The following is a 141056-nucleotide window of genomic DNA, read 5'->3' on the forward strand; positions in this document are numbered from 1 at the left end:
TTGACGGATTCCGTTTCAATCCGCCACGGTGGCTAATGTTTGTCTATGGATGCGGATTACGCCGCTATGCACTAAGCGGCGGAATCCGCTGACGGATTCCGTCACGTTCTACTGAGCATGCTCAGCATGTCCAGCAGAATGATCTAAATCGTTTAAAATCACTACTGGTCCCTCTCACCCCCCTCTCCCCACCCTCTCTCCCCCTCTCTCCTCCTCTCTCATACTTACCGATTACTGGCGCGGCGCTGCACGGCTGTCACAAAGCTCCGGCGGCTTTTCCTCTTTTAAAAATGCCAGCCGCTCATTATTCCATCTAGTATTCACTGCTTCCCCCGCCCACCAACGCCTATGATTGGTTGCAGTCAGACCCGCCCTCACGCTGAGTGACAGCTGTCTCAGTGCAACCAATCACAGCCGCCGGTGGGCGGGTCTGTATCATGCAGTACAATAAATAAATAATTTAAAAAACGGCGTGCGGTCCCCCCTAATTTTGATACCAGCCAGGGTAAAGCCACACGGCTGAAGGCTGGTATTCTCAGGATGGGGAGCACCACGTTATGGGGAGCCCCTGAGCCTATCAATATCAGCCAGCAGCCGCCAGGAATTGCTGCATCCATTAGATGCAACACTCCCGGGACTCTACCCGGCTCATCCCGAATTGCCCTGGTGCGGTGGCAATCGAGGTAATAAGGAGTTAATGGCAGCAGCCCATAGCTGCCACTAAGTCCTAGGTTAATCATGGCAGGTGTCTATGAGACACCCACAATTATTAACCTGTAAGTGAAAGTTAATAAACACATACACCCGAAAAAATACTTTATTTGGAATAAAGATTACGAGGTCCCGTGACGCATCCAGCTCTGCTACATGAAGCTGACAGGAGCGGCCGTAAAACACCGCCGCTGTCTGTCAACTCCAGGCAGCAACTGAAGTGAGTCGCGCTGTCAGCGTGGACGTCACTGAGGTAATGCCTGTGTGTGTGCGGTGATAGGTGCGAAGGTGCCTGCGTGTGCGGTGATGATGAGTGCAGTAGTGCCGGAGTGTGCGGTGATGATGATGAGTGCAGTAGTGCCGGGGTGTGCGGTGATGATGAGTGCGGTAGTACCGGGGTGTGCGGGGATGATGATGAGTGCGGTAGTGCCGGGGTGTGTGCAGTGGGGGTGATGAGTGCGGTAGTGCCGAGGTGTGTGCGGTGATGATGATTGGTGCGGTAGTGCCGGGGTGTGTGCAGGGATGATGATGAGTGCGGTAGTGTCGGGGTGTGTGCGGGGATGATGATGAGTGCGGTAGTGCCGGGACGTGTGCAGTGATGATGATGAGTGCAGTAATGCCGGGGTGTGTGCAGTGATGATGGGGGCTCTCTCTCTCGGCTTAACGCAACGCGTTATTTCACAGGAATCCATTGCCTTTTTATCACACTATTTACAACGCATCCGTCACATGCGTCACACAACGCATTGTGATGGATGCCGTTCAACGCCAGTGTGAAACCGGCCTAATAGGTCTAATCTGGTTATTTGAGCCTTTTCGTCGCTTTATAGGTCTTGCTGCAATTGTTTTCGTATAATTTCTCATTTCTTTTCTTTCTAATTTTCTCTTTCCTAATTTTTGTTATCTCCAGTCTCTTTTCAGTACATATCTGCTCTTATATATATTGCTTCTTTATATTGTCCCTCTTATTCCTTACTTCAGCTATCTTTATTGTACACATATTGCCCCACTTCCGTCCTGTTGCTCCTCCTTTCTTGGCCGCACTTCCTGTTCTATTCCTTATACGCAGTTCCATGCCCCACTTCCTGCTGCTCCAGCTTTGTCACTTCCAGTTAGCCCCTTTTACACCCCTCGCCTCATGGTGACACACACTGCGGAGCAGCACACACACACTGCCGAGCAGCACACACACTGCCATTCCTCTGAGGTAAGTGCATGATATTTGTGCTATTTGGGACTTGTGTTTTTCCTCCGTATCCGTTACTTATTGCAGTCTTTACGTATTGTTTGTTCTATTTCACATGCTAGATTTTATATATATATATATATATATATATATATATATATATATATATATATATATATATATACATATACAGTTAGGTCCAGAAATATTTGGACAGTGACACAAGTTTTGTTATTTTAGCTGTTTACAAAAACATGTTCAGAAATACAATTATATGGTGGTGGTGTGACAGGAAATGTGAATCATAATCAAAGGTGATACTACCACATGTTACAGCGTTGTTTCTTTGTGTATTATTGCCAATGATACCTGAATTTCTCCTTTTTGTAATGTAACTTCCTACAATAAAAATTGATTGGATTAAAAAAAAAAAAAAGAAATACAATTATATATATAATATGGGCTGAAAGTGCACACTCCCAGCTGCAATATGAGAGTTTTTACATCCAAATCGGAGAAAGGGTTTAGGAATCATAGCTCTGTAATGCATAGCCTCCTCTTTTTCAAGGGACCAAAAGTAATTGGACAAGGGACTCTAAGGGCTGCAATTGACTCTGAAAGCGTCTCCCTCGTTAACCTGTAATCAATGAAGTAGTTAAAAGGTCTGGGGTTGATTACAGGTGTGTGGTTTTGCATTTGGAAGCTGTTGCTGTGACCAGACAACATGCGGTCTAAGGAACTCTCAATTGAGGTGAAGCAGAACATCCTGAGGCTGAAAAAAAAGAAAAAATCCATCAGAGAGATAGCAGACATGCTTGGAGTAGCAAAATCCACAGTCGGGTACATTCTGAGAAAAAAGGAATTGACTGGTGAGCTTGGGAACTCAAAAAGGCCTGGGCGTCCACGGATGACAACAGTGGTGGATGATCGCCGCATACTTTCTTTGGTGAAGAAGAACCCGTTCACAACATCAACTGAAGTCCAGAACACTCTCAGTGAAGTAGGTGTATCTGTCTCTAAGTCAACAGTAAAGAGAAGACTCCATGAAAGTAAATACAAAGGGTTCACATCTAGATGCAAACCATTCATCAATTCCAAAAATAGACAGGCCAGAGTTAAATTTGCTGAAAAACACCTCATGAAGCCAGCTCAGTTCTGGAAAAGTATTCTATGGACAGATGAGACAAAGATCAACCTGTACCAGAATGATGGGAAGAAAAAAGTTTGGAGAAGAAAGGGAACGGCACATGATCCAAGGCACACCACATCCTCTATAAATCATGGTGGAGGCAACGTGATGGCATGGGCATGCATGGCTTTCAATGGCACTGGGTCACTTGTGTTTATTGATGACATAACAGCAGACAAGAGTAGCCGGATGAATTCTGAAGTGTACCGGGATATACTTTCAGCCCAGATTCAGCCAAATGCCGCAAAGTTGATCGGACGGCGCTTCATAGTACAGATGGACAATGACCCCAAGCATACAGCCAAAGCTACCCAGGAGTTCATGAGTGCAAAAAAATGGAACATTCTGCAATGGCCAAGTCAATCACCAGATCTTAACCCAATTGAGCATGCATTTCACTTGCTCAAATCCAGACTTAAGACGGAAAGACCCACAAACAAGCAAGACCTGAAGGCTGCGGCTGTAAAGGCCTGGCAAAGCATTAAGAAGGAGGAAACCCAGCGTTTGGTGATGTCCATGGGTTCCAGACTTAAGGCAGTGATTGCCTCCAAAGGATTCGCAACAAAATATTGAAAATAAAAATATTTTTTTTGGGTTTGATTTATTTGTCCAATTTCTTTTGACCTCCTAAAATGTGGAGTGTTTGTAAAGAAATGTGTACAATTCCTACAATTTCTATCAGATATTTTTGTTCAAACCTTCAAATTAAACGTTACAATCTGCACTTGAATTCTGTTGTAGAGGTTTCATTTCAAATCCAATGTGGTGGCATGCAGAGCCCAACTCGCGAAAATTGTGTCACTGTCCAAATATTTCTGGACCTAACTGTACATATACACACACACACAGTATATAAACCTGCCTGTTGCTATGTGCGGAATCCTGCCTATATTTGTGCATCTGTATATAAGCCAGGATAAACATTGGTGGCTATATAAAGTAGTCTGATATAGGTACCATTGAATTTAATAATACAGCTAACGCATAAAATATATATATATATATACAGTTAGGTCCAGAAATATTTGGACAGTGACACAATTTTCGCGAGTTGGGCTCTGCATGCCACCACATTGGATTTGAAATGAAACCTCTACAACAGAATTCAAGTGCAGATTGTAACATTTAATTTGAAGGTTTGAACAAAAATATCTGATAGAAATTGTAGGAATTGTACACATTTCTTTACAAACACTCCACATTTTAGGAGGTCAAAATTAATTGGACAAATAAACCAAACCCAAACAAAATATTTTTATTTTCAATATTTTGTTGCGAATCCTTTGGAGGCAATCACTGCCTTAAGTCTGGAACCCATGGACATCACCAAACGCTGGGTTTCCTCCTTCTTAATGCTTTGCCAGGCCTTTACAGCCGCAGCCTTCAGGTCTTGCTTGTTTGTGGGTCTTTCCGTCTTAAGTCTGGATTTGAGCAAGTGAAATGCATGCTCAATTGGGTTAAGATCTGGTGATTGACTTGGCCATTGCAGAATGTTCCACTTTTTTGCACTCCTGAACTCCTGGGTAGCTTTGGCTGTATGCTTGGGGTCATTGTCCATCTGTACTATGAAGCGCCATCCGATCAACTTTGCGGCATTTGGCTGAATCTGGGCTGAAAGTATATCCCGGTACACTTCAGAATTCATCCGGCTACTCTTGTCTGCTGTTATGTCATCAATAAACACAAGTGACCCAGTGCCATTGAAAGCCATGCATGCCCATGCCATCACGTTGCCTCCACCATGTTTTACAGAGGATGTGGTGTGCCTTGGATCATGTGCCGTTCCCTTTCTTCTCCAAACGTTTTTCTTCCCATCATTCTGGTACAGGTTGATCTTTGTCTCATCTGTCCATAGAATACTTTTCCAGAACTGAGCTGGCTTCATGAGGTGTTTTTCAGCAAATTTAACTCTGGCCTGTCTATTTTTGGAATTGATGAATGGTTTGCATCTAGATGTGAACCCTTTGTATTTACTTTCATGGAGTCTTCTCTTTACTGTTGACTTAGAGACAGATACACCTACTTCACTGAGAGTGTTCTGGACTTCAGTTGATGTTGTGAACAGGTTCTTCTTCACCAAAGAAAGTATGCGGCGATCATCCACCACTGTTGTCATCCGTGGATGCCCAGGCCTTTTTGAGTTTCCAAGCTCACCAGTCAATTCCTTTTTTCTCAGAATGTACCCGACTGTTGATTTTGCTACTCCAAGCATGTCTGCTATCTCTCTGATGGATTTTTTCTTTTTTTTCAGCCTCAGGATGTTCTGCTTCACCTCAATTGAGAGTTCCTCAGACCGCATGTTGTCTGGTCACAGCAACAGCTTCCAAATGCAAAACCACACACCTGTAATCAACCCCAGACCTTTTAACTACTTCATTGATTACAGGTTAACAAGGGAGACGCCTTCAGAGTTAATTGCAGCCCTTAGAGTCCCTTGTCCAATTACTTTTGGTCCCTTGAAAAAGAGGAGGCTATGCATTACAGAGCTATGATTCCTAAACCCTTTCTCCGATTTGGATGTGAAAACTCTCATATTGCAGCTGGGAGTGTGCACTTTCAGCCCATATTATATTTATAATTGTATTTCTGAACATGTTTTTGTAAACAGCTAAAATAACAAAACTTGTGTCACTGTCCAAATATTTCTGGACCTAACTATATATATATATATATATATATATATATATATATATATATATATATATATATATATATATATATATATATATTGTATTGGCTGTATTATTAATTTCAATAGTACCTATATCAGACTGCCCTATATAGCCACCAATGTTGTAAGGTCCGTGACTATGCCAGGAACCCTGATTTTTCTGGTTGTATTAATCACATGGTGTATCCACCTTATTTGATCAATAAATATATATATTTTTACACCTGCAATCAGGACATCTGGTCGTTTTTTCTTTTTTGCTTACATTTTGCCTCTTTCCCTGTCTGTCTGCCTCTTTCCCTGTCTGTCTGCCTCTTTCCCTGTCTGCCTCTTTCCCTGTCTGTCTGCCTCTTTCCCTGTCTATGTGTCTGTCTCTTTCCCTTTCTGTCTGTCTCCTTGTTTGCTTCTTTCCCTGTCTGATTGCATCTTTCCCTGTCTGCCTCTTTCCCTGTCTGGTTGCATCTTTCCCTGTCTCTCTGCCTCTTTCCCTGTCTGTCTCTCTCCCTCTTTCCCTGTCTGTCTCTCTGCCTCTTTCCCTGTCTGTCTCTCTGCCTCTTTCCCTGTCTCTCTACCTCATTCCCAGTCTGTCTCTCTGCCTCGTTGCCTGTCTGTCTGTCTCTCTGCCTCGTTGCCTGTCTGTCTCTCTGCCTCGTTCTCTGTCTGTCTCTCTGCCTCTTTCCCTGTCTGTCTGCCTCTTTCCTTGTCTGTCTGTCTGCCTCTTTCCCTGTCTGTCTGTCTGCCTCTCTCCCTGTCTGTCTGCCTCTTTCCCTGTCTGTCTGCCTCTTTCAATGTCTGTCTGCTTCATTCCCTGTCTGTCTCTCTGCCTCTTTCCCTGTCTGTCTCTCTGCCTCTTTCCCTGTCTGTCTCTCTGCCTCTTTCCCTGTCTGTCTGTCTCTCTGCCTCTTTCCCTGTCTGTCTCTCTGCCTCTTTCCCTGTTTGCTTCTTTCCCTGTCTGATTGCATCTTTCCCTGTCTGCCTCTTTCCCTGTCTGGTTGCATCTTTCCCTGTCTCTCTCCCTCTTTCCCTGTCTGTCTCTCTCCCTCTTTCCCTGTCTGTCTCTCTGCCTCTTTCCCTGTCTGTCTCTCTGCCTCTTTCCCTGTCTCTCTACCTCATTCCCAGTCTGCCTCGTTCCCTGTCTGTGTGTCTCTCTGCTTCGTTGCCTGTCTGTCTGTCTCTGCCTCGTTGCCTGTCTGTCTGTCTCTCTGCCTCGTTGCCTGTCTGTCTCTCTGCCTCTTTCCCTGTCTGTCTGCCTCTTTCCTTGTCTGTCTGTCTGCCGCTTTCCCTGTCTGTCTGTCTGCCTCTCTCCCTGTCTGTCTGCCTCTTTCCCTGTTTGTCTGCCTCTTTCAATGTCTGTCTGCTTCATTCCTTGTCTGTCTGCCTCTTTTCCTGTCTCTGTCTCTCTGCCTCTTTCCCTGTCTGTCTGTCTGTCTCTCTGCCTCTTTCCCTGTCTGTCTGTCTCTCTGCCTCTTTCCCTGTCTGTCTCTCTGCCTCTTTCCCTGTTTGCTTCTTTCCCTGTCTGATTGCATCTTTCCCTGTCTGCCTCTTTCCCTGTCTGGTTGCATCTTTCCCTGTCTCTCTGCCTCATTTCCTGTCTGTCTGTCTCTCTCTCTGCCTTGTTTCCTGTCTGCCTCGTTCCCTGTGTGCCTCTTTCCCTGTCTGGTTGCATCTTTATCTGTCTCTCTGCCTCTTTCCCTTTCTGTCTGTCTGCCTCGTTCTCTGTCTGTCTCTCTGCCTCTTTCCCTGTCTGTCTGTCTGCCTCTCTCCCTGTCTGTCTGCCTCTTTCCCTGTCTGTCTGCCTCTTTCCCTGTCTGTCTGTCTGCCTCTTTCCTTGTCCGTCTGTCTGTCTGCCTCTTTCCCTGTCTGTCTGTCTGCCTCTTTCCCTGTCTGTCTGCCTCTTTCCCTGTCTGTCTGCCTCTTTCCCTGTCTGTCTGCCTCTTTTCCTGTCTCTGTCTCTCTGCCTCTTTCCCTGTCTGTCTGTCTCTCTGCCTCTTTCCCTGTCTGTCTGTCTCTCTGCCTCTTTCCCTGTCTGTCTGTCTCTCTGCCTCTTTCCCTTTTTGCTTCTTTCCCTGTCTGATTGCATCTTTCCCTGTCTGCATCTTTCCCTGTCTCTGCCTCTTTCCCTGTCTGTCTGTCTGCCTCGTTCCCTGTCTGCCTCTTTCCCTGTCTGTCTCTCTGCCTCTTTCCCTCTCTGTCTGTCTCTCTGCCTTTTTCCCTGTCTGTCTCTCTGCCTCTTTCACTGTCTGTCTCTCTGCCTCTTTCCCTGTCTGTCTGTCTCTCTGCCTCTTTCCCTGTTTGTCTCTCTGCCTCTTTCCCTGTCTGTCTGTCTCTCTGCCTCTTTCCCTGTCTGTCTGTCTCTCTGCCTCTTTCCCTGTCTGTCTGTCTCTCTGCCTCTTTCCCTGTCTGTCTGTCTCTCTGCCTCGTTCCCTGTCTGTCTGTCTCTCTGCCTCGTTCCCTGTCTGTCTCTCTGCCTAGTTCCCTGTCTTTCTGTCTCTCTGCCTCGTTCCCTGTCTTTCTGTCTCTCTGCCTCTTTCCCTGTCTGTCTGGCATAATATATATATATATATTGTATTGACTGTATTATTAATTTCAATGGTACCTATATCAGACTACCCTATATAGCCACCAATGTTGTAAGGTCTGTGACTATGCCAGGAACCCCGGTTTTTCTGGTTGTTTTTAATCACATGGTGTGTCCACCTTATTTGATCAATAAATATATATATATTTTTACACCTGCAATCAGGACATCTGGTCATTTCTTCTTTTTTGCTTTCATTTTGCCTCATTCACTGTCTGTCTGCCTCTTTCCCTGTCTATGTGTCTGCCTCTTTCCCTGTCTGTCTCTTTCCCTTTCTGTCTGCCTCTTTCCTTGTCTGCCTCTTTCCCTGTCTGTCTGCCTCTTTGTCTGTCTGCCTCTTTCCCTGTCTGTCTCTTTGTCTGTCTGCCTCTTTCCTTGTCTGTTTGTCTCTTTGTCTGCCTCTTTCCTTGTCTGTTTGTCTGCCTCTTTGTCTGTCTTCCTCTTTCCCTGTCTGTTTTTCTTCCTCTTTCCCTGTCTGTTTGTCTGCCTCTTTCCCTGTCTGCCTCTTTCCCTGTCTGCCTCGTTCCCTGTCTGTCTCTCTGCCTCTTTCCCTGTCTGTCTCTCTGCCTCTTTCCCTGTCTGTCTCTCTAACTCATTCACAGTCTGTCTCTCTGCCTCTTTCCCTGTCTCTCTACCTCATTCCCAGTCTGTCTCTCTGCCTCGTTCCTTGTCTGTCTGTCTCTCTGCCTCGTTGCCTGTCTGTCTGTCTCTCTGCCTCGTTCCTTGTCTGTCTGTCTCTCTGCTTCGTTTCCTGTCTGTCTGTCTCTCTGCCTCGTTCCCTGTCTGTCTGTCTCTCTGCCTCGTTCCCTGTCTGTCTCTCTGCCTCGTTCCCTGTCTGCCTCGTTCCCTGTGTGCCTCTTTCCCTGTCTGTCTGCCTCTTTCCCTGTCTGTCTGCCTCTTTCCCTGTCTGGTTGCATCTTTCCCTGTCTGTTTGCATCTTACCCTGTCTGTCTACCTCTTTCCCTGTCTGTCTGTCTGCCTCTCTCCCTGTCTGTCTTCCTCTCTCCCTGTCTGTCTGCCTCTCTCCCTGTCTGTCTGCCTCTCTCCCTTTCTGTCTGCCTCTTTCCCTGTCTGTCTGCCTCTTTCCCTGTCTGTCTGTCTGCCTCTTTCCCTGTCTCTGTCTGCCTCTTTTCCTGTCTGTCTGTCTCTCTGCCTCTCTCCCTGTCTGTCTCTCTGCTTTTTCCCTGTCTGTCTGTCTCTCTGCCTTTTTCCCTGTCTGTCTGTCTCTCTGCCTCTTTCCCTGTCTGTCTCTCTGTCTGTCTCTCTGCCTCGTTCCCTGTCTGTCTCTCTGCCTCTTTCCCTGTTTGCCTCTTTCCCTGTCTGATTGCATCTTTCCCTGTCTGCCTCTTTCCCTGTCTGGTTGCATCTTTCCCTGTCTCTCCGCCTCTTTCCCTGTCTGTCTGTCTCTCTGCCTCGTTTCCTGTCTCTCTCTGCCTCTTTCCCTGTCTGCCTCTTTCCCTGTCTGTCTGCCTCTTTCCCTGTCTGTCTGCCTCTTTCCCTGTCTGTCTGCCTCTTTCCCTGTCTGTCTGCCTCTTTCCCTGTCTGTCTGTCTCTCTGCCTCTTTCCCTGTCTGTCTGTCTCTCTGCCTCGTTCCCTGTCTGTCTGTCTCTCTGCCTCGTTCCCTGTCTTTCTGTCTCTCTGCCTCGTTCCCTGTCTTTCTGTCTCTCTGCCTCTTTCCCTGTCTTTCTGTCTCTCTGCCTCTTTCCCTGTCTGTCTGGCATATTATATACAGTGCCTACAAGTAGTATTCAACCCCCTGCAGATTTAGCAGGTTTGATAAGATGCAAATGAGTTAGAGCCTGCAAACTTCAAACAAGAGCAGGATTTATTAATAGATGTATAAATCTTACAAACCAACAAGTTATGTTGCTCAGTTAAATTTTAATATATTTTCAACATAAAAGTGTGGGTCAATTATTATTCAACCCCTAGGTTTAATATTTTGTGGAATAACCCTTGTTTGCAATTACAGCTAATAATCGTCTTTTATAAGACCTGATCAGGCCGGCACAGGTCTCTGGAGTTATCTTGGCCCACTCCTCCATGCAGATCTTCTCCAAGTTATCTAGGTTCTTTGGGTGTCTCATGTGGACTTTAATCTTGAGCTCCTTCCACAAGTTTTCAATTGGGTTAAGGTCAGGAGACTGACTAGGCCACTGCAACACCTTGATTTTTTCCCTCTTGAACCAGGCCTTGGTTTTCTTGGCTGTGTGCTTTGGGTCGTTGTCTTGTTGGAAGATGAAATGACGACCCATCTTAAGATCCTTGATGGAGGAGCAGAGGTTCTTGGGCAAAATCTCCAGGTAGGCTGTGCTATCCATCTTCCCATGGATGCGGACCAGATGGCCAGGCCCCTTGGCTGAGAAACAGCCCCACAGCATGATGCTGCCACCACCATGCTTGACTGTAGGGATGGTATTCTTGGGGTCGTATGCAGTGCCATCCGGTCTCCAAACGCCACGTGTGTGGTTGGCACCAAAGATCTCGATCTTGGTCTCATCAGACCAGAGAACCTTGAACCAGTCTGTCTCAGAGTCCTCCAAGTGATCATGAGCAAACTGTAGACGAGCCTTGACATGACGCTTTGAAAGTAAAGGTACCTTACGGGCTCGTCTGGAACGGAGACCATTGCGGTGGAGTACGTTACTTATGGTATTGACTGAAACCAATGTCCCCACTGCCATGAGATCTTCCCGGAGGTCCTTCCTTGTTGTCCTTGGGTTAGCCTTGACTCTTCGGACAAGCCTTGCCTCGGCACGGGTGGAAACTTTCAAAGGCTGTCCAGGCCGTGGAAGGCTAACAGTAGTTCCATAAGCCTTCCACTTCCGGATGATGCTCCCAACAGTGGAGACAGGTAGGCCCAACTCCTTGGAAAGGGTTTTGTACCCCTTGCCAGCCTTGTGACCCTCCACGATCTTGTCTCTGATGGCCTTGGAATGCTCCTTTGTCTTTCCCATGTTGACCAAGTATGAGTGCTGTTATCAAGTTTGTGGAGGGTCTTAATTAGTCAGAAAAGGCTGGAAAAAGAGATAATTAATCAAAACATGTGAAGCTCATTGTTCTTTGTGCCTGAAATACTTCTTAATACTTTAGGGGAACCAAACAGAATTCTTGTGGTTTGAGGGGTTGAATAATAAATGACCCTCTGAATAAACTTTTCACAATTTAAAAAAAAATAAAAAAAGAAATAACATTCTTTTTTGCTGCAGTGCATTTCACACTTCCAGGCTGATCTACAGTCCAAATGTCACAATGCCAAGTTAATTCCGAATGTGTAAACCTGCTAAATCTGCAGGGGGTTGAATACTACTTGTAGGCACTGTATATATTGTATTGGCTGTATTATTAATTTCAATGGTACCTATATCAGACTACCCTATATAGCCACCAATGTTGTAAGGTCCGTGACTATGCCAGGAACCCCGGTTATTCTGGTTGTTTTTAATCACATGGTGTGTCCACCTTATTTGATCAATAAATATATATATTTTTACACCTGCAATCAGGACATCTGGTTGTTTTTTCTTTTTTGCTTTCATTTTGCCTCTTTCCCTGTCTGTCTGCCTCTTTCCCTGTCTGTCTGCCTCTTTCCCTGTCTATGTGTCTGCCTCTTTCCCTTTCTGTCTCTTTCCCTGTCTGTCTGCCTCTTTCCTTGTCTGCCTCTTTCCCTGTCTGTCTGCCTCTTTCCCTGTCTGTCTCTTTGTCTGTCTGCCTCTTTCCTTGTCTGTTTGTCTGTCGTTTTGTCTGTCTGCCTCTTTCCTTGTCTGTTTGTCTGCCTCTTTGTCTGCCTCTTTCCCTGTCTGTCTGCCTCTTTCCCTGTCTGTCTCTTTGTCTGTCTGCCTCTTTCTTTGTCTGCCTCTTTGTCTGTCTGCCTCTTTCCTTGTCTGTTTGTCTGCCTCTTTGTCTGTCTGCCTCTTTCTCTGTCTGTCTTCCTCTTTGTCTGTCTGTCTCTTTCCTTGTCTGTCTCTTTGTCTGTCTGTCTCTTTCCTTGTCTGTTTGTCTGCCTCTTTGTCTGTCTCCCTATTTCCCTTTCTTTTTGTCTGCCTCTTTGTCTTCCTCTTTCTCTGTCTGTCTGCCTCTGTCTGTCTTCCTCTTTCCCTGTTTGTCTTTCTGCCTCTTTCCCTGTCTGTCTGCCTCTTTTCCTGTCTCTGTTTCTCTGCCTCTTTCCCTGTCTGTCTGTCTCTCTGCCTCTTTCCCTGTCTGTCTGTCTCTCTGCCTCTTTCCCTGTCTGTCTGTCTCTCTGCCTCTTTCCCTGTCTGTCTGTCTCTCTGCCTCTTTCCCTGTCTGTCTGTCTCTCTGCCTCTTTCCCTGTCTGTCTGTCTCTCTGCCTCTTTCCCTGTCTGTCTCTTTGCTTCTTTCCCTGTCTGTCTGTCTCTCTGCCTCTTTCCCTGTCTATCTGTCTCTCTGCCTCGTTCCCTGTCTGTCTGTCTCTCTGCCTCGTTCCCTGTCTGTCTGTCTCTCTGCCTCGTTCCCTGTCTGTCTGTCTCTCTGCCTAGTTCCCTGTCTTTCTGTCTCTCTGCCTCGTTCCCTGTCTTTCTGTCTCTCTACCTCTTTCCCTGTCTGTCTGGCATAATATATATATATATATATATATATATATATATATTGTATTGACTGTATTATTAATTTCAATGGTACCTATATCAGACTACCCTATATAGCCACCAATGTTGTAAGGTCCGTGACTATGCCAGGAACCCCGGTTTTTCTGGTTGTTTTTAATCACATGGTGTGTCCACCTTATTTGATCAATAAATATATATATCTTTACACCTGCAATCAGGACATCTGGTCATTTTTTCTTTTTTGCTTTCATTTTGCCTCTTTCCCTGTCTGTGTCTGCCTCTTTCCCTGTCTGTCTCTTTCCCTTTCTGTCTGCCTCTTTCCTTGTCTGCCTCTTTCCCTGTCTGTCTGCCTCTTTGTCTGTCTGCCTCTTTCCCTGTCTGTCTCTTTGTCTGTCTGCCTCTTTCCTTGTCTGTTTGTCTCTTTGTCTGTCTGCCTCTTTCCTTGTCTGTTTGTCTGCCTCTTTGTCTGTCTCCCTATTTCCCTGTCTGTTTGTCTGCCTCTTTGTCTTCCTCTTTCTCTGTCTGTCTGCCTCTTTGTCTGTCTTCCTCTTTCCCTGTTTGTCTTTCTGCCTCTTTCCCTGTCTGCCTCTTTCCCTGTCTGCCTCTTTCCCTGTCTGTCTGTCTGCTTCTTTCCCTGTATGTCTGTATGTCTGTCTGCCTCTTTCCCTGTCTGTCTGTCTGTCTGCCTCTTTCCCTGTCTGTCTCTCTGCCTCTTTTCCTGTCTGTCTGTCTCTCTGCCTCGTTCTCTGTCTGTCTCTCTGCCTCGTTCTCTGTCTGTCTCTCTGCCTCGTTCTCTGTCTGTCTCTCTGCCTCGTTCCCTGTCTGTCTCTCTGCCTCTTTCCCTGTCTGACTCTTTCCCTGTCTGATTGCATCTTTCCCTGTCTGCCTCTTTCCCTGTCTGGTTGCATCTTTCCCTGTCTGGTTGCATCTTTCCCTGTCTGGTTGCATCTTTCCCTGTCTCTCTGCCGCTTGTCTGTCTGCCTTGTTCCCTGTCTGTCTGTCTGCCTCGTTTCCTGTCTGTCTGTCTCTCTGCCTCTTTCCCTGTCTGCCTCTTTCCCTGTCTGGTTGCATCTTTCCCTGTCTGTCTGCCTCTTTCCTTGTCTATCTGTCTCTCTGCCTCGTTCCCTGTCTGTCTGTCTCTCTCTGCCTCTTTCCCTGTCTGTCTGTCTGTCTCTCTGCCTCGTTCCCTGTCTTTCTGTCTCTCTGCCTTGTTCCCTATCTTTCTGTCTCTCTGCCTCTGTCCCTGTCTGTCTCTCTGCCTCTTTCCCTGTCTGTCTCTCTGCCTCTTTCCCTGTCTGCCTCTCTGCCTCTTTCCCTGTCTGTCTCTCTACCTCATTGCCTGTCTGTCTGTCTCTCTACGTCGTTGCCTGTCTGTCTGTCTCTCTGCCTCGTTCCCTGTCTGTCTCTCTGCCTCATTCCCTGTCTGTCTGTCTCTCTGCCTCTTTCCCTGTCTGGCACCTTTCCCTGTCTGTCTTTCTGTTTGCCACTTTCCCTGTCTGTATGTCTTTCTCTCCACCGATATCATATCACCTTACACATAAGCTTCTTATACTAAGAATGTCCTTTGTTGCCTATAGCAACCAATCACAGCTCCTATTAATGACCTATAGCTCCCAGCTCAATTGACTTTAATGTAAGCAGGTTTTTTTGGTGAATAACTGTAAATCACAGTGTTAAAATTTCTCCTCAAAATATAGTCTGAAATTTCCTGATTCACATGAGGTGTCTGTGTGAGATTTTGTGATTGTAAATGCGACAGTGAGGATTCATTTAGCGGACATACATATATATATATATATATATATATATATATATATATATACATACATACACTCAGCTTTATATGATTATTGTGCCAATACAAGTCTTATGGGTGCATGTGATGCATTGGACTGGTTTTGGATGACATCCCAGAGCAGTGTAGTGTATGCAGAGATGGAGAAGATGGAGAAATTAATCTCTCCATCTTCTCCGCTCCTGTGATTGTCATGGTAGGGAATTTAGGGGAGACCATAAATAGGGTCCCTCATATGGGTTACAGAGACGGAGTTCAAATCGATCTGCGCAGATGTATGTATGAGGAGCAATAACCACACAGAGACGTGTCTCTATTCGGGAGAAGCTCAATGGTCTTCTGATCCGTATATTGTAATACACATATTCAGTTCAACATTGTACCTGATTGGTCAGAGATATCCTGCAATCTTCATATAGTACGTCATCAACCTGTTTCTTGCTTCATAATACCAGCTTAAACCAGCTACTGAAAATACTTCTTTGTTAACACGTTGCTGAGCAAGAACGATGAGGCAACCTCCGACATCTCTCATGGTGAGAACTAACCGATTACAGATTCCCTTCTAAATACCTCTTTGTTTATTCTTCATTCTGGCTTGATTATGTAATTAACACATTCCTGTACGCACATCTTAAGGCCCCGTCACACACAACGAGATCGCTAACGAGACTGCCGAGATCGTTATACAGGTCACTATTGCGACCTGTATCATTACTGCATCGTTGGTAAGGTCTGACTGTTTGACATCTCACCAGCGACCTCCAAGCAACTTACCAGCGATCCTTATCAGGTTGTATCGTTGTCGGGATCGCTGGTAAGTCGTTGTGTGTGACTGGGCCGCTTCTATGCAATTGTTATATAGACACACAGATAATTATGCAATGACATCTATACTTTGATTATTTACACACAGATCATCTTATTACATTTGGACAAACGACCTATAGCCCAGGCTACCCTCACATGATCTGATTCCAGCATGTCAGAGAATCAGATCACAGTGAATGATACTCTGTTCACGCTCGCAGCCGAGGCTGAACCTAGTGTCATTAATATATTGCATCCAATGCTTTCTACTAGTGTGACCCCGATTTTATTCTGTATATACACACCACAGAGTATCACTTCTCCTGTCTTGTATGCTGGGTGTACTCCTCAGTATCTGTATTATTCTGTATATACACTGCACAGTACTACTTCTCCTGTCCTCTATACTGGGTGTGATCGTTAGTATCTGTATTATTATGTATATATACATACTGCACAGTACCACCTCTGTCCTGTGTACTGTGTGCAATTCTCAGTATCTGTATTATTCTGTATATACACTGCACAGTACCACTTCTCCTGTCCTGTATGCTGTGTGCAATTCTCAGTATCTGTATTATTCTGTATATACAGTACAGACCAAAAGTTTGGACACACCTTCTCATCTCTAGAAGAACTGTTAAGAGGAGACTTTGTGCAGCAGGCCTTCATGGTAAAATAGCTGCTAGGAAACCACTGCTAAGGACAGGAAACAAGCAGAAAAGACTTGTTTGGGCTAAAGAACACAAGGAATGGACATTAGACCAGTGAAAATCTGTGCTTTGGTCTGAGGAGTCCAAATTTGAGATCTTTGGATCCAACCACCGTGTCTTTGTAGAAAAGGTGAACGGATGGACTCTACATGGCTAGTTCCCACCATGAAGCATGGAGGAGGAGATGTGATGGTGTGGGGGGGCTTTTCTGCTGACACTGTTGGGGATTTATTCAAAATTGAAGGCATACAGAACCAGGATGGCTACCACAGCATCTTGCAGCGGCGTGCTATTCCATCCGGTTTGTGTTTAGTTGGACCATCATTTATTTTTCAACAGGACAATGACCCCAAACACACCTCCAGGCTGTGTAAGGGCTATTTGACTAAGGCCTGAAACACACATCCGTGAAAAAACATGCACGTGTGTTACGGTCCGTTTTTCGGGTCCGTGTCCCGTTTTTGTGTCCGTTTTTATGGTCCGTGTGGCATCTGTGGGAACTGCATATGCTAGCCGTGTGTGCGTGTGGAATGGCCGTGTCTGCATGTGAAATGTAACTGACGTGTGAGTGTGTTTTCCATGTGAAATGTTCCGTGTTTAATGTAACATGTCGTTGCTACATACCCGCTGACAGCAGAGTCGCGCGCTGAGAATGAACTTGGGTGAACTTCACCCGACTTCATCCTCATCCCGCGGCTCTGTCTGTGTCGCGTACTGATTAGCGGTCACCCGTGAAGGACTCACCGGTGACCGCTAATCCCCTGAGTGACTGAAGTGAGTAGCGCAATTAGCGCTGCCGTCTCTCAGGTTACCCGCGGCTAGCTGGATCCTCCACCCGAGACCGCAACTCACCTGTGACTTCATCGCTGTCACTCGGGCGACTTGCTGTCACAGTTGGAGGAACCAGCGGTGGCCGCGAGTAACCTCAGTGACAGCTCAGCTGATCGCGATACTCACCTCAGTTGGTGTGTGGAGCTTTCAGGAGCGGCGGGGTTCTTCTGCTGCTCCTGTCACCTTCATGTAGCAGAGCTGGAAGCGACGCGGGACCTCCGTGGATTACACCGGACATGGATGGGTATTTGGGGCGTAATAAATTGGTGAACGAGGTTTTTTTTAGTGTTTATTATTTCAAATAAAGGATTTTTTGGATGTGTGTTTATTTACTGTAACTTACAGATTAATCATGGAAGGTATCTCAGGAGACGCCTGCCATGATTAATCTAGGACTTATTGGCAGCTATGTTGTAGAGAAAAAGACCTCGCCTCACCCATGTAGGTGCTCAGGAGAAAAATATATAAGCACATAGAGGGTAACTCCGGCACACTAATCATTTCCAATAGGTATATTGAAGTAAATACACGAAAAAAATAGATTTCAGATCCTTTTGTTTTATTGTGCAAAAATCATGAAAAAGGTGCTGTACAAAGTAATGTCCGCCAGGTGACGATGTTTAGACCTGGGGACCTTCTTCAGGTCGGACAGACTGGATACAAATTTACAAAGTGACAAAACAAGAAACAAAATAAAAGGACATCCATCAATATAGTTGTATATGCATATTTGACATTCGAGTAATATAGTACAACATTGGAATGGAGAAGACGATGGAAAGAAACAAAACAGTAACATCTTCTAGGGTCCATGGTGATACCATGGATATATGAAGCTAGGACCATCATGGAAAAGGGAAATTTGTGCAGGTAAGAAAGTGGTGGTGAGGAATGTTTGGTGTCAGATAGATGCGACACGTTTGGTAAGGGAACTCACCTAGATTCAGTGGATAATATGTGGGATACAGATGTATATGATCAACCTGTTATAGGAGGAGATGATAGATTATAGATTATGTCCTGTCTCAGGTGAGTCAGGAAAGTAAGAATACATAGGGACGTACCATACATACAGTTAGGTCCAGAAATATTTGGACAGTGACACAATTTTGGCGAGTTGGGCTCTGCATGCCACCACATTGGATTTGAAATGAAATCTCTACAACAGAATTCAAGTGCAGATTGTAACGTTTAATTTGAAGGTTTGAACAAAAATATCTGATAGAAATTGTAGAAATTGTACACATTTCTTTACAAACACTCCACATTTTAGGAGGTCAAAAGTAATTGGACAAATAAACCAAACCCAAACAAAATATTTTTATTTTCAATATTTTGTTGCGAATCCTTTGGAGGCAATCACTGCCTTAAGTCTGGAACCCATGGACATCACCAAACGCAGGGTTTCCTCCTTCTTAATGCTTTGCCAGGCCTTTACAGCCGCAGCCTTCAGGTCTTGCTTGTTTGTGGGTCTTTCCGTCTTAAGTCTGGATTTGAGCAAGTGAAATGCATGCTCAATTGGGTTAAGATCTGGTGATTGACTTGGCCATTGCAGAATGTTCCACTTTTTTGCACTCATGAACTCCTGGGTAGCTTTGGCTGTATGCTTGGGGTCATTGGCCATCTGTACTATGAAGCGCCGTCCGATCAACTTTGCGGCATTTGGCTAAATCTGGGCTGAAAGTATATCCTGGTACACTTCAGAATTCATCCGGCTACTCTTGTCTGCTGTTATGTCATCAATAAACACAAGTGACCCAGTGCCATTGAAAGCCATGCATGCCCATGCCATCACGTTGCCTCCACCATGTTTTACAGAGGATGTGGTGTGCCTTGGATCATGTGCCGTTCCCTTTCTTCTCCAAACTTTTTTCTTCCCATCATTCTGGTACAGGTTGATCTTTGTCTCATCTGTCCATAGAATACTTTTCCAGAACTGAGCTGGCTTCATGAGGTGTTTTTCAGCAAATTTAACTCTGGCCTGTCTATTTTTGGAATTGATGAATGGTTTGCATCTAGATGTGAACCCTTTGTATTTACTTTCATGGAGTCTTCTCTTTACTGTTGACTTAGAGACAGATACACCTACATCACTGAGAGTGTTCTGGACTTCAGTTGATGTTGTGAACGGGTTCTTCTTCACCAAAGAAAGTATGCGGCGATCATCCACCACTGTTGTCATCCGTGGACGCCGAGGCCTTTTTGAGTTCCCAAGCTCACCAGTCAATTCCTTTTTTCTCAGAATGTACCCGACTGTTGATTTTGCTACTCCAAGCATGTCTGCTATCTCTCTGATGGATTTTTTCTTTTTCTTTCAGCCTCAGGATGTTCTGCTTCACCTCAATTGAGAGTTCCTTAGACCGCATGTTGTCTGGTCACAGCAACAGCTTCCAAATGCAAAACCACACACCTGTAATCAACCCCAGACCTTTTAACTACTTCATTGATTACAGGTTAACAAGGGAGACGCCTTCAGAGTTAATTGCAGCCCTTAGAGTCCCTTGTCCAATTACTTTTGGTCCCTTGAAAAAGAGGAGGCTATGCATTACAGAGCTATGATTCCTAAACCCTTTCTCCGATTTGGATGTGAAAACTCTCATATTGCAGCTTGGAGTGTGCACTTTCAGCCCATATTATATATATAATTGTGTCGCGGGCGGGGAGGAGGGTGTCAGCACACTACGCTCACCCCCTTCTGCTCGGGTCCGGCGGCCGCTGCTCAGTGGTGGCTCGAGCTGTAGGCCGGATCCCGGGGGTTTCTCGAGCGGCACTCCTCGCCCGTGAGTGAAAGGAAGTTGTTGGGTGTGGGGATGATTATTGTCCGTGACGCCACCCACGGTTGTGGTGATTTCACCACCGCTGCTCTATACGGGGCTCCCGGGGATGGTGATGCGGAGCAGCCAGGTGTTGTGTTGCTCCTCCGTGGGTAGGGGTTGGTGATCCCGGGGCCCGGTGATGGTGAGGGAGGTGCAGGGCCTGGTGGGCGCAGGGACGCGGGGGCAGCGCTGTGCCTTGCGGCACTGTGGTACTCACTCAGCCTGAGACGTTGACACAGTTTTTACGGTAAACCAAACGGCTGGTAAGACGGTCCCACGGACGGCTGCACTTGCTCTCCCGGTAGGTGACGGTGATGTCCCTTTTCTTAGCACCTTGGTGTACTTGTTGGTTGCGATGGGTCCCCACCGGTAACCCGCTCCCCGGCTTCAAGCTGGACCGGGGGAGCTCTACTCTTTGCCCGCAGGCGCTGGCCCTAAGAAACTGGTGCCTTGGCGGTGGCGGTGTCTCTTCTATACTGGCTGGGCTGTTGCCTTCAATCGGGACTTGGTTGTTGGGGGATCTACGTCCCCTTCACTGACGGATTCGGCAAATTTGGCGACTCCTAGCCTTGCCGGGGTCCGAGAGGCCCCTGCCCTGGTGCTGACTGTCCTTCGGAACACTGCTCCAGACCGCCGGGCACACAGCCAACGGGGTTCTTCCAGGAACTTCCAAACGGTCCCCCTCCAGACAGTCACCGCCGTTGCTGACCTTGCTGACCTGGTCCTACACACAGCTGGACCCTTCAGGCTTTTTTTCTTTCCTGTCACCTCACTTGCTTTCCTCCTTTACCACTTTTCTACTTTCACTACTTGTTACTCCTTCACTTAGCTCCTCACTCCTGCTCCTCGCTAGCCCTCAGCTAGACTTCAACTGCCTGGTTTTCCCGCCTCCAGAGCTGTGAACTCCTCGGTGGGCGGAGCCAACCGCCTGGCCCACCCCCTGGTGTGAATCATCAGTCTCTGGAGGAAGGCAACAAGGATTTGTGGTTAGCTTAGGTGTTCCTACCTGGGATGTAGGGTGTGGTGGTGTGTGACCTGTGTCCCCTGGCTTGCCCAGGGCGACACATTCCCCCTTAGCAAAATGCAGACCGTCCGCGGGCTGCCGTCCAACACCGGTTTTATTTTTCTGAAAAGATAACATAAAAATATAACATATTTACATTTTTAATAATAACTCTTCCCAAGACGGGAGGCACATTTTCTTTAACGTTGCAAACGGTTTACGGTTACGGTTTCCGCTCTCTCCCACCCAAGCAACCTGGCCCTGATGCTGCCCCTAAAGCCCAGGCAGCACCCCTTGACCCACAGTCCAGCACACGGTACCCGAGCGGGATCTGTCCTTCCCTCCAGAGGGTGGCCACCGGTTCCTTTGGTGGCTGGGCCCCAGCCTGCTCTGCTCAGGGCCCTCCCTCCAACCTGCCTCTCCGGAGGCGGCACTGCGGAAAACGGTAACGGTAAACAACATATTTACAAGCCACTTAACGTTTGTGGTTGCCCTGCAAGTTCACGGGCTTGTCCATGGATAGTCCTCCATGCATAACCTTTTAAACGGTCCCCTCGGGGACAACGGTGCCGGCTCCAGCCGGTTGCAATCACAAAGCAAATCAGGTTACTTTCACGGTATCATTATTTTCTTATCATCATCAGAACTTTTAACTTTTCAAACTACACAATGGTAAACTCAGACTGATGGTCCCAACGGGGACGGTGCAGCGGGCATCCGCTGTCCTACTCCAGGCCTTCAGGTGCTCCTTCCCAGGGAGGGGGAGCGGCGCTCGCTCGGGCCTCTGGGCTGCCCCTTAACTTAGCGTCCAGCGCGAACCACCCCCGCTCCCCAAAGAACCGGGTGTACTGCACGATATCACCCGGCATCAGATTGCGGCCGGGATGCTCCTCGGGCAGGTGGGCATTCACATCCCGCCGGGCTATAAACACTTCGGCCTCCAGGCCCGGTTCGTAGATAAACCCGTAGCCCCGGCGGACATCAAACCGCCTCACCTGCCCCTCGTACAACGGTCCCCAGGCACGGGAGGTTGCTTGCCGTAGGTGCTCTTTCTCTCGGATCGCTCGGGCCACCAGTTCGGCCTTCTTCCGTTCTCTCTCGGCGATCTCCAGGCCCAGTGGTACCGGCTCCCTATCCCAATACGGTGCTGCCGCCAGCGCCGGCGCACGGGTCGGGCCCCGCGGGACATCCAGGACGTTGCCCACTGTCAGGACTCTGGGCGGCATGTCCCGCGGTGTCTTGGCCTTGGGCGCTGCCTTGCAGCAACAACCCGGCGCTACCTCAGCCGAGGTGTGGGGATGGGCATAGGGGCTTTCCGCTGCTGGGCCTTCGGCTCGGAGCGGGTCATCGGCTCCGGCTCGGGGAACTTCTCAGGGGATGCCTCCGGTTCCACTTTCGGAGTCTTCCACGGTAACACCTCCGGGGTGCCGCGGGCTCCGGCTACAGGTCGGCCCGCTTGGGCGGGGACGCTGGGTACTGCTACCGGTTGCGGTGGTAGCAGGCCTAGTGGCGGGGTCACGGCCTCCGGGACGGGTGGCGAGGGAGGCAACGGGGGGAGAGGGCTTGGACCGGGCCCCACAGCCGCGATGACCGGCCCTTCAAGGGCATCGGGACGTGGGTCACTCACCCTCCCTTTCTCCGCTTCCTCCTCGCGTCTCCGCACGGTGGCTATAACGTCCGCCATGTCGGCCTCCCACTCCTTCATGAGGAGCTGCGTCCTGACCTGCAGCCTTTGGTAGAGCTGTGCGGTTCGGATCTCCACCCACGCCGCGGTTCCAGGCGCGGGGGCTACGGTGTCGCGGGACGGCATCCACATGATGGCTTCTTCTTTTGTTTCCAGGAACGGTATGTTTGCAGAGTCCTGGCGTCCCTGCTTTTATAGCTACAGCTACATGCGTCCAGCCGCCATCGCGTCCCCCTTAGCTCTTTCCGGCCCCTCCTCTCTCGGGGCGGGGTTTTGGCCTTCGCGCCTCTACTGCTCGAGAAGACGCTCGAGCGGGAACTTTTCGCGCCAAAGATGGCGGCTTCGGCAATTTTTCTGCCGGATACCTCCGGCGGTAACAAGGCGCACCTCTACCAGACGGCAGAGCGGTAAGATCCTGTTCGTGACGCCAAGTTGTCGCGGGCGGGGAGGAGGGTGTCAGCACACTACGCTCACCCCCTTCTGCTCGGGTCTGGCGGCCGCTGCTCAGTGGTGGCTCGAGCTGTAGGCCGGATCCCGGGGGTTTCTCGAGCGGCACTCCTCGCCCGTGAGTGAAAGGAAGTTGTTGGGTGTGGGGATGATTATTGTCCGTGACGCCACCCACGGTTGTGGTGATTTCACCACCGCTGCTCTATACGGGGCTCCCGGGGATGGTGATGCGGAGCAGCCAGGTGTTGTGTTGCCCCTCCGTGGGTAGGGGTTGGTGATCCCGGGGCCCGGTGATGGTGAGGGAGGTGCAGGGCCTGGTGGGCGCAGGGACGCGGGGGCAGCGCTGTGCCTTGCGGCACTGTGGTACTCACTCAGCCTGAGACGTTGACACAGTTTTTACGGTAAACCAAACGGCTGGTAAGACGGTCCCACGGACGGCTGCACTTGCTCTCCCGGTAGGTGACGGTGATGTCCCTTTTCCTAGCACCTTGGTGTACTTGTTGGTTGCGATGGGTCCCCACCGGTAACCCGCTCCCCGGCTTCAAGCTGGACCGGGGGAGCTCTACTCTTTGCCCGCAGGCGCTGGCCCTAAGAAACTGGTGCCTTGGCGGTGGCGGTGTCTCTTCTATACTGGCTGGGCTGTTGCCTTCAATCGGGACTTGGTTGTTGGGGGATCTACGTCCCCTTCACTGACGGATTCGGCAAATTTGGCGACTCCTAGCCTTGCCGGGGTCCGAGAGGCCCCTGCCCTGGTGCTGACTGTCCTTCGGAACACTGCTCCAGACCGCCGGGCACACAGCCAACGGGGTCCTTCCAGGAACTTCCAAACGGTCCCCCTCCAGACAGTCACCGCCGTTGCTGACCTTGCTGACCTGGTCCTACACACAGCTAGACCCTTCAGGGTTTCTTTCTTTCCTGTCACCTTACTTGCTTTCCTCCTTTACCACTTTTCTACTTTCACTACTTGTTACTCCTTCACTTAGCTCCTCACTCCTGCTCCTCGCTAGCCCTCAGCTAGACTTCAACTGCCTGGTTTTCCCGCCTCCAGAGCTGTGAACTCCTCGGTGGGCGGAGCCAACCACCTGGCCCACCCCCTGGTGTGAATCATCAGTCTCTGGAGGAAGGCAACAAGGATTTGTGGTTAGCTTAGGTGTTCCTACCTGGGATGTAGGGTGTGGTGGTGTGTGACCTGTGTCCCCTGGCTTGCCCAGGGCGACACAATTGTATTTCTGAACATGTTTTTGTAAACAGCTAAAATATCAAAACTTGTGTCACTGTCCAAATATTTCTGGACCTAACTGTATATAGTCACATAGTCACAGGGGTTGAAGCAGCAACAGTGTACAGGGTTATCCGGTAAGGAATACGTGTTAACAGCAATTTTCTGTGGAAGGAAGAAAGTTGTCAATTGTCAGAGGGCTATGGTAACAAAGGTCATGTGATCTTGTGAGAGTCTACATATGGTAAATACCTGTGTATAACAGGGAAGATGCTTCTTTATTGTGACTGAATGTTGAAGACAAGGGAGTCGATATCCTCAAGTGTTGCTATACCTAGTCCTAGGCGGAGTATGAAGGAGCAAAGAGGAAAAGGTAAGAGGTGGAAAAGGGAAGGAGGAAACAAGGAAAGAGGTAAGACTGATAATAGCAAGTAAAGGGTAGTGGCTAAGATTCATAACAGTGCACCATATAGACATTACCTTAGTTAAAGAGCAGGAAGAGTTTACCACATCAGCAGAGGTATATCATATCAGCAGGGAAATATCCCAGATGACCATATGTGTGCTGGAAGAGGAAGAAGGATGTCAAAGGCTAAAATAGCATAGGTTAAGAGGTCTTGAGAGAGCCTGTATATGGTAAATACCTATATATAGAGAGGACTAATCAATCAGGCAGTCACGTGAATGCTTCTATATAGTGGCTAGAGAATGAGGACAGGAAAATGGATGTCCTCGGGATTGATGAGGATAATCTGTATACGTAATAAGTATGAGCCATTAAGAAAATAAGTATGATATAAATGACATAAATGGTATAGAGTGAGGAAGCAAAGCAAGTACCTCAATTGAAAAGTACAAGTTCAGCAAAGTCAGGTCTAATGTAGGAGATGTGGGTCTCTAATGGTATATTGCTGCACCATATGTTGGGTAAATATGAAAAAGAAAACAAACAGGGTAAGGCTGGTTTCACACTACGTCTTTTTAACATCCGTCCTTAACGTTATTTTAGCGGACAAGCGGATCCAGTGCAAATGCGTTTTCATTTCAATGCATTTGCAATGGACTCGCGTTAACATCCGTTCACCTGCGTTTGCCTGCGTTATAGTGAGGATCCAGTGACTTGCAGTTTTTTAACATGTTTCAAAAACGCTACTTGTAGCGTTTTTGAGCTCCGTCCAAATACTGCAAATTGCTGGATCCTGACTATAACGCACGCAAACGCAGGTGAACGCTGGCGTGCTGATAGACAGGATCCTGCTTTTGTACTGAGCATGCCCAGAAAGTACTGAGCATGCCCAGAACCAGTCTCGCGTGATCTGTCTCTCTCTCCTCCTCCCTCCCTCGCCCTCTCTCTCTCTATCTGTCTTTCCCCCTTCCTCCCTCCCCCTCCCTCTCCCACCTGAGAGCTGCGGACACTCGTAACCAAGGTAAATATCGGGTAACCACTTCTCTTAGTTACCCGATGTTTACGTTGGTTACGTGTGCAGGCAGCCCTGCTCCTAGCAGCTGCAGACACTCGTAACCAAGATAAATATCGGGTATCCAAGGCCGATGTTTACCTTGGTTACCAGCGTCTGCAGCTGTCAGAAGCCTCCTCCCAGTCTAGTTCCCCTCACTCCCGATCACATGACTCCAATGCCCGCCCCTAAACATCCAGTGCAGGATCCTGCAAAATAACATATGCGTTTGCATACGTTATTTGCTGTAAAAGCAGGATCCGTACTTCCGCTAAAAAAACGTTTTCAACGGATGTTAAAAAGACGTAGTGTGAAACTAGCCTTAGAGGTGGGGAAAGGAGGAGAAAAAGGAGGAAAAAAAAGGGAAGAGAAAAAGAAGAGAAAAGGGAGGGGGGGGTGGAAAGGGCAAGTCCCATGGGACCTGACTGTGCTGAACTTGTACTTTTCAATTGAGGTACTTGCTTTGCCACTATATAGAAGCATTCACGTGACTGCCTGATTGATTAGTCCTCTCTATATATAGGTATTTACCATATACAGGCTCTCTCAAGACCTCTTAACCTATACTATTTTAGCCTTTGACATCCTTCTTCCTCTTCCAGCACACATATGGTCATCTGGGATATTTCCCTGCTGATATGATATACCTCTGCTGATGTGGTAAACTCTTCCTGCTCTTTAACTCAGGTAATGTCTATATGTTGCACTGTTATGAATCTTAGCCACTACCCTTTACTTGCCATTATCAGTCTTACCTCTTTCCTTGTTTCCTCCTTCCCTTTTCCACCTCTTACCTTTTCCTCTTTTCTCCTTCATACTCCACCTAGGACTAGGTATAGCAATGTTTCGCCCGGGGACCAGGGGTACTCAGATCCGGGCCACAGAGTCACTTCTGTGGGTATCACGGTGGCGTGACCCGGTCTGTGATCCCAGGCTCCACAGTAAAAGGGGGTTTTGTTAGGGGAGATTGTCCGTGACGCCACCCACGGTTGTGGTGATGGTGGAACACCACCGCTGCTCTGGAAGGGGATCCCGGGAGCGATGACAGGGAGCAGCGTAGTTGTTATGTCCCCTCCGTGGGTAGGGGGGTTGGTTGTCCCGGGGCCCAGTGATGGGGTAAGCAGGGGGCAGGGCGCAGTGCTGCAGTGCGATGCCCGAGGGCACGGGTGTACTCACAAGAAAGTCACACGGAGTCACTGGTGAACTAGAATTGCCGGTGTCCGCAGCCTTTGGTACGGGGTGTTAGTGTCCCACACACGGTGCAGCAGCCCTGGTTGTTCTTTCCCTGCAGCAAGTGTCTTTCTCTCCACTCTCTTCCACTGCTCCTCAGCCGGGAACGGGGAATCCACTCCCCTGTAGTGATCCGGGTACCCAGGCACCGAGGGGCCACCGCCCGGCTCCGGCTACCTCTGGCCCCTTCCTCACTACGGCCTGTCCCGGCCCTCTCAGAGCACACTTCACTCCCAACCGGGAGCTAAACTCCAGACCTCCGTCCTGTCTGCACTCCTCACACTTTCTGCTCCAGCCCCTCCCCTCTCCTCTGCTTTTTCCTTACACTGGGGGCTGTGCTTTGTCATGCTGCACCGTGTGAGATCATATTACCAAGGAGGATTAACTCTTTATGTGACAACCTGGCTGTGCCAGGGCGTCACACACCCCCCTGGTAAAACACGGCCCGTCCTCGGGCCGGCTAGGCACCGACATTTTATTAAACTGGAAAAGAATAAAACATTTTAAACATTTTCAATCTTCCCACAGCGGGATGCACATTGCTTCAACGTTGCAACACAAATAACACTTTTAATAATAACTGTGTAACGGGTCCTTCAGTCACCCACCCAAACAACCTAGCCTTGGTGCTGCCCCTAAAACCCAGGCAGCACCCCTTGACCCCAGTCCAGGAACAGCCCCAAATTGGTCAACGGGACCGGTACTTCGCTGCCGTTGCGGCCGGGCGGACTGCCGAAGCCGTCGTCATCTCCGTCGCGGCCGGGCGGACTGCCGGGGCCGGTGGCAGGGTGGTGACAAAGGTGAGGCCTGGGGACCCCAGGTCTGGGTCCTCCCCAACAGGTGCTGCGGGCTCCGCTACCGGTAACAGGGGTAACGGGTCGGTGCATCGCTGCGGTGGCCTCTCCAGGAACCAAATGCTGGCAGAGTCCTGGCATCCCTGCCTTTACAGTCCTTGTTACATAAGCTGCGGTTCCTTCTTTCTGCTCCCCCCTGGTACTCGGGAGCAGTCCTTCCAGCAGCTTTTAAAGTTTCTCTTTTCGCTTCCGGTCCTCCGGAGCTTCACTCCCGCCCGCGTTCTCAGGGGGCGGAGCCTCTTTTTCGCGCCCACCGCTCGGAGAAGAAGGCGCCAAGTTGTTGTTTTTGGCGCCTAAAATGGCGGCTAAAATGGCGGATTTCAAGATTTTTACAGCGGATCACCGCTGACAGTCCAGAATAAGGCGCACTTCCTCCAGGTAACTGGATGGGTTCGATCCTGTTCGTGACGCCAAATGTTTCGCCCGGGGACCAGGGGTACTCAGATCCGGGCCACAGAGTCACTTCTGTGGGTATCACGGTGGCGTGACCCGGTCTGTGATCCCAGGCTCCACAGTAAAAGGGGGTTTTGTTAGGGGAGATTGTCCGTGACGCCACCCACGGTTGTGGTGATGGTGGAACACCACCGCTGCTCTGGAAGGGGATCCCGGGAGCGATGACAGGGAGCAGCGTAGTTGTTATGTCCCCTCCGTGGGTAGGGGGGTTGGTTGTCCCGGGGCCCAGTGATGGGGTAAGCAGGGGGCAGGGCGCAGTGCTGCAGTGCGATGCCCGAGGGCACGGGTGTACTCACAAGAAAGTCACACGGAGTCACTGGTGAACTAGAATTGCCGGTGTCCGCAGCCTTTGGTACGGGGTGTTAGTGTCCCACACACGGTGCAGCAGCCCTGGTTGTTCTTTCCCTGCAGCAAGTGTCTTTCTCTCCACTCTCTTCCACTGCTCCTCAGCCGGGAACGGGGAATCCACTCCCCTGTAGTGATCCGGGTACCCAGGCACCGAGGGGCCACCGCCCGGCTCCGGCTACCTCTGGCCCCTTCCTCACTACGGCCTGTCCCGGCCCTCTCAGAGCACACTTCACTCCCAACCGGGAGCTAAACTCCAGACCTCCGTCCTGTCTGCACTCCTCACACTTTCTGCTCCAGCCCCTCCCCTCTCCTCTGCTTTTTCCTTACACTGGGGGCTGTGCTTTGTCATGCTGCACCGTGTGAGATCATATTACCAAGGAGGATTAACTCTTTATGTGACAACCTGGCTGTGCCAGGGCGTCACAGCAACACTTGAGGATATCGACTCCTTTATCTTCAACATTCAGTCACAATAAAGAAGCATCTTCCCTGTTATACACAGGTATTTACCATATGTAGACTCTCACAAGATCACATGACCTTTGTTACCATAGCCCTCTGTCAATTGACAACTTTCTTCCTTCCACAGTAAATTGCTGTTAACACGTATTCCTTACCAGATAACCCTGTACACTGTTGCTGCTTCAACCCCTGTGACTATGTGACTATATATATATGTATGGTACGTCCCTATGTATTCTTACTTTCCTGACTCACCTGAGACAGGACATAATCTATAATCTATCATCTCCTCCTATAACAGGTTGATCATATACATTTGTATCCCACATATTATCCACTGAATCTAGGTGAGTTCCCTTACCAAACGTGTCGCATCTATCTGACACCACACATTCCTCACCACCACTTTCTTACCTGCACAAATTTCCCTTTTCCATGATGGTCCTAGCTTCATATATCCATGGTATCACCATGGACCCTAGAAGATGTTACTGTTTTGTTTCTTTCCATCGTCTTCTCCATTCCAATGTTGTACTATATTACTCGAATGTCAAATATGCATATACAACTATATTGATGGATGTCCTTTTATTTTGTTTCTTGTTTTGTCACTTTGTAAATTTGTATCCAGTCTGTCTGACCTGAAGAAGGCCTCCAGGCCGAAACGTCGTCACCTGGCGGACATTACTTTGTACAGCACCTTTTTCACGATTTTTGCACAATAAAACAAAAGGATCTGAAATCTATTTTTTTTGTGTATTTACTTCAATATACCTATTGGAAACGGTTATTGGCAGCTATGGGCTGCCATTAACTCCTTATTACCCTGATTGCCAACACACCAGGGCAATTCGGGAAGAGCCGAGGAGAGTCCTAGAACTGTCGCATCTAATGGATGCGGCATTTCTGGGCGGCTGCTGGCTGATTTTGTTAGGCTGGGGGGCTCCCCATAACGTGGAGCTCCCCATCCTGAGAATACCAGCCTTCAGCCGTTTGACTTTACCCTGGCTGGTATCAAAATGGGGGGGGGACCGCACGTCGTTTTTTTTTTAATTATTTTATTTTATTTTTACTGCACAGTATAGACCCGCCCACCGGCGGCTGTGATTGGTTGCAGTGAGACAGCTGTCACTCAGCGTGGGGGCGTGTCTCACTGCAACCAATCATAGGTGCCGGTGGGCGTGGAAAGCAGGGAATACGAGATTGAATAATGAGCGGCCGGCTTTTTCAAAAGTGGAAAAGCCGCCGGAGTTTAGTGAACAGCCGTGCAGCGCCGCGCTGGTGATCGGGGACCGGTAAGTATGAGAGAGGGGGGAGATTGACCGACAGACAGAGAGAGAGACAGACAAGACAGAGAGAGACCGACGGACTGAGGGAGATTAACCGACATAGACAGAAAAAGAAAGAATGACTGACATCGGTAAAAAAAAAATCACAAAATGTACACGGAGCATACGGAGATGCATCCGTGTCACGTACTTGTGTGCACCAAACCATTGACTTTCATGGTGTCCATGTGTGTATGTTCCGTGCAGGAAACTGACATGCTGCCGTGAAAAACGTAAACAAATACGGATCACGGACATGATGAAAAATGCAAGTTTGACCACAAACATAGATTAACATTGGTGCAGGTTTGTCTGTGTCTCCGGTATATACGGAAACGGACAAAACACGCATGTTTTTAACGGATGTGTGTCGGAGGCTTAAGAAGGAGAGTGATGGGGTGCTACGCCAGATGACCTGGCCTCCACAGTCACCAGACCTGAACCCAATCGAGATGGTTTGGGGTGAGCTGGACCGCAGAGTGAAGGCAGAAGGGCCAACTAGTGCTAAGCATCTCTGGGAACTCCTTAAAGACTGTTGGAAGACCATTTCCGGTGACTACCTCTTGAAGCTCATCAAGAGAATGCCAAGAGTGTGCAAAGCAGTAATCAAAGCAAAAGGTGGCTACTTTGAAGAACCTAGAATATAAGACATATTTTCAGTTGTTTCACACTTTTTTGTTAAGTATTTCATTCCACATGTTTTAATTCATGGTTTTGATGCCTTCAATGTGAATCTACAATTTTTAGAGTCATGAAAATAAAGAAAACTCTTTGAATGAGGAGGTGTGTCCAAACTTTTGGTCTGTACTGTAACTACTAACTTACTAATACTAAGTTAATATTTGGCTGCTCGCTGCTAATTTTGTTAATAGAAGGTAATGTTCTGTGACTTTCTGTTAGCAAACGGGAAAACAAGGGAGAACAGTGAGACTGTAAGCTGCAGCGTTGTGACCTGATGACCCCCCTCCCTGTACAGAGCGGAGACTGACTCATGGAATTGGAATGTCGTGCTGTCATTGTTTAAACAGCATAGTGGTTTTCTATGATATTGGTAAACATTTAGCCGGTATTCAGACACAGTTTGAATTTTTGTTGACCATGCCAATTTTGACGGATGCTGCAGGTTGGGCTTTGTCATATACACATACAGTGGGTAGAAGGTATATTAATATAAGGATTAATTCACATTTCTGTCCCCTGATGAAAGTACGGGATTACCTTTAGGCGGGCTTTGCACACTACGACATCGCAGGTGCGAAAGTGACGCACATCCGGCGTCGCAGTCGATATCGTAGTGTGCAAATCCTTTTTGATACGATTAACGAGCGCAAAAGCGTCGTTATCGTATCATCGGTGTAGGGTCCGACATTTCCATAATGCCGGTGCAGCGACAGGTACGATGTTGTTCCTCGTTCCTGCAGCCGCACACATCCCTGTGTGAGAAGCCGCAGGAGCGAGGAACATCTCCTACCTGCGTCCCGGCTGCAATGCGGAAGGACGAAGGTGGGCGGGATGTTTACATCATGCTCATCTCCGCCCCTCCGCTTCTATTGGCCGCCTGCCGTGTGACGTCGCAGTGACGCCGCACGACCTGCCCCCTTAGGAAGGAGGCGGATCGCCGGCCAGAGCGACGTCGCAGGGCAGGTGAGTGCATGTGAAGCTGGCGTAAAGATAATGTTCGCTACGGCAGCAATCACAAGATATCGCACGTACAACGGGGACGGGGACTATCGCGCTCGATATCGCAGCATCGGCTTGTGATGTCGCAGCGTGCAAAGTACTCCTTAGAGCAATTGGTTGATCAGTTTAGACCAGGAGTCTCAAACTCGCACATAGAAAAAAAAATGATTTGGGGGCCGCATTCTTTGTAGGGCCAAGTGACATTTTTAATCATTCCATGTATTTTCTTCTATACACCTTTTGGATCACTTTTTGTGATGATTTTTTACTTGTTTATTAAAACAAACCTACACTTTTTTGTTATGTTTATATGTAAAAAAAAAATTATAATGGAAAAAAAATAATTAATCTCTTTCTTGTGCGCAGTAGTAATGTACCCATCGTTGTCCCCTATAGTAATGTGCCCATCCTTGTGCCCCATCCCTGTGCCCAGTAGTAATGTACCCATTCCTGTGCCATGTAACAATGTGTTGATCCTTCTCCCCTGTAGTAATGTGCCCATCCTTGTACCCCATCTTTGTGCCTTGTAGTAATCTGCCCATCTTTGTGCCCAGTAGTAATGTGCCCATCCTTGTAGTATTGTACCCATCCTTGTAGTATTGTGGCCATCCCTGCAGCATTGTGGCCATCCCTGTATTATTGTGCCCATCCCTGTAGCATTGTGCCCATCCCTGTAGTAGTGTCTCCAGTTCTCATCCTCGTTCCCTATTATGCCGTTCTTGACATACACACAAAAACAAAAAAAGAGTCTTCTCACCTTTCCTCTGTTCCAACTGTTTTCTCTTAACTGTTTGTTGCGGCTTGCAGACCTGTAGACCCCATGATGATCGCGGCCAGTGCAGGGGGCCGGCACCGGTAGGGCTTTACTACACCTGATTCATTTGAGGCACAGCGCGCACTTAGGTGCTCTCTACCAATCACAGGCAAGCAGGTGACTTCATACAGTGATGTTACCTGCTTGACATTGGTATAGTGCAGAGAACTCCTATACGTGCGCCATGCCGCAAATGAATCAACTGTAGTATAGCCCTGCCGACACCGGCCCACTGCAAAGTACCGCCATCATCACAGGGTCTACGGGCACTTGGGCCGCAACAAGCAGCCTCAGGGGCCGCATGTTTGAGACCTCTGGTTTAGACGGTTCAGGTAACAGGCTAGAGGATATTGCTGATTCAGATTTTAAGTGAATCAGTGGAGGTCTGGCCAGTAGATAGCGGGGAACTGAAGATAGGGGTCGCTACCCCTGACAAATGCTACGGTAACCAGTCTCACCAAACATCTTACTAAATCAGAGCAAAATATGGATCTAAGATTTAAGATGATTGACTTAGTGAGAATGCAAAATGCAGAAAAGGCAGTTAAGAATGCAGCAAAAATATTGAAGAAAGCTGCTATGCCTAGAACAGGGTGTTTGGACCTGCAGAGATGACGGCAATTCAGCCGTGAGAATGATCAATGGATTGAGAAGCACGGATACAACGCTCAGGTGGCAGCGTGGATCCGGACTTCTGAACGCCATCATCCCCTTATAAATGACGATGAGTATAGACGAAAGGGCAGAATGAATAGTGCATTGTATGGGACACCAAGTCAATAGGGTCCTTTATCACCCCTAGACATAGATGTGAGTATAGTACAGGGGATAAAGTCTGGCTCAACCGCTATGAAATAGGTGCTCTGGGTAAATAATAATTTAGAATTACCGTATTTTTCGGACTATAAGACGCACCGGACCATAAGACGCACCCTGGTTTTAGAGGAGGAAAATAAAATTTTAAGCAAAAAATGTGGTCATGACACACTGTTATGGGGCGAGGATCTGCTGCTAACACTGTTATGGGGGTAATGTCCCCAAATTCTCTACTAAGGTACCCCAGCCTGGTAATGATCCTCCTGCCTTGTATATACAGTACTAGCTGTACTACCCGGCTTCGCCCGAGTTGATAACTGCTGTTAACAAAAGAGAATGTATTAACAAAAATGTATTCTGCACACAAAAACCACAAAACAAATAGATATAAATGTAATTATAATGTCTGTCTCCCCCTCTGTATATATCTCTGTCTCTCTCTCTCTTTGTCTGTCTGTCTCTTTCCCTGTCTGTCTCAATCTCTTTCCCTGTCTGTCTCTGACTGTCTCTTTCCCTGTCTGTCTCAATCTCTTTCCCTGTCTGTCTATCTATCTCTGTCACTTTTCCCTGTCTGTCTCTTTCCCTGTCTGTCTCTTTCCCTCTCTTTCCCTGTCTGTCTCTTTCCCTCTCTTTCCCTGTCTGTCTCTTTCCCTCTGTCTCTTTGTCTGTCTCTTTACCTGTCTGTGTCTGTTTCTTAACTTGTCTCTCTCTTTTTTCCTCTCTTTCCCTGTCTGTCTCTTTCCCTGTCAGTCTGTCTCTTTGTCTGTGTCTGTCTCTTTGTGTCTGTCTCTTACCCTGGCTATGTCTGTTTCTTTCCCTGTCTGTGTCTGCCTCTTTCCCTGTCTGTGTCTGTCTCTTTTCCTGGCTGCATTGTGACACGCCAACATTCCATTTAAGGGCGTGGCTGCGCATTCTTCTGAAGTTCTGGCTGCACTGTGGCTCCTAGCTTCATTCGCTTTAATGGAGGCAGGTTTTTTGGGGAATAACTATAAAGCGCGGGGTTAAAATTTTCCCTCAATACATAGCCTATGACGCTCTCGGGGTCCAGAAGTGTGAGTGTGCAAAATTTTGTGGCTGTAGCTGCGACGGTGCAGATGACAATCCCCGACACACACACACACATACATACATACATACATTCAGCTTTATATATTAGATCTGTCCCTGATCCTGGCATATGGCTGCATCCTGCTATATACTGGCATATGGCCGGATCCTGTAATATAACCCATCCTGGCATATGGCCGCATCCTGCTCATATACCCCCATCCTGCTCATAATATACCCCCATCCTGCTCATACACCCCCATCCTGCTATACGGCCCGCATGCTGTGGCACATAAAAAAAAAATAAACGTTCAAACTCACTTACCTCACTCCCTGCAGCATCACTCCTCCTCCCATCTGTGCCAGCGGCAGCGCTGCAGTGTGGAGCTGGCCACGATCCTTGCAGCACCGCCATGTCCTCCTGTCTCTGCCGGCTGTGTGTGGACACGTGCGCATGACAATGACGTCATCACTGTGCGCACCGCTAGTCTCCACACAGCCGCCGCCGGCACAGATAGGAGGACATCGCGGTGCTGCAGGGATCGTGACCGGTGAGTGTACTGATTCACTGCACCCCGCGCTGATGATGATGCGTGGGGGGCAGTGAATACAGCCGCAGATGATCACTCCAGGCTGTAGTTGCCAGGGGTGATCATGCGGGCAGGCTGTTTACTATGCTTACATTCCCCGCCCATCACCCCGCCCACCTGTCAGCGCTGAAACGATGATGGGCAGGATGATGGGCGTGCATATTAAATAAGCGGGTCCACGTGGTCAGGGCAGGCGCTGCTACAGCCTGCTCGTGCCGCTGATTACCCGCTCCACCGCAGCACCCTCATTCCCCGCAGCCCTACATTCAGACTATAAGACGCACACCTCACTTTCCCCCAATATTTGGGGGGAAAAAAGGGCATCTTATAGTCTGAAAAATACGGTATAGCAAAACCCAAGCACTCAATGACAAGGGGAGAGATAATTCATGCAAGTGTTTTTTATTGACAAACTGCAAAAAACATGTGAACCCTAGCAGAAGCAACACCGACGTTTCGGTTGTGACACTTTTATCAAGGTTGTTGCCTGCAAAGGTCAAAAAAGTACAAAGTGAATATATACAAGTGAAAAATATATACACATATATACAATAATATACAAGAAAGAGTAAATCAACACGTACTTAGTGGAAGGATACTATGAAACACGGGTCACCTGGACTACCGTCACTGAAGTTTAGATTGAGAGTATCACATTTTGCAGTAAACTTTGTCTGGTGTATAGCGAATATACATATTAGAAATGCAGGTACCAATAGGCATGAATGTAAAATAGAGTTATCACATCATAAAGCTATCACATCATAAAGATGAATGCAGACTGCCTGTGAGCAATACATGGTGTGGGAGACGCAGTCAGCTTATTCATTAAGCTGAATACCAATTTGGTATAAGATAAAGCATATTGGAAATCATATCACATAACATAGGGTGTTCATATGCTCTCTTTTATGCTCATTTACATGCATATTGGTTATATCCTAACATAGCATCTAATCCCTTTTTTTTCTCTCCTTCTTTTTTAGATACCATAGCACCTCTATCTAATGAATCACTTCTCCCAGCACTCACACCCGCCACACTTTTGTCCTACAACAGGTAATTAGCATAACTAGTATAGCTGGCACGTTCCCAGCACACCCGGGCACGTTTAGCAGTGCTATATTACATATATCCCCCATGCCATCCAGTGCCCTGCGCTGCACTGGCCCTGTAATATTTTCCTGTATCCGGGATCCGTGGTGCTATATCTTATGCCTGTACCATTTTACACGTAGGTCCCCTTTCCCACATGGACAAATGAGGATTGTGAGGATTCCATAATTTTTTTAGAGGGGAAACCCCCCTCCCATACATGATGTCAGCAGAGGTGGGGGCTGCGGGTGGGCCAGAGGTTAATATAAGCCAATGTCTCCTTACTCTCAATGTCAATGCCCAGGGGATATACACTCTGTGTATAGGATTGTCCATTTTCTGGGGTGCCTCTCCCCTATATCTGAGCCATAATCCGTGACCAGGTGTAGTAATCTTTCATTTTTCCTTTTATTTTATGTAACTGTATACTGTATTTGTATTGTTCCCTTTTGTAATATATTGTATATTTTTATAAACACTGTATTTTAGGATTAAATATATAAAATTTAATAGTTTCTTTCCTCATGTTCTATGTATGAATGTAAACCCTTCCGAAGGGCCTTATGCTATCTGTAATGGGTCCCCAGCTACCCCTAAAGTTGGGTGGTGGCAGCATAATTAATCTTGCATAGAATTTTTGGAGTGCTATCATTAAGGGTACCGAGGTATATATACATATTCCATTAGCAGGAATCGGTGATATATACACTACCCTTGCTGTGAGACCTCCAATATTTGGTATCCTTAGCTCAACAGCCTCATTTACTTATTGTCCGGCTGTACCAAAAGTGACCTGACAATAAGGGGGCGCTAGAGAGTAGTCGTGTTCGTGACAAATTAGTGAACAACAGGTGGGATTTTGGTGTGCCCCCCCCCCCCACCCCCGGCTGCTCATGACACGGAGCAAGTGGAATGTGATAAAAAATGGCATTCTACTGGGACCAATATTACTCTATGGGGGGGCTCCCATGAGCGATTGTTTTCTCAGCCCTAATCAGACCGAGAAAACAATTGCAGCATGCTGCGGGTGCAATGCGATCCTGTTTCACTCGCACCCATACAAGTTTATGGGACGAGAGAAACATCGCATTGCACTTGCGCATCAGTCAGCAACAGAGGAGATAGGTAAATAAATCCCTCCCTCTCCTCTGCAGAGCTGGCCCTCCCCTCTGCAGCACTGTCCATCCCCTCTGCAGCTGTGGTCTGATTGCACGATCGGACCACAGTCTCATGACACTCGACTCCCGCTGTGCTGCGAGCGTGAGCCGAGTGTCATGCGAGAACTCGCAGTAATCCCCATGTGGCCTCAGCCTAATAAGAACTAACAGTCTCCGTTTCCTCCACGATCCGGTCCTGACCTGCTCAAGACAGTGGCAAGCAGCGACCTCCTGAGAGGAATGAACAGCACCTCACCTCTCCACACACCCAGCCAGAACCACAACCGTTTTCCTGTGAAGTGGGGTCAGGGCGCCTATCGGAGGGAAGCCCTCGCCCGCAACTACCGCATCCTGGCCCCACTTTACATCATCACTGGAGGGGCTGGGGCACAGACAGCACTGGGAGATCATAGATATCACTAGAGGAGCACACAGCACTGGGGGGAGGCAAGTTCAGGATGGTGGGATGCGCTGGCTGGCACATTTAAGCCTGGGGGGCAATCATAAGGCAGTGGCCCTCAAGTTGTGGCAGCCCACCTTTGGTCTGTTTTATCTCTGACCACTGCATTAAAGCAGCAGTGGTAACAGGCTTTACAAACAACTAGTACATATATATTGGAACAGAACCAAGCTTACTGCTTACATAGATACTGCAACAGAACCAAGATGATACATAGATATGAGAACTGCAAGGAGCTTACTACAGAGATATGAAAACAGAATCGAGCTTACTGCAGAGATAAGGGAGGAGAACCGAGCTTACTACAGAGATAAAGGAGCAGAACACAGATTACTACACAGATATGGGAGCAAAACCGAGATTACTGTAGAGATACGAGAGCAGAACCGAGCTTACTCTTACTACAGAGATATGGGTGCAGAACCAAGCTTACTACAGAGATATGGGTGCAGAACCGAGCTTACTACAGAGATACAGGAGCAGAACCGAACTTACTGCAGAGATACAGGAGCACAACTGAGCTTACTACAGAGATAAGGGAGCAGAACCAAGCTTACTACAGAGATAAGGGAGCAGAACCGAGCTTACTACAGAGATACAGGAGCAGAACCAAATTCACTGCAGAGATACGGGAGCACAACTGAGCTTACTACAGAGATAAGGGAGCAGAACTGAGCTTACTACAGAGATAAGGGAGCACAACTGAGCTTACTACAGAGATAAGGGAGCAGAACTGAACTTAGGCTGCTTTCACACATCCGGCTTGAGCTCTGCGGCTCAATCCGGCTGTGCAAGCTATGCAACGGATGCGGTGAAAACACAGCATCCTTTGCATAAGTTTTTCCCATGCGGCCCATCCGGTTTTTGCCGCTTGCGGCATGCTACTGAGCATGCGCAGTGGCAAAAACCGCATGCGGCGGCCGGATGCGGTTTTTGCCGCATCCGTCCGCCATAGGCATGCATTGAAAAATGCGCCGCATTGGCCGAATGTGGCGCGATGCGGGGTTTTTTGCTGCACGAAAAAACGTGCTAGGCAACGTTCCATCCGGCCGCCGCATCGGCTAAATCTGCCACATGTGGCAAAAACCGGATGGAACGCAAGGCCTTGCGGCACAATGCGGCACTAATTAAAGTCTATGCAGAAAAAACGCAACCGGCAGCAAAAAAAAAACGGTTGCGATTTTCCTGCAAAGTGCCGGAGTGGCATTGCAGAAACCGGAGGTGTGAAAGCAGCCTTACTACAGAGATATAGGAGCAGAACCCAGCTTACCACAGAGATATCGGAACAGAACTGAGCTTACTACAGAGGTATGAGATCAGAACTGATCTTACTACAGAGATATCAGATCAGAACTCTGCTTACCACAGAGATATGAGAGCAGAACCGAGCTTACTATAGTGATACGAGAGCAGAAGCGAGCTTACTACAGCGATACGAGAGCAGAACTGAGCTTACTACAGAGATACAGGAGAAGAACCGAGCTTGCTACATAGCTACGGGTACAGAACTGAGCTTACTGTATCCATACAGGAACAAAATCGTACTTGGTCTACTACATAGAAACAGCAACAGAACCAAGCCTCCTACATAGCTACGGGAACAGAACAAGCTTACTGCATAGACATAGTACCAGAACTAAGCTTACTGCTTAAATATGGTACCATAACTGAGCTTTCTGTATGCATATAGGAGCAAAACCATGCTTACTACATAGATACAGTACTGTAACCCAGCTAACTAAATGTACAATAATTACAAAGCTTCTCCTATATTTTCAATGTTATAAACTTGTACGGAACATGGATGGCACACGGACTATACACTGATGCCATCTGTGTGCTGTACGTGTTTTTCATGGCCCCATACACTTCTATTGGCCCTTGTAATTTGTGCTGCTGAAAAAAAAACATATGTCTCCGTAGGGATTACACACGGTCTGTGTAAACACACGGACATGCAAGCAGCATCATAGGTTATAATGGGTACGTCTGGTAACCGTGGAAAAAAACCGTATACAACACGTACCAGATACAGACACGTGAAAGAGGCCATGAGGTGGTGACATAGCTATGTCACAGTGCAGGGGTTAATTTCACTTTTTTCTTTTCATAAACATGGAAAGACAAATGAATTACCCTAACACATATGTGAATGAGCCCTTAGGGCTGCGTACCCACGATCAGTTTTTGTTTTCACTGAGTCCAAAATGCTGCATTGTACAGTACAGGCACAGTGGATGGATTTATAGAAATCTCCGCCCCCCTGGGCTTCTTTTAGACGCTCCATAAACTGACCTGTGGCGCTGCTTTACTTTTCTCAGCATGTCAATTTATTCTAACAGCGGTGCTAATGCTCTGAGCGGGAGAATACAGTGAATATCCGCTGACAGTCACTCTGATCGTGTACACGGACAGCGCAATCCCCCGCCCAAGAGACTAGCATCTCCACCAGAGAAAGTACGCTGCATCCAGACCATGAGGACGCCTAATGGTGGGCACTTACCCTTATAGATTTAGTGTTGTGCCCTAAAGATACAAATGTTTTACTCATACACCACAATACACTATAAGGCTACGTGCCTGGACGCAGCATGTCCTCTCCTGCGGGGCAGCGAGTGCTCTTCGCAGGGACCACAGCGGCCTGTGCCCACAGTCAGGGGTCGGGCTGCTTTGGTCTCTCTCTTCTGTTCTCTCTGTGGAGACACTTGCAGCTAAACAGCAATAAATTGACATGCCAGGGATTGGGAAGCCGCATCACAGTTCAGTTTTCGCTGTGGGCTGTACACGCACAATGGGCATAGGATTTCTAGAAATCCCATCCACTGTGCTTATACTGTACAATGCAGCGAAAGCACTCTGAATCCAAAACACTGTGAACCCTGATGGTGGGTATGCAGCATTACATACAGGCAACTTACAAACATACACAACCCCAGAGACATGGACATGTAAATATGCAATACAGAGATGTATACACATACAGACATGTACACCAACACGGCATATACGTGCACACACAGCGCACAGCCATATACATATAAATATACACAGACACCTATACACAGCATACATACACGTATACACAGTGTACAGCCATATAAACATATACGTACACACACCATATAGCCATATACACATACACACATCCATATACACGTACACAGCATACAGCCATATACATGTACACACAGCGTACAGCCGTATACACACATGTACACACAGCATACAGCCGTATACACACACATACACACAGCATACAGCCGTATACACATGTACACACAGCGTACAGCCGTATACACAGACTTGTACACACAGCGTACAGCCGTACAGACACGTACACACAGCGTACTGCCGTACAGACACGTACACACAGCGTACAGCCGTACAGACGCGTACACACAGCGTACAGCCGTACAGACACGTACACACAGCGTACAGCCGTATACACACACATGTACAGCCGTATACACACACATGTACACATACACAGATATAGTCACATAGAAGTGTATACATATTTGAAAACATTCACATACAAATAATCATATACATAGACAGACACAATCCTATACACTCAGATACACACACATGCTGGGGGGCTTTTACTTTTGATGATGGGGACACTTCTCTCCTCTTCTTCTCTCCCGTGCGGCCCACAGACTTGTTTGATGGTAAATCCCAGTGGGTGAAAGGACCTGTGCAGACGTCATGCCCATGTGATCAGAAGGGGCGGGGTCTCAGCCAATACAGCTAATACCAGAAACAAACTCCAAATACCAGCAGTATAGAAACAGGTGATGAGAAGCCGTTCCCAAATTACCTCTCAAAATTAAGATAAGTATCAGCAGTGAGAAAGGGAATAATACATAACTTTTATTAGAATTATTAGAAAAATTGCGTAGTGCTGCAATTTATAAATTAATTTTTTGTGCAAAAAAATGAAACAATACTCATGTCCAAGAGGACCAACAAAGATAGCGTTGGAGCCCCCCCGGTGGTGTCCGTCAATGATAGACCATAATCACCAGATGGACATTGAGGGGCTTCGACGCCAAATCAGTGTCCAAGATTCATAGACACTGTGAATTGATGACTACTATGAGCCGGATAAATGGGGCAACAACCTATAATCCTATTAGTCAGGTTAGGGTCATGGGAGGATATATTCCAGTGGGAACCAAGCCCCCCAATAGGACTCACCAATGTAATATACAGTATGGGGTTACTAAATCCCCCAAAAAACAAGCTTTTCATACATGTAAACACCAATTACCAACCATAACCTAACAGAAATCTAACAAAAATCCATCCAAGATCACAGTGGTGTTTCTTGGATTTAATTCAGAGTATAATCACGGCAGTAAACATATAGGTATAATTATTGCCTCTTGCTTATAATGACCGGCTCATTTATACATCATGCAATTATAAATAGAGAAATGGAATGGTCTCACCCAGTTGTAGGTGCAGGTCAGTAGTTAGAAGGGGGTCATCAGGATAGATGAGTCTGACCACTTGTATGTTGGGGTCGCTATACCTGCATCTTGAGCCCTTCACCTACAGTATCTCCCCTGATGAATCCTGGCGGAGGAAACGCGTCGGGAGGTTCCATGGTGATGAATCTTTAGGGCTAATTTAATCAGGGTCAGTTTGGGACGGTCCTTGTAAGGGCTGGAGCTAATGGGGCTTGAGGGTTCAGCTAGTTCCTGCCAGGGAGAGAGCTCCTGCCCGGCCATGGACAGCCACCCGATTCATCTATCCTGATGACCCCCTTCTAACTACTGACCTGCACCTACAACTGGGTGAGACCATTCCATTTCTCTATTTATAATTGCATGATGTATAAATGAGCCGGTCATTATAAGCAAGAGGCAATAATTATACCTATATGTTTACTGCCGTGATTATACTCTGAATTAAATCCAAGAAACACCACTGTGATCTTGGATGGATTTTTGTTAGATTTCTGTTAGGTTATGGTTGGTAATTGGTGTTTACATGTATGAAAAGCTTGTTTTTTGGGGGATTTAGTAACCCCATACTGTATATTACATTGGTGAGTCCTATTGGGGGGCTTGGTTCCCACTGGAATATATCCTCCCATGACCCTAACCTGACTAATAGGATTATAGGTTGTTGCCCCATTTATCCGGCTCATAGTAGTCATCAATTCACAGTGTCTATGAATCTTGGACACTGATTTGGCGTCGAAGCCCCTCAATGTCCATCTGGTGATTATGGTCTATCATTGACGGACACCACCGGGGGGGCTCCAACGCTATCTTTGTTGGTCCTCTTGGACATGAGTATTGTTTCATTTTTTTGCACAAAAAATTAATTTATAAATTGCAGCACTACGCAATTTTTCTAATAATTCTAATAAAAGTTATGTATTATTCCCTTTCTCACTGCTGATACTTATCAGAAACAAACTCCCCGTCCTGGAGTTGATTTATAAGAGAAGACGGGGTCTGAGATAAGACCCCCAAATGGAGTGGTGCGCGCAAGGGGGGAGGGCAAGCCTGCATGATTATAGTGGACGGGAGGAAACATGGCCACGCCCACTAGCCAAGCTGGTCACGCCCACTACCTAGGCAGGTCCTTTTAGCCACTGGAATGGAGCCGCAACCCTTGTCTGATGCCCCTCTTCGGTGGAAGAGGCAGCGTGTGCTGCAGGATACCATTATAACAAATATGGCCGCGCACTGTGAACTGCGCGCAGCCACGTCTCCTGTACTATGTGACCGGCCAGCACTATCTACACCTGTAATGTATCAGTGTACCCGCTGGCCCGGTCACATCACAGTACAAGAGACATGGCCATGTGCAGGTCACTGCGAGACCATGTGTGTGATAATGACATAATTCTGTAGGCGGCCGGTCTTGAACAACAGCTGGGAGAGCAGCACCCCTGTCTCCCGGACCAGCCCGCCCCTAGAGGGACGGGAGCGCATGGCGTGCTAACCCTGCCCACAAAGTAAGTTCTCAGCGTGAGGACCTAATTATTTGCCCACACAGCCTTCATTAATGAACGCTGCACATCCTCGCAGCGCACATGAGGATTTAAAGGGACGGCATCCAGCAAGTTGCGGCTGCCAGCCTGAGCGCTTCGATCCCCGGTAATCTGCCACAGAAAAGGTCCCCACCCCTGGTTTAGACCATACTGAGCTGCATATAAAAATAAAAAAGGAACAGATGATCCGTCTAACATCAGATTAATAGCACGAAAAAATGCTCCGGAAACCATTTTTTTTTTTTTTTTAAATCAGGTTCATTTTTATTTAACATCAAAATTATACAACACATAAAATAATTCCCTCCATAGAAATATCACAGAAAGGGAAAAAACCTTTAGTCAATAAGAAAAACCACACAAATAACATAATAAACAATGCACCCGCAGTCCACGTCTCATTTCAATATGGGTCTCAAAGTGCATATTATTTCCCAATATATTCTCCATAGTATAGCTTACCCAGCATCATTATGACATTATATATATATACACATATACATACACGCACGCACGCACGCACGCACACACATATACATGCACACACATATACATGCACACACATATACATGCACACACCTTCCAGCAGTACGCATATCACCCTATTTGAGGAAATTTGTTAACCGGTCAGAAGGAGAAGGACCTGGTCGCTCGCACTGTCCTGCAGTAACGCCGAGGAGGGAAGGCCTGGGGTATCCAACCATGCCCCCCAGATCTTATAGAACTTTTTCAATGCATTTCTTTTAAGGTATACTCCTCTCTCCAGTCGAAGTATAGCGTTTACTCTTTCCCTAAAATCCCCGATGACCGGAGGCGCTGGGTCCAACCAGTGGTAGGCCAACAGTTTCCTAGCCTGGTACAAGAGACGTGTAATACCGACCATTACCGGCGAACTCAAGTCCACCCCCCCCTCCAGTAGACCCAGGATACATATAATAGGTCTTGGCTGTAGACGGATATTGAAAACTTGTCTAACCAAATCTAGTACTGCCCTCCAGTAATCTTCAATGTTCCCACAGGACCACATCATATGCATCAGATTCGCACCTTCCTGTTCGCACCTAGGACACAGATCATCCATCCTAACTCCCATCTTATGCAATAGACTAGGTGTCCTATATACTCTATGTAACAGGAATAGCTGTGACAGTCGTTGGCCTTCAGATACAGCAAGGCTTGGAGTCTGAGACAGGACCTCACCCCACTGTTCCTCTGTCATAGGGCCTAGGTCCCTCTCCCACTTCTCTCTAGCCTGCAAAGGGAATTTGTCGAGGTGTCTAGATAACATCACTGTATACAACCTAGAAATAATACCATAGGAGCGATCAGATGCCAACAATTCAGTAAGAGTGTGATTCCGCTCTATCCTAATGTCCATACGACGTGTCTGTGTCTCATAGGCATGACGGAGCTGCAGGTATTGGTAAAAGGAACTGTGCGGTATCCCAAACTCAGCTTGAAGCTGGTCAAATCTTTTAAGTATATTATTCTGAAGAATCTGAGACACCTGATGCACCCCCCTGCTCACCCACATTCTCCAACCCGGGAGTCTCTGCAGCTCCGCCAGTCCACGATTATGCCATAAGGGCCAGTACTCAGTCATTCCTGATATTCCCAGCAACTGCTTCCCTCTATCCCACACCTTGTACATCAATGATAATGTTGGATATAATGTTCCTCCTCTGGGTGAGTATCCTGCATCCAAAAAAGCCACTGGGTGTCCCCATTCTGCAAGGCCCCTCACCAATTTGCCCCCAGCGTCATATGCCTCATCCTTTCCCCACCCCCTGAAGTGCTGCATCTGTGCCGCAACATAATAAACCCACGGGTTGGGGACTGCCAGACCCCCATCCTCCTTCCCTCTCTGCAGGGTCTCAAGGCGGATTCTAGCCTGCCGCTTTTGCCACAAGAGTTCCCGAAACAAAGTGTTGATTTTACGGAAAAATTTCCAGTGGATCCATATTGGGGCGTTGTGGAGAAGATACAGAAGTTTGGGCATCAGTACCATTTTTAGTAGATTAGCACGGCCAATAAGGGACAGTGGGAGTCGACACCAGGCATCTATCTTGTTCCTAAACTGAGCCAACACTGGTTCCAGATTTTGAGAGTAGTAATCACGCGGTCGGGCACTAACCACAATCCCCAGGTATTTAAATTTATCCACCGTCGGAATTGGCAGCCCCAGAGTACTAAAATTAGATGGGAGTGGATCTATAGGGAGCAGGGCCGATTTCTTCCAGTTTATTAGGAGTCCCGAGCGCCTACCAAATTCTATAATAATATTTATTGCTGGGCCCACCGATGTCCCCACCTCCCTGAGATACAGCAACAAATCGTCCGCATAGAGGGAAACCTTATGCTCCAGACCGCCTATCTCAAACCCCTTTACGCCAGCGGATGCACGAAGCATAGCCGCCAATGGTTCAATTGCCGCTGCAAATAGTAATGGAGAGAGAGGACAGCCCTGTCTCGTGCCCCTGGCCAAATTAAAAGACGAGGAGGTACAACGATTAACTCGAATCCTGGCCCGCGGAGAGGCATATAACAATTTGACCCAGCCAATAAATCTGGAGCCAAGACCCAATTTCTCCAAAACTACCCATAGGAAATTCCATTCAATACTGTCAAAGGCTTTGGCTGCATCTAATGACAGGACTGCTCTCTCCTTGTTTCTCCCCTCAGAACTTAGCTGTATCCCCAGGAATAAACGTCGCAAATTAATGGAAGTAGATTTATTGGGGATGAATCCAGTCTGATCCTCGTGGATCACTGACGTGATCACCCGGGACAACCTGTTAGCTAGAATTTTAGCGATTAATTTAATATCTAATGTAAGCAGCGAGATTGGGCGATAGGAGTCAGGCGCGGTCGGATCTTTCCCGGGTTTTAAAATCAGAACAATAATAGCCTCCCTCATGGATGCAGGGAGGGATCCCTTCTCCTCAGCATCTCTGAACACATCCAAGAGTCTTGGCAGCAGCAGATGGGTATATAATTTGTAGAATTCACCCGGGAGTCCGTCCGCACCTGGGGCCTTTTCATTTTGGATTTGACCGAGCGCCTCCTCCAGCTCCTCCAGGTCTATATCTCTATTCAGGGATTCTCTCTCGCTATCTGACAGACTGGGGAGAGTGATCTCCTCCACAAAGTCCCGCAGTTCCTCATCCCCATAATGCGATTTAGAGGAGTATAATTGGGTGTAATACTGTTGCATGACCTCCACAATCCTCCCGCTGTCCCTCACCTCCTCTCCAGTGTCAAGTTTCAATTTGGTGATATAGGTCAATCCCTCCTGCGCCCTAGCAATTGTAGCCAAGAGATGTCCCACACTCTCCCCCTCCGTAAAGTACCGCTGCTTAAGGAAAAAGCGTTTGTTAGTGGCCAAGGAAGTCATATGGTCTCTCAGAGCTCTCTGTGCCCTCTCTAAGTCCCGCTTGGCATCATCTGTAGGGTTAGATATAAGAAGTCGTTCTGCATCACCTAAAGTGTCCGTCAGATACTTAGTGCGCTCTCTTGTTTTCGCCTTTCGGGTGCAAATTTCCCTAATATATGTCCCACGAACATACGCCTTCATTGCGTCCCACACTATATGTTTAGATGCCGTACCGTCATTTGTCACAAAATATTCCCGTATAGTGTCAGTCAGAGTGCCCCCTATCAGTTGTATCCAAAAAGGGTTGAGCCGCCAAGGTATCCCCGCCAGCCGGTCCGGGTCCCCAAGCCTTAGACGGACCTGTAGTGGGGAGTGGTCAGACACCCCCCTGGCCAGGTACGTGACTGAAGCTACACAAGGCAGCAGCTGAGCATTTCCAATGGCCAGGTCAATCCGGGACAGTGAATGATGAGAACTAGAATAGCATGAATACTGCCGGACCTGCGGGTTTCTAATACGCCAAATATCTACATATCCCACCTCCTCCATCAGTCTGGCAAGGGATGTAGCTGCCGCCCCCACTGAGATATTCCCTGTATGTAACTTATCCCAATACGGGTGCAAGTAATTATTATAGTCTCCTACTAATAGGGTGGGGACCTCAGGGAGGGAAGCAACAAAATTGAGAATACGTTTCAATGGTTCCCCTGTGTATGGCGGCGGAATATAAATTGCAACTAGAACACAGCGCACATTATGAAGGACACAGTAAAGACATACAAATCTACCCTCCTGATACACAGAAGCTTTAAGACACTCAAACGACACTGTCCTGTGTATCAGGACACTCACCCCCCTGGAATGTGTGGTATATACAGAGTGATACTCATGGGCTATCCATTTTTTGTGGAGCAAGTGGAGCCGCTCCTTCACCAAGTGCGTTTCTGATAAGAATATTATGTCTGGCTTAAGCTGCTGTAGAAACAGAAAAACTGCACATCTTTTAGTGGCTTCACCCAATCCTCGCACATTCCAGGCCACTATATTAACCTCCTTCGCCATAAGGGTGAGTACACATATGTAACAGCAGGGGGCAGCAAGCGGGGACCTCCGGACCCATCTGCAGCAGTTCCCATAGATGAGCATAGACCAAACAGGTGCATAAAACAAAAAGGTCAAACAACATAAAAACATACACAGTAAACCAGGACATTCCTCTCAAACAGAGGGAAGTGGGGCTAAACATAACCCAAAGAGCACATAACGGTTTAAATTCCTGAACAGTCATCAACTGCATAGTAACCTATCTGGGTGGCTCCTGCCAACCGTCCATAAGTGTTCCAGCTGGGAAACATAGCAAGTTCACCCCAGCAAGTCCAACAGCAAGGAATCCGCAATAATCCTCAGCGGTGATTTCTGCGCAGTCCTTTTTCATTGGTATCGAGCCATGCGGCTGCATCCTTTGGAGTGTCAAAAAACTTTGTCCCACCATCCGCCACCACTCGCAGCCTGGTAGGGTATAGCATTGAGTAAGAGATCTGCAGCTGCCTCAGGCGTTTTTTGACATCAATAAATTGCGCTCTCCTCTGCTGGATTTCAGTGGAAAAATCCGGGTACAGTGAGACCTTATGGCCATCAATAGCCAGATCCTTAATCTCCCGGGCTCTGCGGAGCGCAGTGTCCCTGTCCCTGAAGTGCAGTAGCTTGAGGAGGATAGGACGAGGGGGTGCCCCTGGTGGTGGGGGTCTAGTGGGGACCCTATGTGCCCGCTCAATAGTGAAGAAAGGAGAAAACAGATCCATACCCAAAGTCTTGGGGAGCCACATTTCAAAAAAAGCTACTGGATTATTGCCTTCTGCCTTTTCTGGGACCCCGACCAGTCGGAGATTGCTTCTGCGGGATCTGTTTTCTAGATCGTCCACCTTAGCCCTAAGCAATGAGATATTGTGGATTGCTCTGCCAAGGTCCTGAGTCAGAGGGGGAAGCTTATCCTCTGTGGCACTGACCCGGTCTTCCAGGGCCCCCACCCGTACATTGACCCCCTGCAACTCGTGCCTGATAGATGAAATGTCCATTTTAATTCCTCCCATCTGTATGTTCAAAGTGGCTAGCATATTGTTGCAGGTATTTACTGCTGCAAGCACATCACTGAGGGTGGGCTCTGCTCTCCCAGGATCTGTGTTTTCATCTGCAGCTCTAAGGTCCCCCTGCTCCACATTACTGGCAGCAGCCAACATACTCACAGCTCCCTGCTGCTCTTCCTCCTCCATCAGTTCTTGTCCTGGGATCTCCTCCACGCTGAGGGCACACTGCTTAACAGCTCCAGGTATCTCAGGCTGATCTCGTGCAAACTTGCTGAGGCGAGCTATTGCATCAGACGCCCTGCCCCCACCTGAAGCTCCAGCGTCCATGAGTGTGGCCTGTGTCCTGCGCTTCTTATCAAATATTACCAAATATTCCCAATATAAACAGTTATTTATTCAATAAAAAATTCCACACCACAGTGTAAGTAAACAAGTGATCACAAGATCATGTACATATAAAATATATTCCAGATGACAATGAAATATAAACAGGCAGACAAGATTCACAAGAAACTTCGAGCATAGGACTTAACTTAGGCTGAAAAAATGGCAATATTCAACATCCAGACTTTGGAGTCTAACAGTCCATAAGGTCCAGGCACATATATGCTGTTGCTCTTTCAGAAGTCTTTTTAATAGAGGTGAATCGTCCACTTAGGTGTCATATAATTATCCCTTCTTAATTCCTCCGCCTCGACGCGTTTCCCCACACGGATAGTGCGGTTCATCAGGAGGCTATGAGTTTAAATACATTTAATCAGCATCAAAATATCCAAGGATACACAGTTTTAAAAAACATTATCACAGTAGTATCGAACAAATAGAAAGCCAACAATATAGTTAGGTACTTGCCCAAAATGAAGGTTAGGTGTACAGGTCCATGGCACCAGATAGACAGGATCAGCAATGGCACAGACAATGCTGTGTAGATGACCACCACTGTCCAAGTGATCGCCATGGAGCTGTACAACCTATAGGTATATATATACCCCTAACATTATTCAGAACACCTGCGGGCACAACAAGGCGGAAGCTATCGGATGTCCGGTGTACGCCCCCTGCATGACACGTGCTTAATGCACGTGCCATACGGGGGCCAAAGAGGATCAAAAACAATTGCCGTCCAGCGATATTAGGATCCGACCACGCATGCCCAGTATCGCTAGCTCATTGTGCCCGCGTCAGGACGGAGGCCTGCTCGGGTCAAATAGCATGCTATTGACCCGAGCAGGCCTCCGTCCTGACGCGGGCACAATGAGCTAGCGATACTGGGCATGCGTGGTCGGATCCTAATATCGCTGGACGGCAATTGTTTTTGATCCTCTTTGGCCCCCGTATGGCACGTGCATTAAGCACGTGTCATGCAGGGGGCGTACACCGGACATCCGATAGCTTCCGCCTTGTTGTGCCCGCAGGTGTTCTGAATAATGTTAGGGGTATATATATACCTATAGGTTGTACAGCTCCATGGCGATCACTTGGACAGTGGTGGTCATCTACACAGCATTGTCTGTGCCATTGCTGATCCTGTCTATCTGGTGCCATGGACCTGTACACCTAACCTTCATTTTGGGCAAGTACCTAACTATATTGTTGGCTTTCTATTTGTTCGATACTACTGTGATAATGTTTTTTAAAACTGTGTATCCTTGGATATTTTGATGCTGATTAAATGTATTTAAACTCATAGCCTCCTGATGAACCGCACTATCCGTGTGGGGAAACGCGTCGAGGCGGAGGAATTAAGAAGGGATAATTATATGACACCTAAGTGGACGATTCACCTCTATTAAAAAGACTTCTGAAAGAGCAACAGCATATATGTGCCTGGACCTTATGGACTGTTAGACTCCAAAGTCTGGATGTTGAATATTGCCATTTTTTCAGCCTAAGTTAAGTCCTATGCTCGAAGTTTCTTGTGAATCTTGTCTGCCTGTTTATATTTCATTGTCATCTGGAATATATTTTATATGTACATGATCTTGTGATCACTTGTTTACTTACACTGTGGTGTGGAATTTTTTATTGAATAAATAACTGTTTATATTGGGAATATTTGGTAATATTTGTATAACTCTAATATTCCCGGGACGTTTGTTGATCCAAAAACTCTTTTTTGCTGCGCTTCTTATCAGCCCGAGTTCTGGTCATATCACTCAGGTCTTTGAAGCCCCCTCAGTCTAGGAGAGGTCACCACTCCAGGAAAGCAGTAAAACAAACTTTAACCCCAGCTGGACAGGATTATACAGGAGTTTTTTGCAGGAGCTGTCTCTACACAGGTCTTCCTCACATGCTGCTCAGGCCACGCCCCCCAACTCCGGAAACCATTAAACAAGATAATACTATATAGCCAAAAATTACAACATTTCCAAACAAAAAAATTCATATTTGATAAAAAAAAAAAAAATGTTAGGGCATTTAGAAATGTCAAGACAAAATAGTGAAAGAAATCACTTTGTCGTATTGTTGTACACTTACCGCACCCTGCTCCACAGACGCCTGCTTCTACCACTAGGTGCCGCTGTACTGACGCTGAGGGCAGCACTGGTGATATAGGCGGTGGTGATGTTGACATCGATTGGTGGCTCAGTGCCCACATAAGATTCTAGTAAAAGCATCCATCTAAAACATTCCACAAGAGATTTCCTTCTGTCTGTGACTTCTACATTTATTATTTTCACAGTTTTCAAATCCAGGCAAATATCCGAGGAAGATTTATCTTGAAGCCATAATGAAGAAAGGAGAAAGCGATGTGTGGGAAGATAAGCGGTGCAAAGAGGAGGATCCTACAGGTAATCGCCCCGGCGAGGAGTAATGACTAGTGATGGGCGGACCCGCAGATACCCGGAATCGGCAGATGAAACCAGGTCTATAGGGACCTGAATCAGGCGCTTTAAAATGGTGGTAGAAGAGATAGGGGGATTAGAGGAAGCGCACTATACTTACCAGTCTCCCAGATGGCTGTAACGCTACTTCCGGGGCCGCTCATTATCCTTCATACATATGCACTGCTTCCCTCGCCCACCACCAGTCCCGATGTCTGTGATTGGTTACATTCATACTGCGCCCCCCCCCACCCTGTGTGTCTGACTGCTTTCAATCACACACACTGTGTGAGTGTCTAGATTGGTGTAAAAATAAATAAATAAAAAAATTGGCTTAGGGTCCCTCCATATTAGGATACGTATCACAGATAAAGCATACGGCTACAGGCTGCAGCACCCAGCAATGTGCTTATCTTGGCTGTGTAGCAAAATAAGAGGGACCACATGCAGCTTTTTATAAAAATAAATGTTATGATTTATTGAATAAATAATTTTTTAAAAAAGGCATGCGGTCCTCCTGAATTTTGATACCCATCCATGATATAGCCGACAGCTGGGAGGTGGTATTTTCAGGATGGACCCCTAGCCTAAAAATAGCAGCCTGCAGCCATCCAGGATTGTCGCATCCTTTAGAGGCGCAATCCCATCAACTTACCCAGCTCATCCCGATTGCCCTGGTGCGGTGGCAATTGGGGTAATAAGGAGTTAATGACAACTCAGCTGCTGCTAAGTCCTAGAGACATCTGTGTGACTCTCCTCCCCCCATTACTAATGTGTAAGTGAAAAGAAATAAACACAAACACCAAAAAAAATTTATTTGAAATAAAATACAAAAAAACACCCTCTTTCACCAATTTATTAACCCCCAGAACACCAAGTTCTGAAGTAACCCACACAATATCCCACAATGAACATGACCACACACTGTGGGCTTTAGGCAGAGACTGAGCCGCAACGATGAACAGTGACAGCACTCAAGTTATTTGCGGTCACAGCTGGAGGTTCCCACTGTCTTCCACCTATGACCATAGGTAAGCTGGCCTCAGGTGACCTCATTAAAGTCAATGACCTTGCCTCAGGTGATGGTCACTGAGCTCACAGACATGCATATCTTGGCAGAAAATTGCATTGAGTTTTCATAATATGGGGGACCCTACCCCCATTTTTTTAATTTATTTTTACACAAATCTAGACACACATAGCATCTGTGATTGAAAGCAGTAAGATACGCTGTCACACAGGGTGGGGGTGTGGTCTGACTGCAACCAATCAGACGCTGCAACTGCCGGTGAGCAGGGAAAGTGGTGCATATGTATGAAGGCTATTGAGCAGCCCCGGAAGTAGTATGAGCTGCCCCAGAAGCAGTGTTACAGCCGTACATTAGACTGGTCAGTATAAAGCTCCTGCTTTTCCCTTCGTTTTATGTATTTTCCCATTTTTCTTGCCATAAATTCCCTCATTCAGCTAAAATACGGATTATATATGGCTGACAATGTGATAGCGGTATGTGTGATAACCCTGGCTGTGCATCTATAATATGGATTTAAGAATAAACTGAGATGATAGATCATCAATGACACATAGGAAACCTCATTTAGTATTTTTTATGATATCCATCATGGCTCCAGGATTAATATGTAACCTAAGTAGTAGTAGTAATTTGATATACTGAACTGGGCAGAGCTTAAAGAGAACCAACCAGCAGGATTTTGCTATATCAGGTAAAGGCAGTGCCATACAGGCAGTAAAATGCTGAATCCAGGCATACCTGTTATAGAGAGATCCGATGGTTGGTTGATTAAATATCTTTAATCAAAGTTGCAGAAAAGCACTGCACTTTGATTGACGTGTGCAACATGGGCGGGTCTTTGTTGGTCGTCCATGGCGTTAGATTCCTCCTCCGGTATCCTCCTGGCATGCCCCCTTTTCTTTATTTGAATATCGTGCTGCCATTACTGTTGTTGGTGGCGCGTACGCAGTGCCACAGTACTCAGGTCTTCATTAAAATGGCTCCAGAGTCCAAGCATGCACCTACCATGATCTTCGTTGCCACTTTACTGAACACACTGCGGTGAAGACTGAGTAGCAGGGGCGCGTACGCAGATATATAAAAAAAATCTGCATATGCGTCAATGCTTTTCATAGTCTTAATCACAGTGTGTTCAAGAAAATGGTGCCAGAGATCGCGGTACGCGCATGTGCGGGCTCCGGTGCCATTTTAATGAAGACCTGAGTACTGTGGCTCTGCACATGCACCACCAACAACAGCAATGGTGGCGCAGTATTCAAATAAAGAAAAGGAGCCATGCCAGGAGGATCCCGGAGGAGAAATCTAACGCCGAGGACCCGACCCACAAAGACCCACCCATGTTGCACACGTTAATCAAAGTGCAGTGCTTTTCTGCAATTTTGATTAAAGATATTTAATCAACCAACTATCGGATCTTTCTATAACAGTAATGCCTGGATTCAGCATTTTACTGCCTGCATGGCACTGCCTTTACCTGATATAGCAAAATCCTGCTGGTTTATCCACCCTGCACTGTGCTGCAATGCCATTGCTTCCTAATACACAAACATATGGCTCCTCCACTGTGCAACTTGAGGTAGCCACCGAGGCGGTGCAAGGAGCTGTAACAGTCACTGCCCAGAGAGAGACGTCTGGTACAACCCTCTAATGTCCCTGAAGGCTGAAAGAGACCGGCTGCAGGGAGAATATAACTGATGATATAACAAGTTTCTTGAGGCTCATTATCTTCAGTTTGATGTGTATACTGATGGTTTTTCTGTTCTCTTATGCATTTTTATATTGCAGAACATTCTCTATTTACACAAAGGGATACGTTGCCAACTACGATAATTTTTACGTCGATATAAAATATTCGATCAATCACAAATGTTTTATTGTTTGACATGTGATGTTTGCACTGAGCAGTGATAAGTAATCCACATTATTACAATCGATTCCCTAGGCAATCATCACATTTTCTTAATGACACTTTAGGCCCTGTGCGCACTTAACGGATTTTACCGCGGATTTGCTGCATGTTTCGCTGCAGAAAATGTTCATAACATCTCTGCAGTGAATCACCAGCAAAACCTATGGGAAAAAAAATCCTGTGTGCACTAGGCGGATTTTCACAGCTGCATGTTTTGCTGCGGGATTCCCGCAGCAAAAACAATTGCATGTCAATTCTTTTCCGCACATTGCTGCAGGATTTCACTCCATTGACTCCAATGTCATTGTGAAATCCCGCAGGGAATAAGGCAGGCAGCAAATTCTGTGCGGTTCACTGCGTTTTCCTGCGTTATTCCCTGCGGTATTTCGCGGTTTACCTCCGGTAATGTACATCGCTTGCCTGCGGTTTTGCAGGGAAGTGATGTCATTACAGGAAGAGGAAGCGGAGCAGAGAGTAAATACACACAGATCACACACACACAGACATCACAGACATAGAACATAGACACAGACACATAGAACACACATAGAAATCAAACGGAAATATAGAAAACAAAACACGTGGGCTCCGCTGTATATTTACTGTCCAGCCGAGGTAAGCACACAGCAGCGGCCAGGTATTCTCAGGCTGGGGAGGGAGAGGGGCAGGGTTAATGTCCCCCGCCTCACTCCCCCCTCCCGCAGCCGAGAATATCAGCCGCAGCTGCCCCGGGATTGTCGCATGCATTATGCAGCAGTACCGGAATGTCCCCGGCTCTTCCTGCCGCCGTGTAGCAGTGGCAGTCAGGGTAATACAAGGAGTTAATGGTGGTGGATCACCGCCATTAACTCCAGGCTTGATCATGGAAGCGTCTATGTGACAGCTGACATGATCAACCCGTAAGTAAAGTGAAAAAACACACAGAAAAATCCTTTATTTTAAATAAAACACAAACAAGCCTCGTTCACCCTTTTATTAACCCCTCCTGAAACAAAGCTCCGGCGTAATCCACAGGTCCTGCGCTGCTTACATCCAGCCACGACTGACACAGACACTGCTGAATGCAGCCTCGCAGCGAGACAGCAGAGGTAACTCCAGGGCATTTCCCACGGCCAGTAATGTAAACTCACTGCCGACCGTGAGAAATGCAGAGTGTGCTCACAGGGACTTTAGCTATCTATCCCTCTATCTATCCTTCTATCTATCCCTCTGTCTGTCTATCTATTCTTCTATCTATTCTTCTGTCTATTTCTCTATCTCAGAATGAAATTACTTTTTTTTTTTTTCTTTTTTCAATGTGCTTTATTGCATTGAATGCAATAAAGCACATACCACGCGAACAATACCGCGGTAAAACCGCGGCAAACCGCATGCGGTTTTCGTGTGCGGTTTGCCACGGTTTTTTACTGCGGGTGCGGTAATCTTTGAATACCTGCGGAATTTTCTTGAGAAAATTCCATTTTCCAGTGCGCACAGGGCCTTAGACAGTTAATAGAATGTTACATACAATTTCTATGACATTTTTTACATTTACTTAAATTTGTAATTTTCATATTTAGATTACTATAATTTAAGTTTATTTTGTTTAAAAATCAAATCCGTTTTCTTCTTGGCAGATGACTGTACCAGCACCTCCGAAGGACATCTGATACCTTCATATTTTAAAGCAGATGATTGTAGCATCACACAAGAGACATATGAAGAGCATGAAAACACCTCAAATATACTCTCAGCCAATCATAGGAAAGAACTACCATCTGATCCTGTTAAAGAACTATCTCCTAATCCATCAAAAACTGTTAAGCAAAAAAATAGTGTCAGAAGTATGAAAAATCAAAGAGCGCACACAAGGTTTAAGAGAATTTCACGCTCAGAATGTGAGAAATGGTTTGCAGATAAAAACAAATTTGCTAATCATTGGAGAATTCACATAGTAGGGAAGCCATTTTCATGCTCAGAATGTGGGAAATGTTTTAATTTCAAATCTCGTCTTCTTATACATGAGAGAATTCACACTCACACAGGGGAGAAGCCATTTTCATGCTCAGAATGTGGGAAATGTTTTACAGATAAAAAGAAATTTGCTAATCATTGGAGAAGTCACATAGAAGTGAAGCCATTTTCATGCTCACAATGTGGGAAATGTTTTATTAGCAAATCTTATCTTCTTATACATGAGAGAATTCACACAGGGGAGAAGCCATTTTCATGCTCACAATGTGGGAAATGTTTTATTAGCAACTCTGAACTTCTTGCACATAAGAGAATTCACACAGGGGAGAAGCCATTTTCATGCTCAGAATGTGGGAAATGTTTTTTCAAGAAATGTTCTCTTATTACACATGAGAGAATTCACACAGGGCAGAAGCCATTTTCATGTTCAGAATGTGGGAAATGTTATATCAATAAATGTTCTCTTCTTACACATGAGAGAATTCACACAGGGGAGAAGCCATTTTCATGTTCAGAATGTGGGAAATGTTTTTTCAAGAAATGTTCTCTTATTACACATGAGAGAATTCACACAGGGCAGAAGCCATTTTCATGTTCAGAATGTGGGAAATGTTATATCAAGAAATGTTCTCTTCTTACACATGAGAGAATTCACACAGGGGAGAAGCCATTTTCTTGCTCAGAATGTGGGAAATGTTTTACAGTTAAATCTTCTCTTCGTACACATAAGAAGTTTCACACAGGGGAGAAGCCATTTTCTTGCTCAGAATGTGGGAAATGTTTTTATAATAAATCTCATCTTCTCACACATGAGAAAATTCACACAGGGCAGAAGCCATTTTCATGTTCAGAATGTGGGAAATGTTTTATTAGGAAATCTTCTCTTCTTACACATGAGAGAATTCACACAGGGGAGAAGCCATTTTCTTGCTCAGAATGTGGGAAATGTTTTGCAGATAGATCTTCTCTTCTTACACATGAGAAAATTCACACAGGGGAGAAGCCATTTTCGTGTTCAGAATGTGGGAAATGTTTTATTAGGAAATTACAAGTTCTTAGACATCAAAGAACTCACACTGGGAAGAAGCCATTTTAACCCCTTGGTGACAGCCCAATTTTTTGGGTTATCTGACAATGTTTTTTTACCTGCCATGTTGTATTTTATGTTAGTCATACATTTAAGCTGATATGTTTGGCTTTTATGTATAAACGAAAAGATTCCAATATTCAAACTTTATATTTTTATACCAATAAAACAAATGACTATACTGCATAAAAAGAAGTTGATTACGTTACATTAACTTTCTGACTACTATATCAGCCTAAGGGTGCTTTTACACTGAGTTCCTCTCCTCGTTCAATGGTCCTGTCGAGGCCTCTGTCCAAATTCCTCCCTACCCCCAAAAAAACGGGCTTTGGACGTTTGCGTTGATGGGGCCACTGATTATAATGATGCAGATGGAGTCTATTGTGCACCATTTTCGGGGGTATATGCTTACTGGAGGTTGACACCCAGACGCAGTCTACTACAGCTGGGTGTGCACCTCCAATAGGCATATATGCCCGAAAATGGTGCGCAACAGAGCATGCTGGGAATCCGTTGGTGCATACACCAGAATCCTGTTTGGTGGGGGGTTTCAACGGAAGCTGCAATGAACGGAGAGAGGAATGCAGTGTGAAAGCGGCCTTATCCTTCAAATGTCCTTATATTTTGCCAAAAGGGTTAAAAATTTAGCAGCAAGTTCTAGTTTTCATTATTTTAGGGCAATTTACACATCTTATTTTTTAGAACAGAATTCAAGTGCAGATTGTAACGTTTAATTTGAAGGTTTGAACAAAAATATCTGATAGAAATTGTAGGAATTGTACACATTTCTTTACAAACACTCCACATTTTAGGAGGTCAAAAGTAATTGGACAAATAAACCAAACCCAAACAAAATATTTTTATTTTCAATATTTTGTTGCGAATCCTTTGGAGGCAATCACTGCCTTAAGTCTGGAACCCATGGACATCACCAAACGCTGAGTTTCCTCCTTCTTAATGCTTTTCCAGGCCTTTACAGCCGCAGCCTTCAGGTCTTGCTTGTTTGTGGGTCTTTCCGTCTTAAGTCTGGATTTGAGCAAGTGAAATGCATGCTCAATTGGGTTAAGATCTGGTGATTGACTTGGCCATTGCAGAATGTTCCACTTTTTTGCACTCATGAACTCCTGGGTAGCTTTGGCTGTATGCTTGGGGTCATTGTCCATCTGTACTATGAAGCGCCGTCCGATCAACTTTGCGGCATTTGGCTGAATCTGGGCTGAAAGTATATCCCGGTACACTTCAGAATTCATCCGGCTACTCTTGTCTGCTGTTATGTCATCAATAAACACAAGTGACCCAGTGCCATTGAAAGCCATGCATGCCCATGCCATCACGTTGCCTCCACCATGTTTTACAGAGGATGTGGTGTGCCTTGGATCATGTGCCGTTCCCTTTCTTCTCCAAACTTTTTTCTTCCCATCATTCTGGTACAGGTTGATCTTTGTCTCATCTGTCCATAGAATACTTTTCCAGAACTGAGCTGGCTTCATCAGGTGTTTTTCAGCAAATTTAACTCTGGCCTGTCTATTTTTGGAATTGATGAATGGTTTGCATCTAGATGTGAACCCTTTGTATTTACTTTCATGGAGTCTTCTCTTTACTGTTGACTTAGAGACAGATACACCTACTTCACTGAGAGTGTTCTGGACTTCAGTTGATGTTGTGAACGGGTTCTTCTTCACCAAAGAAAGTATGCGGCGATCATCCACCATTGTTGTCATCCGTGGACGCCCAGGCCTTTTTGAGTTCCCAAGCTCACCAGTCAATTCCTTTTTTCTCAGAATGTACCCGACTGTTGATTTTGCTACTCCAAGCATGTCTGCTATCTCTCTGATGGATTTTTTCTTTTTTTTCAGCCTCAGGATGTTCTGCTTCACCTCAATTGAGAGTTCCTTAGACCGCATGTTGTCTGGTCACAGCAACAGCTTCCAAATGCAAAACCACACACCTGTAATCAACCCCAGACCTTTTAACTACTTGATTGATTACAGGTTAACGAGGGAGACGCCTTCAGAGTTAATTGCAGCCCTTAGAGTCCCTTGTCCAATTACTTTTGGTCCCTTGAAAAAGAGGAGGCTATGCATTACAGAGCTATGATTCCTAAACCCTTTCTCCGATTTGGATGTGAAAACTCTCATATTGCAGCTGGGAGTGTGCACTTTCAGCCCATATTATATATATAATTGTATTTCTGAACATGTTTTTGTAAACAGCTAAAATTACAAAACTTGTGTCACTGTCCAAATATTTCTGGCCCTGACTGTATGTATTGGAAATTTTCTTGAAGGGATATCACTGTAAAAAATATACAAAACTGCTTTCAGGAGGTTTAACCTATCAGGTGCTTCATAAGAAACAATGCAAAATGGAATTATTGGAATGAAAAACTGTGGGACTATCATAATGTGTGGGGAGGCTGTGGGTGACCTATAGTGGTGTGGGGGCCATCATATAGTGTGTGGGGGTCTGCAATCACTCTCTATGGGGAGGACTGTGGGGACCACCATCAACAGGGCCACTACATCCTGTGTTAGGGGAATGTGATGGCAGCCATCATACTGTGCATAGGGGGGTGGGGGTGGGGGCTGTGGTGCTTGTCAACATATTCTGCGATTTCTACCAGTTTCATTTTTCAGGTTGTTAGAGCTATGTGGGTGCTTATTTTTTGCGTCCTGAGCTGATGATTTTGTTACCATTTTGGGTAAATAAAATGTTTTCATCGCTTATTATGTTTTCGAAAGTCAAAAAAATCAAAACTGGTATTTAGATTTTTTTTGTTTCATTATGGCACTTACTGATGGAGTTAAGCAATTTAATATTCTGATAGACTAAACTTTTGCGGATTTGGATTTCTTTTCTGTTTTTAATGTGGGAAAAGAGGGGTGATTAAATTATCTATTTTTTATGATTTTAATTTTTTATTTTTATTGTATTTATTTCCCTTAGGGAAATTTACTCGCCATCAGCCGATTGCTTGTACTACAGGATTGCTGTATATAGCACACAGGAGTGCTGTATATAGCAAAAATAGTCATGGTCTCCGATGATCGCTAGGCATGGATTGGCTTTTTTTAGCAGTACAATGTTGACGGTCATGGTGGTCTTCAGCAGACCCCCAGTTGTCATGATAAACGATCGGCGCACCGTGATTGTGTATCGGGTAGGACGATGGCTGGTTAGAACTATGTGCCCCTCGGCCACGCGCTGTACATTCCACTTAGAACAAGGTTAAATGCTACAGGCGGAGCGCCTCTCCACTCGCGGCTGTTAGCGGCATGATGATGGCTTAATAACAAAACCATCATTTGCCAGCAAATACGTGGGCTTAGCTAACTGAGACTGCATCAAAGACAGGGAGCCGGCAAATGTCGTGTCAGTACATCATATATGTTATGTTTCAATCCCTTACCAACATATAAATTCAGCAAACAGTATCACATGTGCTCGGATTAGATACAGTGGTTTAGAAGACGACATCACATGATTGCATTTTATAAAAGCTCAGCGTATGGCATCACACATGCTTACATTAGATACTATTTTAGGATTAGATACAGTATCACATGTAAGATTAGATTCAGCAGTCAAAATCACACTTGAGAGGATTAGATACACAACTCAGCATACAAAATCACTGGTGCTTGCATTATACACAGCGGCTCAGTAGATTGTATCACAGATGTCCTGATTTGATACATTGGCTTAGAAGACAATATTACGCATGCTTAGATACAGTGAATAAGAAGATAGTATCACACATGATAGGATTAGATACACATAGCTCAGCAGATAATGTGGCACAAAACAGGATTAGATACATTGGCTTAGTAGACAGTATCACACATAAGATTAGATACAATAGTTCAGCAGTCAGAATCACACTTGCTACGATTAGATAAAAAGCTCAGCAGTGTTATGATCGGATTAAATACAGTAGGTTAGTAGACCGTATCACACATAATGGGATTAGATATAGTAGGTCTGCAGAATGTATTACATACAATGGGATGAGATATAGTAGGTCAGTAGACTGTATCACACATGATGGGATTAGATACAGTAGGTTAGTAGACCGTTTCGCACATGGGCATTACATACACAATGTGTCCTTGACCTTATACGCATGTGCCAAGGCCGATCTTCAGTTTGGTACCCTTCTTCCTTATACTCACTTCTGTGCATCCAAGTTACCTGGGCACATGATCCCCTGCCAGTAGAGGGCGCCCTCCTCCTCTTGCTTCCAATACATATTTCATTATTGGGTGTGTATGTTGTATAATAATTCATTTTTCCACATATATTTTTACATATATTTACACTCATATTATGATGCATGTATCGAATATTACGTTTCTTCACTAGATATTGTACACATTACACTCCGTGTTAACATAATTATTTTCATATTACATTACACACTGTGAAGATGTAATTTACCCTCTCACTGTATATGCTGTACAGATTCCTATTTCAAGCTGGGTTCATTGTCTTATTTGAACTACTTCTGTGTACATTTCTATTGTTGTAGGTAATCACCCCCTAAAATGCAAGGTTATATCCTCTTGAGGCACTTCCATCCCTGGGAGTAGGGGGAGGTGGGCCTAGAGTCCAACTAGTGTAAACTCTGCTTACCTGGGAGATTCAGGCAGAGTGAGCTGAAACTTGAAGGGAGCAGGAGCTCCAGCCTGTGTGGCTGTGGACACGGACGGAGCTAGGCCTGTGTGGCGGCCCGTGGGATTGTGTGGAACTCTTTGGACTACTGTAAGGACGATTGCTTTGTAATCCGGTCCGAGGATTGTCGGGAAGGGCCCCCGAATCTGTTTTACGTGGACTTATCGTGTGCTGTTCCAGTGTTCTTGTGAATAAACCTGTTGGATCGTTCCTCGGCCTGTTGTCTTTCCTTGCTCTGCTGTACACCCCGTCACACACACATACACATAATATATTATTTTTTTTTCACATATTATATTTTCTTATTTTCACTTATGATAGTTTAATTTCCTTTCTCGCCTTTTCATTGGGGGACACAGACAGTGGGTATTATGATGTCTCCAGGGAGGCGTGACACTAGATTTGCAAAAGTGTTAGCTCCTCCCCCCACAGCATATACCCTAGCTAGGCAGGAAATTAGCTCAGTTTTTTCTAGTGTCAGCAGGGAGGCTGACATGTCTGGACTGAGCCCTACAGGGTGCCTCAGGCCAGCTTATTTTTTATTTTTCATTTTATTTTTTATGTTGTTTATTTTATTTTTGTTTATGGGGCAATACCGGGGTGCCTTGCCACCCTCATTCCCCCCGCGTACGGGCAGAGGGAAACCTGGCGTGCACAAGCAGTTAGTCTTCCCTTGCGCCCAAGTGGTCGGGTCTGTGTACCCCTCCAGGCTCCCTGGAAACACCTCACACCAAGGTAGCTCCAGAGGGCTAAGCAGAGCCGAGGACCTGCTTCAGCCTTGAGCTGAAGATGCGTCCCCGAGATCCCCGCATCACCGGACCGACGCGTCTTCAGTACGGAGCCAGGAGCAGGTAGGGAGACGACGAGTCATCTGTCCCCTGCATCCAAACCGCCGCCTGAAAAGGCGCCGGTGGGGCGATGCAGGCCGTGATCCCGGGGAGCCTCATTAATTTAGCCCCCGGCGTCGGCCTGCATTCCAGCTACGCCCCCTCTCACTGCTCTGGAGGCCGCTCCCTCAGTCGCAGCGGCTCTTCTTCTGATTGTCCGTCACGTTAGTCCCAGCCCTGGGACCAATCAGCCTCCGGGGGCCGTCTCACTCCTCCATGCTGCCAGGAACGCTGGACGCCATTTTCCACGTGGGGAGCAGACACCGTTGAGATCGCCTCCTTGGCTCTGCACTTCTGCAGCACTATATACCGCTCTGCTCAGCGGTATATCGCTGTCTCTCTAGCGGTGTGTGCCTGCTGGCTAGCGGTGTATATCAGCTATTAGCGGTATATATTGGCTCTGCCTGCAGGTATATGCCGGCTGTTTGACAGTATATGCCATTTTGTTACGGTATATACCGGCTGTGCTTAGCAGTCACTTTATAATACTGCTAGTGGCTCCTCACTCATATAACTCTACCCCTATAGGCCTGTAGGACTCTATTGCTGACATGCGTAACCGCAAGGGTGATAAACCTTCCCAGGCGTCCTCTACGGACCTGTACTACACCTGTGGACGCTCGTTTTCTAATGGCCGAAGCTATCCACTATGCCGGGGCTGCGATGCCCCTACTACCGTGTCACAACAGACCCCGTTGCCGGATCAGGATGCCGTGCAGTCTCTGGATTCTGCTCCGGCCACTGGCCAGGCAGCACCCCCGTCTGATGACCTAATGCCTGCATGGGCTCTTCTAATGTCTAAAAGGTTAGATGACCTTGCCACTCAGATATCCCAGCCGTCCTCAGGCTCCCACAGCCTTCTCCCGGCCCAGCTCCCTCAGAGGAGCCCACCTGCTTCGTCTGGTCCCTCTTCCCCAGAATGTAAAAAGGCTGTTTCCAAAAGGCGCCATTGCGACCTCTACGCCTCATCCGACTCGGACGATAGTTCCGAGGTTCCGTGACCTTTAGTAGTCACGATTCTCAAGACTCTGACTCTGATTCAGATGTCCTTTCTGAGTCTAGGCATATAGAAGACACACTAATTTCGGCTGTCAATCACTCTCTGTCGATCTCTGATCAGCCTCCTGACCCGACTTCTCAGTCGGCAATCAAGCGGGCCAAGAAGCCTCCTAAATCCTTCGTTCAGGATCCGGTTTTTCGGCAAATTATATCTAAACGGTGGGATCATTCTGATAGAAGGTTCAATAAAAAACCCTTCTCTTCATTCGCTTATTCCTTTCCCTCTGAAATGGTTAAGCCCTGGTCAGTACCCCCCGTTGTGGATCCGCTAGTATCCAGACTGGCTAAACACACGGTCATGTCTGTTTCAGACAACGCGTCTCTCAAGGACTCGTCCGACCGCGCAGTTGATGCTGCGGTCAAATCTATTTTCCACGCTTCAGGCTCCTCTCTTCGTCCTCTGTTTTCCTTAACATGGGTCGCGAGAGCTATGGGGGTGTGGAGCAAGAACCTACGCAGGATGCTTCGCTCTTGTAATATTCCCCCCGGCGGCTTTTGAGATCCTTGATTTGTTCTCTCTAGCCTCTAATTATTTTCTTCACGGCTCCCTAGATGCAGCTAGTTTGTCAGCCCTATCAGCGGCCAATGCTGTCTTTGCCCGCAGAGTCCTTTGGCTAAAAATATGGAATGCGAACAGTGCCTCCAAGAAATCCCTGTCCACACTCCCCTTCCATGGCCTGCGTCTGTTTGGAGAATCCCTGGACAAACTCATATCTGAGACGACGGGTGGTAAAAGTACCATTCTACCTCAAAAGCGGCCTGTATCCAGGAATTTTAAAAAATCTCCTTGGCGCAGGCAGTCCTTTCGGCCTGCCCCCCAAAAACCATCAGCCCAAGGATCGTCCCAACGCTCAGATCGAGGATCCGGTCCCTCAAGGGGCTCTTCTTGGCGTTCCCACTCCAAGCAACCTAAACTCAAAGGACCTCGCTCTGTACAGGCCCCCTCAGCATGACGTCAGGTATCCCTCAGATCCGACTCCTGTTGGAGGGCGGCTTCTGCTTTTTCGGGATATCTGGCTAGACCACACTCACGATGCTTGAGTTCGAGAAATCGTCACCTCAGGTTACAAGATCGATTTCCATTCCCTGCCAGACAACAGGTTTCTGCGTTCTCGTCTTCCAAAGTCCAAAACGCAAAGCCAGGTTTTATTTCAGGCCATAGCCTCTTTACAGAAAGCAAATGTTATCATTCCAGTACCCCTGGAACAGCGCGGCAAAGGTTTCTATTCAAACCTTTTTGTCGTTCCCAAAAAAGATGGCTCTGTCCGCCCTATCTTGGACCTCAAACGGCTGAACAAATTCGTATGGATTCGATCTTTCCGAATGGAAACATTGAGAGCAGTGCTAGCCGCCATGGAACCTGGAGAATTCCTAGCTTCCATAGATGTTCAAGTTGCTTATTTACACATTCCCATATGTGTCTCTCATCAACGGTTCCTTCGCTTTGCCGTAGGACACCGTCATTTCCAATTCAGGGACCTCCTCTTTGGGCTGGCCACTGCGCCTCGGGTCTTCACAAAGGTCATGGCGGCCGTCATGTCCATTTTACACCCCAGAGGCATCCTGGTCGTTCCCTATTTGGACGACCTTCTTGTCAAAGGGAGCTCTCTAAGTTTGCTCAGAAAGTATGCAGATTTGCCTAGACACGCTGTCAAGGCTAGGGTGGCTTATCAACTTCAACAAGTCATCCCTCATTCCTCATCAGCACATCACCTTTTTAGGTATGCTGATAGACATGGCTCAGGCTAAGTTCACATTTCCGTTGATTTGTATCAGTCACATGCGTCGCTTGACGCATGTGACTGATGCGCTGTTCAACGCTGTACAACGGATGACAAAGAACAGAATTCTTTGTCGGATTCCGTTGTGTGCGGGGGGCGGAGTTCTGGGGCAGAGCGGGGGGCGGGGCCAGGCGCTGAGGATGTCAGTGGAAGTGCTGCGGTCTGCATGGCTGGGGACAGGTGAGTGTATGTGTGAGTGAGTGAGTGTGTGTATGTGCATGTATGTATGTATGTATGTATGTATGTATGTATGTATGTATGTGTGTGCACATGCAAAGTGCGGGAGGGGGCGGAGCCGAGCTGGGGGCGGGGCCAGGCGCTGAGGATGTCAGTAGAAGTGCTGCGGTCTGCATGGCTGGGGACAGGTGAGTGAGTGTGTGTATGTGCATGTATGTATGTATGTGTGTGTGTGTGTGCACATGCAAAGTGCGGGAGGGGGCGGAGCCGAGCAGGGGGCGGGGCCAGACGAGGGTGTCAGTGCTTGTCTGCATGGCTGGGGACAGGTGTGTGTGTGTGTGTGTGTACATACATGTGCGGAGTGCGGGAGGGGGCGGGGCCGAGCGGGGAAGTGTCGGCCTCCCTGCACACGTAACCAGCCTAAATATCGGGTAACAGCAAAGCACCCGATGTTTACCTTGGTTACCCGATATTTACCTTGGTTACGGGCCTACACCGCTTAGCGCTGGCTCCTTGCACCGTAACCAGGGTAAATATCGGGTAACCAACCAAAGCTGGTGACGTGTGCAGGGAGCCAGAGAGCATGCGCAGCGAAATCCGACGGATCTCGCTGCTCAAAAAACGTTACATGCTGCGTTCCTCCCGCCCGGCGGTCAGTCGTTCCACGACTGATCAGTCGGGCGGAGGGTGCAACGCAGCATCATCAGTCACAATCCGCTGCTCATACAAGTCTATGGGAGCAGCGGAATCCGCTAAACGGATTCCGCTGTTTACAAGAGCAGCGGATTGTGACTGATAGATTTTAGCGGAAATGTGAACTTAGCCTAAGTCCTGGGTTTTTCTTCCAGAGGACAAGAGGTCTTCCCTGATCTGGGCCGCCCAATCCCTCCTCTCTCGCCATCACACATTCCTTCGGAATGGAATGAGAGTGTTAGGCAAGATGGTGGTGGTCATAGAAGCCGTGTCCTTTGCCCAATTCCATCTGCGCCTTCTACAAGTGCCTTTCTGCAAGACGGTCTGGACTCGGGACTAGCTCTCAGTACCCTTAAAGGACAAGTTTCTGCTTTGTCAGTATTTTTCCAGAAGCGGCTGGCTTCGCGCCCTCAGGTCCATACCTTTCTTCAAGGGGTGGCGCATTTGGTCCCTCCTTATCGCCACCCCTTAGATCCCTTGGATCTGAATCTGGTTCTCGGAGCTCCTCAACTTCCTCCCTTCGAACCTCTGAGAGAAATCTCTCTTCAACGACTGTCCTGGAAGGTTGCCTTTTTAGTCGCCATTACCTCTATCAGGCGAGTGTCCGAACTAGCGGCTCTTTCCTGTCGCTCACCTTACCTGATTTTCCATCATGATAAGGTGGTTCTTCGGCCTTCCCCCGCTTTTCTCCCGAAGGTCGTATCTTCTTTCCACTTAAACGAGGACATTGTGTTGCCGTCATTCTGCCCCGTCCTGGTCCACTCTTTTGAAAAAGCCCTTCACACTCTAGATCTCATCAGGGCTCTGCGGATCTACATCTCCAGAACAGCGCCGTTGCGCAAGTCCGATGCCCTCTTCGTCCTCTCAGAAGGACACAAATAGGGCAATCAGGCTTCTAAATCCATGATTTCTTGATGGATTAGGACTGCCATCTGTGAGGCTTACAAAACACGAGGTGTTGTTCCTCCTCAATCTGTGCGGGCCCACTCTACGCGAGCAGTGGGTGCTTCCTGAGCTATCCGCCATCAGGCTTCGGCGGCCCAACTTTGCAAGGCCGCTACCTGGTCCAGTGTGCACACGTTTACAAAATTCTATAGAGTGCATACGCATGCTTCCGCGGATGCTGCTCTTGGAAGACAAGTCTTTCAGGCGGCAGTGGCCCATTTATAAGTGGCCACTGCTCGGTTTTTTGACAGTGTTTTTATATGTGTTCACTGCAGTTGCAGTCGTTAGTCAGCTCTTAAGCCTGCTTTACACGCTACAAGATATCTTACGATGTGTCGGCGGGGTCACGTCGTAAGTGACGCACATCCGGCATCGTAAGGTATGTTGTAGTGTGTGACAGCGACGTGCAATTGCGATTGAACGAAAAACCGTTCATCGCATGCACGTCGTTCATTCCTGACTAATTGAACGTCAGATTGTTCATCGTACCCGGGGTAGCGCACATTGCAGTGTGTTACACCCCGGGAACGATGAACAGATCTCACCTGCCTCCTGCGGCTCCCGGCCCACAATGCGGAAGGAAGGAGGTGGGCGGGATGTTTACGTCCCGCTCAGCTCTGTCCCTCCGCTTCTATTGGCCGGCTGCCGCGTGACGTCGATGTGACGCCGAACGTCCCTCCCACTCCAGGAAGTGGATGTTCGCCGCCCACATCGAGGTCGTATGGAAGGTAAGTATGTGTGACGGGGATTAATCGTTTGTGCGGCACATTCAACAAAATTGAACGTGCCGCACATACGATGGGGGCGGTTACGATTGCATACGATATCGTATGCAGAATCGTAACATGTAAAGCTGGCTTTAGTCTGATGTTATACACTGTTAATAGTTCAGTTCCCACCCAGGGACTGCTTGGGACGTCCCACTGTCTGTGTCCCCCAATGAAAAGGCGAGAAACGAAATGACATTTTTGTGTACTCACCGAAAAATGTCTTCCTTGGAGCCTTTCATTGGGGGACACAGCTCCCACCCTTGTGGTTTTGGTTGTCCTTCTCCTACTGCTTTTACACCAAACTGAGCTAGTTTCCTGCCTAGCTAGGGTATATGCTGTGGGGGGAGGAGCTAACACTTTTGCAAATCTAGTGTCACGCCTCCCTGGAGACATCATAATACCCACTGTCTGTATCCCCCAATGAAAGGCTCCAAGGAAGACATTTTACGGTGAGTACACAAAAATGTCATTTTTTAGAATATTTTTTATTATATTATTACACACAACACACAATTAATACTAAATTATTTGTTACATATTATATTCATGATATATAATCACATGGTAACTCACATTGGTTAATATAATTCTTATATTTTTCTGTCTCAGTATATACGATATTGCATTATTCATACTGGGTTGTTTTTTCTGCATATATACATTTTGTTTTGCAATTGGGTTATGATCTTGGTGTTGTGTACTTAGTGCATGTAATTTCATCGGGCTGGATTTTGAGATACATACTAGTATTTGTCCGTTGTGACGCATCGTTTAGTAACTTTCTGTATATGTGTGCGGTTTATGCCCTAGTTTTAGATAAGAGTGGTAGTGCAACTTTATTTGATGTACACCAGTAGTATGTCATCCGTGTGCATGCGTACTTGCGTTTGGGCCTGGCTGCCGGTGACGGCGTCTAACCCACCCATGGTGACGCGATCCTTGACACGTCGTCATGGTTGACGCTCTCGCTAGCATTGCTGGCTGACACGTCTGTTGTGTCATGCGCCGCACTAGCGGTGACTCCCCTTATGTCGTAAGTGTCTTATTATTGGTTAAGACTGATTTATTAGGAGGATTCCCAAACAACACTTCCTCCCTTGAGAAAGGCGGCAGACGCTGAAATGTGCGTCCGGAGAGTGGGTGTTTCCAAGCAGTGTAAGGTAATTGTTATATCATGTAATCATTTTACAGCGGCAAACGATTGTTTACTTCAGCACTCTTGATTTGTAGCATATAAAATGTGGTCTACATATAGACACTTTGAGATATGTGATTAACAAGTTTAGATCTTTGCTTATAATATTATTGGGATTGTGCAATATTAGCTTTGATGCACTATAAATATAATCATGTTGTGATTGTGTCTGACTGGGGATGGTCCAATATTAGAGACTACGCATGGCAATCAGTATTAGGCCGAAGACACACGACATGAAAATCGGAGCGAGTGCAATGCGATAAAACATCGCATTCCACTCGGACCAATATTAGCCTATGTGTCAGCACCCATGAGTGATTATTTTCTCAGCCCTTATCGGACCGAGAAAACAATCGCAGCATGCTGCGACTGTAATGCGTTCCTGGTTTCTCTCGCGCCCATTCAAGTCTATGGAGCGAGAGAAAAATCGCACTGCACTCGCATTACACCGGTGTACCGCGAGTGCAGGGCGAGAATGGCAATAGCCAACAACGGAGGAGAGAGGGAGATAAATCCCTCCCCTCCTCAGCGTCGGCCACCGCTCTCCTCGGCGCCGGCCCGCCCCTCTTCAGAGCCGGCCCGCAGCTGAGGTCTAATCGCATAATCGAACCTCACTCGCATGACACTCGGCTCCTGCTGTGCTGCCAGCGTGAGCCGAGTGTCATGCGAGGATTGCATTAGTCCCCCATGTGCCCCCGGCCTTAGTGGGTACATAGGCCAAGGGCAGGTGCGAGAGCAATTGTTGGTGATATAAATTAAATAACTACATTTGGCTACTGTATATTTTATGCTGCATTTTCATATATTATTGTGCTGTTTTTGCCCTATTATAAATGTATTTTCACAACGTCATTATTACTTTAATTTATGCCCATGTATAAATACAGTAATACCATTGTTAATTAATATAACTTTGTGCACCACCCATTCTTTTAATTTTGCCCATTTGCATCGCTTTGATTTGACCAATTGTTTTGCCTCATGTTATTGCCGTGACATTGCTATGGATTCATCCTCCCTTTTTTTATTGTTGTTACCACACTGTTGGGTCCCTCTCAGCTTTTTGTATTAGGATATTTTTCATTTTGATGTAATCTAATAAAGATATGGTTTTTATTGATGATCATGGTACACTAATTTTCTTTTTCATTATGTCTTGGCGTAGATCTATTATGGTTCTAATCTATACAGAAAACAACTAATATTGCTTGATTTAGGTTTTCTGCTATTTGCATTGAAGGTGTGTTCTTCCGACACATGTACAGCATGAAGAGGTCGGCGTGAGAACGCAGAAGAATGGTGATGGTGTAGGGCTTTATAGTAGTAGTAGTAGTAAAACCCGGGCACACAACAAGTAATCAAGAAAAAAAGAGAATGTATTCTTTTTGATCTACTTTTTATTTGTGCAAAGGTTTGAAAAAAATAATAACGTTTCGGCCTTACATCCAGGCCTTTATCAAAATGAAATCTAGACAATAGATGAAGAAAAGACAATGAGTATATAGTTTACATAGTTACTGATTCAAACATCAGAGGACAAAAAGTGTGAATATACTGCTTACAGACTGTATAAGGCAGATAAGTGTTACTGTGTTACATATACAATAATGTACAAACAATACAGGACTTTATTTTACAACATACACGAGGAGGTATAAGGCTATGGGCCCACGGGGACATTGTCCTGCAGATATATCCGCAAGACATTCCGCAGGTGCTCCCAGAAATCCGCAACAGAACTTTCTCTGTTTCAATGCTGCAGATATACAGCGGAATGTCGTGCGGATATGGTGCGGGCATCCTGCATTGAGGATACAGTACCATGGCTTTGGCACTGCATCCTCAATGCAGAACAAGTGCTGCAGTGATCGGGGTGCTCATACTTACCTCCATCATGCAGCACCTCGCTTTCCGGCGGCCGGGTCACTGTCAGGCAGCGTCTGGTTCACTGTGCTGGAGGTGGGCGGGCCTGAACTAGCTCCGGCTGTCACATGACCGGAGCTCGTGCAGGCCCCGCCCACCTCTTCCTTCCTGTACCTGGCTGGATCCACCGCGCTGCTGCCGCTGCCGCTACACCGGACGGAGAAAGTGACTTGGGTCTCTATCAAGGCAGGTAAGTATATGGGACCCTGCGGAGAAATCCGCAACAATAATTGACATGCTGTAGATTTTTCCGCACGAAAATCCGCACGATTTCCGCTGCGGAAAAATCCGCAGCGTGGGCACAGCATTTCCCAAATGCCATAGAAATGGCTGGGGAGTAGCTGTGCTGCAGATTTCTGGAAAATCCGCGGCTTTTCCGCGAGAAATCCGCGGCAAAATCCGCGCATTTTCCGCAGCGTGGGCACATAGCCTAAATGTTAGGAAGAACCTCAGTATACTAAACATATTTCAATATGCACATACCTAAAATGGTATCTATGAAACACAAGGTAAGTGGGTCAGTCGTTCACCCGTATGAGGTTTATGAAAAAAGGGGTTTACCTAGGGTAAATAATAATGATAAAAGTCACAACTGTAATACGGAGTAACATAAAATAGAGACCAGAGCATAGATCAGTGGATAATTGGAGGCAAGGGATTATAGAAAAAAATCCTTAAAGGTCAAGGTATATGATAAAAGGGAACTACCTTTGCTTGTGCTCAAGAGAACTCCTATGTATGGTAGTCACAGGTAGTATTGTGATACGGCACCACGGCTTTACGAATGATTTGCTGAGAGAAGGGGAGAATATATTACAATATGTCTTTAAATAAGAACTGAATGATAGATAAATAGTCAGTTCACCCTATATCTAGCAAAACATAAGTAGAACCTACCCTGTTATGTGGGTCAAAATGACATTTGAATCAGGAAGAAGTCCTATCAGGGACTTATTGGGGTCAGTCACTCCTATGAACGTATATAATGTAAAGATATATACTGTTAGGGAGAATGCAAACATTAATGAATTATCTAAATATGCTACAATTAACGACATACAGACCTCAGTAGGCCAGAGAGCAGTATAAGTCGGATGAGATCGTATATAGTCCCAGAAAGGGGGAGGCGGGCGCCTAGGGAATGAAATGTAATGGATATGACTCCCATGAAGGTACACGGAATTGCAAAAAATTACGATGTGCAAACAGCGGGGGGGGGGGGGGGGACAAAACCACCTGAGCACCAAAAGAGATCACAGCTCCGCTTAGGAGTACTGCAGGTGTGAGACCAAATGTGGTCACTGGTGCACACCTATAGAAAGAGTATATAACCCACTTAATGAAACAATGAGGCATAATATGTCTGTTAGGGGAAAGGATCCTGTGGTTTACCTGAATAGCCGAGAGTGGTGACAGTTCCCTTTAGGGAAGGGATAACAGTGGAACTTGCCGTGCTGCACGCAGTGGTGATTCCCGTGAAGGGGTCGTTCCTGAGGCTGTGGCGTGGTCCTGGTCGTGTGAGGTCCTGTGCGGTATCTGTGGCTGATGGCCGCCATTTAAAGCCAGTGGGAGGGAGCAATGCAAACCAAAAAGCCTGCTATTTGGACAGCATCGCGGCCCGTGGAACGCACGCCAGCGCATGCGCAGAAGGGCCCCAGCAAAGGCTCTGCCCGCGTATGCGCCCGCCCCGTCCACAGACGGCGATGGAGGGGAAGTGAAGGTAACAGGGAGCGGGTAATGGGACGCATTGCGGCCCGTGGAACGCACGCCAGCGCATGCGCGGAAGGGCCCCAACAGAGGCCCTGCCCGCGCATGCACCCGCCCCGTCCACAGACGGCAATGGGGAGGGAGGGTGAGAGCGCGGGTCAGGAGCGCGTGCAGGCCGGCAGTCCAGGCTGCCGTGACCGCGCGCGCACGTGCACACGCCCAATGTGTGTGATCAGGAGATGGTGAGTCGTGAAGCTGTAGATGGTGGAAGATTCTGTGCGGTTATTACTGCGCCTAAAAGAAGGAAAGTAGAGATGACCATTACTGAAAGAATGGCAAATATGTAAAAATACATTAGAAAAATCAGAAGATCTACTGTAAAAAGTACAATGGAAAAAATACTGTCATTTATTATGATGGTAAGGGAAATTGAATAAGGTGACTGATATCCCAATAGACCCATCACATCTATAATCCCAATACATCAAGAGATTCAATAGAATATCAATAGAATACCTCATATTCGCGGTTGAGGCCTGTTGGTTCAAGGGTCTGCATTGTGTATATCCAGAAGGCCTCTCGCTCTTTTAATTTTTTTATTCTGTTACCACCCCTCCTACTCTGGGGAATGTGTTCTATCACCTGATAGCGCCACTGTATGTCCAGCCGTGATAAAGTGTGCAGGTATTGGTAAAAGGCTCTGCTTACACCGAATTGTGGACTTATGCTTACTTATCCTGTCTCGGATATGTTGGGTGGTCTCCTCAACATATCCGAGACCGCAAGGACATTTGATCAAATATACCACATAGGATGAATCGCATGTGAAGAAGTCACGTAGTTGAAAGATCTTGCCAGTGCGAGGGTGAGTAAATGAACTCCCCTTAGTTATATTTGAACACTGTGTGCAGTGTAGGCAAGGGAAGTTGCCTTTCTGTACGGTGTGGAGGTTGGTTTGACGGAGCTGTTTGCCTTGTGAGCCCACGTCAGCTCTAACAAGAGTGTCGCATACATTTTTAGGGCGTTTATTGCAAAATAGGGGAGGATTATGGAATGCTGCAATGTTCGGATAGGCTCTGCCTAACAATGACCAATGTTTTAGGATCACACCCTTAACACGGGATTGGAAAAGGGTGATATGTAGATTCATAGGTGGCCCTGGGTCCCTGCACTATTCTATGCTGTTTTTCAGTTGAGCCGGGGGCAGAAATACTAGACGGGTATCCCCTAGCAATAAATTTCTGGCTCATTTCGTTACACCGAGTTAGACGTAAATTCGGTTCTGACACAATGCGTTCAACTCTCCTGATTTGTGATATCAGCAAGGCTCTTTTGATGTGCCTAGGGTGTGCACTGGTAAAATGGAGTAGGCTGTTTCTATCAGTTGTGTTTTGTGTATAGGTCGGTGGTTATTTTTTTTTTTTTTAACTTCGTTTTATTAACAATTTCAAACATGGTACAACTGACATTTGCCATATAAAGATAGCTCAGTATATAGATAGTAAAATTTAAATATAACAATAAACAGTCATATAAAGTCCATAATATCTTTAGCAGTTAAGATAGAACAATGTTATTATCCATACTTCTTATCATTTGCACATATATCTAATTTTATATTGATCATAAGAACAGCTGTAAATATCAGCATGACCATATTTTGAAAACAAGATAGAAAGAGGAATAGAAAAAGGAAGAAAGAAAGAACAACAACAGCCACATTGCATTATTATACCTCAATATACCATTGGACAGTGTTTCATATCCCAACATCTAACGGGAACCACCATTATCCGCATAATCTCCCTCAAACCTCCGCAAGTGTGTCTGGAGAAGAATTCCACAAACCCCAGATTTTGTTACATTTTCCCGGGCACCCCCTATTATAATATACCACCCGCTCATAGACTATGGTTGCATTGACTAGTTTAACCCAGGACCGCACAGTTGGATTCGAATCTCCCATCCACCTCAGAGCTATTAATTTCCTAGCCAGAAACAATGCCTCTCTGAGGAATATTGCCATGTAATGATCCCAGGACTTTTCCTCCACCACCCCAAACAGGCATATCAAAGGGTCACACAAAACAGGAATTGACACAATCGATGTCAGCAGAGATGTCACTCCCCGCTAGTACGAAGATATATTGGGACAGCTCCAGATCATATGTATGAAATTTGCCCCTGAGAGATGACACCTCGGGCACTCCGATGTACGAGAACGGCCCATACTAAATAATCGAGTTGGAGTAAGGTATGCCTGGTGGACAATGTAGCATTGAATCAACTTATTATTAACCGAAGGGGATACCGCAGTCTGAGATTCCAATATCTCTTCCCATTCCTCTCCCTGTAGAGAGGGAATTAGAGATTTCCATCTATCCTGGGCTGGCAAGGGGTCCGACTCAACCCCCACTGACAACAGGTAAGTATATATAGCTGAGATGAGGCCTCGAGGTCCTTGTGATTTTAGAATACCTATCATAGGAAGTGATGATATCAATTTCCTCACTCCAATTTTCTGTATGTGGGATTGAATCGCTGTGCGAATCTGCAGGTATCTAAAAAACTGTGATCTTGGAACATTATATTCAATCTGGACTTGTTCAAAGGACTTGAAGGTTGTGGTTCCCGGGACAAAAAGATCACCTAATGCACTGACGCTGTGAGTGGCCCAGAATTGCACCGAGGGGTGATCTCTCAGAGTATGGAAGTAGCTATTCCCCCATAATGGGAGTTCCGCCACCACCCCTTCGAAGTGTACCACCCTCTTGGCTTGTCGCCAGACTAATCTTGCCAACCTGAGGAGGGGTAATTGCCGTGGTGTTCTCAGTCCTTCTGATTCGAGAAAACCCACTAAACAATCAGTCCCAGCCGCGTGTGCCAAGTGACTCTCAGAGTTTGGCAGCTGACATCCAGGCATCCAAGTCTCTAGTGCCCTAAGCTGTCCCGCGAGGTAGTAGAGGAAGAACTCCGGCAGAGCCATCCCTCCCAGTCTTTTGGATCTCTGTAAAATGGATAACCGAAGTTTGGGTCTGGATTTCCCCCATATGAAAGAAGTAGTAAGCGAGTTCAACATTGAGAAGAAGGATTTGGGTACTGATACTGCACTATGTTGTAGTGTATAGCTAAGCTTTGGAAGTAATATCATTTTGATTAAATTTATTCTGCCAACCACTGACAGGGGTAGCTTGCTCTACAAGTTATATTTAAGTTAGGTCGGTGGTTATTGTACCGCCAGGATGTTTACAAATCAAAGCATCTAAAAAACTAATGGTGTCTAAGTCATGATGCAGTGTAAACTGTAAATTGGGCAGGCAGCTATTGAGGTCGTTGTGAAACGACAAAAGTGAGTCCCTGTCGCCATGCCAGATCATGAAGATATCGTTTATATATCTACACCATGTGGTTTTGTGTGTAGTATATAAACGATGGGTATAAACAAACAATTCCTCAAAATATGCCATGTAGATGTTGGCGTATGGTGGCGCCATGTTGGATCCCATGGCAGTCCCTTTGTTCTGTATATAAAATTGATCCTCAAAGAGGAAAAAATTATTATACAGCACTGTTCTGAGGAGATCCAAACTGAAATTCCTTTGGTGTAGGGATAGCCCTATCTGTTTATCAAGGAAAAGGGTGACGGCTTCCGTCACCTGTTGGTGATCAATGCTTGTATATAGAGAGTTAACGTCCAGTGTGACCAAAAGGTCATGTGGAGAAATACTCCCCAATGCTCTAAGGTGTCAAAGAAAATCCGAGGTATCCTTAATGTAAGAGGAAATAGTGGGTACCATAGGGTTAAGGATTTTTTCCAGTGTGATCGCAAGTGGTGATAGTAACGACTCGGTCGACGCTATGATGGGACGGCCTGGTGGTTGGTTAAGATTTTTATGTATTTTGGGCAGGGTATAGAAGACTGGTGGGATTGGATGATCTTTGATCAAGAATTCCGCTAATTTCTTATCTATAGTACCCTGCCCCAAATATTCGTCAACCAGTTGTTTTATGACTTCCCTAATTCTAGGTGTCGGATCCCGTGTAACGGGTAAATAAGTCAAACGGTCGTCTAATTGCCTGTAAAATTCGGTTATATAATAAGACCTATCCATGACTACTATGGCTCCACCCTTGTCCGCTGGTTTAATCACCAATTTCTGATTCTCTTTTAAGCTACGAATGGCCTGTGTTTCCTCAGATGTTAAATTGTTAGATATATGCATGTGGCCACCCTTGATTTCGTTAATGATTTTTTTAGTGTCCGTAGAGACAAGACCAATAAAGGTCTCAATGGGGTGGTAAGTTTTGGGTGGATTGAAGGTGCTAGGAATAGTAAGGTTGAGATCTCTTAGTCGAAAAGTACCTGGGTCTACTACGGAAAGGTCAGTGCTGATTGTGTCTGAGGACTGAAAGTGAGCCTTAAGACGAAGGGACCTGAAGAAACGTCTTAATTCCTGATCTAAAATAAACTCATTGAAAGATGGGGTGGGACAGAAGGAAAGTCCCCTCTGTAACACCCGTGTTTCGGTGGGTGATAAATGGTACAAGGATATGTTATAGAGGATGTTGGTCCTACCAGTGACCTGGTCGCCATCTTGTGTGAGGCCCCTGGATTGCAGGGCTTTAGACCTTCATTAAAAATAGAAAAAAAAAAAATTAATGAGCACATACTGTTGTTATTTCCATATTCATAACATCTGGCAGATGCCAGCTGTGATACACAGCCAACATCTTTCTGTAAGGCTACATTCACATGACCGTTCCGTTTTTGCGGTCTGCAAAAAACGGTCCGTTTTTTTAACGGATGCATCCATGTGGCATCCGTTCTGTTCCATATACGATCCGTGTGTCATCCGTGTGCCTTTCGTTATTTTTGCGGACCGCAAAAAACGGAAGCAGCAAGAAAGATACATAGATGAGTAGATATAGAGATGATAGATAGATAGAGAGATAGAGGAATGAATGAATGAACAGAGGGATAGATAGATAGATGAGAAAGACATATATAATGTCCCACCCCCCTGCATATTCGAAGCTGGCACCCTTTTGTGACATTCATGTGCCACTAAAGGGTCCTTAGTCTTGTATTTAGCCAAAAAATAAATAAATAATTAAAAAAAAAATTACGTGAGGTCCCCCCTATTTTTTGCAGCCAGCTAGGGTAAAGCAAACGGCTGCAGCCTGCAAACCACAGGTGGCAGTTTCACCTTGGCTGGTAATCTAAAACAGAGGGCACCCCACGCTGTTATTTTAAATTAAATAAATAATTTAAAACAAAAAACACGGGGTCACCCCCAAATCGACCCTCTGGGCCGGCACCTATGTCCTGAGAGTGCACAGACTATCAACGAGCGCTCAACAGCTTCATCCTCACAATTCCGCTCTCTTAAAGCTACAGAAGAGGCGTCTTATATTTAATTGTAAGGTGTTAAGTTGACCAATAGGTCACAACTGTTGCCAGCGATGACCCGGGCCCCCCCTCAGCTTCTCTCAGCCTTAATGAGATACAGGCAAGAGACTGGTATCTGCACATAAGCAAGAGATGTGTGCTCCGAAGACTGCTAGTTTATTTTCACACATACAAGGTGCATCAAGCTAATAGGGGCGTAGCTATGTCGTGTACAAAGGAATAACTTTCGTTTCTCGGTAAAGCATAACATAAGTTTCATTGTCTTTGACTAGGCGCAAGTCTTATCTCTGTCCTTGGGTCTCAGCGTCTGGAGTCCTTGAATCCGCTCTCAGCGTCATAGCGCAGCTGGGCTTGTTTGTTCATCTTACAAAACAACATGAATATCCATCTATTCAATTTTAAGTTAACTCTTTCCTCACAATCCCCCCTTTGGCGTGCGTGATGGGACTGGGTCCTATCGAGAAGCTGGAATAGCAGGCTGGTCCCCAGATGCTGTCCAAGCCGCGGGTTACCTGGGGATGTGAAGTCTGCAAATCTACATCCGTCCTCCGGGTAATGAGCCTGCGTACCTCCCAACAAGAGTCACATCATAATACGCCAAGGTGATTCTAGAGGAAAGAGCAGAGAAAAAAAAAGCATATTAGTGATTTCATATTGGTGCTGAATAATCATTATATCTACATTTCTTCAAGCAGCAGGAAAACAGAGCCATTAGCAACTTAAACACTACATAGGCTACCAATAGACATAGTAGCACTTGGAACACTGATTGCAGTATCCCCATTAACCATCCTCCTATTCCCTTAAACCAGTTTGCGGGGTTAAACATTGAAAAGGTATTGCTCCACCAAGCATCTGAGCTTCTAAGTACCTCCTCATCATGGTTTTTTCTCAGCTTTTGTATCTCAGTTAGGCTGGCTTGCGCTTTTAAGGTTCCCTTTGGGTCTATGTAGTGACAACAGCTAGGGCCTATTATTTGGCACATCCCCCCCTTGGGCAGCTGTGAGGTAATCCAGTACCAAAGTATGTTGGTTGGTTACAATGATTCATTGTCTCTGTATGGCAATGGTACTATTTACTGCTTGGAGAACCTCGAAAATTTGATCATCAAGATAGTCAGTGCTTTCCACCAACTTATCATACATCTGCATTACCATAGGGTAGAGGAAAAGGGTGCGGAAAAATTTGTTGACATGGCTCATTTGAATTACATGGGGTCGGCCACTAGCCCTGTCTTTGTTATCTGCCGCTCTTTTTACCAGTAGGTGGAGAGGCATTTTTCCTGCCGGTGTATCTGTAGTATTAATAATGAAAGTGGCAGGTGCCAAACGGGCTAGGGTGAAAGTGCCATTTACTCCCACTGGTAGCCATTTATAGGCGTTGTAGCCACAGATCCAGTAGGTTTGTGGTGGGAGATCCCAGATGGCAGAATGTTGTAATATTAGTCTATGCACTATATCTATAAAAGCTGATACGTTTCTCAGCATACACTTCATGATGGGTTTCAAATGAATTCTGCTGTGGTGTAGAAGGCCCCAAAAAGGAAGTACACATAGAAATACTTAGCAGTATTAGGCCTTCTTGCAGTGGCTGGCATGGACCCATGTCTATCTCCCCTCTAATTTGACGGAGGTCGGTGTGGTTAGCTGGACAGTCAAAGGTCCTTCGAATCGGGGCTCGAGGGTCTTTCTCACGTGCTTCTTCAGGTAGACCCGGTCACCAGGCTTTAGGGAGTGGGTTCCTGGAACGGCATCAGGATCGGGTAGAGAAGAATAGATCCTTTGGTGGGTTTCAGTTAGTCTCTGCTGCAGGGAGACAACATAAGATGATAGGCTATCACATTGCAGGTGTAATTCCTGCGGGAAGTAGCACCCTAATCTGGGGGCACTTCCAAACAATATTTCAAAAGTTGAGAGCCTGTGCTTTCCCTGCAGGGTGGTCCTTATAGAATAAAAGGCTATGGGGAGACATTCTATCCAAAGTCTACCAGTCTCCTCCACTGCCTTGGCTAGTTTGAGCTTTAAAGTACCATTTAACCTTTGCAGTTTCCCTGATGACTGTGGGTGGTAAGGTGTGTGTAAGGCTGACTGAATGTCTAACAGGGAACAAGTATTCTGGCAAACTGGTCCAGTGAAATGGGTACCTCGATCTGACTCTATGACTTCGGGGAGTACAAACTGGGGTACCAGCTCACAGGCCAATTTTTTTGCTGTGATTTTGGCCGTGGCTGAGCTGACAGGGTAGGCCTCTGGCCATCCTGAGAAGAGGTCTACACAGACAAGTACAAACTCGTAGATGCCATGTCTTGGCAGCTGGATATAGTCTATTTGTACTCTTTGGAATGGGGCAAACGTCTTTGGCATGTGTCTTTGCGGGGTTTTTGTTAATTGGCCTGGATTATGCTGTTGACAAATGTGACAAGCTTTTATTCTCTGGGAGGCGTATTGTCTGAAGCCGGGGGCTACCCAATGAGGTTGCATCTGGTTCATGATTGAATTTGTGCAACCATGCGTAGGGTAGTGGAGTATTTGGAAAATGGCAGGGAACCAACTGCTTGGCAGGACGAAAAAGTCCGTTTAGGCGCCAAATCCCCTCCACTTTTTGTGCCCCCTTGGCACGCCATCTGGTGTTTTCTTCCTCAGAGGCGTTTTCCTGTGTCTCAGAGAGGTTCTGCGTGTCTTCCTCCATCGTTGACACTGTTTCCGTATCCTGCAAAGGGAGTAAGGCTGCTTGTTTTGCTGTTTGGTCGGCCAAGTGATTTCCCCTAGCCTCGGGTATTTGGACCTTGGTTGTGGGCAGCAACCTTTATGATTGTCAACTACTTTGGTTTCAAGGTTGCTTCCATTAGTTTTTTCACTGAGGCTCCATGCCTGATGGGATTTCCTGTCGCTGTGAGAAATCCTCTAGCTTGCCAGATAGTGCCAAAATCGTGCACAATGCCGTGTGCATAGCCTGAGTCCGTGTAGATGTTCGCTGTCCGTTCTTCCAGAAACTCAATTGCCCAGATAAGGACGAGAAGTTCTGCTTCTTGGGCAGATATGTGCGGAGGTAGTGGTTGCTTGGTTATGACTTCATGTAGGGTTACTACCGCAAATCCGGTGTGGAATTTGCCTGTTTCATTGGCATATCTACTACCATCCACAAAAAGTTCAAAGTCTGGATTTGTAAGTGGTGTTGTTTGAATATTGTGCAGGGGCTTTGCCTCATGTTGGATGAGTTCTTGACAATCGTAGTCAAATGGTGCGCTGGTACGTTTGTCACTCTCTTCCTCTGTCCCCCCTTCTAAACTTGTGAAGATCAACAGATCAGCAAGGTTTAGACTGGTTACTTGAGCGAATTAGATGTTTGGGGGTAGCAATAGCGCACATTGAAGTCTGACTTGTCTTGCCATGGAGAGGTGTGTCAGCTGCACTTGGTTGAGAACAGCATAGATGTCATGGCTGGTAAGGATGGTGGTCGGGAAATAAAGTGAGATTTCGGATGCTTTCTGCAGTATGTTTGAAACTGCTGTGACAGCACGGACACAGGTAGGTGCTGCTTTGGTGACGTTGTCAAGTTGAGAGGAGTAGTACCCGATTATGTGATGTTTTTCCGTCTTCTGGGTGAGTACTCCCACGGCAAATCCTTGTTGCCAATTTGAAGGGGGACGTGTATAAATGGACCTCTGGCATCCCTATCCCGTGCTGCCGCAAGTCAGGCAGTCTTTTCTTCCTGACTCTCGGGTTGGTTTTGACCTTCCCTCTTTTTCTTTCTGCAGTCTCTGATCACGTGTCCTCTGATCGCACAATGGTAGCAGGTCGGTCCCTTTTTTCTTGTGACTTCTGGCTGACCATCCACTGCCGCTATGATGACTTTCTTGGTGCTTTTATCCTTTGTGTCGGTTTCCAATCCACTTGCTTTGTTGACTAGAAGATCTATGTCTTCCATGTTTCTCCATTTGGGGCAGCACGCTTTCAACCTATCTGCCAGAGGTGCATGTATTCCATCCATGAAGGATCTCACCTTGAGGCGACATAATGCGCCTGCTTGTAAGTCCAGCCCTTCGTCTGCGAATGACTGCATCAATCTGTAGTAAAATGAGCTGACATTCTCCACAGGACCTTGATGCACTGGTCCCATTGTACCCTTAGTTCTTTGCTCCTGGGCGCAGAAAAGATTGAGTGTCCTCATGATGTCTTGGCCGGACGCCACAGTATGGGTATCGGCCGGGACATGCCCTGTCAGATGGGCAGTAAGTTTGGCATACATTTCAGGGGACATTTTGACTCTACATAAACCCTCCATGTCCAACCAAGTGCTCCGGTAAGAGACCTGTATTTGGACCAAATAACGTGAAAAACTGACTGGGTTTCGAGTCGGGTCAGGAGCATTTTGTAGGAAAGCCATCTGCTCAGCATGAGTCCAGGGTACATACACCTCATACCCACGGGCGATCGGATCTCTGGGAGCATCTGGGTTTTGTGGATCAATAGGTGGTGTTATGAAGGCTCTTCTTTCTACCACGGGATACAGAGGCACTGGTGCTGTGGCTTGTTTATAACGTGGGGCTCCACAGGCCAGGCATGTTTCTCCCCAATCCGGGTTTTGTTGGCCACAGTTGGTGCAGGTCCATCCCTGGGGTCCTGCTGTTTGTGGGGTCGTTGTATGAGTAGTCGACAGGTACGTGGGAGGCTCAAGATCCTTATTAGCCTTTTTCTCAGTTTCTTCCCATGTGTCTGATTCTTCATGATATATCCAACCTTGATCGTGGGCTGTCTTTGCCATGTCAGAAAGAGTTCTGACCACTTCAGTCCATGATTTATCTGTTATTACTCCTGTTCTGGTAGTTCTTATTTTGTCCCATTTGTTGGGGTCCAATTGGTCCTTCCCCTTCAATCCAAATGTCTTAAAAACTTCCTTGGACTGACTAGCTATACTTTTTCCATGGTAACACGTAATGAGATGCTGCAAGGTGCATCCAGCTCTGTTCTTTGATATTCCTTGTCCCATTCTTTGTCTATTTTCTTCAGCTTTTAGACCCTTGAACGTCCCTTGGATTAGCCTCACCTATCCTGGAAGTACCCGGAGACTGACTCTTTATCTGTATTCCTACCTAAAGTGAGGTCTAGAACCACCTATATTGGAAGTACCCGGAGGCTGACTCCTTATCTGTATTCCTACTTTAAGGTGGTGTCCTAAGTTTGTTCAGAGGGGGCTGAGTATGGAGAATGACGCTGGGTTACTCTTCTTGTACCAGAGATATACTCTATGTACAAGAAAAATGGCAAACAGGGCACCTCCAACTAACACTAGGGCAGTGAATATCACATCCATTTAGACAGGACAGAAGCACAGAGGCAAAACGCAGAAAAGCAGACACACAGAGACAAAGCACAGAAAACAGACACAGAGCATAGAAAAAACATCTACTTGCAAAAGTTCTTTCAGAGTTCAGTAGTGACCCGCCAATTACCCAGTTTTTACTCAGTGTCCCTCCTGCAGCGGCAAGGAAAGAGGAGGACAGAGATGCAGCGCAAAAGAGCAGAAAAAACTTTCAACTCTTACCTGGCCAGGTGTTTTTGGTCCCCACATCTGATCCCCTCGTCCTCAGGTTGGCAAGATGGTTCACTGGATCCTGGGCTAGACACGGGTCCCTGTTTCGGGTGCCAGAAATGTTAAGTTGACCAATAGGTCACAACTGTTGCCAGCGATGACCAAATGCGGAGGGAGTCACGGCCCCCCCCTCAGCTTCTCTCAGCCTTAATGAGATACAGACAAGAGACTGGTATCTGCACATAAGCAAGAGATGTGCGCTCCAAAGACTGCTAGTTTATTTTCACACATACAGGGTTTATCAAGCTAATAGGGGCATAGCTATGTCGTGTACAAAAGAATAACTTTCGTTTCTCGGTAAAGCATAACATAAGTTTCATTGTCTTTGACTAGGCGCAAGTCTTATCTCTGTCCTTGGGTCTCAGCGTCTAGAGTTCTTGAATCCGCTCTCAGCGTCATAGCGCAGCTGGGCTTGTTTGTTCATCTTACAAAACAACATGAATATCCATCTATTCAATTTTAAGTTAACTCTTTCCTCACAAAGGCTACGTTCACACATCAGTTTTTTGGCATCAGGCACAATCCGGCGTGTGCCTGATGCAATGGATCCGGCGCAAAATATGGAAAAATGGATTGATCTGATCCTTTTTTTTATGGATCCGGTTTATCTGATCCGTCAAAAAACAGATCCGGCGCCTCCGTTTTTTGCATCCGTTTCGTCCATTTTTTTGCTGGATCCGTTATTTTTCAATAAATTGAAGCATGCTCAGTTTAAAAAAAAATGATCCAGCGGCCGCATCCGTTTTTTTGCCACATCGCCCCAGATCCGGCTTTCATAGACTTCCATTGTAAATCACGCCGTATCACGCCGGATCCGGCGCAATACATTTTTTTTTCACAGACAAAAAACGTCCAATGGGACGTTCCGTCCGGCCGCCGCATTGAGTAATTACGCCGGATCCGTCAAAAGCCGGAGCAACGCAAGGCCATCAGGCACAATCCGGCGCTAATACAAATCTATGGGGATAAAACGGATCCGGCGCTGGATCCGTTTTATCAGGTTTTTTCCGGATTGTGCCTGATGGAAAAAAACTGATGTGTGAATGTAGCCTATAGGGTGCTTTACACGCTGCAACATCGCTAACGATATATCGTCGGGGTCACGGTGTTTGTGAAGCACATCCGGCATCGTTAGCGACATCGCAGCGTGTGACAGCTAGGAGCGACGATCAACGATTGCAAAAACGGCAAAAATCGTTGACACATCGCTCCTAATCATAATGTTGTTGGTGTTTCATTCCGCAGGTTGTTCGTCGTTCCTGCGGCATCACACATCGCTGTGTGTGACACCGTAGGAACGACGAACATCATCCTACCTGGGTCCACTGGAAAGGAGGAAGGAAGGAGGTGGGTGGTCATCTCCTCCACTCCTCTTCTAATGGCTGGCCGTTTTGTGACACCGCTGTGACGCCAAACGCACCTCCCCTTTGAAGGAGGGATTGTTTGGCGGTCACAGCGACGTGGCTGAACAGGTATGTGCGTGTGACGCTGCCGTAGCGATATTGTTTGCTATGGCAGCGATTACCAAATGTCGCACGAACGATGGGAGCGGATGCTATCGCTCACAACATTGCTAGCGATGTTACAGCGTGTAAAACACCCTTAAGTCTGATGGGTCACACAGTCATTCATCAGTAGGAGCACCGTCCAGCCCCTGGGAGATCGGACTCAGCATCGCACGCTTGACACAGGGAGCGATCGCACCCAGCGTTGCAGGCCTGACACAGGGAGAGATCGCACTCAGCATCGCAGGCCTGACACAGGGAGAGACCGCACTCAGCATCGCAGGCCTGACACAGGGAGAGACCGCACTCAGCATCGCAGGCCTGACACAGGGAGAGACCGCACTCAGCGACGCAGGCCTGACACGAGAAGATCGCACTCAGCGACGCAGGTTTGACACATGGAGAATTCACTCAGCACCGCAGGCCTGACACAGGGAAGAATAGAGGAAGGAGTCACCACAGCCTGCAGACAGCAGCGGAACCCTCCCTCCTCCAACAAATTCACAGACTGTGCAGCCACAGGGGGAAGGAGGAGCGAGAGACACCAGGAAGAGGAAAGAAAAGAGCGGAAGAGGAGAGAAAGAAGGCAAGGCGAGACAGAAAACAGGAGACAGAGACAAGTGACGTGAGAGACAGAACAGGAGGTAAGCGAGAGAATGGAGGGAAGATAGAAACAGGGGAAGAGAGAGAGACAGGAGATAAAAAAGAATGGACGTAGGAGAGAGGAGGGAAGAGGTAAATTCCTGAATGCAGGTGGGAATGTGGTCTATATTACAACAGCATGTTGCACCTGTATCTTTACACTTTGGTTCTGTTGCTGTGTATAATCATTGTGTTATCTCTGGTGTTACATGGGACTGCAGGTTTTGTCTACATTATATTTCTTTCACACATCAGTTTATTGTCATCAATCACAAACCGTTTTTTGACGGATCTGTTACAGATTGTGTAAAAACTGATAAGACGGATCCCTGTAAAAAACAGATCCGTCCTACGAGAGAGAGAGAGGAGAGAGAGAGATATTTCTGACCAGCAGTGAATTTACACCCCATCTGAGCACGCCCAGTAACAAAAAAACTGCGTATTACGACGGATCCTGCGCCCATAGACTTCCATTCTACCAAACGGCGACGGATCTGACGTACACAAAAAACGTTACTGTGGACGTCGTCTCCATCCGACGGACAAACGTTTTTAAACGGATCCGTTGAACGACGGATGAAACATGAGGCCATCTGTCACAATCCGTCGCTAATACAAGTCAATGAGACAAAAAACAATCCAGATCCGCTTTTTTTCAGAATACGATGGATTGTGACTGGCAAAAAACGGATGTGTGAAAGGGGCCTTACCGGACCCTGCTCCAGTGACGCCTGCTTCTACCACTAGGTGCCGCTGTACTTGACTCTGAGGACAGCAGTGGTGATATAGGAGGTGATGATGTTGGCAACGATTGGCTGCTGAGGTGCCACACGAACTTGTAGGAAAAGCCTCTATCTAGAACTTTCCATGTGAGTTTTCCTTCTGTCTGTGACTTTTACATTATTATTTTCACAGTTTTGAAATCCGGGAAAAATCTGAAGATTCATCCTGAAGCCATAATGGAGAAAGGAGAAAGCGATGTGTGGGGAGATGAGCGGTGCAAAGAGGAGGATCCTACAGGTAATCACCCCACAATATAAATAAGAACAGAGTCACACTCTCAATCTCCAGAGCAGATGTAGCGCCGCAGAGACGGGGATTACAACAGGTTTTTTTTTATAATATATACCCCTTAACGACCACCGATACGCCTTTTAACGGTGGTAATTAAGGGTACTTCTTCCGATCCGCCGCAGTCGGGAAAAAGGGTATAGCGTCCCCAGAGTCAGAAAATCTCCGGTATTTTAGCTACCGGGGGTAGCTGAGACCCTTGGTGATCACGATCAGGGTCGTTTTTTACGGTCCCCATTTACGTGATCGCCGTTACAAACCGTGTAACAGCGACAACGTGATGGTTAATGCCTCGCCGGTGAGGCTACTTTCACACTTACGTTGGACGGCTTCCGTAGCATTGCGTTGTGTGACGGATGCAATGGATGCGTTGCATATAGTGGCACAACGCAATGCTACGGATCGTACAAAATAACGGAAAGCTTTATTTATTTATTTTTTTTCTTCTTTACAGTTTGCCGGCAGCCGACCATTGTGAACGATCAGCTGATCGCTCTTAATAGCCGGCGGCCAAGCGCTCTCACATGCCAGCGGCCGAGCGCTCAACTGAGTGCCCTGACATGCCGGCGGCCGAGCGCTCAGCTGAGTGCCCTAACATGCCGGCGGCCGAGCGCTCAGCTGAGTGCCCTGACCTGCCGGCAGCCGAGCGCTCAGCTGAGTGCCCTGACATGCCGGCGGCCGAGCGCACAGCTGAGCGCTCTCACATGCCGGCAGCCGAGCGCTCAGCTGAACGTTCAGCCACCGAGAAATAAAATAAAATTTGTGATAAAAAAAAAAGAGAGCATGCACAGTGGAAAATAAAGGTTTCCGCTGCTCAAAAAAAAGTTACATGCAGCGTTCATTCCGCCCGACGCAGCGTCAAAATAACGACGCTGCGTCGTCCGGCGGATGCAACGCTGACACTTGCGTTAGAGTGCGTCGTCCATACAAGTCTATGGAGAATAGCGCAGTGCGTTAACGGACTGCACTATTCTCCATAGTGACGGACTCCACTGAACGCAAGTGTGAAAGTAGCCTTATAAAATGATTCTTCTCCCATCTGGGATGATCAAACATGTCAGATGGGAGATGAATGTCCTCCCCCGGTCCGGCCAAAATGTCCTCCTTTTTGTTGTCTGCTTTACCTGAACTGTCTATCAAAAATGGGGGAACCCCACATTTTTATATTTTTTTTAATAATTTATTTTTTGGCTAAATACAAGTCTAGTGCCACATGAAAGTCACTAAAGGGTGCCAGCTTAGAATATGTAGGGGGGTGGGACATTATGTGTTTGACATCTGTCTGTCCATCCATCCTAGCTTTTTAGGCTGCGTGCCTGTGATTAGGGTTTCAATCATTTTGGACACTGAGTTTTCGCTGCGTCCATAATGCTGCGTTGTACAGTAGAAGTGCAGTGGGAGGATTTTTAGAAATCTCCTGCTTACGGTGCTTATTTTCTCCCCAGCATAAACTGACATATGGTGCTGCAAAATGTCGATTTATGCTGCGGAGACGAGAGTTCTCTGCAAAGAGAATAGAGCTAAAGTCAGCAGCAGCAGCACGTACTTGGACCGTGGCCGTGGACATCACTCACATCTCCACAGACTCAGTGTCACCGGATCGTGGGCACATAGCCTAACAGTGAGAAATTTGCTGCTAGAGCAACATTTTTGTGATGCCCCTGCGGGTTCAAAATGCTCACTATACCCCTGAATAAAACCCTTGAGGGGTCTAGTTTCCAAATTGGGGTCACTTGTGGAGGGTTTCTGCTGTTTTCTGAGGTTTTCCCCTTAGGGGCCCTGAAAATTCAACATGTTGCCCACAATCTATTTCGGCTTTACCAAAATTCAAATGGTGCTCCGTCCATTCCAAGCCCTCCTGGTATCCCTGCGCTCATAAGAAATTGGATAACAAACTGTGGGGTCCACTTTCTGGTGTTTCCTCTTCAAAAAGTGATAAATTTGGTGCTAAAGCAAGATTGTTGTGAAAAAAAATAAAATTTTCAATATGATGACCTAAGGTTATCAAAATCTGTGAAGTACCTGTGGGTTTAAAATGCCCACTATACCAGTGGATAAAATCCTTGAGGGGTCTAGTTTCCAGAATGGGGTCACTTGTGGGGGAACGCCACTGTTTAGGCACCTCAGGAGCTCTCCAAATGCGACATGGCACCCGCTAATGATTCCAGCCAATTTTGCAGTTTAATGGCGCTCCTTCCCATCTGAGCCCTGCCGTGTACCCAAACATTTGATTTCTAGCACATATACACAATACATTTTTGGTGCATTTTTTCCTGATACCCTTGTAAAAAAAAAAAAGCTACTTGATTGAAGTAACAATTTTGTGGTAAAAATTATAAAATTCTGTGAAGCCCCCGGGGGTTCAAAGTTATCACAAAACATCTAGATAAATTCCTTGAGGGGTCTAGTTTCCAAAATGCGGTCACTTGTGGGAGGTTTTTGCTGTTTAGGTACCTTAGGGGCCCTACAAATTCAACATGGTGCCCGCAATCTTTTTTAGCCAAATTTGCTTTCCAAAATTCAAATATTGCTCCTTCTTTTCTGAACCCTCATATTTGTCCAAACAGAGGTTTCTGACCACATGTGGGGTATCGGCGCACTCAGAAGAAATTGGGTAACAAATTTTGATTTCAATTTTGTTGTGTTACTTCTTCAAAAAGTGTATAAATTGGCGCAAGAGCAACATTTTTAGGTAAAATATATATATATTTTTTGTTTCATTCCACATTGCTTTTGATCTGGTGAGGCAAATCAAGGGATAATAAAACTTCTTGAATGTGGTTTTGAGTACTTTGAGGGGTGCAATTTTTAGAATGGGGTCACTTTGGGTATTTTCTGTCACTTCGGCCTCTCAAAGTCACTTCAAATGTGATGTGGTCCCTAAAAAATGGTTTTGTGAATTTTGTTGAAAAAAATGGGAAATTGCTGATGAACTTTTAACCCTTCTAACTTCCTAACCCCAAAAAAAAATTGTTTCAGAAATTGCGCTAATGTAAAGTAGACATGTGGGAAATTTTATTTATTAATTATTTTGTATGACATAACTTTCTGGTTTAAGTGCATAAAAATTAAAAGTTTGAAAATTGCAAAATGTTCAAAATTTTTCATCAAATTTCCAATTTTTTTTCACAAATCAAAGCAAAACATCTCGTTCTAAATTTATAACTATCATGAAGTACAATACGTCACGAAAAAACAATTTCAGAATCACTGGGATCCATTGAAACGTTCCAGAGTTATAACCTCATAAAGGGACACTGGTCAGAATTGCAAAAAATGGCCTGGGCATTCAGTACAAAACTGGCTTCGTCCTTAGGCTATGTGACCACGGGGAGAGTGTCCTGCGGATATATCCGCAGGACATTCCGCAGGATCTCCCATAAAACCGCAGCAGAACTTTATCTGTTTACATGCTGCGGTTTTATTGCGGAATGTCCTGCGGCTATGCTGCGGGCATTCTGCATTGAGGATACAGTACCATGGCTTCGGCACTGTATCCTCAATGCAGAACAAGTGCTGAGTGATCGGGGAGTTCATACTTACCTCCATCATGCAGCACTTCACTTTCCGCCTGTGTGTCTGTCTGCACATTGCCGGAGAAGGTGGGCGGGCCTGAACTAGCTCCGGCTGTCACATGACCGGAGCTTGTGCAGGCCCCGCCCACCTCCTCCTTCCTGCTCCTGGCTTCACTGCGCTCCAGTCTGCACCCGACGAAGTGACTCCGGTGTCTTCTATCAAGGCAGGTAAGTATGGGACCCTGCGGAGAAATCCACAGGAATAATTCACATGCTGCAGATTTTCCCGCAGGGAAATTCGCATTATTTCCGCTGCGGAAAAAAACGCAGCATAGGCACAGCAGTTCACAAATGCCATAGAAATGTCCGAGGACTCGCTGTACTGCGGATTTTTGAAAAATCTGTGGAATTTCCGCGAAAAAATCGCGGCAAATTCTGCAAATTTTCCGCAGCGTGGGCACATAGCCTTAAGGGGTTTACAGTAGTTTACATGAGGTATGCGGTGTACACTGGTACATCAAGGGTTAAACTCCCCACAGGGCGTGTTACTGGGCAGAATACTTGGTGGGCGGAGTCTTAGTACATAACTGCCTTACCTCAGGTGTTAGTCAGAGTACAGTTGGAGCTCAGCCCGTGCACAGGCCAGACACGAGGGGAATTTACTCCCCGCTCCAGAGGGCTGTATGGGAACGGACTGACCCGAAACTACGAGTAGGATCTCTTAGGACTTACACACCTTTCGGCAGATGGAATGTCCTGGTCTGCACGGCGCCCTAATCTACCCGACACTTAACCCCTTCACTCCTAAGTCTGTTTTCACCTTTATGACCGGGCCAATTTTTTTCAATTCTGACCAGTGTCACTTTATGAGGTTATAACCAGGGCTGTGGAGTCAGTGTCATTTTGGTGGAGTCGGTATAAAATGGACTCCTAAAATATATAATCAATTGGGTCCAGCGGTTCAATTCAGTATGTGATGAATATTTTTTCATAAGAATTTGGGAAAGTTATGAATAATATATAAATGTCTGTTCTATTCCTGATCAAAGAATCTCAGCTTTTACTTGAGATGAATCTGTGCTGCACTTCAGCTACATGATATAAGTAGTGATGTCACCATTTTACTATAGTAAATTTATCACAAACATGAGTCAATGTACAGTTGAAGCCATAAGTTTCATCCCACTCTCTAAAAAGACACATCTGCAGTTTTTTCTCACTATCTGACATTAAACCAGAATAAACCTTTCCTGTTTTAGGTCAATTAGGAACCAAAATTATTTCTATTTGCCAAATGCCAGAATAATGAGAGAGAGAATGTTTTAAGGCAATTTTATTACTTTCTGCAAAGTCAAAAGTTTACATACACAAAGAGTACTATACTTTTAAACAATATTGGACAGCCATTATGATGAGGTCATGTCTTTGGAAGCTTCTGATAGGTTTATTGCCACATCTGAGTTAATTAGAGACCCAACTCGGGATGTATTTTAATGCACACCTGAAACACACTGCTTCTCTGTGTAGCATCATGGGAAAGTCAAAAGAAATCAGCCAATATTTCAGGAAGAGAATTGTGGACTTGCAGAAGACTGGTTCATCCATGGGTGCAATTTCCAGATACCTGAAGGTGCCTTGTTCATCTTTACAAACAATGATATGCAAGTACAAACAAGATTGGAATATCCAGCCATAATACTGCTCAGGAAGAAGACGAGTTCTGTGTACCAGAGATGAATGTGTTTTGGTCAGACATGTGTATATCAATCCAAGAACAAAAGCAAAAAACCTTGTGAAGATGCTGGCGGAAGATGGTAAGATTGTGTCATTATCCACAGTGAAACGAGTACTGTATCAACAAAGACCTTACATTTTGGAGACGTGGCCTATGGTGTGACTAAACTAAAATTGAACTGTTTGGTCATAATGACCATGGTTACGTTTGGAGGAAAATAGAATCTTTGAAGCCTAAGAATACCATCACAACTGTGAAACACGAGGGTGGCAGTATCATGTTGTGGGGTTGCTTTGCTGCAGGATAGACTGGTGAACTTCACAAAATAGATGGCATCACGAGGAAAGAAGATTATGTGGCAATACTGAAGCAACATCTCAAATCATCAGCCAGGAACTTAAAGCTTGGGCAGATATGGGTCTTCCAAATGGACAATGACCTGGAGCTACTGCCAGACTGGTCACAAAGTGACTTAAGGATAACAAAGTCAATGTTTTCGAGTGGCCATCATAAAGCCCTTATCTCAATCCTATTGAAAATTCATGGGCAAAGCTGAAAAGGTTGATGCGAGCAAGGTGATCTACAAACATGGCTTAGTTACACCAGTTCTGTCAGGAGGAATGGGCTCAAAATCCTACCAACTATTGTGAGAAATGTGGAAGGAGATCCAAAACATTTCACCCAAGTCATACAGTGTAAGGGCAATGCTAGCAAATACTAATGAAATGGAGGGAAACTTTTCACTTTACAGAAACTAATAAAAATGCCTTTAAACATTCTCTGTCTCTCTCTGTCTCTGTGTCTGTCGCTGTCTCAGCATTTCAGATACTGTATTAGGCTTACCGACTCCACAACCCTGGTTATAACTATGGAATGCTTCCACGGATCTCAGAACTGAGAATGTTTTTTTTTTCATGACATATTGTTCTTCATGTTAGTGGTAAATTTTAGACAATATTTTTTATTTGTGAAAAATTGGATATTTGGCGAATATTTTGCCGTTTTCAATCTTTGAATGTTTATTCCCTTAATCCAGAGAGAAAGATGTCACACAAAATAGTTAATAACATTTCCCACATGTCTACTTTATATCAGGACAATTTTAGAAGTTAGGAGGGGTTCATAGTTGATCTGCAATTTCTCATTTTTCCAAGAAAATGTACAAAACCATTTTTTTAGGGGCTACATCACATTTGACTTTGAGAGGCCTAGGTGACAGAAAATACCCAAAAGTGACACCATTCTAAAAATTGCAACCCTAAAAGTACTCAAAATTACATTCAAGAAGCTTATTAACCCTTTAGGCACTTCACAGGAACTAAAGCAATGTGGAAGGAAAAATTGAAAAAATGTCCCACAAAAATGCTACTTTAGCCCTAAATATTGAATTTTCACAAGGGCAACAAGAGAAAATGCACCTTACAATTTGTTGTGCAATTTCTTCTGACTGAGTCGATACAACGTATGTGTTGGAAGTCCACTGTTTAGGTGCATAGCAAGGCTCAGAAAGGAGAAAGGGCATTTTGAAATTTAGAGAGCAAAATTGTCTGGAATAGGGGCTTGACTATGGTTTCTTACCAGGTTTTCACCAGAGCCTCTAAAAGTGAGGGTGTTGCGCTGCAGGTGGTAACCAGATGCCACTCAGGAAGACTTGTGCTGTGGCAGCTGCCATTAAGAGTAGGGAAATGGATAGTCACTGATATTGTAGGAGCAGCCAGGATGGCTAATGCGGCAGGCTTGGCCTATAGGGTACGATGCAGCAGGTTTCGGGATTGCAGACTTGACGAATAGGGTACGATGTAGCTGCAGCCGGTATGGCAGACTTGGCTGTTAGGGTACGATTCAGCAGCAGAGGAAACATCAGGTACTGGAACACAGAATGATATTAGTATTGTCAAACGCAGCACTAAATAGGAGCAGTTAGTGAGCTGAGAACTAGCAACATATAAACCTCGTTGCTCAGGAACCTGCCTTTAGGCGCCCTAAGAGCACTCCCAGGAGGCTTGTGTGGCATGCGCAGGTCTCGAGAGGCAGAAATGGAGTAGCCACTACTAAGCGGCTGGGAAGGGGAGAGTACCGGCGTTCCTGCCAAGGAAGGGGCACAGGACAGTGTAGGAATGCTGGTATGAATGTTACATTGATGATATAGAAAGTTGATTGGGGCTTATTGGAAAGCCCATTGATGTCATGAACAACAGGTGATAAAATATGAAATGTTGAAAAAAAAATACCTGAGTTATGCAACGTAACCTTATTAGAGAATCATAAGACAAGGATGTGGAACATACCCTTGGACACACTGAATACAATAATTTAAATCTCGAAATTGATAATATGACATATAACAACAAGTTCGTGATTCCAAAATCCCAAAGGTCCTACAGCTGTACCCTAGGAGACTCATCCCTACCTGAGAATGGAGGTTAAGCACCCTAAGTAGCAACCAGTGGTGCCCCAGTTCCATGGGTGCTAGCCCTATCTTTTCCTGTTCCTAAGAAACTGGAGAACTGGGTAATGATCCTTGAATAAGGACAGAATCCAGGGTTACAGAAGAAAGAGTCAATACAGATAACCCATGGTCTGCTGGCTATGCATTAATATAAAATGCCAGCTGACAACAGCATTCCTCAATATGTTTCACCCCCTCATTAATATTTCCAGGGTATGGCGGTAATAGGCTCATCAGGAGGCAGAGGGTCAGATGTTAACATTGACGTTTGTAGATTTAGATGTGGTCCATCACACCTGCCTGTAAAAAGAACAAAGTAGAAAGAAAGGCATAAGTACACAATAATTCCAACATAGCAGCGGCCTGTATGACAAATAGAAGCTCGAAAACCATACAGTGCTGAGTGTCTCATATGTAATGATCACGCTATAAAAAAACAATGAGAACTCAAAAAGCATTGTTTGTTCCCAGTAAACCTTCATGTTAAAGCCCTTAGGTTCATATATAAGGCGCACTGGATTATAAGGCGCAGCGCATTAAATGAAACAAATCTCAGACCGTAGGTCAAACTTTATTCAACTCTTTCACAATAACTCTCAACTTGTTCAGTTGTAACTGCAAATCAATACATTTACATTTTCAGTTCATTCCTCCTCCACAAATCCATCAAAACCTTCATCTTCAGTGTCGGAGTTTAACAGCTGGGCTATTTCTATATCAAGCATGCTCGGGTCCCCCTCATCATTATCCGAGTCGGTCTCATTGCTGCTGCTTAGCTCTTCAGTGATGATTCCAGCCTTCCTGAAAGCTCGGATGAGACTGAGACACTGGAGACTGATACCTTCTTCCTGGCATCCACGATCCACTGGCACATAGTGGCATAACTTGCCTGGCGTTGCCTCCCTGTGTTGGTGAATGTGTGGTCACCTTCTGCCATACAATGCTCCCATGCAGCTCGCAATTTAACTTTAAATGACCTGTTGATGCCGATAGCTAGCGGCTGGAGCTCTTTGGTTAATCCACCCAGAATTACGGCAAGCTCTGAATTAGTTTTCTTCACTTGGGCTTTGACATTATCGGTCACATGAGCGCGTATGCAGTCACAAACCAATATTGATGGGGATTTGTGAAAGAAGCCATCTGGTCTCTTGATGTAGACTTCCCTCAGCCACTCAATCATCTTCTCCTCGTCCATCCATCCCTTTGGGTTAGCCTTGACAATGACCCCAGCAGGAAACTTTTCTTTTGGCAAAGTCTTTCTCTTGAAAATGACCATGGGTGGTAGTTTCTGGCCATTAGCCTGACAGGCGAGAACTACAGTGAAAGATGACTTCTCGCTTCCTGTGGTACGTATAGATATCGTACTGGTCCCTGTTTTCTCAACAGTATGATTTACAGGGATATCGAAAGTGAGGGGGACCTCATCCATGTTAGTGATGTGTTCTGGCTGGATATTCTTTTCATTTATCTTGGTTATGCAGTAGGTGCGGAAAATGGCCAGCTTCTCTTCATAATCCTTTGGCAGTTGCTGGCAGACAGTAGTTCTGCTGAGGATGGAGAGATTACACCTTTTCATAAAATGAAAGCACCATAAAGGACCTCCTCGAAAGTCTTTGATCTCCATGTCGCGTGCGAACACTGGCTCTGAGTCAAATAGAGACAGTGGAGACGCTTCTACCTGTGGTTCTCTGTTCGATAACCCACTGTTCTATTTTGTCCTCCAACTGTGGCCATCTTGCTTTGTTTCCTCGGAAACTCAGTTTGGTCTTCTTTACCTAGCATAGGGCATCTTCTTGTTTCCTCCACTTATGCCCCATAGATTCATTAATGTCGAATTCTCTTGCAGCTGCTCTATTTCCATGCTACTGCATAACTTATAGCTTTAAGCTTGAAATCTGCATCATAAGCATGTGTCTTAACAGGAGGCATTTTTGAAGCACAGATAATCCGCGGGGCTCCTGCACACAGAGCTGTACATATCCCCGCACCCAGTGAGGCTCCTTACTACGGTGGCCGTAATGTTCAATCCATGTACTGTATTCATATATAAGGCGCACCGGATTATATGGCGCACTTTTGATTTCTGAGAAAATCATAGGACTTTATGTGCGCCTTATAGTCCAAAAAATACGGTAAATAGAATGACCTAGCCCTGGGTACTGGGGCTTATTAGCTTTCATTTTCATGTAGCAATGGTGGTTTGTTTTCATTCTCTCATGCATTTTTTATTATTGCAGAACATTTTCTATTTAAAGAATAGATGCGCTGTTGATCATGATTATTTTTATGCTATCATAAAAATAATCAATCAGTGACAAATGTTTTATTTTTTGATGTTTGTACTGGGTAATAATACGGAATTAACATTAGTAAAATTAATTCTTTGTGCTATCATCACCTCATATAAATCAATTATTCATTGAACATTGCAACATATCTTACAATTTGTATGGAATTTTTAACTTTTATTACTTTTTTTTATGTTTTAAATTTTAATATTTGGATAAACTTAAAAATTATATTTATTTTGCTCAAAAATAAAAGGTTTTATTCTTGACAGATGACTATAACAGTAGCTCTGAAGGACATCTGATATCTCAAGATTTTAAAGCAGAAGATTGTAGCATCACACAAGATACATATGAAGATCATGGCATACACTCATCACAGACTGTTAAACATAAAAGTCACAGAAGAAGTGTGGAAGATCAAAGTGTGCCCGCTAGGAAAAAGCCATTTTCTTCCTCAGAATATGGGAAACATTTTGCTCAGAAATCAAATTTTGTTGTACCTGTGACATCACACACTCAAAAGAAGCCATTTTCATGTTCAGAATGTGAGAAATGTTTTCCATATAAATCAAGCCTTGTTGCACATGAGAGAAGTCACACAGGGGAGAAGCCATTTTCATGTTCAGAATGTGAGAAAAGATTTACTATGAAATCTCATCTTGTTAAGCATAAGAAAATTCACACAGGAGTGAAACCATTTTCATGTTCAGAATGTGAGAAAGGTTTTAATAGTAAATTTGATCTTGTTGCACATCAGAGAATTCACACAGGAGAGAAGCCATTTTCATGTTCAGAATGTGGGAAATGTTTTACAGAAAAATCAACTCTTGTTAAACATGAGCGTGTTCACACAGGAGAGAGGCCATTTTCATGCTCAGAATGTGGGCAAGGTTTTAAATCTAAATCAAATCTTATTAGACATGTGCGTCTTCACACAGGAGAGAAGCCATTTTCATGCTTGGAATGTGGGAAATGTTTTAAGAAGAAAACAACTCTTGTTACACATCAGAGAAATCACACAGGAGAAAAACCATTTTCCTGTTCAGAATGTGGGAAATGTTTTACAGAAAAAACAACTCTTGTTGCACATCAGAGAACTCACACAGGAGAGAAGCCGTTTTCATGTTCAGAATGTGGACAACGTTTTACTAAGAAATTTATTCTGGTTACACATCAAAGAATTCACACAGGAGAGAAGCCATTTTCATGTTCAGAATGTGGAAAATGTTTTACAAATAAAGCAATTCTTGTTAAACATCAGAGTGTTCACTCAGAAAAAAAGCCATTTTCATGCTCAGAATGTGGGAAATGTTTTAAATGTAAATCAAATCTTAATAGTCATGTGCGTATTCACACAGGAGAGAAGCCATTTTCTTGCTTAGAATGTGGCAAATGTTTTAAGGAGAAAACAGTTCTTGTTCTACATCAGAAAATTCACACAGGAGAGAAGTCATTTTCATGTTCAAAATGTGGGAAATGTTTTATTCAAAAATCTGGTCTTACTAGACACCAAAGAATTCACATAGACAAGAAGCCATTTTCATGCTCAGAATGTGGGAAATGTTTTAAAGAAAAATCAACTCTCTTTACACATCAGAGAATTCACACTGGAGAGAAGCGATTTTCATGTTCAGAATGTGGGAAATTGTTTACTACTAAATCTCATCTTGTTAGACATGAGAGACTTCACACAAGAGAGAAACCATTTTCTTGTTCAGAATGTGGGCAAAGTTTTACTAAGAAATCACAGCTAGTTAGACATCAGAGAACTCACACTACGGAAAAGCCACTTTTACTTTTACTTTTAGTCAACTCAGAATGTTTTTTTTCCTGACACTTTGTACTTTGTTAGTAATAAATTTAAATCAATGTTTCGTTTTTTATTTATAGAAATTTGACAAAAAAAATTTGAAATATTCAAACTTTGATTATACCTGTAAAACTATTAGCTAACATTTACCCTATGTCAGCATAATACTTTACTTTGTCAGAAGGGTTAAAAGTTTAGGAGAAAGTTTTTATTATTTTAGGACAATTTACAAAACTTATTCTTTTAGGGACCATTTCAGTTTTGAAGTGACTTAGGCTGCTTTCACACATCCGGTTTTTGCCGTCAGACACAATCTGGTGAAAAAACTGATGCGACGAATCCATCAAAAAAACGTATCCGTTGCATCAGTTTCTTCCATCAGTTCCTTCAGTTTTGAATGGATCCATTGTGCTACTGAGCATGCGCAGTAGAAAAAAACGCAATCCGTCACTGTAATGCATTTTTTGACGCATTATGACAAATCCGGTGCCCATATGCTTTCATTGTACATGACGGCGTCCATTTTTTTGCCGCAGCCAAAAAAGTTGCCTGCTGCGTCCTTTCCGGCAGCTGGACACAGAAATATCGCCGGATAACGGCGCACGACGGATGCAACGCAAGGGCACAAGCACAATCCAGCGCTAATACAATTCAATAAGGAAAAAAACGCATCCGGCGACGGATCCGTTTTATTCATTTTTTGCTGGATTGTGCCTGATGGCAAAAACCGGATGTGTAAAAGCAGCCTTAGAGGGGCCTTTTATATTGGAAATTCTCCTGAAGGGATGTAATTTTAAAAATAGCATGCCAGAAAAGTAAACTAAACTGCTTTCAGGAAGTTTATCCCTTTTAGGTGCTTCTTAAGAAATAGTGTAAAACATAATGGAATTAAAAATTGTGGGATGTGCATTCGGTCAAAAACAACACCTATGAAGCGAGCAAGAAAGTTAGATTGGCATATAAGAACTATTTAGGCTCTGTGCGCACTAGGCGGATTTTACCACGGATTTGCTGCATGTTTCGCTGCAGAAAATGTTCATAACCTTTCTGCAGTGATTTACCAGCAAAACCTATGGGAAAAAAAAATGCTGTGCGCACTAGGCGGATTTTGACAGCTACAGGTTTTGCTGCGGGATTCCCGCAGCAAAAAGAATTGCATCTTTTCCCCAGACAGCTGCGGGATTTCACTCCATTGACTGCAATGTAATCGTGAAATCCCGCAGGGAATAACGCAGGTAGCAAATTATGTGCGTTTTCCTGTGTTATTCCCTGAGTTATTTTGCATTTTTCGTGACATAGTGATCATCACTTCCCTGCGTTTTGCAAGGAAGTGATGTCACTAGAAGAGGAATATGAAATTGATCAGAGAGAAAATACACACATATCACACTCACACACAGATACATACATGTATCATACACAGACACATAGAAATCAGGCAACATACATTCGGAGGGCTGATATTTGGCCAGATACTGCTCACCATATAAAGTCTATGGGGACCAGAATCGGGCGCAAATGGGTAAGAGCAAGCGCGTCATACTTACCGATCACTGGGCAGCTGTCACACTGCTCCCGCGGCAGCTCTTTCATTTTCCCGAACCCTCGCTCATTAGCCTCATAACATATGCATGCCTTCCCTGCTCACCGGTGGCTGTGATTGGTTGCATTCAGACGCGCCCCCCACGCTGAGTGACAGCTGTCTCACTGCAACCAATCACAGCCGCCGGTGGGCGGGTCTATATCGTGCAGTGCAATAAATAGATAATTAAAAAAAAAAACCCGCGTGCGGTCCCCCCCAATTTTGATACCAGCCAAATAAAGCCTCACGGCTGAAGGCTGGTATTCTCAGGATGGGGAGCCCCATGTTATGGGAAGCCCCCCAGCCTAAAAATATCAGCCAGCAGTCATCCGGAATTGCCGCATCCATTAGATGAGACAGTCCCAGGACTCTACTCAGTTCATCCCGATTGCCGTCATGCGGTGGCAATCAGGGTAATAAGGAGTTAATGGCAGCAGCCCAAAGCTGGCACTAAGTCCAAGATTAGTAATGGCAGCGTCTATGACACGCCATGACTAATCTATAAGAAAAGTAAATAAACACAACACCGAGAAATCCTTTATTTAAAATAAAACACAAAATCCCCTTCTTTCACCACTTTATTAAAATCCACAAATACCCCTCCAGGTCCGGCGTAATCTACACGATGTGCCACGACTCTTGCAGACTGATTCAGTGGCGTCTGACATAGCACTCAATGCAGCCCCGTGAACGAGGCTGCCTGGGTAACTGCAGGTCATTTCTCACGGTCGGTGAGAAATAGAGTGACGTCACCGACCGGCAGTGACCCTGTGAGAACTCAGACCCGAGGTCCCACAGGTTCACTGCTGTATGAGAAATACTGTTGGGGATGGAGGGGGGGAGGACACATACATCATAAATAACAGTTGTAATATCTATCAACCAATCCAAGATCTATCTATCTAACTATCCGTCCATCTATTATCCATCTATCCCTCTATCTATCCATCTATTATCTATCTATCCATCCATTATTTATCTATCTATCCATTATCTATCTATCCGTCTATTTATCCATCTATTGTCTATCTATCCAGCTATCTATCTATCCATCATCATCTATCTATCCAATCATCTATTATCTATCTATCCATCTATTATCTATCTATCTATCCATCTATCTATCCATCTATCTATCTCTCTATCTCACTATCAGAAGGAAATGACCCTTTTTTTTTTCAATGTGCTTTATTGCATTGAATGCAGTAAAACACATGTACCAACCCGCGGCAAAACTGCGGCATTACCGAGGTAAAACCGCATGTGGTTTGCCACGGTTTTTAACCGCGGGTGCGGTAATCTTTCAGACCCTGCGGGATTTTCTTAAGAAAATTCCATTTTCTAGTGCGCACAGAGCCTAAAGGCCGCTTTACATTCTGTGACATCGCTAGCCGATGCTAGCGATGTCGAGCGTGATAGTACCCGCCCTCGTCGCACATGCGATATGTGGTGATTTCTGCCGTAGCGAACATTATCGCTACGGCAGCTTCACACACATACCTGCTCGGCGACGTCGCTGTGACCGCCGAACAATCCCTCCTTCAAGGGGGAGGACGTCACTAATCGGCTGGCCAATAGAAGTGGAGGGTCAAGATGAGCGGGACATAACATCCCGCCCACTTTCTCCCTTCCGCATTGCCGTCGGGACGCAGGTAAGGAGATGTTTGTCGCTCCTGCGGGTTTATACACAGCGATGTGTGGAGCTGCAGGAACGACAAACAACATCGTACCTGCGGTCGACCCGACATTATGGAAATTAATGACACTACACAGATCACCGATTCTCGATGCTTTTGCGATCGTTTATAGTCGCACCTAGGATTTACACGTTGCGATGTCGCTACCAGCGCCGGATGTGCGTCACTAATGACGTGACCCCAACGATATTTCGGAAGCGATGTCGCAACTTAAGGCCACGTCACACTAAGCAACATCGCTAGCAACATCACTGCTAACGAACAACTTTTGTGACGTAGCAGCGATGTTGCTAGCGATGTTGCTGTGTGTGACATCCAGCAACAACCTGGCCCCTGCTGTGAGGTCGTTGGTTGTTGCTGAATGTCCTGGGCCATTTTTTAGTTGTTGCTCTCCCGCTGTGAAGCACACATCGCTGTGTGTGACAGCGACAGAGCAACAACTAAATGTGCAGGCAGCAGGAGCTGGCTTCGGCGGACGCTGGTAACCACGGTAAACATCGGGTAACCAAGAAGCCCTTACCTTGGTTACCCGATATTTACCTTCGTTACCAGCGTCCCCGCTCTCACGCTGCCAGTGCCAGCTCCCTGCTCTCTGCACATGTAGCTGGAGTACACATCGGGTAATTAACCCGATGTGTACTGTGGCTAGGAGTGCAGGGAACATGGAGCCGGCACTGGCAGTGTGAGAGCAGGGACGCTGGTAACGAAGGTAAATATCGGGTAACCAAGGAAAGGGATTCTTGGTTACCCGATGTTTACTGTGGTTACCAGCGTCCGCAGAAGCTGGCTCCTGCTGCCTGCACACGTAGCAGAGTGCTGGCTGGGGGCTGGGACACTGGTTGCTGGTGAGCTCACCAGCAACTCGTGTAGCGACGCTCCAGCGATCCCTGCCAGGTCAGGTTGCTGGTGGGATCGCTGAAGCGTCGCAGTGTGACATCTCACCAGCAACCTCCTAGCAACTTACCAGCGATTCCTATCAGGTTGGATCGTTGTTGGGATCGCTGGTAAGTTGTTTAGTGTGACTGGGCCTTTAGAAAATGCAACAATCAATAACCAAAATATTTGGTTAACGGCAAAGTCAGAATTTGATATTTGTCTAGAAAGATTAGAAACAATAAAAGGACAAAGAAAAGAAGCAGAATTTTTTAAAATTTCGAAACAAAGCAGGAACACTTCTAGTGAATATGGCAAAAGACAGAAGACTTTGGTCTTTTATTGGGTCATTAAAAGACAGAGAAGGGAACATTCAGAACAACTCCGAAAAAATAAGTGAGATTTTACAAAACTATTATTCAATATTATACAAACAAGGGCCTGCAGATGAGAATGAAGAGAGCAAGTTTCTCGATACGTTATACTTACCTTCTATTGAAGATGCAGATAGGGAATTTTTAAATATACCAATAAAAAAGGAAGACGTAGACCAGACGAGTAGAAAATTGACACATAACAAAGTGCCAGGTCCTGACTGTCCAACAAGAGAATTTTATAAAATCTTAAATGAAGACCTCACTCCAACATTGATGAGAGTATTTCACTTCACACTGCAAAATAAAAGGGCAGAATAGATTTGAGGTGTGTGTTTTTGTGTATTGTGCTTGAATAATGGTTCTCATATTTATACATAATTTTTTCTCTATAGTGTACCTCCCGCACATCAACAATTCTATTGTAAGCTAATGTGCAGTTTAATTTGTTTTATATTATTTTATTGTACTGTAGAGTATTTTGTATTAGTGTACTGTAATAATTTTTTTTTTTAAACTCGTTTTATTGAAAGTTAAGTAAATCATTACATTAGAGAATAAGTCAGCAAATTGTACAGTAAAAAAGATTACATGTAAACTGGTTGATAATCAGATTAATAAAGCAACAACAATCAAGTCAACGTCTATTACTTTCAGCATGGTCATAGTACATCAATCATAACAAAGGTATCAGCTCGCAAGACACATCCATCTTGAGGCAAAAAGCCCATATTGTCAAGAAGAGTATAACCTAGGTTCCAGGAATCCCATAATATCCCTAATGTAGTGTATCATGTATCACATGTGTCTCCTTTCCGCTTACCGGGGCACTATTGGCTATTATTGCGATAATACCGATTGTAGGTTATCAGCCAGAGAACCGGGTGATCCTCCAGTCAATGGTGATCCCATCCATCTACCCCATATTTTGTTGAATTTATTTAAAGAGCCTCTTGTCTTATAAACAAACTGTTCAGACGGAATTATAGCATTTACCAAAGCAATCCAAGATGCTCTAGTTGGGGGATGATTACTCATCCAATTTAGTATAATGCCCTTCCGGGCCAGAAAAAGGACCTTCTTTATTAATAGATTCTCATCTTGGGACCAGGAGTGTACATCTACCACCCCAAATAGACACAGGATTGGGCACATAGCAACCGTTTTTTGAAGTATGGTGGTAAGAGTCGTTACAATCTCACTCCAATAGGAGAGAATGACCCGGCAATCCCATATCATGTGCCAGAAATCCGCACAGTCTCTCCCGCATTTCGGACAGCCCATCCCCACCGATTTATTCGTCTTTTTCATCTTGTTCAGTCTCTGTGGAGTGATATAACTTTGGTGTATTATATATAACTGAATCAGTTTATTATTAACTGCAGGAGAGACCAGCGTGTGGGATTCGACAATGTTGTCCCACACTACATCATCAATTTCAGGGATCCTGGCACTCCACCTCTCACGAACAGAAAGAGGACTGTTCATGGCCTTGGCCCGAATGAGGGAGGAGTATAGTTTAGAAATAAGACCACCAGGACCCTGTGATCTAATAATTCCAATGACTGGGAAGGAAGAGAATCTAACCCCACGGCCAGAGAACTGAGCTCGAAAGGCGTGCCTAATCTGGAGATACTGAAACCCATGAGATTCCGGCAAATCGAATTCTGTCCGCAGTTGCGCAAAGGGGCGGAGTTCACCATCCCGGACCAGTGATCCCAGGGAGACTATTCCGCGATTCCTCCATTCACCAAACCCTGGCAACCCACAAAAATGTGGAAGGTCCAGGTTATCCCATATGGGCGTCTCAGTTGGTACATCATGAAATCCGAATACGGCTTTAGCCTCTTTCCAGATCCTGGCCCCCAATTTGTGCATCGGGAGGACACGACCCTCAGGGGCCCTCCTGTGATCCATCAGTAACGGCCACAGTAGATCCACACCTGTGAACTCTGCCAGGAGTCCCTCCGGAGAACCCCCAACCCCGGGGAGTGTCCATTGACCCAGATATTTCAACTGTCCGGCCAGGTAGTAAATATAAAGATCAGGAAGGGACATACCCCCCATATCCTTGGGTCTTTGTAATTTGGCCAATTGGACCCTTGATCTGGACGTGCCCCAGACAAAGGTGATCATTAAAGATTCCAGGGACCAAAAGAAAGAGCGGGGAATCCGTACAAATACATGCTGGGTAATATAGAGACACTTTGGTTGCACTATCATTTTAAGGAGGTTAATCCTTCCCGCCACTGATAGCGGGAGTTGGCTCCATCTATTAAATTTCTCTCCAAAATATGATAATAAGGGGGCAATATTTCTCGCTATCATCTCCGAAGGGCTTCCCGCCAGTATGATTCCAAGATATTTAAAATGATCCACCACCGGAACCCTACATATGCGGTCGTGCACCAGATCCTCTCTGTTCCGAGACAGAAAGAGGAGGTACGACTTTATTGACAGACCGGAGAACTCCCCAAATCGATCAATCAATTGCACGGCTCTAGGAATGGAGGAATCTGGGTCAGATGCAAACAGTAACAAGCCGTCTGCGTACAAAGACAAACGTTCATCTCCCTTACGGTGTCTCACCCCCCGGTAAACTGGGTCCGCTCGAATGCGCACCGCCAGCGGTTCCATGGCAAGGGCGAACAGGAGAGGGGATAGGGGACATCCCTGTCTGGTTCCCCTCCCCAAAGGGAAAGTTTCCGACATACCGCCACCCACCTGAATGTTAGCAGATGGAGCTTTATATATAATCTCAATCCATCTGATAAATTCGTTGCCGAAACCAAATGCCCGCAGCACCTCCAGCAGGTATGGCCATTCTATAGAATCGAAGGCTTTGGCCGCATCCAGGGAGACCAGAGCCCAATCCTCCTCTAACTTGGTGCCCATCTGTAAGACCACCTGCGCCCTCCTCAGATTATCCAAGGTACTCCTACCCGGGATGAATCCCGACTGATCCTCATGTACTATAGAGGAGACCACTTTATTGAGTCTAGTTGCCAGAATTTTGGTAAGAATTTTGTAATCAAAGTTCAACAAAGAGATCGGCCTGTACGAGCCACAATCCAATGGATCCTTATCTGGTTTCAATAGTAGGACGATGGTTGCCTCATAAAAGGAATCAGGCAACAGTCCCTTACGGAACGAAGCCTCAACCGTTTCCAGGAGGGCTGGAGCCAGCTCCCCTCGATATTTGTCAAAAATCTCAATCGGGAGTCCGTCTGGCCCAGACGCCTTACCCTTATTGAGGGTCCCCATCGCCTCCACCATCTCCTCCATACTAATGGACTCATCCAAGGCTGATCTCTGGGCCAAAGTCAATCTGGGGAACTCCAGATCTCGTAAGTACTCGGCAATCTCCTCCCTTGACACGGTCAGCCTGGACTCATACAGGTTCCTATAGAAGTCCAGAAACACCTCCAGAATACCATTGACGGAAGTGATTGATTCGCCACGAGGGTCTCTGATCTTAAGGACCGCAGGTGAGCTATTGGATTGACGCACCAGGAACGCTAGTAAGCTACTGGATTGGTTCCCTTGCTCAAAATATCTCTGGCTCATGAAGAATACATGTCTCTTAGCCTTATCTTGCAAGTACAACAGATATTTCCTCCCAGCCTGAAGCCAATGAGATCTGTTTTCCTCAGAGGGGTCCGAGGTGAATCTATGTTCAAGCACTCTATTTTGGGTGGCCAGTTCCTCCTCCTCTCTGGCCGCCTGTTTCTTGATATAAGAAATAGAGGAGTGACAGCATCCCCTCAAATACGCCTTGAGCGCGTCCCAATAGGCCAAGTGATTCTCTTCCACGGAGTTCATTTCCGTGTATGCCCTGAGCTGATCAGGAATCCTGTCATTGGTGCCAAAGAGTGAAAGCCACCAAGGGTTAATTTTCCGTGACAGTTTATGAGATTTACATCCTTCCCATTTAATGCTTACAAATACCGGGGAGTGATCTGATACTGATCTGGGCAGGTGACATACCGATTGTATATGGGCACAGACTCTTTCATTTCCACAAATGTAATCAATTCGAGATAATGAGTTTTTCCCTGGAGTATAACATGTATATTCTCTCAGTACTGGGTTAAAAAACCGCCACATCTCACACCAACCCACTTCCTGTAGGAATGCACTCAATCTAGTTTGTATCGTGGGGGAGATCGGGACCTGTCGGGTGTTGAATCTATCCAGTCCTGTGTTATTAATCAAATTGAAGTCCCCCATGCAGAGCACCAGGGCTTGTGGGAATTGTGAGGCAAACTTAGCCGCCTCATACAGAATCGAAATTCCCATTGCAGGGGGGATGTATATGGCTAGAATCACTATCATAACCCCATCGATGTGAGCCTGGATAAACACATACCTCCCATCATTATCCTTTATAATCTTACCCGGGTCCCACCGCAGTGCTTTGTGAATTAGTACCGATACTCCCCTAGAATATGAGGAATGAACAGAGTGAGCTGCCCATTGTACCCAAGGCTTCTGAAGCACTCTAGTGGTTTCCAACAATAAATGGGTCTCTTGTAAACATACAATCTGAGCTTTGGATCTTTTGATATGAGCAAATACTGCCGCCCGTTTCCTGGATGTGCCCCCCCCCCCCTAACATTCCATGTCATCAAGCTTAAAGCCATTGAAAGATGCCACTTGCTGAATTGCTGGAAAAATGTCAAAAACTTAACCTACAGTAGAACTTGGGTAAACGTACCCTTAAATACAAACTATCGGTTGCGCACACACAGCCGATAAGAACTGGTCCAGTAGTGCGACCAGGAGAGATTTTCCCTAGCAACGACTAGGGTGAACCAACGTGGCTAGATGGTGTACTTGGTACGGGGGTGTCCTCAAACAAGGACTTAAGCTTCTCCTGCAGTCCAATAATATGAATTACCCTGCAGCATAGCCTTTAATCGTGCATAAGTAAAAGGGGCAAGAATAGATGGGGATAGAAGTAAAAGAGAGAAAGAAAAGGATAGAGAAAGAGAGGAAGAAGAGATGAGGAGGAAAGAGAAAGGAGAGAGAAACAAAAAAAAAAAGGAAGAGAGAAAAAAAAAAAAAAGGCGGAGGGGGGGGGTAAGGAGGAAGAAGGAGAAGTAGGGTAGGGGAGAGAAAGAGAAAGGGAAGAAATTAAAATAGAAAATAGAAGAGAAGGCAAGAGAGAAAGATAATATAGCGGTATGAGGAGGAGGAAAAGTGTGAAGATTGAAGGAGAAAGGAGAATAAAAGAGCAATAAGGAAGTATGGGGGTAAGATAAAGGGGGATGAGGAAGTAGGCCAATAAGGGGGGGAGGGGGAGGAAGAGGTGGGAGTGTGAAGGAAATAAGAGAAGGGTTTGCAGGTAACCTTAGACTGTAAGTTATTATAACATATGGTAACCTTAAAAACTTGATATAGCTCTAAAAAAAAGCAGAATTCAACATTATGAACTTAAGTGCGATTTCAAATGCTGCCAGCCCAGATTGAAGTTCCAGTTTGGATCCAAAAAAATACAGGATAAAACAAGATCGCATGAAAGAGTTCAGGGCGCCGCAACTGCGGCCTGACCCATGTCCCGTCTGGTGCCAACTCGATCCGATCCCATCCGCGACGAGAAATCCAGAGCTCAAGCTGGGTTGGACAATGATCCCGGAAAACACAGGACCCGTCATATGCAAAGGTGCGACCCCAAGCAACCCGCTCACGAGGAGGGCCAAACCTGGAAACCGGATCAATGGAAGACCAATAATAGACCCATCCGGAACTCACATGCCTCCGGGGGGGTCACAAGCGCACTAGCGCCTCCCGATGAGATCAGCAGCTTCTCAGCGAACTGGAACCAGAAGATCAGGACGTGAACGCAATTGCGATCCCGCGCCCTGCTCCGCTCGCATGTCAGGAGGGATGAAGCAAACTAAAATATATTTCGTGTATCAAGGGATGCCGAGTACCTGCATAGGATGATCCTAAAACGATCTCAACTGTGATTTCAGACACGACGACCCAAGGATTAGAGTCGCATCACCGACCTCACTCCAAAGAAGATGAAATAAGCGAATCAGAACCGCGACACCATCACAACAATGACCCTCCAGGCATCGTCCATGATTGCGACGCATCAGCGCTTCCTCTTCAGAGTGTTGATCCAGTCATCCGCCTCCGCAGGAGAAGTAAAGAACAGGGATCGCTCTTGATGAATCACTCTGAGACGGGCTGGGAAGATCATGGAGTAAGCAATTTGGTGTTCTCTAAGGCGTTTTTTCACCTGAATGAAGGATGCCCTCGTTTTCTGGAGAGACACCGAGAAGTCCGGGAAGATCAATATGGGAGCGTTATTGTGTAAGATCGGGCCCTTGCGTCGTGCCGAACCAAGGATCGCATCTATCCCTGCTGCTCAACAGTCGGGCCAGGAGAGGTCTAGGCTGCGCTCCTGGGGGAGGAGGTCTGGCCGGTACCCGGTGGGCTCTTTCTATCGCAAATGCCGCTGACAGTGTCGCATCAGGGAAAGTTTCGGAGAGCCATGTTTCCATGAACTTACATGGGTCGCTTCCTTCTGCCCTCTCCGGCATCCCCAGAATTCTTAAATTATTGCGACGCAGGCGATTTTCCAGATCATCAGCCCTCTGCGCCCAGTTGTTTGCCGCGCTTTCCAAAGAGGACAATCTGCCCGGCGTCGCTCTTGCGTCGTCTTCCAGCGTGGAGATCCGCTGCTCCGTCTCCTTTACCCGCTCTCAGGTTTTGCAAATCCAGCCGGAGGAGACCCACATCGATCTTCACCTCCTCGATTTTACCCGTCAGCGACACTTTTGAATCCTGGATCGCTGCAAGTAATTGCGAAGTAACTTGCTGCAAGGTTAGCTCCTGCGATTCCTTGGATCTGGCCTCCATGCTCTCCTCCTCCTCCGCCTCACTGGATTCCCGCTCTGCCTGCTTGCCGGCGCCATCTTGCTGGGAGTCCCGAGCAAACTTCTTCAGCTTCTCAGCCGCCGCTGCACTGCGACCTCTACTCATGGCACCGATCAAATGCTCACCGCACCACAGGTAATCCGGAGGTGTATTTAGGCACCAATTTCGGCAGGATTAATGATATATATCAGTGTTGGACTGCGGAGCTGCTCTCAGATGCGACCGCTCATGCTGCCTGCTGGCCACGCCCCCCCGTACTGTAATAATTTTATATGAATACAGTACATTATTTTGTATTACTGTAATAAGTTTGTATAAAAACAGTAAATATTTTTAGGTTGTGGAATGAATTGTCTGGGTTTGAATTATTTCCTATGGGAAAATTTCATTTGATATAAGAGTAATTTGGTTTAAGAGCTCACTCCCGGAACCAATTATGCTCATAATCCAATTGTCACGCTGTACAAATGCTAGTGAGACGAAGTACAGCGTAATCCCCACTTGGTGGCAGCAGAGTAGTGAAGGAGAGACAAATAAACACTAACAAAAAGGCAGCTGAAGTACAGTGGAGTAACTTCAGCAATGTTAACAGGCAAATCACCAGGGGGAAAAGAGTAGTCAAACAATCAGGGTCTAGCCAGGAGAGTCAAGTCACTGCAAAGGGAGGATCAATATCAAAGTCAGAAAGCAGAATCAAGTCAGAAGCCGGGTGTTACGTCACCAACGGAGTCCGCTCCATCGACTTCTGCTCCAATCACCAGGAGACGCCGTGTTCCTGCCGTGGATAGTGCTGGTGATGGGAGAGGAGTCGATGCCAGGGGCGCCAGAGGGGGCAGGCTCCGCTCATGCACTGGTCTGGGTTTCCTGGGGATCTGCAGTGCCACTGGCTGATTGTAGGTGCCGGGTTGTAACAAAGGTTACTCACAGCACCTATAAGTTGTGGATATGTTGCTAATAACAGGAGGTGCACGCCGGGTCCAAGGGATCCACTTGGAACTTGCAGCAACATCAGAAAAAAGAAAGGACAGCTCCTCCAGTATGATAATCAAAATTCTTTTCCTTTATTCCATTTGCAAAGTTTCAATCTTTCGGTCTTTTTCAAGCATACAAAATAGCAATACAGGCTCCATATAAATAGGCAGATGGTCAAAGCTGTTACCAATCACAATAAAGACCTCCCCCACAAGAGACAGTCTTCAAATGCAAACAGTGGTATACTGACACTCATAGAAAAAAACAGTATCTGGATGCAAGATAAAAAAACATCATAAGAAAACATCATAAAAAGGTTACAGCCCTAATGAAATACAGATATAAACCTATAATCACATAATTATTTAGATATAGCTTTTAGATCTTTCCATCAATTTGATCACATGTCCGCTACCGCCGATCTTGACGCACCAATGTGCATGTGCGTCGGTGTCTTGATTTGGTTGGTGAAAGTCCTTCAGATCCTCACATCACGTGTTTATTCTCCATAGGTCCTATAGGATAGGAACGCGCCTTCCAAGTAATGTTTATTTCTTTTTTCTGATGTAGGTGGCGGGTGTCTCCCAGCTGAAGTACCATCATTCGTGCCGGAAGTTCAAAGTTGTGTTTAGCAGAGGAGACATTTCTCCTCCCTGTGACACGCCTCCTCTCCTGGGCCGCAGGCCTGTTGCCTAGGAGACGGAGGAGCGTCAGTAGGCGGCGCCGGCGTCTTGTGGCTGCGCGGGACCTGAACTGACTGAGGACCTAGCGGCTCGCAGTGGTGGAGCGGTGCTAGAAGGTGAGTTTTTAATATTTGTATTTTTAAACTGTGTGCGGCTGTGCCAAGGTGTGGGGGACAGTGCCAGCACGGGGCAAATAAACAGAGCACGGGGCAAACAAACAGAGCATGGGGCAAACAAACAGAGCACGGGGCAAGCAGAGCATAGGGCATACAGGGCAAACAAACAGAGTACGGGGCAAACAGCACGGGGCAAACAGAGCACGGGGCGCACGGGGCATACATGGCTGCAAGGATGGGGGAAACATGCAAAGATGGAGAGAAACGTGCAAAGATGGGGAAAACATGCAAAGATGGAGAGAAACATGCAAAGATGGGGGAAACATGGCTGCAAGGATCGGGGAAACATGGCTGCAAGAATGGGGGTAAACATGACTGCATGGATGGGGTAAACATGACTATAAGGTTGGAGGTAAACATGACTCCAACGATGGGGGTAAACATGACTGTAAGGATGGGACGAAACATGGCTGCAAAGATGGGGGGAAACATGCCAGGATGATGTACATTTAGCAGGAAGGGGAACATGCCAGGAAGGGGTACATATTTATCAGTATGGGGGGAAACATGAAAGGATGGGGCGAAACATGCCAGGATGGGGGTACATGAACATGCCAGGATGAGGAAAAATGCCAGGATGAGGAATATTTACCAGGATGGGGTACATTTACCAGAGTGGAGGACAATTAGCAGGAATGGGGGTACATTTACCAGGATGGGGAATATGCCGGGATGGGGTACATTTACCAGGATGGGGCCATGATGGGGACAAATATACCAGAAAGTAGGAAATATATATCAGGATGGGGGACATGTTTACCAGGAAGTGGCCAAGAAGGGGGACATAACTACACAATGAAAGGGGAGGGTAGCAACTCGTACATCATTATGGGATTTCAAGATGTTCAGACTTTGAAATGTAGATGTGGATTACAGGGTGACATCTGATTGCATTCCATGCTAAAATCTCTGTCTAATAGGATGCAATTTTTTTCCAGAAAGATCAATCCAACTGCTGTGTCTGGAAAGGGCAGGGGCTCAGCTTTAATGTGTGTTAAGTACAAATGACCGTGATGCCCCCTGCAGAAGAGAAGAGAAGACTGCAAAGGTAAGGTTACAATCAATTATTTACATAATAGGATTGGTTGGCACTTCGGAAAAAAAAATGGGTTTAGGGCTACAGTTTGGGCACTTGGCCTGTGAGAGGTTCGCCATGACTGGCCTATGGGAAGAAACCACACCCTTTTTAGTGCCCCTCCTGTCTGCTGACCTCTGCCAGAGATAAGTTCTGAGAAGTCTGGCTCCTGTTTCGTCCTGTGATTTCGTGTGCTGATTACCGCTTGTTTCCTGACTACCCTCCTGCCTGCTGTTTATGTACCTCGCTGCCCGATCTGGTTTTGTCCTCTGCTTGTTCTAATTACATTCTTGCTTGCCGATTCTGTCCCTGTTCCGCAATTCCTGGTTTGACCCTGCCTGACGACTACTCTCTCAGACTGCAGCCCTCCTCAGATAGTGATCTCCAGGGCCCTGTGTTATTCCAAATCCCTGTATAGGGGTTAAAGGGTTTCAGGGTTCTGGGGGTCCTGCCTGGGGAGTGACTTCCCTCTAACCTGTCCTTTACAGCCCGTCTGAGTCTGTGGATTGAGGCAGGCGTTACACCGGGAGATCAGGTATGAAGAGGGAAACACAAACAACAGACAGGAGGGGGAATTCAGGGGCTGGGACAGGCAGACAAACTGGGAGAGGGTCAAAGTCAGGACACAGTAGCAGGGAGGCAGAACAGATCAGGAACACTCACCAGAGCCAGTATACACACTGCAAGGCAGAAATATCACTGGCACTGAGCCATAGGTAGAGAGGCAATATATAGCGTCCTGGGATCCAGAACGAGGCAAGGGAAGTTAACCCCCAACATGACCAGGCCAGAGCTGGGTGTAACCCGCAGCAGGAAAAGCCAGCCTGGATCATGACACCAAGGTTCCACTGTACAGTTAGGTCCAGAAATATTTGGACAGTGACACAATTTTCGCGAGTTGGGCTCTGCATGCCACCACATTGGATTTGAAATGAAATCTCTACAACAGAATTCAAGTGCAGATTGTAACGTTTAATTTGAAGGTTTGAACAAAAATATCTGATAGATATTGTAGGAATTGTACACATTTCTTTACAAACACTCCACATTTTAGGAGGTCAAAAGTAATTGGACAAATAAACCAAACCCAAACAAAATATTTTTATTTTCAATATTTTGTTGCAAATCCTTTGGAGGCAATCACTGCCTTAAGTCTGGAACCCATGGACATCACCAAACGCTGGGTTTCCTCCTTCTTAATGCTTTGCCAGGCCTTTACAGCCGCAGCCTTCAGGTCTTGCTTGTTTGTGGGTCTTTCCGTCTTAAGTCTGGAGTTGAGCAAGTGAAATGCATGCTCAATTGGGTTAAGATCTGGTGATTGACTTGGCCATTGCAGAATGTTCCACTTTTTTGCACTCATGAACTCCTGGTTAGCTTTGGCTGTATGCTTGGGGTCATTGTCCATCTGTACTATGAAGCGCCGTCCGATCAACTTTGCGGCATTTGGCTGAATCTAGGCTGAAAGTATATCCCGGTACACTTCAGAATTCATCCAGCTACTCTTGTCTGCTGTTATGTCATCAATAAACACAAGTGACCCAGTGCCATTGAAAGCCATGCATGCCCATGCCATCACGTTGCCTCCACCATGTTTTACACAGGATGTGGTGTGCCTTGGATCATGTGCCGTTCCCTTTCTTCTCCAAAATTTTTCTTCCCATCATTCTGGTACAGGTTGATCTTTGTCTCATCTGTCCATAGAATACTTTTCCAGAACTGAGCTGGCTTCATGAGGTGTTTTTCAACAAATTTAACTCTGGCCTGTCTATTTTTGGAATTGATGAATGGTTTGCATCTAGATGTGAACCCTTTGTATTTACTTTCATGGAGTCTTCTCTTTACTGTTGACTTAGAGACAGATACACCTACTTCACTGAGAGTGTTCTGGACTTCAGTTGAGGTTGTGAACGGGTTCTTCTTCACCAAAGAAAGTATGCGGCGATCATCCACCACTGTTGTCATCCGTGGATGCCCAGGCCTTTTTGACTTCCCAAGCTCACCAGTCAATTCCTTTTTTCTCAGAATGTACCCGACTGTTGATTTTGCTACTCCAAGCATGTCTGCTATCTCGCTGATGGATTTTTTCTTTTATTTCAGCCTCAGGATGTTCTGCTTCACCTCAATTGAGAGTTCCTTAGACCGCATGTTGTCTGGTCACAGCAACAGCTTCCAAATGCAAAACCACACACCTGTAATCAACCCCAGACCTTTTAACTACTTCATTGATTACAGGTTAACGAAGGAGACGCCTTCAGAGTTAATTGCAGCCCTTAGAGTCCCTTGTCCAATTACTTTTGGTCCCTTGAAAAAGAGGAGGCTATGCATTACAGAGCTATGATTCCTAAACCCTTTCTCCGATTTGGATGTGAAAACTCTCATATTGCAGCTGGGAGTGTGCACTTTCAGCCCATATTATATATATAATTGTATTTCTGAACATGTTTTTGTAAACAGCTAAAATAACAAAACTTGTGTCACTGTCCAAATATTTCTGGCCCTGACTGTATATTAAAGCGTTATATAAAAATGGAAAAGCTATAAACGATCTGTCATCTTACAGACCAATATCTTTAATCAATCAAGATATTAAACTATTTATCTAAAACATTAGCAGATTGTTTGGCACAACTACCACGGTCACTTAAAGGACCACATCAAGATTGATTTGTTAACCTCTTCATGACACACTATGTACTAGGTACGTCATGGCTCATGGCGGTGAGTCCCGCACATGTCAGCTGATTTGAACAGCTGACGTCTGCCTCGCAGGCATGGGTGGATCCGTGATCCACCTGCGCCTGTGAACCCCTTAGATCGTGCTGTCAAAATGTGACAGCTCGATGTAACTACCCGCTGCATTAATCGCGCACTCACCAAATTTGGAAGTCACGTGATATCATCATGTGGAGCCGTTGGTTGCCATGGTAGCACAGGGTCATGTGATGACTCCTGTAGCTATCATGACTTACTTCCACTTACAGCAGGCAGAGCACTCGCTGTTAGAAACGAGCAGTATTTCAGCAGATCAGAGCTGTGTAGCTGTGATCTACAGAAATGAACAAGCGATCAGACTGCGGATCTTTATAGTCCCCTAGGGGAACTAGTAAAATAAAAAAAAAAAAAATTGAAAAAAGCTTTATAAAAAAAGTTTTAATCACCCCCCATTTGCCACATTGAAAATTAAAGGGTTAAAAAATAAAAAAATGTACACACCTTTGGTATTGCTGCATTCAGAAATGCCCGATGTATCAAAATATAAAATCAATTAATCTAATTGGTAAAGGCGTGGAGGCAAAAAAAATCCAAATGCCAAAATTATGTTTTCCCCTCACCCATGACAGCACCACGTGAGAGAGGGATCTGCCCAGCGAGGACAGGAAACCATTCTGAAAAAAAAAGGGCAGTACCTCTCCCCTTCGTCAGTTGGTTTCCTGTCCTTGATGGGAGACCTTGTTCTGGAATACAGCGGTTGAAGTAAGAAGTTTGAAGTACAGAAGCTGTATTTACCCAGCCCCGTCCGGTGTCCGGAAAAGCAGGGTGAGTCCTGCGGCGCCGTTCTTCGGGGCTGGAAGCGCCGTCCACCAGCCCTTGGGGAACCTGGTGTCCGTGCGGGGGTGTGCGGCAGGGTCCATCAGGGGTTCCGGACCGCTGCTCCTTCCCCCCCCCTTGCGCTCCCCTGCTGCCTAGGACTTCCGAATGTGGCGCACTCTGGGACGCGTGCAAGTCATGCAGGGTACAGGAGGCGTGCTTGCGTGACGTCTCCTGAAGAGGATGGCGGCGCCCATGCAGCAGTGGTGGTGTTTCAGGACAGAAGCCCGCCGTCTGGACACCGCTGGGCGCATTGAAACGGGGGGGGGGGCACCTTTATGGGTCCGAAAGATGGAGGAGCAGCATGGGTGCTCGTGCCTACATCCCAGGATGGCTTCAGAAAGGCAGCAGCACTCTCTGGAGCGCCGGCAGCATAGCCGTATGAACAGTCACCGTTCTAAGTGAAACAGACCTGCCCGGCCTCAATAGCCAGAAGGGCAAATCCTCTTGTGGCTCCACGACTTCTGCGGGACCTGTGGGTGTTCCGACGAAGCCTCCAGGACCAGTACCCTTGATCTCCTGTGGTGGGTGAGTGATCTTCGTGAATGTCATCTGCATCATTAGGTGGCTCCTAAACTCCATACGGAGTGTTCCCTGTGCAGAGAGCCGATATGGCCTGCGGGCCGAGTGTCGGAGACCCCTTGTGTGGGGCATAGATGGCAATGTCTCTGCTTCGATCTATGGATTGCTGCATGCGAGTTACAAATGTGTATATGTTGTGAGGTAGCGACCACCAATATGTTAAATGGTCACTATATGTCGCAGTGGAGAAGGTCGCTGCGATATTAAACTGAAGAGGTTGCTATGGGACTTGTAGTTCCACAAAGGCTTCTTTCTGCATATAAGGGCCAGGTTCCCTTTAATAAGCCCAGTGTGCTGTGCAGGTGTGGAGAATCAGACCTCCACCTGTGGGTGTGTCCAGTCTGATTAGGAGACTCAGTGTGTGTTCTGCAGAGTGTGAGAGCAGAGCAGGGGCACTGGGTGTATCAGCCTGTGTGGGGGCTGAACACAGGGTTCTGGAATTCAGTCTGGGTTTAGACTGGAAATAGTGTGTAAGCCAGGCTGGTTAGTGCTGTGGCTACTGGACCAAAGCTCTCCTGGAGTGGAGAGACAGACAGGAGTCTGCAGAGTGTCTCTGGGTTCTTGGAAGGAGCCACAGCAAGTGTTGTTCCCTGGCAGAAGCCAGTGTGTACAGGCGCCACACTTCCAATAGAGACCGTATTGGACTGGAAGCCCACGGTATGTGGTTGTGCTATGTTTTTGCCGTACGCCAGGAGAGGCCTGTTATGTTTAATGTTTGCCGTTTATGACAAGTTTTTCATAACCAGCTGGAATTTTTTATGAAGATACTGTGTCGTCCTGTGACCTTGCCTATGCCTACCTGAGCTACTCCTCACAATGTGTTGCTATATGGTTGGTAGCAGCCCCTTCCTTTGTGACAATTCAGCAGCCGCAGCCTCCGCGGTTGGCAACATCACCCCTATGACACAGCATAAGTTGGGGTCCATGCCTTCAGATTTGACATGTACACGGTGACAGCTCTGTCTTAACAGCTGTCACTAACAGTGGGGGCTTGTTACTGTCAGTTACGGCACTCACTCTCCAGGTCCCATGTGCACGCTCCTGTATGCACGCACTTGTGGGAAACATCAGCAGGAATTCTGAAGCCGGCCCTTGATTTTCAGGATCTGGCTACAAACTATTGTAGATCGGCTGAAGGATACAACTCCTCGGGAGTATATCTTTTTCTACACTTACCACTGCTGCAGGGAGCAGCGGCATTCTTGCAGAGTCGTCAGCCGATGCTATCAGGCTGGGAGCCCGTTGTGCAGGATTGTCTAATCTGGCCGGAATAGCATTATGGTTGAAGGGCTGTCCCATATGCCTGCAAACCAAGCATAAATTATGTTCAGGGCCGTATGTCGATCTGCTCCTTTTGGTAAACAGCTGGAAAATGCGTTGGAGAACGTATCCGATGCCAAGCAGCCCTTCCAAAGGTTATCCCTTTTGTTCCAGCAGAGTAGATACTCAAGGCCCTGCGGGTCACTATGATATTGTGCTTACCGGCGGCTCCATGGGGCCTGTTCCACTCCATGGCTCTCCAATAGCAAATCCTGTCTGCCAAACAAAAAAAAAAAACACAAAAGGAAAACCCTTAGGAAGATATTTCGAAGGGGACGACATTCTCTCCTTGCCAGTCAAGACTTCCCTGCTTTGGTGGACGTCCATAGGCAACCTGTCTGTGGGGTTCCTGGCTACCTCGGCATCTGAAGGTGGTCACTGCTGATGCCAGCCGGTACGGCTGGGGATGCTCGCCTCCAGGTGCAGATATCCCTGGGCTGGTGGTCAGCGCAGGAAGCAGCACAGCCCTCACGCCTCCTGATGCTAGGGTCTGAAGAACGAGCACTAAATTCCCTTTGCCCCCCCTCCAGGGTCAGCTCGTTCGGTTGCTGTCGGTCACTCAGTCTACTGTCTCCTTCCTGAAACGCTGTGGGGGGGGTTGGCACGATTCCCCATCCCTCATTCTGGCATCTTACGGTCTTTACTGGGCGGGACAGAATCCCCCTCGGCTCTACACTTCACAGGATTCTAAATGCCAATGTTCGTTCTATGGTCTTGTGGTAAGCTTGTGGCCTTGGATGTGTGAGCTTGTGGGTTTGAATCCCGATGGGCCATTCCTGTAGTTGGCAGCTTACCTCAGGCGCCATCAACCGCGGCAAGGGGAATGATCCCTGAATCCGCAGATCTTTTCAACGGTAGTGGCTCTGTGGAGAATACCACGGAGGGACCTGTTTCCTCCAGGCTAAACTGGCATATAGACCTCTTGTTCCATGATCCCAGCAGTCCGGCCCTTGCGGTGAATGCACTTCCATTCCATGGACCTTCGGAATAGCCTCTGCCCTTCCCCCTGTTGTCATGCTCTTGATGGTTCTCCAAGAGCTCGGGGAAGCTCGGGCGAGGTTCCTTCCCCTCGCCCCCTTCTGGCCCAAGGGGCCATGGCTCTCTCTCCTGAGGACAATGTCTGTCCCGGATCCTGGGGTTCTGCCGGGGATTCCGGACCTGTTAGTGCAGTAACCTGTGTTCCTCGTGCAGGAAAAGGGTTTTTTCATTTCACAGCTTAGAACTTGAGAGGTTGTTGCTGAATCGCAAGGGTTCTCCTCTGACCCGGTCTCTTCCTTGCTGCAGAGCCATAAACCGGTTACCACTACACTCTATGGGAGAGGGTGGCAAAAGTTCCCCTTCTTTGCAAATGGTCCCTTGGGTATGAGTTCCTATTCCATGCACATTGGCATTCTTGCAGACGGGGTTGCTCTAGGATTCTCAGTGTACACTCTAGGGGTTCCTGTTCTGCCCTAGGAACCTTGTCCATTGGAAAACTGGCAGCAAACCGGTGGGTTCAAGGTTATTGGGTTTGTGAGTTCATGCCTGAAAGTTCCACCAGGGGATCAAATTAGGGTTGGACGCCCTCACGAATCCTCCCTTTGAACCTATTGCCAAAAAAAAAAAATCTCCCTGACGTTGCTGACATTGGAAACTATTTTGCTCTGTGCCTTGGCATTCGCTCACAGAATTAGTGCTTACACGCCTTATCGGTAGTACAGCCCTACGCTCAGTTGCTCAACGATAGGCTGGGACAGGTGTTAATAGGACCCTTTCTCCTAATGGTCGCCTCTCGATTCCATAGCACGCAGGGTATAATCCTCCCTCCTTTTGCGGCCATCCTACAAATACCGGGGTAAAACATTCATACGTTGGAGGTTCATAGGGCCCTGCTTCTCTACATCTCAGTGACACATAGTGTGGGGAAAACACAGTCCTTTTTCATAGCCCTGTCTGTAGTAGAAAAGGTCTGTGGGTGTGAAACTGCATTATCTCTAGTTGGATTAGGGAGGCCATTGCTTAGCCTACTCATCTAGTGGGGCTGCCTTCCCTGAGGGCTTAAGGGCCCATTCCACCGGTGCGGTGTCGCCCTCAGGGGCTGAGAAGACGCAGGTATCTATTCACCGGATTTGAAGGACCGCTACCTGGTCTTCACATTCTCCTTTTTCTTCCGTCACTATCGGTTGGATCTATCCTCCTCGGCTGATCTCTCGTTTTGTAGAAGGGTGCTTGAGACGTTGGTCCCTCCCTAATACGTTATTCTCTGGAAATCTCTCACGTGGTGCTGTCATGGGTGAGGGGAAAACACCTCGGTTACTTACCGGTAGCCGGTTTTTCCAGAACCCATGACAGCACCCATATAATCCCTCCCTTTTCATCCTTAGTGTGCACTATTCTGGGTGTGCATGTGTGTGTTATAGTTGGTGATAGAGTTAAGTTCTAACGTTTGTTGGAGGTCCTCTCAATTCTCGGTAAGCAACTGACGAAGGGGACAGGTACCGCCCTTTTTTTTCAGAATGGTTTCCTGTCCTCGCTGGGCGGATCCCTCTCTCACGTGGTGCTGTCATGGGTTCTGGAAAAACCGGCTACCGGTAAGTAACCGAGGTGTTTTTTGGTCGCCGCAAAATTTGCACGAAATGCAATAACAGGCGATCAAAACATAGCATCTGCACAAAAATGGTACCGTTAAAAACATCAGCTTAAGATGCAAAAAAAATAAGCCATCACTGAGCTCCAGATCCCAAAAAATGAGAACGCTATGGGTTTCGGAAAATGGCACAAAAAGTACGTCATTTTTTTTTTTTTTTTAACAAACTTGTGAATTTTTTTAACCCCCTTAGATAAAAGTAAACCTATACATGTTTGGTGTCTACAAACTCGCACCGGCCAGAGGCATCACAACAACACATACGTTTTACCATATAGTGAACACAGTAAATATAATATCCCCAAAACAATTGTGCAATCGCACTTGTTTTGATATTTTTCTGCACTTCGAATTTTTTTGCTGTTTTCCAGTACACTATATGCTAAAACTCATGGTTTCATTTAAAAGTACAACTTGTCATGCATAATAAAAGCCCTTATATGGCATCATTGATGGAAAAATAAAAGAGGTTACTGCTCTCGGAAGAAGAGAAGTAAAAAAAACAAAACGGAATATCGTCCGGGGGTGAAGGGGTTAAAACTAGTGCAGCAGTATGCAATATCACAGCAGTATTGGGATACCAAGAGACATGCAGTTTTGGGCAACAAACGGCACCAAAAAAGTGACAAAACAGAGCGTGCGCAAAGGGAACTGAAGCTTTGAGTTGTCAAGCGACAGCCTCAAAATCCTACTGATTTAGAGATGATCTGCAAAGAGGAGTGGACCAAAATTCCTCCTGACATGTGCGCAAACCTCATCATCAACTACAAAAAAGTTCTGACTGCTGTGCTTGCCAACAAGGGTTTTGCCACCAAGTATTAAGTCTTGTTTGCCAGAGGGATTAAATACTTTTTTCTCTCTGCAAAATGCAAATTTATATGATTTATACTATGTGATTTTCGGAATTTTATTTGTGATATTTTATCTCTCACTGTTGAAATTAACCTACCCTTAAAATCACAGACTGTTCATGTCTTTCTCAGAGGGCAAAGTTACAAAATCAGCAACGGATCAATAATTATTTCCTTCACTGTAAATGGCCAGAAAGTGTCACTCTTCCCTGATAATTCAGTGGATATCCCAAAAAAGGGCGCAATTCTTCAACATTAAGCTCAGATTACGACAATTGGATGTGTCTTATTCCATGGTATACCTGGCACGACGAGTAACGGCTATGAACTCTACGCATTTCTTTGAGACTCCGAAGGATGCCCTCGGGTGGCTGGACAAGAACGAGAAATTCATTCAAGACTCAGGGCTGCGATGGTGCTCCCCCACTGGATGAAGCAGGCGTGTGCTCCATCTCGCCCCTTTATGGTTTCTCCCTTGGTTTTTCTTGCTTTTATTCTGCCTAAGTTATTTCCCTGTTTATGGGAAAAGCCACCTCCCTATTCTTTTGTCAAACCGGACAAATACTTTGTGGGGGGAGGCGATGTGGAGTACCTCTCTCAGCTGGGATGTATGATCCTGTGTGGTTGTGTCGCCAGGGGTTAAGGGGATACCCAGAACCAGGCCAAGGGGTTGCTTCTGGAAAGGGGATCACGGTGTCGTGACCCGGTCCGTGCTCCCTGGTTCCACAATAAAAAGGGGGGTTATGTTCGTGACGCCACCCGTGGAATGTGATCAGAGATGACCACCGCTGCTGCAGAACCTCCGGGGTGATGGAAGGCAGCTTGAGATGGGACGGCTCCCCACGGGTAGAGCCTTTTCCCCGGGGCAGTATGTTAGTCTATGGGGGAAGTGCAGGACACGAGCACAATAAACAGGCAGACTCACGGTTTTGCAGTTTCTTTGTCCTTTACTGATGATGGTATTCAGCAGAGTACTGTCCACGGAGTCTGTGAGGGGTTCAGGGTTTCTCCCACCCAGCCGGGCCGTTTTGGCTCCCTTGCCTGCACTGTGTGTCTGTGGCCCTGCTGCTGCGTGAACTATGCAGCCGGCCCTGTGCTCCTAGGTACCGACCAGACAGGCAACTCGAGTCCTTACTAGTATGTTCCTGAACTCTGCGCTTGTTGCTTGTGTCTGTGGTACAGGTGTAAGATCTGGAATCTTCACTTCTCTGGTGGTAACTGTGCAGCATGTAAGCTGCAGTCTCGGATCCAGCATCCGTTCTGTGTGCTCCACTGGGGATGAGCTCAGCAATGCTCTGCCTCCCAGGAATGTTCTCTGTGTAATCTGTCTCCTTTCCTCAGACCCTCAGCTAGGCCTGGAATTGGTCAGTGGATCCTGAGGTGAGCTAAAGCCAGCTTCCAACCTGCAGAGATCTTGTCTCCTCAGTGCTCTGCACTGAACTTCCAAACTGAAACTACTTCTGACCATTTCCTCCCCCCCCACCAGAATATACAGGGAAGCAGCTTGGTCTCCCCCTTCTGGCCAGGAGGTCTTGGTGTTGTGTGTGGGGAGTTAACCCTTTGTGTTGTTACTGTGGCAACCCTGGGGTGCCACATTCCCCCTTAGTGAAGAACAGTACTCCGGGACTGTGAAACAAACAAACAAGTTATCACAACAATTATATATATACAGAGTCTCAAAAGGAAAAAATACAAAAACCTTAAAGTTCAAAAAGAGTCCAAAATGTTCATAAATATATAAGTGTTCATACAGGATAGTTTCTGTAGGTACTGGGCTTTTGGTCTTAACGTTGCAATTAAATAAACATTTCAATCAACAAACACTTCTTAAAGGTGTCTCTACTCTGGTCATAAGTGCAGTAGGCCTCACGGCCCTCGGGCCACCAACATGTGATCAAGTTGTAACTCTCCGGGCTGCCACCTTACACCACTCTTCTCTCACCTTTTCTGTACACTAAACTGTTACGGTTTTTCCCATAAACATTATAACATATGTACATTTTATATGCAATTCCACATTAGTCTTTATATCTTGCTGGTATCTGACCCTGAGTACTACGCTGTGACCTGCGTACTGCTGTTGTACTGGGTGTACTTAGCATAATGGTGTGGGTGGAAGTGTACCTATTTGGTGTTTCTGGTACTTGTGAGGATGGGGTACTGACTGTAGGACTGGCAAGCTCACTGGGACCAGGAATCTGTTCTTCCTCTACGGTTTCAACTTCCAGTTCTTCATGTCTTGAGACTTCTTGTGGTATGAGTTCTGATGCTGGTTCCACCACTTGAGGGAAGGCGATCATTGGGACTACTACTGCTCCATAGTAATTTGGCCATGTTTTTGGGAAATCTCCTAAGACTGTATGGAACACATCTTCTTCCTTCTTGACAGGTTGTACCTGTACGGGTAAGGTGACTTCTCGTGTCTTCAGGGTTTCAGGACACGGTTTGAGTTGATCTCTTGACACGACAGCTGATGTCCTTCCTTCATCCTTACTGATGAGACACACTTTGGGATTATCCATACTGGATGGTAAGAGTGTATATGGGGTGGTTTCCCACTGATTATCCAATTTGTTTGTGCGCCGTTTCCTCTTGAGAACTTGGTCACCAGGTTGCAATGGGGTTGCAAGAGCATGCTGGTTGAAGTTTCTCTCTTGTCTTCCCCTAGCTTGTTGGAGACTTTTCTCTACGCACTCTTGTACTTGGCGATACTGCTGCTGACGTAGGGTATCCCAATTGGATTCTTGAACTTCTGCATCTGGCTTCAGAATTCCCATATCTAAATCAATTGGCAGTTTACCGGGCCTTGCACGCATAAGGTAAGCGGGGGTGCAGTTTGTAGAACTCACCGGGACATGATTGTACAAGTCCACCAAGTCTGGCAATTTCTCTGGCCATTGATTTCTTTCTGACTCTGGTAAGGTCTTCAACAGGTCAATCACAATATGGTTCATCTTCTCACATAAGCCATTTGTTTGGGGATGGTATGCTGTTGTGCGGATCTTTTTACAGCCATACATGTTGCAGAATTCTTGGAAGATCTGTGATTCGAAAGCTGGACCTTGATCTGCAAGGACTTGTTCTGGGTAACCATGGGGTCTGCAAAAGTACGTCTGGAATGCTTTAGCTGCTGTTCTAGCTGTAAGGTCTTTCACGGGTACCACCACTAAGAAGCGTGAGTAATGGTCCACGATGGTTAAGGCATAGACATAGCCAGACCGGCTTGGTGACAACTTGACGTGGTCTAATGCAACTAGCTCGAGTGGTTGCTTGGTTACTATGGACTGGAGTGGAGCTCTCTGGTTCTGTTGATCCTTTCTTCTGAGGTTGCACGGTCCGCATTTTCTACACCAATCTTCAATTGATTTTCTCATGCCAACCCAGTAGAATCTTTCTCTTAAGAGCACTTCCAACTTTTTCCAACCAAAATGACCAGCACCGTCGTGGTAAGCTTCCAGAACCATCTTGACGTCTCTTTTGGGCACGATGATCTGCCAGATCAACTCATGTGTTTTTGGATTGGTGTGCCTTCTACAGAGCTTCCCTTGGTACAGGAACAATTTACCTCTCTCTTTCCAGAGATGTTGTGTCTCAGCTGGGGCATTCTGATTAGGGTATGCACCTTGTTGTGTAAGCAGTTCTTTCACTAGCTTCACAGCTGGATCGCTGTCTTGTGTATCAGCCCATCCATGGTGTGCTAATGGGTTGAGAGTTGCCTGCTGTTGTTTTTGGTAGACACTCGGTTGATACTGTCCCACCTTAGGACGGTGAAAGGCCGGCAGCTCAATTTCTTCCAGTCCCTCCGGTTCCTCTTCCACGTTCCCCGAGTGTGGCATCCGGGATAAGGCATCCGCATTCCCATTCTTGTGGCCTGCCCTGTACTTGATGACAAAGTTGTAGTTTGACAGTCGGGCTATCCATCGCTGTTCCAGCGCACCTAGTTTTGCAGAGTCCAGGTGGGTCAACGGATTGTTGTCAGTAAAGATGGTAAATTCTGCAGCTGCCAGGTAGTGTTTGAAACGCTCTGTTACAGCCCAAACTACTGCCAGTAGTTCTAACTTGAAGGAGCTGTAATTCTCTGGGTTTCTTTCTGTAGGCCGGAGCTTCCTGCTTGCAAAGGCAATAACTTTCTCCTTGCCTTCCTGCTTTTGAGACAATACTGCTCCCAGTCCCACGTTGCTGGCATCCGTGTACAAAATGAAGGGTTGATGGTAATCTGGATATGCCAGGATCTCTTCTCCTGTCAGTGCCCACTTCAACTTCTTAAAGGACTCTTCTCTCTCATCACTCCACTGGAAAGGAGGATTTCGGGCTGCAGACTTCTTTGACTGTCCTACCAGGATGTCTTGTAGGGGAGCTGCTAGCTTCGTGAACCCTTTTATAAATCTTCTATAGTAGCCCACCAGTCCCAGGAATTGCCTCACCTCTTTCACGCTGGTGGGTCTCGGCCAATCTCTGATCACGGTAACTTTTTCAGGATCTGGTGCTACCCCTTCTGAGCTCACGACATGTCCCAGGTACTGTACCCTTGGCTTTAGAAGGTGACACTTGGATGGCTTGATTTTCATGCCGTATCCGGATAAGGCTTCAAACACTTCTGCCAGGTCTTGTAGATGCTGTTCATAGGTCTTGGAGTAGACTATGACGTCATCCAGGTACAGGAGGACAGTTTCAAAGTTCTTATGTCCTAGGCAGCACTCCATCATTCGCTGGAAGGTACCAGGCGCGTTGCAGAGTCCAAACGGCATACAATTGAATTCACAAAGGCCCATCGGCGTGGTGAACGCTGTCTTCTCCTTATCAGCCTCTGCCACAGGAACTTGCCAATACCCACTAGTCAAATCTAGGGTGGAAAAGTAAGTAGCGGATTTTAATGCAGCCAATGACTCTTCTATCCTAGGTAATGGGTATGCATCCTTGTGTGTAATGCGGTTGATCCCTCTGTAGTCTACACACATCCTCATGGTCCCATCTTTTTTCTTAACTAGCACTAGTGGGGCTGCCCAGGGGCTACAACTGTCTCTTATTACCCCTGCTTCTTTCATTTCTTTGAGCATGTCTTTGGCGCATTGGTAGTGAGCCGGTGGTACTGGTCTATACCTCTCCTTTATGGGTGGATGGTTACCTGTGGGTATAGTGTGCTCTACCCCTTTGATCTGCCCAAAGTCTAATGGGTGTTTGCTGAATATTTGTTCATATTCATTCACTACCCTGTATACTCCATGCTTTTGATGGGAGGGTGTAGAATCGGTACCTACATGTAGCTTTTGGCACCAATCCTCCAGCTTTCCCTCTGAGCCATTGTCTTCCGCCTGACTTGACGGCTTCAAGGGCTCAACGGTGGTGATGGCGTTGTTATCAACCGTATATAGCTTAGCCATGGTAGCATACTTTGGTAGGGTGACCTCATCTTCCCCACAATTTAGAAGGCGTATTGGCACTCTTCCCCGATGTACCTCAACTATTCCTCTGGCCGTCAGTACAGTTGGCCTACTGTCTGAGTACACGGGTTCTACCAGGGCCTGATAGTCTCGCCCTCTGATGCCTATTGCGGCTCTACACCAGACCAGCATTTCTGTTTTGGGAGGAATTACAATAGGTATTGGGTCACTTACCCTTGCACTGCCAATTTCACCTCCTGACATTTCTACCTGCTGCTTCAGCATCAAGGCTTTAATTTCCTTCTGCAGGAGTCTCTGTTGCCCAGGTTTGGCAGTCTCGACGATCTGCTGCAAGACAGTAATTACCTCTGCAAAACAATTTTCAATTACATTCATTCCTAGCAGCATAGTTGGTTCACGTTCTCGTCGGTCAACATCAACAATGATAATACCCTGATTCTGCAATTCTACTCTCCCAATCTTAATGGTCATTTCTCTGAAACCAACCTGTGGTACTAATTCACCATTGCTAGCCCATATATTCAATGCAACATTAGATGGACCACTGCTAACGTCTGAATCAGCCCAGTACCTCTTATAAAGGACATGCGGAATTGATGATATTTGGGAACCAGTGTCCAGCAAGGCGTTGAGCGGAATGCCATCCAGCACGATGGGGATGACTGGACGTCCCCCCACATACTTGTCGTGCCAGGGTGAAGGACCTTGAGAGTTCATTCCTGAGGAGCGGCCCGCCTCCCCAGGGGATCCCCATTTAAAGCACATTCACGGGCAAAGTGACCTGGCTCATTGCAACGGCGGCAAATGGGCTGTCCATCCGGCTGGTAGCGGTCGCTGGGTCGTCCTCTCGTCGCTTGGTATCTCCTAGGCCTCATCCATGGGACATTCTCCTTGCTGGTCGCCAGCTCAATCTTGGGTGCAGACTTGGATCCACGCAGCTCCTGGACGATTCTAGCCATGGAAGCAACAGTGTCTGTAAGGGCTTCAAGCTTTTGATGTAGAGCCTCATTAGTGATGGGCTCCAGGTGGTTAGCAGCAGCCGCTGACATGGCCGAAGTCACCGGTACTACTGGCTGCTGGGGTGCCACAGTAAGGTGTTGAACAGAGTCTATACCCTGTGGCTCCTCCACCTGCTGGAGGCGGATGGCTCTATCCTTTAGCTGGGCAAATGTTAGTCCTGGATCCTGGATCACCATCATGCTCAGTTGTCCCCGGTGGGAAGGGGATGAGAGTCCATCCAGGAATTGGTCTACCAGCAGCTTATCTGCTCCAGGGGCTAAGGCAGGTTCTGCTAATTTAAGTGCTCTGAGCGCCTCCTGTAAGTTTAAGGCAAAGTCTCTTGCGCTCTCTCTAGGTTTTTGCTTGCATCCAAAGAACCTCATTTTAGCCCGGCTGCCAGCAGTGGATTCAAAAGCTGCTTTTAGTCCAGCTATTATATGCTCTACAGTGTCCTTTGCATCGTCCGGCCAGGATGTAGCCTCCCGCTGGGCATTGCCAGTTAACTGTCCCATAAGCATACCAACACGCTGAGCTTCTGTCAGGGGGTACATGCTGTAGTAGATTTTTAGCTTTCCGATAAAGTCATTAAGTGTGTTGGGCTCACCTGAGTACTGCGGCAGCCACACTGCACCCGGGGTGTACGGCATCAGGAACGGCATGATAGGTGCCGCTGCACCGCCGGGTACAACAGCGTCTCCCTGCTGCGACATCTTTGCGCCCCCTTAGTTAATTTCACCAGTCTTCTTGACAGCAAGCCTGGGACACTTTTTTGCGTTTTCGTTCGGGTCGCAGCACCGAGCGCACCTCCTCTGCAAGCGGTGGGCGGAGTCTTAGTTTAGGCGCGATGTTTTCCCGCGCGTAGCAGGTAATGGCGTGATTAAAGATGGCGCCTGGAAAATTTTACCAATGATGTTTTTGGATTTTTCCAGGTATCTTTGCAAAGTTTAAAGTCCGTTCTTTGTTGCAACAATTCACACTGCAAGTCTTTTATGCGATGCAATAAGTCTTTACAGGCACACGTCACCCGGGTTGCAGCCGGGTCCAGTCCGCATCCTGTTCGTGACGCCAAAGTTGTGTCGCCAGGGGTTAAGGGGATACCCAGAACCGGGCCAAGGGGTTGCTTCTGGAAAGGGGATCACGGTGTCGTGACCCGGTCCGTGCTCCCTGGTTCCACAATAAAAAGGGGGGTTATGTTCGTGACGCCACCCGTGGAATGTGATCAGAGATGACCACCGCTGCTGCAGAACCTCCGGGGTGATGGAAGGCAGCTTGAGATGGGACGGCTCCCCACGGGTAGAGCCTTTTCCCCGGGGCAGTATGTTAGTCTATGGGGGAAGTGCAGGACACGAGCACAATAAACAGGCAGACTCACGGTTTTGCAGTTTCTTTGTCCTTTACTGATGATGGTATTCAGCAGAGTACTGTCCACGGAGTCTGTGAGGGGTTCAGGGTTTCTCCCACCCAGCCGGGCCGTTTTGGCTCCCTTGCCTGCACTGTGTGTCTGTGGCCCTGCTGCTGCGTGAACTATGCAGCCGGCCCTGTGCTCCTAGGTACCGACCTGACAGGCAACTCGAGTCCTTACTAGTATGTTCCTGAACTCTGCGCTTGTTGCTTGTGTCTGTGGTACAGGTGTAAGATCTGGAATCTTCACTTCTCTGGTGGTAACTGTGCAGCATGTAAGCTGCAGTCTCGGATCCAGCATCCGTTCTGTGTGCTCCACTGGGGATGAGCTCAGCAATGCTCTGCCTCCCAGGAATGTTCTCTGTGTAATCTGTCTCCTTTCCTCAGACCCTCAGCTAGGCCTGGAATTGGTCAGTGGATCCTGAGGTGAGCTAAAGCCAGCTTCCAACCTGCAGAGATCTTGTCTCCTCAGTGCTCTGCACTGAACTTCCAAACTGAAACTACTTCTGACCATTTCCTCCCCCCCCACCAGAATATACAGGGAAGCAGCTTGGTCTCCCCCTTCTGGCCAGGAGGTCTTGGTGTTGTGTGTGGGGAGTTAACCCTTTGTGTTGTTACTGTGGCAACCCTGGGGTGCCACAGTAGTTCTGTATGAAAGGCTGGTTATCTTGCCTTTAATAGAGAACTACAACACTGCAGAAACCAAAAATGAGAGGGTGGCTGTTGGTTCCGGACCCGTTTATTACCTGGTAACGCAGCTACAGCACTTTAAGAATTGGGAGGGAGAAGGTGCAGGAACCTCACCGTCAAGAGTGGCAATGATACGTCATGTGCTAGAAAAAAGGGATCTGCCTGCGTAATTAGATTCAGGAGGGTTCTTAAAAGTATCTACCCCTATGTACCATACCTTAAGGGAGATGGGAAAAACCTGGGAAAAGGTAAAAGACATAATTAAAGTGGGAACAGCTACTAAATATTCACTTATTTCAGGGAACTCAAACCTCCCTGAGCTGAATACGTTGCATGAGTTTGAGTTATGGCAGCGGAAGAAGCTCATGAAGATACAGCAACTGTTTGATGAGGGAGGTGTTAAAGGGAACCTGTCAGGTCCAATATGCGCCCAAAACCACAAGCAGTTCTGGGTGGATATTGCTAATCTCTGCCTAACCGTCCCTGTATACACTAGCATAGATAGAGATCTTTAGAAAAAGTATTTCTAAAGATCTTTTATGGTATGCTAATGAGCAAGGGACTGGTTCCCCTTGCTGGGCGGCCCCATTAGCATATTAGTATGTCCCTGTGGGTGTACTAACATGCTAATGAATGCGCTGCGTCAGAGGATAATCTCACTCACCTCTCCGCTGCCATCGCGTCAGACTCTGGATTTTGGGTCTGTGTGTATGACCCCTGAGTTTCGGTCATGCACACTACTTCAGTTTGAAGCCGAGACAGTATACCCACAGGGGCCTACTAACATGCTAATGGAGCCGACTAGCCAAAGGAGCTAACGCCCAGATAAAGATCTCTTTATCTACGCTAGTATATACAGGGACGGTTAGACAGGGAATAGCAATATGCACCCAGAACTGCTTGTGGTTCTGGGTGCATATTTGACATGACAGGTTCCCTTTAAGACGTTAGAGATGCTTATTCAGGATATCGAATTCCCTTCTAACAGGTTTTTCCAATACCTTCAACTTAGGCATTCTTGAAAGGTACAGTCTGGGCCTGTGAGTTTGTCACCAGTGGATCAGATGCCACTACTGAACATTTCGTCGGCAGCTGGGGACACTAAGGTGGTAATGTCTTGGTACTACCTGTATTTCCAAGATGTCAAAGGCAAGACGGAGACCTGTGGAATTAGAGAAAAATGGCAGAGAGATGTGGAAACTATCACTACTGAGGTATGGGAGGAGGTAGCGCAAAATATTCCACTACTGTCAGTAAGTGAGTCACAGAGATTTTCAAAATTATTTCTAGTACAGAGGGTATATAGGGCCCCGGTGTTTTTATTTAAAATAGGGGCTAGTCCTGATTCATGTTGCTTGAAATGTGGAGCTGCGGATGCAGATGTGATCTTCCTTGTGTGGAACTGTCCACGTCTTAGAAGATATTGGACGGGTGTGCTCGACCTCATAAACTTAGTATATGACTGTCAGATGGATCGTAGACCTCTGACGTGTATTCTTGGGTATACTGCGGACCTTCCTATACAGGAGAGCCATAAGACAACTATTACGCATATTCTATACCAAGCACGGAAGGTTATAGCATTACATTGGAAGAACAGCAGCCCCAGATACTAGAGAATTGATTAAGAAAGTAAACAATACACATAGACTTGAGAAATATATCAGAAGAGGTGGGCATATAAGAAATTTGAGGACCTATGGGCTCCATGGCTGGATACCCCAAATTTGACCCAGACAACGCTGACGTGGGCTAGAGCCTTGCTAGCGGGCCTGATTTAGATTGTCTTTGTGGAAAGGGACACATAAAATTATAAAGATGGACTTCATGCACTCCAGTCAGATAATATAAATGTTGCTGATCTATGCTTTGATATATACATGATTGCAAATGTACAAGTATTTGAATGCTGAACCAGGTAGGGGAATTTATTGGGTTTGGGGGCGGAGGAAAGGGGAATGATTTACATCAGCGGTCCCCAACCTTTATGACCTGTAGAGCCACATTCAGTTGAGAGCAGGTTGCAAGCCACATCCAGCTCCCTCCCCTCATAGTAGTGACACCCAGAGCCAAAGCTTCTCCACAGAAATCATACTGAGGTAGTATACGAAGATCCAGGGGATCCAAGCCTTCTCCCATCCAGATCTGCTCTTCTATGTTGCGGTACTTCTCACAAAAGTCACTATCTGGAGACCTGCTCTTCATAGCCGTTTTCAGACCAGGTGCTTAATCACCAAGTTGGCAGACAGTCGCGAGCCACACATAATGGCCCCGCGAGACACATGTGGCTCCCGAAATACAGGTTGGGGACCACTGTTTTACAGACTTAGGCTATGTTCACACACTGCGTTTTTTACCTGCGTTTTGGGTCCGTTTTTGCTGCAGAAATTTCTTGAGAAATTCTTGTAACCTTTCTGCAGACATTCCCCAGCAAAACCTATGGCAAAAAAAATTAGCTGTGCACACACTGCGTTTTTTTCTTAAGAAAATTCTTTCAGTATATTTTCTTAAGAAAAAGAATGAGCATGTCACTTCTTTTCTGCAGCTAACTGCGTTTTTTGCCATAGATAATTGGCACAATAACGCAGGGAGCAACCAGCGGTAAAAACGCACCAAAAACGGACCGAAAACGCACCAAAAACGCACCGAAAACGCGGCAAAAACGCAGGTGCGTTTTTGGTGCGTTTTTTAACACTGGTGCACTCTTAAGAAATTTCTTAAGAAAAATAATTTTTCTAGTGTGAACATAGCCTTACACATTTTTGTTGAAGTAAAACTGTTTAATAAAAAAATACCTGATTTAAAAAGATGAAACGAGGGAGGACAGTTCAACAAGACAATGATCCCCAACACAGCCAAGGAAACTCAATTGGTGTCAGAGAAGAGCAATAAAGCTGCTAGAATGGCCGAGCCGATCACCAAAGCTGAATACAATAGAAAATTCATGAAAGAATTAAAGCTCAGAGTCCATAGAAGGCCTGACACATGGAGAGATCGTACTCAGCACCGCAGGCCTTACACAGGGAGAGACCGCACTCAAAACTGCAGGCCTGACACAGGGAGAGACCGCACTCAAAACTGCAGGCCTGACACAGGGAGAGACCGCACTCAAAACTGCAGGCCTGACACAGGGAGAGATCGCACTCAGCACCGCAGGCCTGACACAGGGAGAGATCGCACTCAGCACCGCAGGCCTGACACAGGGAGAGACCGCACTCAGCACCGCAGGCTTGACACAGGGGGAGATCGCACTCAGCACCGCAGGCCTGACACAGGGAGAGATCGCACTCAGCACCGCAGGCCTGACACAGGGAGAGATCGCACTCAGCGCCGCAGGCCTGACACAGGGAGAGATCGCACTCAGCGCCGCAGGCCTGACACAGGGGGAGATCGCACTCAGCACCGCAGGCCTGACACAGGGGGAGATCGCACTCAGCACCGCAGGCCTGACACAGGGAGAGATCGCACTCAGCACTGCAGGCCTGACACAGGGAGAGACCGCACTCAGCCCTGCAGGCCTGACACAGGGAGAGACCGCACTCAGCACTGCAGGCCTGACACAGGGAGAGATCGCACTCAGCACCGCAGGCCTGATACAGGGAGAGACCGCACTCAGCACCGCAGGCCTGACACAGGGAGAGATCGCACTCAGCACCGCAGGCCTGACACAGGGAGAGATCGTACTCAGCACTGCAGGCCTGACACAGGGAGAGACCGCACTCAGCACCGCAGGCCTGACACAGGGAGAGACCGCACTCAAAACTGCAGGCCTGACACAGGGAGAGACCGCACTCAAAACTGCAGGCCTGACACAGGGAGAGACCGCACTCAAAACTGCAGGCCTGACACAGGGAGAGATCGCACTCAGCACCGCAGGCCTGACACAGGGGGAGATCGCACTCAGCACCGCAGGCCTGACACAGGGAGAGATCGCACTCAGCACCGCAGGCCTGACACAGGGAGAGATCGCACTCAGCACCGCAGGCCTGACACAGGGAGAGATCGCACTCAGCACTGCAGGCCTGACCCAGGGAGAGATCGCACTCAGCACCGCAGGCCTGACACAGGGGGAGATCGCACTCAGCACCGCAGGCCTGACACAGGGAGAGATCGCACTCAGCACCGCAGGCCTGACACAGGGAGAGATCGCACTCAGCACCGCAGGCCTGACCCAGGGAGAGATCGCACTCAGCACCGCAGGCCTGACACAGGGAGAGATCGCACTCAGCACTGCAGGCCTGACCCAGGGAGAGATCGCACTCAGCACCGCAGGCCTGACACAGGGAGAGATCGCACTCAGCACTGCAGGCCTGACACAGGGAGAGATCGCACTCAGCACTGCAGGCCTGACACAGGGGGAGATCGCACTCAGCACCGCAGGCCTGACACAGGGAGAGATCGCACTCAGCACCGCAGGCCTGACACAGGGAGAGATCGCACTCAGCGCCGCAGGCCTGACACAGGGGGAGATCGCACTCAGCACCGCAGGCCTGACACAGGGAGAGATCGCACTCAGCACTGCAGGCCTGACACAGGGAGAGATCGCACTCAGCACCACAGGCCTGACACAGGGAGAGATCGCACTCAGCACTGCAGGCCTGACACAGGGAGAGATCGCACTCAGCACTGCAGGCCTGACACAGGGAGAGATCGCACTCAGCACTGCAGGCCTGACACAGGGCGAAACCGCACTCAGCATCGCAGGCCTGACACAGGGAGAGACCGCACTCAGCATCGCAGGCCTGACACAGGGAGAGATCGCACTCAGCACTGCAGGCCTGACACAGGGAGAGATCGCACTCAGCACCACAGGCCTGACACAGGGCGAAACCGCACTCAGCATCGCAGGCCTGACACAGGGAGAGACCGCACTCAGCGCTGCAGGCCTGACACAGGGAGAGATCGCACTCAGCATCGCAGGCCTGACACAGGGAGAGATCGCACTCAGCACTGCAGGCCTGACACAGGGAGAGATCACACTCAGCGCTGCAGGCCTGACACAGGGAGAGATCGCACTCAGCACCGCAGGCCTGACACAGGGAGAGATCGCACTCAGCACTGCAGGCCTGACACAGGGAGAGATCGCACTCAGCACTGCAGGCCTGACACAGGGAGAGATCACACTCAGCACCGTAGGCCTGACACAGGGAGAGATCACACTCAGCACTGCAGGCCTGACACAGGGAGAGATCACACTCAGCACCACAGGCCTGACACAGGGAGAGATCGCACTCAGCACCGCAGGCCTGACACAGGGAGAGATCGCACTCAGCACCGCAGGCCTGACACAGGGAGAGACCGCACTCAGCACCGCAGGCTTGACACAGGGGGAGATCGCACTCAGCACCGCAGGCCTGACACAGGGAGAGATCGCACTCAGCACCGCAGGCCTGACACAGGGAGAGATCGCACTCAGCGCCGCAGGCCTGACACAGGGGGAGATCGCACTCAGCACCGCAGGCCTGACACAGGGGGAGATCGCACTCAGCACCGCAGGCCTGACACAGGGAGAGATCGCACTCAGCACTGCAGGCCTGACACAGGGAGAGACCGCACTCAGCCCTGCAGGCCTGACACAGGGAGAGACCGCACTCAGCACTGCAGGCCTGACACAGGGAGAGATCGCACTCAGCACCGCAGGCCTGATACAGGGAAAGACCGCACTCAGCACCGCAGGCCTGACACAGGGAGAGATCGCACTCAGCACCGCAGGCCTGACACAGGGAGAGATCGTACTCAGCACTGCAGGCCTGACACAGGGAGAGACCGCACTCAGCACCGCAGGCCTGACACAGGGAGAGACCGCACTCAAAACTGCAGGCCTGACACAGGGAGAGACCGCACTCAAAACTGCAGGCCTGACACAGGGAGAGATCGCACTCAGCACCGCAGGCCTGACACAGGGGGAGATCGCACTCAGCACCGCAGGCCTGACACAGGGAGAGATCGCACTCAGCACCGCAGGCCTGACACAGGGAGAGATCGCACTCAGCACCGCAGGCCTGACACAGGGAGAGATCGCACTCAGCACTGCAGGCCTGACCCAGGGAGAGATCGCACTCAGCACCGCAGGCCTGACACAGGGGGAGATCGCACTCAGCACCGCAGGCCTGACACAGGGAGAGATCGCACTCAGCACCGCAGGCCTGACACAGGGAGAGATCGCACTCAGCACCGCAGGCCTGACCCAGGGAGAGATCGCACTCAGCACCGCAGGCCTGACACAGGGAGAGATCGCACTCAGCACTGCAGGCCTGACCCAGGGAGAGATCGCACTCAGCACCGCAGGCCTGACACAGGGAGAGATCGCACTCAGCACTGCAGGCCTGACACAGGGAGAGATCGCACTCAGCACTGCAGGCCTGACACAGGGGGAGATCGCACTCAGCACCGCAGGCCTGACACAGGGAGAGATCGCACTCAGCACCGCAGGCCTGACACAGGGAGAGATCGCACTCAGCGCCGCAGGCCTGACACAGGGGGAGATCGCACTCAGCACCGCAGGCCTGACACAGGGAGAGATCGCACTCAGCACTGCAGGCCTGACACAGGGAGAGATCGCACTCAGCACCACAGGCCTGACACAGGGAGAGATCGCACTCAGCACTGCAGGTCTGACACAGGGAGAGATCGCACTCAGCACTGCAGGCCTGACACAGGGAGAGATCGCACTCAGCACTGCAGGCCTGACACAGGGCGAAACCGCACTCAGCATCGCAGGCCTGACACAGGGAGAGACCGCACTCAGCATCGCAGGCCTGACACAGGGAGAGATCGCACTCAGCACTGCAGGCCTGACACAGGGAGAGATCGCACTCAGCACCACAGGCCTGACACAGGGCGAAACCGCACTCAGCATCGCAGGCCTGACACAGGGAGAGACCGCACTCAGCGCTGCAGGCCTGACACAGGGAGAGATCGCACTCAGCATCGCAGGCCTGACACAGGGAGAGATCGCACTCAGCACTGCAGGCCTGACACAGGGAGAGATCACACTCAGCGCTGCAGGCCTGACACAGGGAGAGATCGCACTCAGCACCGCAGGCCTGACACAGGGAGAGATCGCACTCAGCACTGCAGGCCTGACACAGGGAGAGATCGCACTCAGCACTGCAGGCCTGACACAGGGAGAGATCACACTCAGCACCGTAGGCCTGACACAGGGAGAGATCACACTCAGCACTGCAGGCCTGACACAGGGAGAGATCACACTCAGCACCACAGGCCTGACACAGGGAGAGATTGCACTCAGCACCGCAGGCCTGACACAGGGAGAGATCACACTCAGCACCGCAGGCCTGACACAGGGAGAGATCGCACTCAGCACCGCAGGCCTGACACAGGGAGAGATCGCACTCAGCACCGCAGGCCTGACACAGGGAGAGATCACACTCAGCACCACAGGCCTGACACAGGGAGAGATCGCACTCAGCACCGCAGGCCTGACACAGGGAGAGACCGCACTCAGCACCGCAGGCCTGACACAGGGAGAGATCGCACTCAGCACTGCAGGCCTGACACAGGGAGAGATCGCACTCAGCACCGCAGGCCTGACACAGGGAGAGACCGCACTCAGCACCGCAGGCCTGACACAGGGAGAGATCGCACTCAGCACCGCAGGCCTCACACAGGGAGAGATCACACTCAGCACCGCAGGCCTGACACAGGGAGAGATCACACTCAGCACTGCAGGCCTGACACAGGGAGAGATCACACTCAGCGCCACAGGCCTGACACAGGGCGAAACCGCACTCAGCATCGCAGGCCTGACACAGGGAGAGACCGCACTCAGCATCGCAGGCCTGACACAGGGAGAGATCACACTCAGCGCTGCAGGCCTGACACAGGGAGAGATCGCACTCAGCATCGCAGGCCTGACACAGGGAGAGATCACACTCAGCGCTGCAGGCCTGACACAGGGAGAGATCACACTCAGCACCGCAGGCCTGACACAGGGAGAGATCGCACTCAGCACTGCAGGCCTGACACAGGGAGAGATCACACTCAGCGCTGCAGGCCTGACACAGGGAGAAATCACTCTCAGCACTGCAGGCCTGACACAGGGAGAGATCACACTCAGCACCGCAGGCCTGACACAGGGAGAGATCGCACTCAGCACCGCAGGCCTGACACAGGGAGAGACCGCACTCAGCACCGCAGGCCTGACACAGGGAGAGATCGCACTCAGCACTGCAGGCCTGACACAGGGAGAGATCACACTCAGCGCTGCAGGCCTGACACAGGGGGAGATCGCACTCAGCGCTGCAGGCCTGACACGGAGAGATCGCACTCAGCACTGCAGGCCTGACACAGGGGGAGATCGCACTCAGCACTGCAGGCCTGACACAGGGAGAGATCGCACTCAGCACTGCAGGCCTGACACAGGGGGAGATCGCACTCAGCACTGCAGGCCTGACACAGGGAGAGATCACACTCAGCGCTGCAGGCCTGACACAGGGAGAGATCGCACTCAGCACTGCAGGCCTGACACAGGGAGAGATCGCACTCAGCACCGCAGGCCTGACACAGGGAGAGACCGCACTCAGCACCGCAGGCCTGACACAGGGAGAGATCGCACTCAGCACCGCAGGCCTGACACAGGGAGAGATCACACTCAGCACCGCAGGCCTGACACAGGGAGAGATCACACTCAGCACTGCAGGCCTGACACAGGGAGAGATCACACTCAGCGCTGCAGGCCTGACACAGGGAGAGATCACACTCAGCACCGCAGGCCTGACACAGGGAGAGATCGCACTCAGCACTGCAGGCCTGACACAGGGAGAGATCACACTCAGCGCTGCAGGCCTGACACAGGGAGAAATCACTCTCAGCACTGCAGGCCTGACACAGGGAGAGATCACACTCAGCACCGCAGGCCTGACACAGGGAGAGATCGCACTCAGCACCGCAGGCCTGACACAGGGAGAGACCGCACTCAGCACCGCAGGCCTGACACAGGGAGAGATCGCACTCAGCACTGCAGGCCTGACACAGGGAGAGATCACACTCAGCGCCGCAGGCCTGACACAGGGAGAAACCGCACTCAGCACCACAGGCCTGACACAGGGAGAGATCGCACTCAGCACTGCAGGCCTGACACAGGGAGAGATCGCACTCAGCGCCGCAGGCCTGACACAGGGAGAGATCACACTCAGCG

At 47.1% G+C, this 141056-nt stretch overlaps 1 protein-coding gene across 1 annotated transcript; it reads left to right on the forward strand.

Moving 5' to 3' along the window:
• Positions 1-1750: 1750 nt before the first annotated feature.
• LOC142245441 (uncharacterized) lies at positions 1751-103869 on the forward strand. The gene is made up of 5 exons (XM_075318145.1): positions 1751-1918; positions 36284-36356; positions 52163-52271; positions 56860-58247; positions 98939-103869. The coding sequence occupies exons 3-5, from the start codon at positions 52211-52213 to the stop codon at positions 100136-100138; spliced, it is 2649 nt and encodes an 882-aa protein (XP_075174260.1). The 5' UTR covers positions 1751-1918; positions 36284-36356; positions 52163-52210; the 3' UTR covers positions 100139-103869.
• The last annotated feature ends 37187 nt before the right edge of the window (positions 103870-141056 follow it).

This window comes from Anomaloglossus baeobatrachus, chromosome 7, assembly GCF_048569485.1.
Source record: "Anomaloglossus baeobatrachus isolate aAnoBae1 chromosome 7, aAnoBae1.hap1, whole genome shotgun sequence".
Taxonomy (NCBI): Eukaryota; Metazoa; Chordata; class Amphibia; order Anura; family Aromobatidae; genus Anomaloglossus; species Anomaloglossus baeobatrachus.

What these genes read in the sequence shown, in the direction of transcription:
- LOC142245441 (XM_075318145.1), top strand. Translation starts at nt 52,211, where the DNA reads ATGAAGAAAGGAGAAAGCGATGTGTGGGAAGATAAGCGGTGCAAAGAG. An exon ending in CAAAGAGGAGGATCCTACAG is followed by an intron (nt 52,272 to 56,859) that starts GTAATCGCCCCG and finishes TCTTCTTGGCAG; the next exon opens with ATGACTGTACCAGCACCTCC. An exon ending in GTTTTATTAGGAAATTACAA is followed by an intron (nt 58,248 to 98,938) that starts GTTCTTAGACAT and finishes TCAGAATGTGAG; the next exon opens with AAAAGATTTACTATGAAATC.